The following is a 144,179-nucleotide window of genomic DNA, read 5'->3' on the forward strand; positions in this document are numbered from 1 at the left end:
ACCTAGCTGAATGTGATCAAAGTATATTGTCCAGTTGGATCGTGTTTACCATTAGTAAAACACGCATTGGATGCTCTGGTGAAATGCTTATGTTGGTGAGTGAACTGAAAATGGAATGATGATGATTATTAAGTAAACATTGAGTACTTGGATAAACCCACTCATATAAGGGGTTAGACATCAGATTTGGCAGGAGAACCTCTGTTCACGGCCACCCCTGTTAACGACTAATCACTTAACGACGGGCCTCCATACAGCCCAATGTGTAGTGTATAGTAGTAGTGTATATAGTAGTGTATAGTGTAGTGTATAGTAGTGTAGTGCTTCCATAGAGCCCAATGTGTTCGCTTACCGACCATTCCCCTGTTAATGACGGGCTGTTGTAGGTACAGTAAATATGAATTAATGCATTGATTAGCCACGTTTCTTCTTAATACCATGTGTTTATAATGTTGTTAGTATCTGTATGTATTAATATACATTGTTTAAATATTACAAAGTACGTTTTGTCGGCGAAAAGGGGTAACTTGCAATGCCATCAGAGCTAATTAAGCCTTGAACGAGTATTTATTTTACTCGTTTAACGACCGGTTTCGTTGAAGCAATTTCGGTCGCTAAGAGCGATCCTACTAATTGGTAATAAACCTACTTACTGTGCTGTACCGTTAATAAATCACAATTGCTGGGTGCCTCGTGCAATGGTGGTCCACCGACCCTGCTTGTACATCGCTGTATTCCGTTGCAGGCGAGCGCCGTTTAATTCGCACATCATTTTTTAGTTTTCGAATGCGAGCGCCTGACTTTAATTCGGTGCGATAGATGCGTCGCGTTCGCGGTGGTGCAGAGGAGCGCTCTTCCAACACACGCGTGTGCCATCATGAGACCGTGTGGGTACTCGGGCGACGTTTTTCCCAGCCTTTTTAGCTTCAAGTGGCTCTTGTTTTGCCGTCGCGGAGACATATGACGAGCGGCAGTTGTATTATATGCACACTGTATTTAATATTAATGATCTCAATATAAATGGAATGCATGCAAAATTAGGCCGGCAGTCGTAAACCATATAGTTGTCTCCTTTTATGATGCTAAACCGGCCTTCTATGCAATGACCTTTACCGAAAATAAATAATTGTCTTTTTATCGCCTCCTATTTGCATCACATACCCCTCCCCGTAATCATTTACAATGTGTTATTTTAACGAATGGAAATACAATGAGATGCAAAAGCTGCGCTACAACAACCGTATCCTCTTGAACATTTTTAATAGGACATTTTTGTCGTTATTGAGAGCGTGGGTGCTTTAAGGAAAACATTGCAGAATAACAGCAACACCCAAAAAAAGCAAGCCACACTATCCACACTGCTGCAAAGCCCATGTAGACATGTGTGGGTAAAATTGCTCGGAGATGCTTTTGTGGCAGTGTGTTCTGGTGGTCAAAATGCACACACAGCACACACTCTCTCTCTCCCTCTACTCCTCTACAGTTTTGGTGGCGTTGATAGCTTTGCGCCTGTTATTGCACGGATATCGGGGAATTAAACAGCGGTACCGCCTGCACGTAAAGCGGACGTCTAACAAATATGTCGGCAATATAAAAAAAAATTGCGTACAATTATCATCCCAAAATCCGACAATTTCAAAATCACCCGCAATTAAAATAATGTCATACTACATACACAACTGCAGTAACCTATATTTCGTACACACATTGCCATTCTCAGTGTGCTTTGACCGGATTAAATAAAATACGTTCAGTTCAGCGCAACGGAAATTTTAATGTTGAAGATATCTTAAAATGTCGCCTTATATTAAAGTAAAGAATACAAAGTATTTTTCTTTTTGCAACCGTATTCGGGGTTAAGTAAAGCAGGCAGCTTCATTGCACAGACGCTGCGCATTTCCGCTGGAAACTCAATTTAAATGAGCAGCTTTACAAGCACAGATGTCTGGGGCATCCCCAGAGGAGAGTTATGCTTGGATGAGATGGCAGCAAAGAGAGAAGGGATGGGGGACAAGAGGGGTAGACGGAGAGGGGGGGTCTGTATGCCAGCTTCATGAAAGACAGGAGAAATGGAGCTTCATGCAAAATATGCACTTGGTAGTTGAAGGCTGACTTCCTAGAGTAGGGTCGGCAGACTTCAGCTGGATTGGAGTGAAGCGAGTGTGCTGCGCGTGCTTGTCAAGGATGCAGCGGATGTTGAGGCTTCAGTGGCGGGGGCATGGGCTGGGAGAGGAGAGAGAAAGGAGAGCGATGAACAGAACCACAGGACAATATTTTGAGCGACAATCAGCCGAAAATCGATAGCCATATCGGACAAGGGAGAAGGCGTATAACGACTCGAGGGGCATTCGTTATGATTTCTGCTGAAACAAAAACAAGATACACCTTTGATGAATTCTTCGAAATCCTGCGTTTTGTGTGTAATCGAAAGTTAAATATATACACGAATAACCGTATTAAAATCATGAAGGCGAGAGTGGTGAATTTTTTGTATTATAAATAATGAATGATGTTTATGCAATGACAGAGAGGCTGGCTCGATGCTGTCTTTACCATTGGCACATTTCACTGGGGTGTTTTTTTTTTCTTCCCGTGCCACAGTTTGGGGGCAAATCAGCAGGAGGCAGGCTGCCTGACCTCATGCCCGTCGTGTGGGTACGCGGCTGAAAGCCTCATTATGCCCGTGGCAACTGTCTTAGCCTCCCCGCATCCACGGCATGCGTCCGCTTCGCCGCCGCCGCTACCCCAGCCCCGCCGCTTCTCCCCTATTGTCGCCCCATAATGTACCCTTTCATTTCATTAACTCTGGCCGGTGATGGATGACAAGTGTGCGGAGTGGCTCCTCCTGACTGCCCCGGCCGTGACAGCCCACAGCAGATGGTAGATTAATGCTCCACTCGCTCACGCAGGCTCCCTCTCCCAAACCCAAACCAAAGCACCCACCCCACCTCCCCAAGCGCTGCTTCTTTTCGTCCGTGGCATCTCCTCGCACTGCCCGTTCTCTAAGCGTCCCCTCTCTCTCTCTATCGTAAGCCCGCCCCAACCAATGGCACAAAAAAAACCCACACTCACCGGGGCTGCAGCTTTTTAATATGGAAATGAAGTGTTAATATGCTTCTATTGATGGAAAATGAGCTGCCGTCCAGAATGCGGGATGATGGGCATGCAGTGCGGAGTAAATTAGATCCCGTGGCAACATCCAGCGAAGGGGAGGACGACTTTTGACGGTCAACCCCCTTCAGAGACAGCGTCTGCGCTCTTGCTCAGAATGCTAACCTGCATATTCCTGACAAGTGGAAGATACTCGGTCGGATGAAACGTTGACGACTCTTCAATTCAGCTCAGCCTCTGGTAATATAAACCGTTTGGTAAATTGCACGCTTGTAGATTCAACTAAAGTATTGCATGTATTGTGTTTTTTTTTAGGGGGGCGGGGGGGGTGTAAGTTAGTGAGCAGTTTATATAAAGCAAATATAAATGACGCTGCTAACAAATGAGCAGATGAGCATGTAATGTTGCGGACGCACTGCATACCTCCCTGCCAAGAATGTCTTTTGGTTGTGGTTGGTTACATTTATAATGCACATTTAAATTTTTCAGTAATTTGCTTTTTCTTATGCAGTATGCAGGCCAAATTTTAGGATATAAATATATATCGCACGTCACTCACTGAACTGCTCACCCCAGGCACATGTCCAGTTTGCATGTCTGCATGTGAGCGTTCCTAGACGAGTAAATATCATTTTGTGCCCACATCTACAGCCTGGGCATAGGGTGACGAACAGCATATTTCATTTAGGTGTTTGGAATCCAGACCTTTAGCTGCAGAAGCAATAATTTCACTCTGTCCCTGTGCATTCTCTGAACATTCTGGCATTCTGGGAGTAGAATGTAACCAATTTAAAAACAGCAGTTTTAAAAAGCATTCCTTTTTATAGCCATTGATTTTGTGCAGAGCCCATGCTTTCAGAAGTCAAAGAGTCCCGCGCCTCAGAGGAGCGCGATGTAGCGGTCGGTTATGTCTGTTGGTGACCACGGGCCAATTCATGGAAATTCCACATTTTTGTGTTGGGGCTTGAATATTTGATTGGCTAAATTGACTCTTGACCAGAATGTGAGTTCGCAGCCCGCTGTGCCACCTGGCCAGATGCATTTACCCTCAATTTTGGTTAAACCAAATAATAATTGCATTTATACCTTAAATGTGGTATTGCTGGTGTAGTCTCAGCACATTTATTTGGACATAAACCCATTGAGCCACAAATCAACCTCTGCTACAAACATACGTCGATCAACGCAGATGATGCAGAACGAGGGCTTTATTTATTTAAAATATTTATATAAAATAAATAAACATTCTTTTATTAATGATACTGTGTGACATGTCATTACCTTCTCCCTGTGTATCCACTGGTCTCAGCTGCTCTGCCTATGTGTTTAGTTAAACTGTAACAAATTGAGTCATTTGAAAGAGCCTTCTCTGCCACGTGTCAAAAGGAAAGTCGCATCATTCCCAGTGTTCTGACCATGAAGACAAATTTACTGATCCACTCAGAAAAATAACCCACGGGGTGAGACAGCTCCAGATGCAGACCCTCAGGCTATCAGCCTTCCCCAAGGGATTTGTGGCTATAGCATTTCTTGACACCCTTGGCCTTCGGGAACATTGGAACCCATGGTTATAGCTATGGAAATATAATTCTGCGCACGGCGATGCATAAACCCGTACCTGTGCGAGCAGCTCCTTAAAATAACAGCGATACATTTACCAACAATTACGCGATCAAAATGCTGCTGGCAGCCACTCTGCCAGGTACACATTGGAATCGAAACACGTGCCAGGGAAAACAAAGTTTACAAAGCCCCGCGTGCGATAATGTAAGACAGTCGATGCCAGACCTGAAAATAATGGTTGCTCGCGTGAAAATCTGGGTCAGTTGCAGGCCAACTCAACATTTATAGCGGCTTTTCCAATGCACTCTTTTCCAAGAATTGAAAGCACGGAGCCAAACTTGTTAGTATCCATTACCGTTTAAAACTGTGATTGGATTCCTTATTTATTTTACTAATTATGCTCCCCCCACCCCACCCCCCAAGTGTTGTAATGTATTCACAATGCCTTCCCGGGGCCGTCACGTTAATCCCACCATCCACGCGACCACGAATGAGGAATAGACTGCACCCGACACAAAGAATGACGGATTCCCTGCCCAGGTGAAACGTCTCTAGCTGAGATTGTGACAACTGAGCGGTGGTGAATTAAATACATAGATATAGAAGATGTACACACGACGTACGTACATACATACCGGAATGACTATGTGCGTACAGAAAATCAAAGCGTGTCTTAGGGTCCTGGTCAAGATTCTCCTTGAGTTAAACAGAAGCGGGCAATGGCAGCCCAGATTTCACAGGTTCCTCCCAACACGTTTGTCCATTCTGGCGATCTTCCACAGCAGGCAGCATTGTTGGAAGTTCATAAGCGACCCACCGCGCGAACACACCTGGGATATGAAGGCGAACACAACTATTAATGGCGCGTCAACGGCATCACGTGACCAGTGAAGAAATAACCCTTGTGCTGCTCCATTTCGGTGGCAGAGGTCATGACTTGTCATGTGAGGCCACTGGATTATAGTGACTGGATAGCATTTACGCTTGCAATTTTTTCATCTGTTATGCCCAGAGGCTATATTGAATATTTTTATGTTGTACTGTATGTATAGGAAGAATGAACGTAGTCGTACAAATACAAGGCCGCAGTTACCTTGCTTTGCCACGTGCCATCAGTGTAAGAAGGCGAAGGAGACTGTGAAAGTCAAGGGCATTTTAATCCCGTTTCCCAGGTGCCACGCAACCAGCAAAAATGCTTCACAGAGACACGCGGACCCTTACAGGAATGCTTACGTCCTTGCAAAGTCATTTCTGAAAAACACTAAGCCATTTTAATATCCCATCGATCGATTGATCAGCTTACGCGCAGAATCATAATCTTTATTTAGATTGAAGGAGGAATACGATGAGCTATGAAGCTCTTTTTTCACAAATGTAGAGTCGGGGCAGGTCGGCAAATGACACCGACAAACGCACAAACTTGCACACGATCGAAATTAGTGTTTTTGTAAAGATTGTACATGCGTGTATATGTATGTGCTTTTACGTGCTAAATGCCTTTGGGATAGGAAGTCCAAAACGTCTACTGGTCATGTACTACATGACTTCGTATAGTCTGTGGAATACAGCATACGATGATACAGCAACTGTAGCAGTTTGTACAATAACCATACATGGCATTAGACTGTCCCATATTACATATACGTTCTGAGTGATTACAAAAATGAAAAGAAAAAAATTATTGTGATTTTTAGCCAATCGTGAATAAGTCTACAATGTTGACATGTATAAAATGTCTGCCGCCTCACCCTGTATTTGGCCTGGGAAAATTAGGTGATTTTTTTTATGCATATTTATGGGACTCAGTGGCTACATAAATCCCCAAACCCAGAGTCTCGTGATCATGCGTTGAAATTTGGAATCTGTCCTCCGGGTCTCCCGCATGTGTCCATGAGGATGAATTCAAATTTTAAAAAAGTGGTTCTTTTGTTTTGACGAAAGTACTCCACCAGGTCAGATATGTGACGTAACGGTCGGATATGCGACCTTATACTCTACAGGAATGTGTGGATACAGTATATTTATGCACTGATTGGTTTTCTTGCCCACCAATTAGTTCAATACAAGTTTTTTTTTCTATCTACGTGACTTTACCGAAAGAACCAAATAATATTTCATACGTTTGCTTCATGTTGTGCAACGTGTCTATCTGTGCACGTGTGTGCACTTGGTCAATATAAAACAAAATGGAGGTGAATCTTACGATTGAAATGCCCAGTGCACACTATCGTGATCGAGAATTAACGATACGCTGTGCGTTATCTTTTCATGAAGGTCTTATGAAACAAATATTGACCGCATCTGTTTGTGCAACGGGCGATAAGTCTCTTGCCTTCGGGTTACCAAAAAAAAAACCGTGACCTCATTTGTGTAATAATTTCCTCATCCTTCAGCTTCGGGCATTAAATCATAATCTCTGCAACATCTGTAACCCTTAGGCAGTAACCTCACTCGTGCTGGCTCCACAGTCAGACTGCGCCCTGCTGTCCACACACACACACCGTGTGGACAGCAGGGCGTCCTCCTTTTTAAAGAGAGGGGTTGGCCTTCTTCTCCGCTCTTACCCCTCCCCCCCATCATGAGATGGAAGAGGTGGAAACGCGGCCACACTTTACCACCCAGCAATCTGCTGTACTCTACTCATTGTATTGCTGGCTATGAAGTCAATGACTGGTAAAACACTTGCTCAAGGGTTGGACTGCCTTGAAATAATATACTTGTGCAGATACGTGTGTAAAACTACTGTACATAAGTAACATGTTCGGATTTATTAACGGCATATCAAATTTCCGTATAAATAGAACACTGGACAGAGTGTTTATCCAGACAATGTTACGTTTGCATGAGAGAGTGCATGTGAACGTCTGGGGCTGAGGGGCACTGGTCAGCGTTCTGCGCTACGGTCCTACCGCAGTAATTGAACACAAGCAAACCGAGTTCAATTGCCGTCATTGGACGGGTCATATCTGAACTGCCCCTGGGCTTTCCCTGAGCCATCTAATGGGGAGCCCTGGGGTGGCCCTGGGGAGAGAAAGGTAGCCACACCTTCCCTTCGTGCGTAATGCCTTGTAGTGTCGGGGTCGCGAGATGTTAACTACCTCGCCGGGTGTACAGGAGGTCGTGGGTTCGACCCTGACGCCTGCTGTATATTTGGAGTTTGCATGTTCTCTCCCCGTGGTCACTTGGATTTTTCTCTAGGTCCTCCGGTTTTCCCCTCCACATTTAGAATCAACACGCGTTCAGAGTATTTTGGCTGCTATATATTTCCACGCGATAAGCCACTTCGTTGAGCTATTATTTGTGGCCAGATCGCTTCTGAAAAAGAGAAATATATGTAGCCCAGTAGGCTTTACCTGGTAAAATTAAAAACATGCCTTAATATGTGCTCAGTTAAATATTAACTTAGAGCTTTCGTGACTTCAGCAATTCATATAGATCACTTATCTACGTGACTTTACCGAAAAACCCAAAGAATAGTTGCTCAGTTACAACAATTTTGCTTCAGCAAGTCGACTTAGGCTATATGTGAGATCTTTGTTGTGTTTTGTCTTTGTGTCTGGTGTGTGTTTCAGAACTGTTTTGTGAGATGATGATGATGGATAACGTACAATAAAAACCAATTCATTCATCTACCAATCAACAAATCCAACCTAGCATCTCATCCTTTAGGCAATACACGCAAACGCTGACAAGTGGCACTCACATTGCAGAGGTGATGCTGTACGCAGCACCCACAGTTAAACTAGCCCTGAATGTGTTTTTGTGTGCACATTTTATGGTCCAAACGAGTGTTTACACTTTACTTTAGGCTAATGGCCATTTTAGTGGCATTCCATGCCGAGCGTATATTTTGCTTTCGCGTTTGGGTCAACATTGCATCCATGCTCTGCGGGGGGGGGGGGCATTATTCCAAAACTTGTCTTTGCGTATTTACAGCATATCTCTCATAATGCATGCCACCTATCGTGTGAACGCACACGCATTTTTACCATCGTGGTGTGTGTACTCTATACAGTCTACAGCACAAAGTGAACGTTGAACTGAATTGTCTCCATGAAAGACAGGCACATGAGTGGAATAACGTTTGCATACGTCGACAAAAGATGAATATTGCGCAAAGTGAATAGGCGTAATGGAATATAAATAGTGATTCTTAAATGACTACAGCGATGTCGTTACATTACATGATCCCCGTGTGCGCCACGCTACCCTTAAAAGGAGGTGCTCGCGAACGGCTCGGCAGTTCAATCTGTACGGTCAGATGGAGGACATTCATGTTGTCTTCGTGGGGCAGGAGTCCCTGTAGCCAGCTGATGGGGGCAGTTGGGCATTGTACGTAGGCATAAAGGCAATGCATCCTGAAAGCACTTTGACTTTGTCACAATTCGAATTTTAATTTTTTTAGCGGGGGGGGGGGGTATCAGTGGGTTTTAGCAGGGAAACGGTGACCCCCCTGGGCCTCGACATGGCTACAGGCCCGATAAGGGGTATTACAATAACAGTGAGCAATACCGCATTATGTGTGCATTTGCCTTCGCGCGCACACACACACACGAGCGCGTTTAATCCATCACCAGCTGTTTCATCAACAATGTGCCAAATAGTAAGGCGCGGGATTTGGGCGATTTAATATTTAATGAAAGTAACTGAAACAATGCGAAATGTGTGTCGTGTCGCTAAACAGCATTTCACCCCTCCAAAAATAACGATGGTTTATTGTCAACGTTTTGTATCCTCTTACAGCAAATGCATGCATGGTCCATCCGGTTGCCTCCTGAACGCAAGAGCTTCGGATCTGTGCTTTCGAGGGTTCTTCCACAGGCAAATATTTCACAAGAGCTGAACTCAGCCTATTTTAACTATTACACCAAACATTTTTTTTTACAAGGTACGGCCCACTGACCCATATAGCTCTTTGCCAGAAGCCACAAATGATGGCTCAACGAAGTGGCTCATCACGTGCAAATTCAAAGCAGCCAAATACTCGAAACGCGTGATGTTGATTATGAACGTGGAATGGGAAAAAGCGGAGGGGCCGGAGAAAAATCCACGCGACCACGGAACACGCAGACTCGAAATATACAGCAGGCGGCAGGTTCTGGAATTTAACCCACAACCTTCTGTATACCGGGCGAGGGAGTTAACATCTCGCCTCGTGTTTAACCGTGCTAGCCGATCGTTAGAAAAACCCATCAGAACACGACACCAAATTGAATGTAAAGGACAAAAGTTGAACATTTTCCCCTCGTGGCATTACTGTATTGTAAATCAGCCGCCGATGTTTGCTCTGGGGATTACAATGCAGACGCAGAGATATGTAATGACCACATAATGAGGAAAGTTGTGGGGGATGGGGAAGCACGAGTGTGAGGTGGGTGCAGGATCGGGTAGGGGAACTGGGAGAGACAGAGGGAGGGCAGACGGAGGGGGAGAGAGAGAGAGGGGGTTACAGGCTGGAGGTTACAGGAGGGAGTCATGCATGGGGGGGGGGAGTATGTCTGGGTTTGTAAACCCAAATATGTGACGTCAGCCATGGCCCTTGGGTTACCTTGATAAAAGCAGAGAGATATGGTGCTATTTCTGTGCTGGCCAATAAGCTGTCTTTGGGTGTACGGTTTTTTTCCCACCCCTCTCTCTTCAGCGGCCCTCTCTCTTTCTGCCTTGCCTGCTCGCGCAATCGATTCCCCAAGGCTGTCTGCCCGTGGCGTTTGTGCGAAGCGGTGAGCCGTTGTGGATTGGAAGGGGAGGGAGGTATTGTGACATTACAAGGGTCAGCACGGCGCGAAGCCACGATGCTGGCGAGCCTGAGTTCGATTTACAGCCGTGGAGAGTTTCAGTAGCGCGCGTCGCCTGAGCCTGCCCTGAGCCTCTCCTAGATTGACTCAGCCTGAAATAAAGAAGTGTCCGAACATCATCACTGGGTTAGATAGGCAGCAGGCACGGTGCTGGTCACACGACGACCTTTGTGTCTGTGTGTGTGTCACGTGTCTTGAACTTCCTTCGCACCGTACGTGCGGATTAATTTGCTATGCTAGCCCTGCAGAGAAGCTCGCTTAGCGGAGCTCCCACCCGAACAGGGGGATCTTTGTCTGTGCAGCAGCGGGGAAGATGGAGGAGGGCTTCAGTGGCCGCGTCTGATTGACAGGCCACGGACAGGGAGCGTGGCAGATGGAGCCGGTGATGAGGCAGAGGAGCCACACACACACACAAAACAACTTGGAAATGCTTAAGAAGTGACAATGAGCTCAGACAGGGCATTTATAGTCGAATAACACAGACTCTTCAGTTCAAACACTGCGGAATGGAGCCTACAGTACGGCGCAAAAACTAAAAACATTAGGAAAAACATGCCAAAATGTTGGAATAATTAAAAGACCCAACACACATTTCAGCGATCGTGTTCCTTGGGAGTCTTTCAAGGGAAGGTTCAGGCGCACGTTTAAATTGCATTCTCACAGAAGTACTGCGGAATATAGCACAAAAGAGCGAATGTTTATTGCAGCCGTACTCAATTAGATTCACCGATGGGCCATGTAATAACAAAATGTATTCAGCCTGGGCTCCAAGAAATGTGTACATCATAAACGAGCGCACGCATAACACACACACACACACACGTACACACAAGGCAGTGTGTTTGCTCCATTCACGTGCACAGATGCAGACGAACGCACATTTATCAACACACACATACACGGCAAATGCGTGCACTCACACACACACGACTAAACCCACATACACACACTGCACACACACATATATAGGATACAATTTTGATTTATAACGCATCTAAATACAACGCCGCATCCTCTAGATGATGTCGAGTACAGGGAGTGGGGGCCACGTGCAGTGGAGGAGAAAGGAAGGGTTGGGAGAAGGAGGAGAGAAGGAGGAGGGCTGTAATGGAGTACAGATGCCACAGGAACACTGCATGGTGTGTGTGGGGGGGGTAGCAGTCAGTCATAGGCGGAGCAGAAGACGAAGGTCATGAGCTTTTCTTGAACAGTTGGCGGGGGGGAGGGCATGTCCAGACAGACTTAAGAGCAGCAGAAGGCAAGGAGTGACCACCCATTAAGCCGAGTAGGGCGTCTTCAGATGCAGCAGCGTTTAGATGCTGCTGGGATATGAATTGTATCGTATAGAGCGTGACTCGGGGTAGTAACGGAGCCAAATGCAGTTTAACCTATACACAGCAACAGCCAAATGGGTGTACACGTCATTCGCTTAGAGCAGGGGTTTTTTTAACCTTCACTGCAGCCTTGCATTGGTTCTCAATCATGAAACATGTATCATGCTAATAAATACACATGGGTTCGATGAAACAAAGTAGTTGTACTTACGCGCCCGTGCTTAATTTGTCTTTCGATCATTTACCGTTCTAAAACAAAAATTAACGGCCGTCTATCGCACGCCCAGGAATGGCGAGATGCACTCCAGCGGAAGAAGAGCCACTGCCTTTCCCACCTGATGACGGACGCTTGTGTTGCGCCCGAAACGTCGTGATTCATTTAATTTTATACCTAGGCGACTTTACCGAAAGAACCAAAGAGAAAGAGCCACTGGCTTAGAGAATCGACGTTGACCGTCGTGCCGCCACTAATACCGTAGCGAGGCATGGAATGAAGTGCTCTCCATTTCTGTTACGCCTTGTATGTATGTATGTGTGTTGAACTTCTTTCGCACCGTACGTAGCCAACTGTGCTAATCGGAGGTGCAGTGTTGAGTCTATGGGCAGTGTTAGCCTATGGGTAGTGCTAGTCTATGGGCAATATGTATGTTGAACTTCTTTCGCACCGTACGTAGCCAACCGTGCTAAATCAGAGGTGCGCGGGAAGGACAACACACTAAACGCACAAAAGAGCAGTCCTGAAGGAAATCGTTTTCAAGCTAGATTTAAAACAACGGCGATGGCAGAGCGTCACACGCATGTTATGGAACAAGTGCATGGGATGCTCAGTGACACGTGTAGCGTATGGAGCCCGTGCCAAAGAAGTCCTGGGTTGAAGCCGATGGCTCGCTGCAAAAAAAAATCCAAAGCTTTATTTTACACATCATTTGGTTAACTTTAGTTGCCTGGCGCAGTGTTTATAGCGCAATGATTGCAAAACCCAAGTTTATGAATTCAAATCCAGGTTGGGAGAAATTTCACACTCGATAAAATACCACGTTGTTGGGAAATGGATTGTTGTCTTAGAGATGTATCACACCTCCACCATAAGAAGGTGGAATTTTCACCACAGTCTCAGGGGCTGCAGGCGGAATAATACTGCGTCCCCACGCTCGCTAAATCAGTGAGACACCACTTTGAAATGTTGGTGGCTACTATCTGTGGGGGCTTATTCAGCAGATCAACACGGGGACCATGCGTTTGTCTGTGCAGATGAAAAGGATGCGGTCGACTGTTTGTGCGAAGAATGATCGGTGCATGATTTTGTAAGCAATTACGTGATGTCTTCTTCAGCTCGCTCTATAAGGAGGTGTGAACATTTGGCTTACTCGATGGAGTAACAGAGAATACTATGCCTGGGTACCTGTAGAGTAAAACAATAAGGAAAAACAGTTTCAAACATTCGAAACAAAACTTTTTTGATGTGACCCTATAATCCAATGAAAGTAATTGTTAGTTTGCAATACTGCACGAAATTAACAAGATCCGTTTCAACTATTTTTTATGTTGAGTAATTGTGAGGTGCTGTAGGAGCTGCAATACATTCTGCGGAATGTCTGTCCATGTGACGCAGATGTGCTCGGGTGAATGGGAAAATCTGTGGCTGCTTGGCATGAAATGAACACAGTGTGATTTAGAAATGATTTTAAAATGAGCAGTTGCATTGCCATGGTAAGGGCATGTGAAAAGAGTGGGTGTGTAAAGAACTGCTTGGGGTAGATTACAGATGCTGTGAGACAGAAATAGAATAAACACAAATGCATTGTGTTGCATCCCCTCCGACAGCACCGCCTTCACAATATCTTGTGGGAAAAACTCCCTCACTCTGGAGAAGTGCGAGTTGAGAGAACCAGGAAACTATTTCTCGTCCAAGACTTCGTTTCACGAGAGCAGCCTTCAGCCTGTGGTACGAACACAGGAACAGAGACGTCTTTCATTATCCCAGACATTAAATAAACATATTATTATATACTTTAAAATCCTTCCATATAATGCCAGTGAAGAGCAGTGGAAGCATGGAGCAAGGCCGCAATTTTAATATATTGGGGGGGGGGGACACTACCCCCCCCCCCAATATTCAAATATGCTCAAAATGTCCTCACCAATATATTGCTATAAAATAGATTTATGTTTATATGATTGTGGTTATGGTTGTACTTTATGAGTACCTCAATTCTGCCATTACAAACAATGAAACAAGAAAATGTAAAAAAGAAAAAACAGAGCAATGCAATACAATACACTATTAGACATTATTGTAAAAAAATAAAAAAGACGTCCATCATATGTGTTAGTGAATTTTTGTATATTTTAGACAGGAAATGAGTTTTCAAATTTAGAATTTTTTCTAGGGCGGGACCCCTAGACCCCCTGGAAGATTTGGTCCCCCCCAATGTTGACTCCATGGCTACAGCCTTGACGTGCAGTGTTTGAGCTCCAGCTACAATGTGTCTTTGAATATATCAACTTAACGATTACAAATATATACACTAAAGAGGAATAACGCCTGAACAGAATGTTAATTGCTAAAAAAATGTTGGAGTTCATGTCTATCGAACCTTCAGCATCTCCTTCATCAATCTATGGTTCACAGTCGAATGTGTTTCATTTACAAAGAGTATAAACTCCACCCCTAAAATAATTTGCCCATTCATCATCAGCTGCCCCATGACCAGAACTGTCGGATGATCTGAAGTAAAATTCTATTTGCTCACAGTAACCAGATAATAATTTAGTTTTTTAAAGAATTATTGAAAAGTATTTTCACCTCTTCCATCTGCATTTTAATTGACACAGCCCACTGGTCTCCACAACCTATGGTCAAGGAGACGGTAACAAAAAAACTACATTTCTAATAAAAAAAACGAAGCTTCTGATGAACAGCCAAAGGGGAATTGATGGGATTTGCGCTGTTGTGGTACAGGAGGAGGAATTGGCGCTGAGTGGACGACCGATGCCCGGGTTGCCAAAATCGTTTTTTTGTTGTTTCTGCGGAAGGGGCTCGTGAAAGACGTCAGTGGGCAGCTGGAGGCAGCCGTGGGCTTTGGTTAAGGAAGTGAAACGAATGTGACTGGGAACCCTGGACTGATAAAGGACTTGCTGACAGTTTGTTGGGGCGAAAACCGGAATGTCTTCTCCAAATTTATTTTCAGTTGGAGCGTTATTCATCCTTTTTCCATTTCACAAACACAAACGTTTCAAGAAAAACAAATATATATAAAGTTTGCAATTTCTCCCCTGTTTCCACTTGCGTTGATGTAGTGTTTAAAAAAATGGCCTGTTCGAACCATTATTGTACACAATTGAGTTGAAGATCAAATTAATTGTATGGTACCACCCTGGACACACATAACAAATTTAAAGTGATTCAATCCTGCAATCCCAATCATACCCGAGCCTTTCTTGCCAATTTATAAAGTCACTATGCATCTCAATACATATATATTTACCCCTGAAAAGTGACTTTTAAACCAGTGTGCTGGTCTATTTTGAAAATGTTTCAAGTCAGTAATCATGAAGCGTGCTTTCCAGAACATTAAACGTATTAAGGTGAGTTGCAAAATTACCTCGCTACTCTCTTTCATGGCATGGGTTGGATCGCAGGGATACATCTGCACTTTTCCCCTAAATAGTAATGAGTGCAGTGGTCAAATGTAATGAGCAACGATTTACACAGGTCCCAGACTTGATCTGCTATCTCTGTTTCTAAAGCTTTGAATTCAAATTTAGGAAATTAGTCTCAATGCACACAGAAACAACTGTTGCAATATTTTCTACACGGTCATGAAGACTTTTCATTATTTGCACAGCTAAAAAATGTACGTAGGCTTTCGTCACCGATATTATCCATGATAGAGGTTTTTGGGTTCGATCACGTAAATATAAATGCATCGTTAAACCCGCCACCACGAGACAATTGGCTGTGTCGGGTGGTGGCAGGTTTAACGACAGATTTATATTTACGAGATCTAACCCAAACAAAAACCTTATGGATAAGACCTTTGCTTTTAGGCCTAGCAATGGCCATGCCGGTCACTTGCATGGAATCATGCTGCTACATGCTCATTCTGCCTAATGATCTGTGGCCTTAAAATATTTTACAGTTCTGCAGGGAGGTTAAAATGAAACCTTGCCAGCACGTTCAGTGTTTTACAGCAATACACCTCGCAGAACATTTTTGGTTTGTTTGTTTATTTAAATAGTAATTACTTAAAGTCCATACTCTGTTCACTTGACCACCACGATGGATGCAGTGAGTGAGCATGGCCTTAAAATTGTTCAGTGTCTGATTGCAATTGGAGCAGGTTGGAGGGCTTCGATCGGGAACCTCCTGCGCCTAGACTGCGTCGTGGGCAGAGGAACGGGTCTATAGATGCTGTGGCTGTTTGTAGGTTTACGCTGGAGGCCTGCCTCAATTGTGTGATGGTGGTAAGTGCAAGCCCTTGATCACAGCAGCTACATCCTGGCCTGAAGCCCGCCTGTTCCGACAGGACTGCTGTTTCAAATATAAATATATAAATGTGTCGCTAAAACCCGCCACCACCCGACACAGCCAGCTCGTAAGGGTTGTCACGTAAACAGAATGTGGCCAATTCGTCACTAGTACAGCACACTGGTGTGTTGGAGAGCCAAGCCACAACATTTACAATCTGAGTACGACGTTTCGCCAGTAATTACAAGTAGCTTCATCAGGCGATAGCCAGATTTGTGGAGAAGTCCACCTGTTTCGTTCCTTATATAGAGGCATAGATGTGGTAACCACACTTCTGCGCTCTTGCGCAAAATGGGGGGGATTACTAGTTGGCTGTGTCGGGTGGTGGCAGGTTTTAACGACACATTTATATATTTACCCAAAAAAATACCATGTTATGGATGATATTGGTCGCGAAAGCCTACCACGTGTTCAACTGAAGGTGTTACCCTGGCTAGCAGGGTCCGGTGCTGCAGGGTGTGTTTTGTATTCGGACGGGACGACATTCATGTGGCGGTGGCCCTTTGGATCATCAGTCGGTTTTCCTTGTTCTAGGGTGGCGATAATTCGTACTCGTCTCCAGACTTATGGAGTAATTTTGCCCGTAGGGATGATGATAATGATACTTTATATTTAACGTTCAATTCAGTCGAATACTGCACCGCACGTAAGGCAAAGAGGGATGTGAATTTAAGAATGTACACTTACACTTTTTTTTTACCAGGTAAGGCCCACTGAGCTATACAGCTCTTTTTCAGAAGCGACCTGGCCACAAATGATAGCTCAACGAAGTGGCTTATCATGTGGAAATGTATAGCAGCCAAATACTGTAAATGCATCTTTCTAAATGTGGATTGAAAACCGGAGGACCCAGAGAAAAGTCTAAGTGACCACGGGGAGACAACGACCTCCAGCATACCAGGCGATGTAGTTAACATCTCGCAACCATGGCGCCCTACTTAGCACTGCTAACGGGCATACACATGGACAATGAACAAATGTTCCCCATTTAGCCTCAAACACTGTGGGGGTAACCGCTTTTGACAAGCTCCTATTAAGATGCCTTCGTCTCCCTAGCGCTGATGTTCACAAACGACACCGGGTTCTCATTTTAGGCCGATGAGATATTTTTCGAGGGCCAGGATAGGTTCTAATTTACGAATTTCCCAAATTTGGACCATGAAGCCGGCACACATTGGCCTCCTACCCGTTGCGAATGACGTAATGGGATCTTTAACGCCCACTGTGAAGCACACGGCACGTAGTCGGTGGGAGGAGGAGGAGGATCGTGACAGGAGCTGGATTCGAACCGTGAAGCTTCGCAGCAAGCGGCGAATAATGGCCCAACCCGATAACTTCACACTTCAAGCATATTTATGTATGATATGAAACAAGAATTTCAGAATTAGAATCTTTATTCAGAGGTATACAACGTGAGCACACTGGAGACTTGTGAACACAATATATAGAGGGCATTTATACATACTCACAGGAAGTCAGTTGTGTCGGAGTAATGCTATAAAATTGGCAGTAATCACTATAATTCAGAATAATAATAAAAAAATACTATTTGCATCTGTGGAGAATGAAAATTATCTGTGGGTGTCGGTCCCATGGTTGAGACATTGCGTTTTATTTAACAGCGCCTTTTTTCTCACTAATACCGCATTTTACCCTGGAGGAAATTAATCAAGGAGGACAAAAATAGTTGTTGATTGTCCTTGCAGCACATTTTAATCCTCAGTCTGAAATCCCTGAACACTATCTGGCGTGAACACACGTGATACGCCGCTTATGCCGACAAACAAGGAAAAAATATAAACCATGATGTCATTTCACACGACGAAAGATCTACAGATTTGGCTACGATACACGAGCAATTTTTTTTAGATATGAGCATGTACAATGGGTTCTTTTTCATATAGAACCAGAACAAATTGGACACAATGTTCTGTCAGCTACATAACTATTGGGAGATAAAAGTCTTCAGAATTGGAAAAAATATTTAAGTGTTGTGAATTTACAATGAAACACTATTTCGTATTATGATAAAGAATATCTCCAGGCGTAACATTGTATCAAATGTGAGACTTTGTCCGGGCACGTCATGATTTATTTTAGACAGGGTGGAGCGTTGGCATAATGATTAGCGGCATTGTCTTACGAGCCCTACAAGATGAGTTTAATTCCCAGCCACGGGTTAACAACACAGATCACGAGTGACATCTGAACAGCTCTTGTATCCCCTCCGCTACCATCACCACACTTAATTGACCAGAGTGGAGAAGTATGGGGAGTCAAAACCTTTATGACTGACACGGTGTGTGGAGGCCTACATCTAGCAGTGGACTGTCAAAGGGCTAGACAATATTGTCAGCTGAGCCATTAAAAAAAACAATACATTGGAGAGCATGGCCTACAGAAACATTTGCAATTGTCTGTTTTTCAATGAGATGAAAACTGTTCAAATAAACAATGATATTATAACAAATGATGCAATGCTAATGCTGAATATTTAACTGTGTGAATGCTTTCCAAAGCAACATTTGTACAATTACAATTTAATTTGTGTTCATGACTGTATGCTTCTTGGAACCCTGATGTTTTCAGTTTCAGTGTTTTCAGATAGGTGTTTTATGCAAACATTTAAGGTCTCAATGGGCCTTCACCCGCTTCTCAATTTAGAAATTAATTTGTGATTCCAAATTGGCTATGATGCCTTTTATTAATGGTTTTATAACTCACGATGGTTGTGTCCGTATTCATGATGCTGTTTTTCTCACGTTCAGCTTCAAAGGGACTGAACCCTGGGCATCACTCTTCTTCCCACCATTAACAACGCAGCCGTCATTCATCGTCGACTATTGTATTGCAACATCCGAATTTTAGTGAATTTTAAGAATCATCTTGTACTGAATAGTTGAGTATTATTCTTTTCATTGGCAAGTGAAGGAATGTGTTAGGAACGAGTGTAAGAGCAAATATAATAACGCAAATATGTTAATTAATAAAAACTACCATCTATCCAATGAGAAAATTAGATTTTATCCAACGATGGAATGATTTTGATGTGTTTTGTAGAAAATTACCATTGCAGCCCAGGTCGCGTTTCCATGGGAATCATCACACGATAGGCCGCAGCCCCCAGTGTCAATTAGTTGCGTGGGCAGCTGTCTCCCAGATCCCCTCTGTCTCAACATCCATGGATTATGATGATGCCCTCCTTGCATGGAGCTTGCCACCCGACATTGTACAATACAATCAAAAGTAAAATTTAGTCGTCTAGTCACTTACTTTGGAATCAATTGTGCCTTGAAAACCCGCAGAAAGATACACTCTACCTTAATTCTTAAAAGTTTTTTGCTCCGCATTATAAAGGTATAAACAGTGTATTTGTAGCTTCAGTTTATATCTTCATCACCTAAGGACGTAAGTAAAAAGTTGCAAAAACTTGCATGCAAACATTTTTAATGGGTGGAATTCTTTTATAAAATATATTTATATAAATCCTCGAATATTATCGAAAAGAAAAATACCCATTGACTACTCACGCCTAGGGGATTGCAAGCTCTACGTTAAAAACGCTGCGCATGATAATTCCTGAGCCACTCAGACCTCAAGATGTTTTTCGAAATCACTTGTTGATGACAAAGTGAGGAGACACGGCGACCAGTCACGATGCAGGATAATCTGAACCTCACGATGCTCTCAAACCCCCCTCCTGGTGCCAAAGCTGTCGTGTGCTCCGAAATGACAATTTTTAGGACAATGTTTGCACGCAAAAAACCTCTCCCTCTCTGAACACTTTCACTCGCACGAAAATTTGCTTGGGAAAACTGGGCCAAAGCGACCAGTGCGGTCTTACCGGGTAATTACCAAGTGAATAGGCAAGACCAACCAGACATTGCACCATTGATGAATAGTCATTATCAGAAGAAGACATTTCAATATTGTATTCTACAACTAAATATTGCAGACTTGAAGACAAATCGTCTACGGTTGGACAAAATACCGGAAGGTGGGCTCCACTGTAATTGTGACAGATTGTGATGGCTTTCGAAGGCCTTAATCCAGCAGTGGATTGTTCATGGGTGATGATGTTAACGACAACTCGCTCACTTTTATCTATGAAACTTTACTTGTGATGATGACGATAGGTGAAGGAAATTGAGAAACTCATTGAACTACGATGTCCAGTTTACATAGCAGACCTTGCAAATAATGCAACGTTTAATGTGCTTACAAGACAATTCATATGGTCACCTAGTGCAGTTATATAAATGGAATAGTGATATAATTTCTAAAAATCATCAAAACATGTTTATTCTTTGTAGCCATGTAAGGGAAGTAACTGGGCAGTGGAGTGATGTGACCTTTAGATGAATACGTGAAAGAATGAAGTACTCAGAGAATGCCAAGCAACCGTTGTATTCTACAGCTCAAGAGAGCATCATGCGTTGCTCAGATGCATTGTCGATGGTTGAATAATACCCTAGAAGGTGGACTATTGGACATTGTGGGATATTAAGTAACTTCGAGTTTGTTGGCACTGCAGGAGAAAAAAAACCCTAAGGCTGGCACCGCTGTGCTACTGGTTCAAGAGCGCTTAACTGCCCCACTCCATGGCAATAAAGTAGAAGACAAATGCTGTGCATCTGCTCTCAATGCAACTCATGCAAACGACGAAATGTGGAAACGGCACGAAGAATGAAATTCCACTCATGGCACGTTCACTTTATGTTACATTTGCGTGTCTTGCAACACAGCAATTGTGTTCGCGGGGCATACGAAAGGACTCTGTTGCAAAGGTGATGTTATAGAGACAACGTTACCATATTTGAAAGGTAAGTCACGACTCAGCATGCTGCTAAATTTGTCCAAAGTTCAGTGTTATTAATTTAAAAAACTGCCAGCTGACAATCCTTGCCGAAACCAAATATGCTGGTCGACTCTGATTATTTTTGTTTGAATCTAAAGAACCACGAAAAAACTAATTTCCATTTGATGGATTAACATTCAATTGCAGCCGGAACAAAATCCAAACTGAGAGCAGCAGGGTATGATGCAACATAAGTTTCCATTAGTTGGTTATGTAGGACAAGCTACCACTTTTGTAGAAACACATTTATCTATGTCAGAAGGGATGAATAATTTGTTGGATTGTATGATCCAGAGGGATGAGAAATATTCTTAAACGATATATATATATTTATTTTACCAGGTAAGGCCAACTGAGCTATATAGATCGTTTCAGAAGCGACCTGGTCACAAATGATCGCTCAACGAAATGGCTCATCATGCGGAAATTTTTAGCAGCCAAATACTCTAAGTGCATGATTTTAAATGTGGAGGGGAAAATTGGAGGACCGGACAAAAAAATTACGCAACCACGGATAGAGAGAAAAACACACACACTCCAAATATACCGCAGGCATCAGGGTCGGGATCGAATCCATGACCTCCTGCATATTAGGCGAGGTAGTTAACATCTCGCTACCATAGCACCCTTGTGGCCTTGCTGTTTCTCGTCCCAAAGGAGGTGGCATTTTAAATTAGGAAGTCCACTGTGATCACAAATTTGGAAATGCCTCCATATCGTCACCATCTCCCCAGCAGTCGGTGTTCAAGTGCTGTTTTCAATGGAGGCTTTATGCCAGAGACAAAGATAAAGGGTTCATAACGTGGAAAATAATGTTATTTGATATTGCATTGAGTTATATCGCAGCAACCTTTATTTATATTCTTTGGGTCTTTCGGTAAAGTCACGTAGATAGGTTCAAAGAAAACAACAAATATAACATAATACGGACATCTTGTTATTTTCTTTGAACCTATCTATGTGACTTTACCGAAGAACCCAAAAATATGAATTCCTGCAGTCACGAAAGCTTTAAGTCAAGAGTTAACGTTTATTTACTTTTTTCCCACATGGCAGCCGTGTAGGACATTTTGTGATAGCTATAGAAGACGCGGATATAATGTGACTTGTGTAAAAAAGTCAAGCGGCTATCGGGTTGGCTACCGACGCCATTTTGCGTGGCTGTGACAGTGTGAATCCCACTGGCAGGTAAAGCTCTCGAGCATTTACCAAAGTGCACCATCTGTCCCACGGTGCATGCTGCTTAACCCCGGACATCATTCGCAAGAATAGACAATTTGGGTGCTCTTGCTTTTATGAAAGAAAAAAATATATAATTTTCAAAGCTGGACCGAGGCCATATCACATAAGTGGGAAAACCACATTTTTCGCACGAGATTTGTATTCCGTGCAGTCATCGGTGACTCAACTAAGACCGTAAACTTACTACACTTGAGTACCTGGTGTAAATCTGAAAGAGAGAGCACAGCGTTTGAACCCGTGGTCTCAGGGCTGCTGACTCGCTTCTCTGACACGGGCCATTAGCTCCGTGAGTCACCCGGCCACCTCAGTGGCGTTTGGTTGGGCGCAGCATTCATTAAGTGGGCTCATGACGACCCCAAAGCAGCACTTGTTAAAATTGTGCATAAACATCACAGTCAAGTTTTTTTGACTGCATGCTGACCTCAGAGCTATATTACAAATGGAATTATGAAGTCGGCGATGACTCATGGTTAACTTGAACATTATCACAGAAACCACTTTACATCACTACACCTACAATTAGCACGAGTGGCTATGTATGGTGTGAAAGAAGTTCAACATACATACATCACAATTAATACATTTCTGATGGCATTTGAAAGGTCTTAATTCAGCAGTGGATAGAAAAGGGCTTTGATAGTAGTAGTAGTCACTAAGCCATCAATAGGCTATTCCGAATGTTCGTCCAGGTGTCGTGGTCCATCATCCCTAGCCAGGCCTCGTGGATAGGGACGGTCCGTGTCATCGAGTGCGACGATGATCCATGAGCAGCACCAGGCCAGACTGAGCGTGGGCATCCCCCCAGGTGGTGAGCCCACGTAGGATGGCTTTTGTTCCAGATCCGATTTCAAGGCTCGACCGCAGGGCATGGTGATCTGGAACGTCTGGTCGAAGACGAGCTACGCGCCCAAATAGGCCCAGGCGGTGGTGTCGGATGAGGTCCCCAATGTTGGGGATACCAGCGTGGTATGGCACGTTGATATTTGTGACACAGTCAGACCACCTGATCCCAACAATTGACAGTGCATATGAAAAGCCTGCAGATGCTTGATTTCGAATGGGAGCAGTGTCCAGGTCATTGAGCAACAGCACCGCAACTGGCAGGATGCGAGCATTGTAGACGCGTGGCTTTGATTCAAGGCCCAGTTTTTCCCTATCGCCATATGTTGTTGAGAGAGGCAAAGCAGCAAGAGGAGGCCATGCGGATCCTTCGCCGGATCTCCATGTCGCATCGACTGGAGGAGCACAGGTGTACCGCCGAGGTTGATGAATGTGTCGACCTCCTCCATGGTCTGCGGCCCACTGTGCTGGAGTTTGGTGGCGGCTCCTGGACCCACCAACTGGTTCTGTACCTTTGTCTTGGCCATCACCAGACGCAGCCCCGAAGGCCTCCGCCTCCACGTGGTCGATATGAGGCTGGAGGGGCGCGAGGTCAGTCGCTGACGGGTAGCGCGACATCATCGATGTAGTCCCAAGTCCGTGAATCGTACGCTGCCGGCCGCGCTGTCCATATTGGACTGCAACTCTACCATGAAACCAATCGATAGCCAGGCAAGAATAACGATGGTGTCAACACGCATCCCTGCTGGACATCAGACCGAGTGTGAAATGGTTCAGACAGCTCTTGACTGCCCCTCACCCTGGTGGATGTATTGCCGGAATAGGTGAGTTTGTAGCACATTCGCATTTGCTTTTCCCGGGACAGATAGAAGGGTGATCGGACGGCAGCTGCTACAGTCAGCTGGTGAACCTTTCCACCTTACAAAAATAGACAATTGCACCATCTCTCCAGTCATCCGGGGCTCACCCACAGGTTCCAGGCGAGGCTATGACGATACGTCTGAAAACGTGAAATGTATCGACCTATATCGAGGCACAATTTTAGCGTTTAAGTACCTTGTTCACATTTAGACAGCTGGCACTTCAAATAAAAGTCAACGGTCAAGATTATCTAATAATACTGTTCAGCGTCAATAAATTAAGTTACTATACCCCTTTATTGGAAAGTCAATCGTGGGAAAGTAGAATGTCCACTGCTGGCTCAGACAGTTGGAGAAATGAGTGCTGCCCTGATGTTCATTTTAGCAGGAAGCACTATACTATTCTTTTTTTAGCAAGTCTTGGGTGACAGATTTCCTAGTGTTCGTGGGAACGTCACTGTGGACTGCTCAGCAAGTGCCGACATAGGATCCAAAAATATCAAACTAATTAGTCTGTGGTAATACATAACTACACCCACTTCAGAAAAAAATATGAACGTGTTTTTTTCTTACTTAAATAATCCCGTTTTCCTGAGCAGGCTTTCTTTAAAAATAATTAAAAAAACGATCCCAGCCGGCAAGCGTGACCTGCTGTTGAGGCACGACTCGGGAGAGGTAGGTGGTGGGGGTGCGGGAGGTCTGTGAATGACGCACCGGACACCTTGAGACTGCACGGCACCAACTGACCCGTCCCAGAATAGGAACTGCACAGCAGCGCCGGTGCGGTCGCGACGCGGTGGCAAGTGGCACCGGGTGACTGGACTGACGTTCCCGGAAGGAGGAGCTCGGTGCCATCCCCGGTGGGCCAATAGTTGACAATTGAATTCTTCGACCGTTGTCTCAGGCAATCCGAGAATAAATGACGTCGTGGTGTGCGGTAGCAGGCATTACGACTCATGTTCATTAAGGCGCGAGAACGTAGGTTAACGCCAGGCATTGAAGGATAGGGCAAAATGGTGCACAGGAGATAACAGTAGGGCGATGGATTACTGAATCTATCTGTGAGGACGTTTGGGTGTTATCCCCTGTGTTTGCATTTTTAAGTACAGCACTCTGATTTCCTCCCACGTATTAAAAGCTCTTTAAACGACATTTGCCAAAAAATGATGTTCTCAGGCAGTATTCCCATCCAAGTACCAGAAGTAGCTCCTGAATAACCGTGTATTGAGTCTCAGTGAGACTATCCTGGCTCAGGGGCATTGTTTGTTCTCGTGGGCACCCTCTCCTAATGACCCAGAGTAAAATACACACAATTTTATACTTGGAAAGTCTACTGAGATGGGACAGTGACTGCACGAAAGACAGAAATGCGAGGATCGCAAACACAGAGTAAATGGCAGGATTCAATAACATCTGCAGTCATTGTCCCTGGAGAAGCAAGCAAATCAGCTACAAGACCAATCTGAACATGTTAAGAACATGGGTGTTCAGTACAACTTTGTATGCCTGCGAGACCTGGTCATTGAAAAAGACTGACAGAGATCAGATATTGCACTTGAACTGTATTACTATAGAAATATACTGCATCTAAGCTGGACCCAAAGAAGGACCAACGTAGAAGTAAGACAAAAGTTGCACATAAAGGAAGAGCTTATGAGAAGGAAACTGACACTATTTGGACACGTGCAGGATGGACAAAAACAGAAAAATGTAAAGCATGTTGTTCGGAAAAATGGAAGGAACCGGAAAGAGAGGAAGACCTCACAGAGAGTGGCTTGACGATGACGACGACATGAAGAGATTGGTGCCAGAAAGATGTGGCGCTACTTGAGCATCGTGGCACACGACGGAGAAAAGTGGAAAGAAATGTGCAGTTGACACCTACGGGCTATCTGCCCAGGGATCGTGATGATGATGAAAATGCATTATTTCAAAAGTGGCACCTGTCTGCCATGATATTAGTGTTAAATGCATGGCTAGCTTTTTTAATCTCTAATGCTCCAAATACCTTGCAAATTAGCTGATTGTATCTCAAGTACATTAAGCTTATCTTTACCATAAACTTTATATATTAATGAAATCAATCAAAGGGCATACTTAAGCTGTAAACAATACAAAAGGACCATTTATCGAACAGCAAAACGTAGTCCAAGTCATCACATTCACGATTAATACCGTATCCTCTGTATCATAATAATGTTAATTTCTTGATGTTTTGCCCCGATGCGAATCGTATAATTGAAATACGGTGCATTAGTAAGGGTCACTGAAGGCCCTTGAATACATAAATAACGATGCAAAGTCATAGTACAGCTGACAGGGGAAGCACTGATTGGTTCGAGGGAATCAGGAAGGGAAGAGAGCAGGGGAAATGGATAACGAGGAAGGGAACGGTTAAGGGTGCCATGGTGGTGAGATGTTAACGACCTTGCCTGGTCTACAGGAGGTCGTGGGTTCGATCCTGACCCTGACGCCTGCTGTATATTTGGAGTTTGCATGTCTCTCTCTCCGTCATCAAGTGGATTTTTCTCCGGGTCCTATGGGTGTTCCCTCCACATTTAGAATCATGTGATAAACTTCCACAAGATCAACCACTTCGATGAGCTATCGTCTGTGGCCAGGTCGCTCCTGAAAAAGGAGCTTGGTAAAAAAAATCGTTTAAGGGTGGAGAGTGAGCGAGAGACAGGATTGGTGAGGAGGAGGTAAAGGGGGGTGGAGGTTCGATAATCTTCGAGAAGGAACAGGAAAGGAATATACATAATGGAGCGTGACGTGAGCATGGGGTAGTTGGTAGGGAGGGCTCCCTACGAGTGTAGCGTATGCGTTGTTGGAACCATGAAGCTCCCTTCCCAATGACAACACTTGTGGACTCCCTTTCACATTCATGAAAGAGACGAGATATAATGCAACTTGGAAGAAAGAGCCTCTAACCGATGAACGAAGCTCGCGGCGAAATGGCATTTACACGAAGGGAGCACACACGTGGGCTAACCTGACCTGCATATCTCAACTCTGCAGGAGTCCGTACTTTCATCAGCACACCATCTCCTGCATCTGCCATTTCCCTGCCCCAGCTGACTCTCTCTATCTTCTGTGGCTTTCCAACATCCCTCACCTGCAGATTCCAGATGTTCCCCCTGCACTTATACATAAGATGGCATCATACCAATACTCCAACCCCTACACTGGCTCCCAATCCAATCCCAGATCAAGTTTACAATCATACTGTCTTCAAGATCCTCCCTTGACTAGGTCCTGCTTACCATCCCCCGTTCACTCTTACTCTTCTCGGTGTGCTCCTTACTCCAGCAGCCAAGGCTTCTGTCAAAGCCCCCGATCAACCTTCATTCACTGGGAGTTTGTACGTTTTTTTTCCACTTTTTGTCTTTAGTTTGTTGTCCTTCACCGGCACCTCCGATTATCACGGTTGGCTACGTACGGTGCAAAAGATGTTCAACATAGGATGCCTTCTGGCTTTGAACGCCCGTTACCCAGCCATACATGCTGTCGACTGCCTGCCCTTGCTCAAATCCAGGCTTAAGTTTTTCATTTTTTCCTCTGCCTATAACTGACTGTCTCTATAAAAATAGATATGTCCACTGTTTATATATATACGAGATATAAACACAAATAGTGTTGTAATGGAGGAATGTGGGCCTTTGCAGAGATATATATATACAGTGTGCTCCCTTTATAGATTCTCCACTGCAATAAAAGTAGATAAAACATTGTATTTCGAAGCCTCTGCAGTATTTTGCAAATATTAATACGACACTTATATTCCATATTCTTGGGTCTTTCGGTAAAGTCACGTAGATAGGTTCAAAGAAAATAACAAAATAACAAAAAATGATTGCTCAATTGGAAGGACGTTATTAACCAGTTTAAGTCATAACTGGCTGTGATGTTACCATCCTACCTTCCGATGTTAGTAGTTATATTCGACCCTCTGGCTTTACATGAACAGGTTACATGTCTCACACTAACACAGCCGCCGTCGCTCCGGTCCTGGATGTGGCAGTGGATCTGCGATCTTACATTGACATGCTCATCTCCCACAATGCAATGGCCACGTGGCAGCTTCGTCGTAGTGGAGGTAACTCTCCGATCTTACACTCACATGAACATTTCTCATTTGAACATCACTAGCCCTGCCCACTTCGTTTATGACCCTTGGGCTACAGACATTTCAAACCTTTAAAACAGCCTGCCTCAGCAGCTTTCCCGCTCTTTTTTCTCCTGATGACGATTGCTTGTATTGCGATCGAAACGTCATAGTTTTTTTTTATTTTCTTTGAACCTATCTACGTGACTGTACCAAAAGACCCAAGAATTTGAATTCCTGCAGTCACGAAAGCTTTAAGTCAACACTTGTATTCCATGTCTTAACTCTCCTCTGTAAGATGCGGATCCGCCATTGCTTTCACGACATTCGATCAACTGCTGAGAAGAAAGTTCTCGGGTCTTTAGAAACCAGCGGGGTATCTGTACATAGATGACCCTGTATTTTTTTGTTAGGAAACAGTTTGAATGTCGACGGCTGGCGAGTATTATTTTAATGGAACGAGATGAGGGTTTGTAACTGAACAGGACAACAGGCTGTCGTGTCAGTATTGGCCCGTATTCGGTAGTGTTAATGACGCTGCTGACAGTGAAGATCTAGCCGCCTCATTAATACGAAAACTAATTTATGCTCAAGCATGTTAGCGCTCCTTGCATCTCTATATATCACACCCGTCTGTTATCATTGGCGCAATCTCTCGCATTGCAAATGGTTTGTCATTAACTAGAATGGATGAAATTACACGAATCACATTGCATATTGTTTGGCAAATTCTCGACAACATTTTGTTAATAAACAAACGAACAAATATATTATTGGCCGTACATAACTGCATTTAGCAGATGTCCCCCTTGAAAAATAGATTTTTTTTATAATGGATTTATAATTTCGTTACACATGCAATGTTTTGGTTGAGCGTGCTCTAGGAGGGAGGGGGGGCCGTTTATTTGCCACACATTTCCGCAACGAATCAAACGCTGTAACCGAACGAACGAATGGATTCAAGGGGACTTTGAAGAGGCTAACGGAGGCGCTCCATTTGCTTCTCTCGGGCAGAATGCAAATGGAGTTTAAAGAGACGTGGCCGGAGGGGGGTGGGAAGGGCCCGACGAGTTCGTCGTGACTGCGCGCTGTTCAACAGGAAACAACGAGACGCTATTTTTAAAATCGTTGCGTGTTTGTTTTGTACGCGCGCCACGAGGGAATGTCTCTGCCAAGGCCGGGGGAGTGGGTGGGAGGGAGTGGGTGGGGGTGGGTGGGTGTGGGGCCGGGGAGGCAAACACGCGTGGCGTCTGCGCCAATTAGCGCCGCGTCGCAAATTCATACGAGGCGCGCGGAATGGCACCATCACGGCAAGGCAGGCAGAGAAGAAAGTCGATTTCAGAATGTTGTTATTTCATTATTTGCATGCTTAATTTTTTTTTATATAGCATTTATATAAAGTCATTGGTGTCCCTTGGAAAAGAGTGCCTGATAGACCTTGCTCACCACTCGTCTGATGCGCTGAGACCGGCTGCATATTTCACGGGGCTGTGGCAGAGCCAGTTCATCCTTCGGGGGGACCCAATCTCAACATCACTTGAAGCAGGAATACATCTACATTGGGCCCTGTTCATCTGTAAAAATCCGCCTTGGCAAATCTGCACTATACGAAGATAATTCACTTTCCCCATGTCAAAATCCAAGAAACCCAAGGCATCCGTCCATCTTATTGACTTTCAAATATCCCTAGAACAGGTTTTGGAATAGGTGATGAAGCCTTTGCCGTTTGTAGCACCAACGTTTAGAAACATCCTTGTTTCCTCCCTTGACATCGTAAATCGTCCTTCAAAACATATCCTGATGCAGAAAATGAGTGCTGGATACAGCCACATTTCCCAATGTGATTTGTAACTTTGATCCTTACCTGTGCATCGATACTTCAATTTTTAACGTGGCATTTTACGAAAGAACTGTGTGGTGGTTTCGTGTGGTCTGGGACTGTTTTTGTTTTTCTTTTGCTGCCTTGCCGAAGCTTGCATTTAGTGTAAAAAAAATCCGACTGGTGCTATTACATATGTAGTGGTGATACGCGCTGGGTGTGTACGTCATGTGCCAGCGCGTATGTACGTGTGTGTGTGGTGACGCGCGCTGACGGGGAGGAGCAGGCGTCAGTGCGCGGGTGGGGGTAGTGCTGCTGATTGGCTGTGTGCCGGTGACGCGCTGAGAGGGAGTGATCGGGTGGCAGCGCGGTGTGATTGGTCGAGGAGTGGAAACACGCGCTGGGCGGAAACGGATCGTAGAGATAGCGCGTGGTGATTGGGTAACTGAGGAGCGGTGCCGACGTTGAGGTCCGCATCCGCTCCGTCTCCCGGGAGGAAGAGATATATAAGATGATGCACAGAGGAGTAGAGGGCAGAAGTGGAACCATCTAAGAATGAAGACGAAGGTGCAGAGATAGAGCCCGGAGAGGAGAGTAATGGAGAGTAGAGGAGAGTAAGGTATAAGTGTGTAGCCAGAGAGAGAGAACGGTCTACACGAGCTGAGTAATGTATAGTGTGTAGCCAGAGAGAGAGAACGGTCTACACGAGCTGAGTAATGTATAGTGTGTAGCCAGAGAGAGAGAACGGTCTACACGAGCTGAGTAATGTATAGTGTGTAGCCAGAGAGAGAGAAAGGTCTACACGAGCCGAGTATGCATACGGTGTAGCCAGAGAGAGAGAAAGGTCTACACGAGCCGAGTATGCATACGGTGTAGCCAGAGAGAGATGTAAAGTCTACACGAGACGAGTAAAGAGTGTAGCAGAGGCGTAAGGTCTACACGCGACGAGTGAAGAGTGTAGCAGAGGCGCAGAGTCTACACGAGACGAGAGAAGAGTGTAGCCGAGGCGCGGAGTCTACACGAGGCACAGAGAGCCAGCAGCCCAGAATCTACGAGAGTCAAGAGAAGCGTAGGGCGGAGAGAAGAGGTCACGAGTTGTACCGTTGTATGGTGACCGCATTGTGAAGAAGAGAGGCCACGCGTTGTATCGTTACAAGTCAAGATTTAATAAAAGAAGTGTGTTCCCGTCAAGGAGTTTCCTGCCGTCATTTTCCAATACTTCATCTGGCGTCAGAAGTGAAACGGGCTTCCAAGCATGGAGACAAGGAAGACCCGTAGGACCCAAGGGATTGACCGCGAGGAAAACCTGGACGACTCGGGGCCGCTGGTGGCGGGGGGCGAGGAGGAAGACTTGCCCACGCTACAGGATCCGTCGACGGCGCCGGCCGAGCGACCGGGGACCGAGGCCGTGCTTCGTGAGGCGCACTCCCGACTGGCGGAGCTGCTGCTCGCCGCCGCGTCCATCTTGGCGGAGATCAGCTCGTCGGGAGGAGCGGGGACGGTGGGGGACATTTTACAAGGTCGCCCCGCAGATTCCCGCCTAAACGAATGGGGGATTCCCGCCATTGCGCCTGGGCCTACTTTTGGCGGGAATGGCGAGCGCCACGTGGTGGTGGGTTCCCAAGCGCGCGCATCGACGTCATCAGCGCGCGAGGGGGTCCGCCATTTTACGTCTGCCGCTGGAGCCGCCATCTTACACACCGACGGAGAGGCGGAGAGGAACCACGAGGCGGATGACTTCATTTTTCAGCAGCGTCTGCCCACGTTGTCAGCCTTCAAGGCGGAAGGCGGTGACTGGGGCAAATTTCAGCGAAGGTTTTTGGCGCATCAAGAGATGTCAGCGTGGTCCGATGCTACGGCGCTGCGGGCGTTGCCTGCCCTGCTGGACGACGATGCGCTCGCGGCCTTCAGGTCTGCACGGAAGTCGGACCGCTCCACGCTGAAGGATGCGCTGGGTTTGTTGGCCAGGGTCTACGGACCTCCCTCGGCGTGCCGCCATCATTTCTACGCAAGACGGAAAGCGGCCACGGAGACCGCGCTGGCCTATCGCACGGCGTTGCTGGCTCTTGCTGATGCTGCGTTCCCTCGGATGGACGAGGAGGGCCAAGACGCGATGGTTTTGGAGCAGCTGCTTAAGTTGGCGCAGGACCTGGGGGTCCCTATCAACACAGCTGACGAGATTGATATTTCTTCTTTGAGAGTCGCCACGAGTATTCAAGCGCACGAGGCCCTACAACGGAAACAAGGAGTTGGTTGCAACGCTGCTGTCGTCGCAGCTCCGGGTTCGGTGGTCACCGAACCCCAAGTCGTCAGCCCACGAGAGGAGGCGTTCGCCACGGGACGACCAGGGGACTGGAGGCCGGGGGCTCGGTCACCTCTGCGATCGGGCCGAAAGTCGGAGCAACCAAGATCTACTCCGACCCTCGTCACGTGCTATAACTGCGGCCTCCGGGGCCACGTGGCGTCCGGGTGCCGCGCTCCGCGTCAGCGCGCCATGGGTGCTCGGCTGGACGACGACCGAGATCCCAAGTCATCTCTACAATCCCCGGCAAGTCGCGGCACCTCACACGCTCAGCCTGTTTATTCGGCACACATGGGACGCCGCGTTGCGGCGGAGGAGGGCCGGTTAAGGTTCGGGGATTCGGTTCGGCGAGGGGGGTTCGGCCGGGACCAGGGAGACATTGAATGGGCGGAATTGGGGCATAGAATTGTGGCTGCTTCGGCGGGTTCGTCCGTTGTTACGGGATCTATTGATGGGGTCGAGATTAGGGTGTTAGTGGACACGGGGGCATCGGCAACTATTATATCGGACCTCATTTATGATATTCTCCCAGTCCAATGTCGTCCGCTGCTTCCAGTGGATGTGCCATTTTACGCCGCTAATGGGGGATCGTTGGGCATTATTGGTCAGATTAGGGCGTCCATTTGCATTGGAAATATCAAATTGTCGGGACCCGTTTTCGTTTCGTCTTCTTTGGCGGTTCCGTGTCTTTTGGGCACTGATTTTTTGGCTAAAATGCCCATTAAAATTCTTATCGATCAACGATGCATTGAACTGCCATCGGGTCGCCGGATTGCATTTTTGACGAGCCCTACTGACATTCGGACGGCGTGCGCTACGATACAAGCGGTGGCGACACAGACCGTGCATGTGCCCCCGGGTTCACAGATGTTGATTCCCCTCCGGTTGCGGAAACCATGGGTGAGGGAGGCTTCGGAACAAAGTATGCTTTTGGGTCCTTCTAACAAGGCTGTCGGGGGTCTTGATTTATCGGTGGCTCACACTTTGGTGCGGGCTGACAGGGATCCGTTTGTGATGGTTTTGAACGCGGGGTCGCGGCCAGCTGTCATTCCACAGGGCACCGTGCTGGCTCACGCGGCGCGGGTCCCTGTGGATGATGGGTTGGTTGCGCAGGTGGGCTCGAGCCCCGCGCGGAACGTTGAGCCAAGGGAAGACCTTGAGTGGGTCCATTCGCTATGCGCCGCCTCGGACGATTTGTCGGCGGCGCAGTTGGGTGCGCTGCGCGAGTTGCTCATAGAATTCTCTGATGTGTTCAGTAAACATGAGTATGACATTGGGTGCACGGATTTGTTGCACCACCACATTGAAACGGGCGATGCGGCGCCGGTCAAGCTAAATCCCTTCCGACTGAGTCCCGTGGAGAAGGAACATGTTCAGTCGGCTGTTAACGAAATGCTAGAAGCCGATATTATTTCGCCCTCCTCTAGCCCGTGGGGAGCGCCTATTGTGCTGGTTAAGAAGCAGGACGGGTCCCTGCGATTCTGCGTTGATTTCCGTCGCCTGAATAAGATCTCTGTGGCTGACGCGTATCCGCTCCCCAGGATGGATGAGTCCCTCGATGCATTGTCTGGTGCACGATATTTTTCGACTCTTGATTTGTTATCGGGGTTTTGGCAGTTGCCGCTCGACGAAGAGTCGAAACCTAAGACAGCATTTCGGACTCCAGGGGGGCTGTTCCAGTTTAACCGGTTACCCATGGGACTTCACTCCTCTCCAGCGACGTTTCAGCGACTTATGGAGTTGGTTTTGTCGGGCTTGCAGTGGGATACATGCTTGATTTATATGGACGATGTCATTGTTTTCAGTAAAACGTTTGAAGAACACCTCCAGCGATTGAGAGGGGTGTTCTTGCGAATGCGATCGGCTAAGCTGAAATTTAAACCGGCCAAATGTCACCTCCTTCGGAAGTCGGTTAGATACTTGGGTCACATTGTCGATTCTTCGGGGATCTCCACCGATCCCGCGATGACGGATTGTGTCGGTTCGTGGCCGACACCTACGTCCGTTTCCGACGTGCGTAGTTTCATCGGGTTTGCTTCTTATTATCGGCGGTTCGTTGAGCACTTCGCCACTATTGCAAAACCCTTGCACGCTCTAACGGCGAAGGGAGTGAAGTTCAAATGGGGACCGGAGGAGGAGGCCGCGTTTCGCTCCCTCCGGGACGCCTTGGTGGGTGCCCCACCCTTGTGTTATCCCGATTTTGCGAGTCCCTTTTTGCTGGACACGGATGCTAGCAACACGGGCATTGGGGGGGTGCTATCCCAAGTCGTTGGGGGTGTCGAAAGAGTTGTCGCCTACGGTAGTAGGGTGTTGTCTCCGGCGGAGCAGCGCTACTGCGTCACCCGTCGCGAGCTGCTTGCCATTGTCTTTTTTGTGCAGCAGTTTAGGCCATATCTCTATGGTCGTCACTTTACGGTCCGAACGGACCACGCGGCGCTACAGTATTCATTGAGGGTCGCCCAACCCTCGGGCCAGTTGTCGCGTTGGTTGGAAGTCCTCCAGGACTATCAGTTTACGACTACGTACCGTAAGGGGTTGCGACACACAAATGCCGATTGCTTGTCGCGGTTGTTGCCTTGTGATGAATGCGCGTGTTTGTCGGGATCGGCGCGCTGTAAACCGACGCTTGCGGGGGAGATGGGGGCACTGGCTGCGACAGCGGGCGCACCGATCGTGGATGATTCCACTGCCTCTCAGGGTCGGGACTCGCTGCTCTCGTTGTCGCTCAGCGAATGGGGCCGTCTCCAGATGGCGGACAGCTCGCTGCTAGCATTGCGCCGCAAGGTTGGGGGTCCCGAGGGGGACCAGGAGCGTACCGGCTCCTATGTACTTGAGCAGGGCATGTTATTGAGATGGGACAGTTTGTCCCGGCGGAACGCACTCGTGGTGCCTTCCGCTGTAAGGGGGAGGGTTGTCTTGGCGGCACACGAACGCCTCTTGCACTTGGGAGTTAACAAGACGCTTGCCCTGCTTCAGCGTGACTATTACTGGCCGGGAATGGGAAGTGATGTGGTAAATATTCTGAAGGGGTGCGTTGAGTGCGCCAGGCGTAAACCACCGCCCGTGGCAGCTAATCCACCGCTGCAATCTATTCAGGTCTCGCGTACTAACGAGCTCGTTGCACTCGATATTTTGGGGCCCTTCCCAGTCACGCCGAGAGGGAATAAATATTTGTTAGTGGGGGTCGAATACTTTACCCGATGGCCTATGGCGTGGCCTCTCGCTAACCAGTCGGCAGCGGCTGTGACGGACGCCTTCGTCCAGGGCTATGTCCTGGACAAGGGGGCTCCCGAACGCCTGCTGACCGACCAAGGTAAAAAATTTTCGAGTAAATTGTTGCAAGAGGTGTGCGATCTGTTGGGTACCAAGAAGGTGCGTACCTCCCCGTACCACCCGCAGACAGACGGGATGGTGGAGAGACTCCACAAAACTTTGACTTCCATGCTGTGCCAGCAGGTGTGCGAGGCACATGTAGATTGGGACCTGCAGGTCCCGGGAGTCCTTGCCGCGTATAGAATGGCCCCCCATGCAGCTACGGGGTTTTCCCCATTCTATTTGATGTACGGTCGGGAAGCTGACCCGCCAATGGAAACGCAACTTGGCCTGTCCGCTCCACGAACTAATTCTAAATTGGCAGAACATATTAAGTTTAATATTCACAAGCTGACAGAGGCGAGGGAGGCCGCATGGCTTAATTCGCGGGCTCGCCAAATTGCTAATGAACGGTTGCGGGCACGGAAGGTGTCCGGGCACGATTGGAAACCAGGTGACAGGGCCTGGCTGCATTGCCCTCAGGCACCCTTGGCTACGTCGCCTAAATTGTTGAGACCGTGGAGGGGACCCGTGGAGGTCGTGCGCGTTGCACGACCCCAGTGCGTTCAGATAAAGTGGGGAAAGCGCCGTTGGTACGTTCACCCCTCCCGACTGAAACCGTTCTCGCCTCCATATGGCCTCCCCTTGTGTCGTCATGGCCGAGCGTGTGACGTGACCGGCGACCCACAGGGGGAAATGTCTCTGCCTGATCCACGCGTATTTTCGCCTGATCTGCTCCCAGGTGTCTCGGATCTGACAGCTGCCGACCACCGGCGGCCGGATCTCCGCGGCGGGGCCGGCCCTTTCAGGCCCGTTCCGCGCCGTCTGGAGCAGCCGGAACCGTCGGACGGTCGTCAGTGTCCCGCCCCATACGACGGACCAGCCAGACGGACTCGCGCCAAGTCGTGCTACTTTGCGCGACCCGCCTCGTGAGGAGTCGGGGCTGTTGGTGCGCCTCGTCACTGCGTGTAGTCGCAGGGGCGCGGGGCGCGTTCGTTTTCTGGAATTTGCTTGTATTGTGTTGTTGTTGACTTTTCGTGTTCGTTGTCAATTTGTACATAGTTGTTCTTGTTGTTGTTGTTCTTGTTGTTATGTTACGGGCACACTGGGGGGTTACGGGGTTTTTTTTGGTTGGTTGTCATCTTATCGTAGCGGTTGGTTGTTGTTAGCAGCCGGGCCGGCTGCGAGCTATGTGGGAGGGGGTGATGTAGTGGTGATACGCGCTGGGTGTGTACGTCATGTGCCAGCGCGTATGTACGTGTGTGTGTGGTGACGCGCGCTGACGGGGAGGAGCAGGCGTCAGTGCGCGGGTGGGGGTAGTGCTGCTGATTGGCTGTGTGCCGGTGACGCGCTGAGAGGGAGTGATCGGGTGGCAGCGCGGTGTGATTGGTCGAGGAGTGGAAACACGCGCTGGGCGGAAACGGATCGTAGAGATAGCGCGTGGTGATTGGGTAACTGAGGAGCGGTGCCGACGTTGAGGTCCGCATCCGCTCCGTCTCCCGGGAGGAAGAGATATATAAGATGATGCACAGAGGAGTAGAGGGCAGAAGTGGAACCATCTAAGAATGAAGACGAAGGTGCAGAGATAGAGCCCGGAGAGGAGAGTAATGGAGAGTAGAGGAGAGTAAGGTATAAGTGTGTAGCCAGAGAGAGAGAACGGTTTACACGAGCTGAGTAATGTATAGTGTGTAGCCAGAGAGAGAGAACGGTCTACACGAGCTGAGTAATGTATAGTGTGTAGCCAGAGAGAGAGAACGGTCTACACGAGCTGAGTAATGTATAGTGTGTAGCCAGAGAGAGAGAAAGGTCTACACGAGCCGAGTATGCATACGGTGTAGCCAGAGAGAGAGAAAGGTCTACACGAGCCGAGTATGCATACGGTGTAGCCAGAGAGAGATGTAAAGTCTACACGAGACGAGTAAAGAGTGTAGCAGAGGCGTAAGGTCTACACGCGACGAGTGAAGAGTGTAGCAGAGGCGCAGAGTCTACACGAGACGAGAGAAGAGTGTAGCCGAGGCGCGGAGTCTACACGAGGCACAGAGAGCCAGCAGCCCAGAATCTACGAGAGTCAAGAGAAGCGTAGGGCGGAGAGAAGAGGTCACGAGTTGTACCGTTGTATGGTGACCGCATTGTGAAGAAGAGAGGCCACGCGTTGTATCGTTACAAGTCAAGATTTAATAAAAGAAGTGTGTTCCCGTCAAGGAGTTTCCTGCCGTCATTTTCCAATACTTCACATATTATATTTAGTGGCTTGCTAACCTTTTTCTTTAATTTGCACTCCTAGCGTTTTTTCTCATTGACCGCTTCATAACTCATCGGATTCCTCCTCCAGTCTAAATAAAGATACTGATCCTGATGTTGACACCCATTATCGTATTATGCTTTGCTATTAGTGCCCGATGGATGAAGGGCATTTAACACTGGTGAGCAGAATTTAAAACTCGCAACATTTGAATTGTCAGTTGAGGACTCTGCTACATGGCCACCTGGCTGAACAATACATAAACAAACAAAACAAATAACCTATTCCTTCGTGTGGCTGCTGATGTCGATGCAGAGCATCAACTACAATTTCACATTCAGGTGGTAAAGCCAGACAAGCGCGTCAGACTGATTCACGTGGACTTTTTGGAATTTCACCCCGACAACTTCATGGAATTCTCACACTATCCACAGTTGCTGCAAAAGTAATTCTGCATAATTTATGCCACCGTTTTTGGTTCTATTCGCAAATATTGAACTGGTGGAGCCCCATTGCTCAAACGAAGCGTTACAACCACGGGAGTTTCCGACAGGAATTGGGGATGTATGTGTGCTGATGTCACCGCACTCGCCAAACCATCGGGACGGAACCGACGAACCAGACTCCATCTGTCTCTCTTTCACAAAGACAAATAACCACCGTATAGCCTTAACAGACTGTTGGGGCAAGTGCTGTTAGCGAGCAGCACCTATGAAAGCCGGCACAGCAAACGAGGGGGTGGGTGGCCAGCACCACGCGAGGCCGCCTTTGTCTTCCGAGTGGCGATGTTTATACACCGCACCAGCTACTCATTTGAGGCTGAGTCGACCTACGGGAAGCCTAGGACCGGTTCAAATAATAGTCACTGGTCTTGGCCGTGAGTGGGAGTCGAACTCGGGTCGCCGGGTTCGTATCGCAGCGTGCTAACCGCGACACTACCGATGTGGTAACACACGGACACACACATACATGTTTGATGTACGTGTGAGAGTTGCTCCACTCTTCTTTGAATGTTGTTACATGTTTCCAATTTCTGTAAGAAATGAGACAATCGTCCTGCAAAAGGTGGCACGTTGATGGCTAAAAATGGCGACGTGAATTCAGGCCAAACTGTCTTCCTGCTCAAACGACCATTTCAAACAGCTGACCCACAGTCAGCTGTGGAAATTCTACATTCCTATGACAGGGGCTAACGGAGGTCGTCTATTGTTGATGCTCCACATCGTGGTACTTATTTTTGTCGACTCCAGGGTGATGATGGAACGAGTGGATTCCAGACGAGGACACCCTGGTCACTTATAAATAAGACTATCCTGGCCTCTTGAGTTCTTACCTGGTTACACAAATTATCTTGAGTGGAACGTGCAACCTTACGATTGTAAGGTGGTCCTTCCAAGCGAAATTATTTGTATACAATAGACATTCAAAACATATCCTGGACTAAATATATAAAGCACACAAACACTCACAAAGTACATTTTTAACTTGTCAACCCTACAAATAATAATTGCTCTGCACTCAGGAAAGCCTTACTTGAGTCTCATGCTGTTCACAGGGGAGTTATTCTTTGAGATATTTTAAACGTTCCTGTTTTGGGGTATTTTGAGTGTGGGAGGAAACCAGACTGCCCATATATAACCCGTGCCAATGACGGATAACGCTGTAACTCAACACAGAAAGGTTAGCAACTTACTCACCGTACTGCATCCTACAGGCCCCTCCTTTCCCTGCAGGTGGATGCGTCTTGGAGGCTCCATCTCTGGTGAACTTCCGACCTTGCTTCCAAGCTCCTAGACGAGATGAGCATCTCCCCCAGTTGTGGTGCTGACCTATTGGGGCCCTAAGAAGACAAAAACAAATGTGTGGCCCTCATCCTTCAATGTGTATAAACTCCCAGTGAGATGACAGAAGAGATATACAGTATATGTGTACCGATATGATACAAATCTCGACAAATTATATATATATAGATGTAGTGAATAACAGAATAGAGATGCAGACATGATGTATGATATGACATTAATTTGTTTTTGTATGTTGATTAGCTTGTGTAAGTTTACTTGGATTAGAATTTTAGCTGATGTTTGATGCACCCACATTTATTCACGAATCAGGCGGCCCTTGAGGAACTTGGAGCCCTGCGCTTTTGCCCTACAGCACCAACCCCTGATCACCAAACCTTTGGCTGAGATTCGATGGTTGTGGGCAACGCATTGAGTGCCGTGTTTCCATGACAAACTCGGAAGAGAGGTGGCTCAGTTCACCGACTGGCTCACCGCGGGCTCCCACGGCGGCCTTATCAGGCCAACGTGACATCCAAGCGGGCTCGGGTAGGTTGACACAGCGTGGGCTGGGCAGCTTTGTTTTCCATTCTGAGCCACGTGCTTTTTTTGTTACCCCAAACTGCACTTGGAACCAATGCTCCATGTCATGAGATCAACATGGAAACGGGGTATGCAGTCGACGTAAAATCTTCCTTTGCTAAATGTTTGGGGGTTGCTGTTTTTGTAATTAATAAACAAATATTGCAAATAATTACGAGAATAACGGACGCGAGCTTAGTGGAGCCTAACCAAACCCATGTCTACATTTATACTGGTTCTCTTTGGCAGCGGAGGGAGTGGTGGGTATGGAGGGGAAGGGGGAGGGAATGGAAGGGGTGGCGGGTATGGAGGTTGGAGGGAATGGAGGGGAGGGGGAATGGAGGGGAGGGGGAATGGAGGGGAGGGGGGAGGGAATGGAGGGGAGGGGGGAGGGAATGGAGGGGAGGGGGTGGCGGGTATGGAGGGGAGGGGGGAGGGAATGGAGGGGAGGGGGGAGGGAATGGAGGGGAGGAGGGAGGGAATGCAGGGGAGGAGGGAGGGGATGAAGGGGGGGGAGGGAATGGAGGGGAGGGGAGGGGGGAGGGAATGGAAGGGAGGGGGGAGGGAATGGAGGGGAGGGGGGTGGCGGGAATGGAGGGGAGGGGGGAGGGATGGAGGGGAGGGGGAGGGAATGGAGGGGGGGAGGAAATGGACGGGAGGGGGGAGGGAATGGAGGGGAGGGGGGAGGGAATGGAAGGGAGGGGGGTGGCGGGTATGGAGGGGAGGGGGAGGGAATGGAGGGGAGGGGGGAGGGAATGGAGAGGAGGGGGAATGGCGGGTAAGGAGGGGAGGGGGGGTGAAGCCCAAGGAGTTGCATGGGACGCAGACCCATGCTACGGTGCTGATCCCAGAACGGCACCAGGGTCGTTCCTGGGCCACTGAGCCCGCTCGCCAGTGGCCGTGGAAACCTCGCACAAGGCCTGCAGACTTCGCCGCTCTGTATCCCACAAGGCCCTTGTAGCCCTGCAGGCCACAGCTCTGACACTGCACGCCACATGACTCCGACGCCTGCAGGATGCCTCGCAATGAATAGTTGCGGCTGCAAATGATGAATAATATATTATTGGCTGGGGTGAGGTGGGGGGGTTGGAGTTCCTGCCTTGCTCCCCGTATATGCTCCACCAACTCTGCTGACAATGCAAGATTAATTGATGTGTACTTCAATCTGGAACTCCAATATAGTCCTCGTGTTAGCTCAGCATGACTTCCGTATGTATCTTTGGACGTATCTGCAAATTGAGCCCTCAGTCCTTTGTACGGCTTTGATATAAAAAAAAATGCATTGCAAGTTGTCCATCCTCTGTTGATCATCTGTCTGTAACTGTGACACTTCACTTGACACATTTTGATTGTTTGCATCGTTTTCATTTTCATTTTGAAATTGCTTCATTACACTATCCGCATGGTCTCCACGTAATGTGAATGTGTCTATTGGCTTGGGACGAAGACGAAGAGACTGGATTGTGAAATTTCATGGGCAGGATATAGTTTAGGTAAACATGCACACACATAAAGTAGATGAAAAGACACTGCACGTGCATGCACAAAGACCAATATCCCCCGTTTAACCTAAACAGACTTCTTGGGGCAAGTGCTGTTAGCGAGCACCTATTAAGGCCGGCAATGTGCCACACCATGCCCGGCCACCGTTGTCTCCCCAGTTGCGATGTTTACACGTTGCACCAGGTACTTGTTTGAGGTTGAGTCAACCTATGGGAGGCCTAGGACCAGTTCAGATATAATCGTCACTGGTGTTGGCCGTGAGCGAGAATCGTACTCGGGTCGCTGGATGCATAGCGCAGTGCGCTCACCACTATGTTACCGATCCCCCCCCCCCCCCACAAAATCCCACACACCATATAGCCATTATTACTGTCCTTTTGTGCGTGTTACAATCGTCCCGTACGGTATATAGGGTAGCAATGCACTCCAACAATTACCTATCACGGTTTCATTACTCGTGCTATACAGTCGTGTGATAATCCTCGTGTGGATGAATGTCTCCCCGTGTTATTAAGAGTGGTGACTTTTTTAGCACCGTGTTTCATTTACGCGGGTCGGCGTGGGTGGGTGAAACGGGAGAGCTTGACCAATTTAAATATCACTCAATGCCGTGGTCCCCAACAAATGTAGCTCAGGTGCACGGTGCAAGCACTCCTGTGCCACCCGCTCCACCCCGTGAAAGTAGCATGTATTAAGAAGTGTTTTAAAATTGGATTACAGAGTGACCGGAGATTATGGTGAAACGTTAGATAGGAGTCTCTGAGTTAGACTTTACTTTGTTTTGATCAGTGATGGAGACGACCTTTTTATTTTTTTTTACGCGTCCAGAACAAACTCTGTAATGGTTTAGGAAACGAGGGCTGTTGATTTAAGGGGATGTTTTTGGGGATATTTAGAGACTTTCAGCCTTCAGGCGGTCCCGCAGTCAAAACGAGACTGCTCACGTCGGCCTCGGTAAAGCGTGTGCGCTGTAAATGAGTTACCCGTTATTGTTCGACTTGCATCCCACTGGGATTTTTTGCACACAGCGTCGATATGCGGCGTTTTTTTCTGGAAGACTTTGCTGTTTTCTCCTGGATTTTTCTGTTGCGTGTAGTCACTTTAAGATGTTCTTTGTTCACGTTTTTGTTTGTTGCGGTTGCATCCGAGTCAAGAGCCGCATGGCTCACAGGGCTATTCCTAATAAATGAAACTGAACAAAAACTGCAAAACCCGTGACATCGTTCACCCATGCTGGGAGCGGAGGAGGGCGGACGGTGAAGTTACACGCCCCCCCGTTTCAGCTTCAGCAAGGCAAAAAATGAAAGGTGTTGCACCTTATCGGGGCTAAACAACGTCCAAGAGTTGTAGATCTCATGCCACCTGACGACTCCGAGGTCTTTGAGAACACCAGGGACTGAGTGGACTCCAATGCAGTTGCTGCAATGCACGACAATTTCCTGTTGTATATGTACGGAAAAAAACATAAACCAATGATTCTCAGCGTTTATGGAGGCATCCGATTGAATTAAAGACGTACAATTTTGACTGAAAAAAACTAAAGACAATCGTGCTTTTGTGAGCCAATGTAGGGAACCTTATTAAGAAATACAGATAATGGAAAGGATTTTAAAGTCATCGAATAATCATTCCGCGCCACGCTGTAACACCGGCGCAGGTGGCTATTTGGCCCGCGAGACGCAACGCACTCCCGAAAACTATCGCAAATAATTCTCAGGACAGCCTGTCACCTCGGCCCTCGTGTGCTGTTATCAGAATCAAAATCTGAATCTTGAAAACGCACGACGCATGATGTATGTATACTGTATATCTTTCTCCATGCAAAAATGGTTCGAACTCTTCTTTGGTAGCAAAAAAAGTGTTCACTTATTAATGGGCTTTTAACCGGTTACATTAATTAAATAAAATTAAGCTGAGATAAGATTACACATATTTCAGCAAAGACACTTAAAATGTCCCATTCGTTCAGCATAAGAACTGGATATCAGGCTATGAGAAGCATCACACCGACGCATGATTGTGGGAAAGCTTCACCACGAACCCACGGACAATTTATATTTATCGGTGTAACAGAATGACAGAGGCTTGCTCTGTGGCTCTAGATACTTCAAGTGCATTATTTAGGGCCCCATTTATATTCCAGATCTTTTCAGCCCGCCACCCACACTGACCCGCCACACACCTCCTGCTCCATACTATGTAGGCCAGACTCCAGTCTCAGGCCTTGTGAACTTAGTACTAAAGCGTGCCATGCCATTGACCCCTCAACCCCCCTCCCCCCTCCCCCGTTTCTCTCCCACTTTTTCTTGGCAAATCAACTCCATCTCTTTTCACCTCCCGTCATCCGCTCCTGAACATTATCTTGTGATGCCCATTGCATTCAGGGGTTGAACAAATAAAAAAAATAGATACAAATGTAAGAACGCTGCCTGCCTTAGTATAGTACTTACAAAAATACCACGTGATTTCATTAGTGAAGCTTGTAGGGAAATTGCGAAAACTATGGACATTTTGTTGAATTTTGATCTAAAAATAAATAAGCGGTCACTTTGTTGCAACCATTAATATTAGATTGGACGGTGAAACTATACGTTAGTAGTGTGCACAACTCACGTTTAAACAAACAAAATAATCTGTGCTGACCAAATGTTATTCTTTTTTCCTTTCACAGGAAGCAGGACAGCGTTTACATTTCCAGGATGCCATTTGTTCAGCATCCGCTGATAATGCCCTTCTTATTGTGCAGAAGCCTTACGCGCGGGCCTCACGTGTTAACGCTAAGCGAAATGGACCGCAGAGCATCGGACGCCTGCACGCTACGCTGACCATGTAACAACGGTGAGGCTGGCCGTCAGGAGACAGGTTTGTGTGGCTGGCCACCAGTCAGGGGCTGGTGCCAGAATGCGTCAACTTCAGCGTCAGACGCTGTGTAGGATAAGACGCCTGTCTGCTTTCATGCACTTCCAGAGCCCGCACGCACACAGACGGTGCCCCCCACGCCAAACACTCGTAGGTCAAAGTCACTCGTGGGTTTTCGCCGATGGCCAGGATCACCGGAGGTTTACTTTTTCTCACATTTATTACGTGTCTGTGTTTATACGCGTCTCTCCGCATCTGCATTTATTACGCGCGTCTGTTTACGTGCGTCTGAGAATCCACGTCCGCGTGGCTACTGGTAACCAGTGAGATGTCAAGATCGACCTTTTGTGGAGGAGGCTCGTGAAGGATGCCACCGAAAAATAAACAGTGCCTGCCCCGAGGCTAACAACAGGATCCGGAGGAGTGACACTCTGCAATGAGTGAGAGTTCCAGGAAGCGCACAGAGAGAGAGAGAGAAAGTAAAGGGGAATCGTGTAAATCTCAAGTTGATGACTTGGAATAGATATCTGTCAATCCAGCCTGTAAACGCATCATTCCCAAAGTGCGTTGCACAACTTCTTATTCTCATTGTGGCATCATGCAGGCACCTTGGCTTGTGCAGGCACCTCAGTAATACCGCTGTATCTTAATTCTTGTTTTCTAACGTACACAATGTCTGTACCACACACACACACGCATGCCCAAATGTGATGCTGTATACTGCACACTGGCCCATATCCATGGTGGCTTGAATGCAGATAGAAAGGGAACTTGCTCAAAATAATAAATTACATAATCAAAGGTGCACAATAGTTTACAAGCCAACATCAGCATGTTGTAGTCCCTCCGTTGTCACAGACTGCTGCTGGTCCATCCAGCGGTTTGATCTTATACCTCCACTGTGAGATTCATATTCCAGTTCGAAGCCTAGGCACATAATAATTTGCTGTTCATGAGCCGACCCCTTCAGATCCCCCGTTCTACCCGGATCACGCAGGCGTACTTGTCACGACGTCACCTCCATCCAGGTTCAATCTGTTGTGTGGACTGAGGTGCAGTGACACACGCCGGTGTCTGTGGGGGAAGAGATCCCCTCGTGTGATTCAAACGATGGACTCAACTTTGTCGAAAGTCAGCCGCCAATCTATGAAATGGTCATAAACGTTCACCAATAAGGCATCGAACCTGAAGGGTACAATCATCGATACACTTGGTTATACTTTGTTACGTCCCCATTCAAGGCATTATGTACTCCTCTCAAGGCTCTAAGAGCAAATGTGTGAGCCTTCGTAGCATCGTGGTGTGGAGAGAATTCTCTGGGCCTGGCGACCACAGCAGCACGGGGACCCTCGTGGTACTTGCCACGGTATCGTCATGCCGCGAAACTCTGCCAGGACTCTCTTACCGGCAATGCTCTCGTCAAGGAGCTTCAACCATTACGCAAACTCCGGTCATCCTCGCAGCGGCTTTTATCTGGCCATCGAACAAAGACGGTCACCGCATCGCGCGCTTTCAGACCCGCTTCTGCGGCCGTCTGGAACGCTCTTCCTTCCGATATTAGGAAGCCACTGGAGCTATACACTTTTAAATCATTGTCTAGCAGGGGCGGTTTCTTCATTAGGGCGATTGGGCGACGCACCACCAATGTCATTCAACCACAGAGTCACGCTAGCCGTCACTGTGCCTCTGGATATAGTCCAATCAGCGTCATGCTACGTTCTGTGGAGTACCGCCTCTTTTTGGGCGATTTCCCTCCAGCTGAGAATCGCCCCGAGTGGTCCCATAGACTTACATTCAAAGATGTTTTTTTTCGAACGGGGGCGCTGCAATGCATTCTCTATGGCTTCCGGGAGGGCTCGCCCTAACGTGTTTACGTCATCATACGTGCTTACGTCATCATACGTAAGCACGTTTCATCCAACAATATAATTTGTCGCCACCTAGTGGAATCTTTAATAAAAGAAACTTGAGTGGGTTGTTTTAATAGTGAGTATAGAAACAAACAAGATGTATTGTAAGAGTCACTTTATTTTTTATTAATAATAAAGAAGTGAAGTTGCCTTTACATGCTTAAGCTGTTAATTTATCCATTGCATGGGTGGACCTTATCCTTATCAATCATCCAGACATTTGCCCTCCCTGAGAGATTTTGCAGGAGCCGCCACTGTTGTCTAGAATGACAACGCATTTCTTTAGAACTGTCTTATGTGTTTAGTTTGTTGTCCTTCCCCTGCGATTATTAGCATGGTTGGCTATGTACAGTGTGAAATAAGTCCAACATACATGTTTCGTGTGGCAGAGTCGGTTGTTGTTGGTTATGGTGGGTGATTGTGGTTGGGTGGTTGTGGTGGGTTGGATTGTTATTTTGTAACGGTGGGTGGCTGGGGATGGTTGGCCTGTGGTTGGCAGCGCTAGGTGCTGATGGCGATGGTGTTTTTTTATTATTACACGCTTTTTATTAACTCACTCTGTCTGTTGTCGTTGTTGTTGTTGTCGTTGTTGTATCCTCAAATTTCGTAACTCAATTTTAACCCACTTCCCAATGTGGTATCGACTGCAAACTTGGTATACTTACGTCATACAGATGACAATACTAAATTCTATCAGAAAAAAATATATTTTTAAACATTATTTTTAATGTTATGTTTCGGCTTGGGTCTAATTGTCCACGCTCAACTGACGTTGGCTGTAAACGACCACGGTCCCTTACGTTATGGTAAGCTTCGGGGGCCACTTCCTGGAGACGCGGAGTCCTGCCCATTACTAGTACATTTCATGAAAGCGTATTTAAAAAAAAAGTATGTTTTAAATATTACTTAATGTCTCGTGCTTTTTAGACTTCCCAGGGCGCTTCTGAGGGTTGCTGGGACTCTCAGGTGGCTTTTTGTTGCCCGGCAGTGCATGCGCTGGTCACCGTTTGTGCCCTCCCTTGCGCGAGTCGTATCCCTCTGCCACGGACTTTTTTAGTTTTTTTTATTATCTTTTTTACTCTCTTTTTTCCTCCCCTCTGTGGCTTGCCCTACATTTTATTTTGTGTATTTGTAAGTCACTTTGAGATTGTTGTTGCATTTAAACAATTAATGAATACAAATCGTGTTCTTATTTACTCCTAGGTGCAATAAAACTGTAAATCGCAATAGTTATTTATTTGTCCATGAATTGCAAACGAAGTCTCCAGATGCTTGTTCAATTGGGTCTTGCATCAGCATTATTGGCCAATACCATTTTTAACGAGTATTTTGAAGACCGTTTAAAATACCTAATGTTCCTTTTAGACCTGGCTCATACACATGAACACTATTTCATGTAACCAATGTGCAGCGCTGTGTACATAATACAGCCTATTTCACTGTTCTCAATGTTATATGTTAAATCCCAAACACTAGCTCAACAGTGTCCTGAAATACTAACATATTTAGATGCTATATAAATTCAAATGTTATTGCAATGCAATATATTTTCACAATTGGTGGGTGATTGGTTCATTGGATCCCGAAACGTGGGGCTTATATTTATCGAGTCAAGGCAAATCGGAGAATTCGCAGAAAGTGAGCGCATTGCAATTCTGAGCAGTTCGAAAACTGAAATTGCATAAAGGGAAGCAATTTTAAACGGTGGTGCATTCTAATATTAGCACCAGCACTTGCGTACATGGCCATCGTTAGCCGGCGAGCACGATATCGCACGGGATATGCTCAGCTGTAAACCCTCCAGCAAAATAGCAATAACACTGGAAGGCACCAGCGAAGGTATTTCACAGAGGTACGAATTCCTTCTTGGTCTGTTGAGTCACACCTCATAATTCAACCTAACAATAATCTGACACTTTGTCTCAACGATATGACAGCGCCACGATTAGATTAAGTCCGTCTATATTTACCTAAATTAAATATTAAATTACCTTAAATCAACACATTCTCTAAACACAAGGGAGCTCTGATGGATAATGATTATTCATATAAAAATTGCTTATGCATTTTCCCATAGTTTTTGGTCTTTAATCTGCCTGGAATCCCACCGGATGGCTGGAATCGCAAAAATAAGGTTGTGAATGTCACTTGGAGACCCACTCTTCCCATCCTGTCTCTGGGCTCAGTAAAACAACTACCACTTTGTGTCAATTCTGTGGTGGCTTTCCGGCGTGCAAGATTGACCTGCAGCGCGAAAATGTGGAGTTTACACCGCTGGTTAAGGGCTCTCAATGAAGATGAGAAATGCTACGAAAGCCACTTTTTGACCTGTGAATCTACCTGGGGTATTTAACCTCACGGGGCGCCTTGGTGGCGAGATGTTAAATACCTCACCTGGTATACGGGAGGCTGTGAGTTCAATCCCGACGCTGATGCCTGTACATTTGGAATTTGCATGTTCTCCCCGTGGTCGCGTGGATTTTTCTCCGGGTCCTCCGCTTTTTCCCTCCACATTTAGAATCAACGTGCAATTGGAGTATTTGACCGCAAATGATGAGCTATTTCGTTGAGCTATCATTTGTGGCCAGGTCGCTTCTGAAAATAGAGATACTGTGGGCCTTGATTGGTAAGATAAAAAGAAAACCATGAGATTTGTTTAAATTCCAAAGTGCCAAATGGCCTATTTTACATTGCTTTTTGCACAATTCAGTACATTGCCCTTTATCCTCCAGTCTTCTCAGACCCCTCTTGCAAATGAAACATGCTGTCTCAATGGGCTCTCAGTCACGAACAAATACTTTTGTTTATTCACTTGCACTGTGTAGTGCTTTCGCAGTGCCAGAGAACTGTGATCTCAGCGGACGAGTGTCACGCGTGATATCAGCACTGGAGCATGTGTGTAGCCTCCACCAGATGAAAACCCAATCGCTCAATTACTAACTAGTCACCTGACCTTAACCCAACGTTAGATACGAAATGGCTGATAATGATAATTGATGATGCCGTAATCAGTATATGCAGTGTGTATAAGTGATCTCATCTATTCAATATTAGGCCTAATTTGAAATGGCTAATTCAACATATAAATAACTAGCATGCCTCTCCGCATAATGAACAGCGGCATTTTGGGGACGCAGCTATGGTGCTGTATAAGCAAAGAGTCTCGATTAGCTTTGACAAACTCGGCATTGGACATTTTTGCTGGAATGCTCTCGCCAAATGTCAGTCGTGAGACCCCCTCCCCATCACCGGACAAACATTGGCAAAACCCAAAAATCAATCATGAGTCACAACATTGGCAAGACCTACATGCTACGTATACTTGATCAAGCCGGTTAGAGTGGATTGGTGAGGCATCCAACCAGGAGCGCATTCGGGCGAAGGACAACAATCAGATTGTTGGGTTTCGTTTGTTGTCCTTCCACCACACCTCCGATTAGAACGGTTGGCTACGTACGGTGCGACAAAAGTTCAACATACACACAGTAACAGTTCAGATATCGCTCCACATCTATGTTAGCCGATGGCCGTGAATCAAATTCAGGTTGGCTGCGTTCGTAGTGCCTTGTGTTGAAGCACCTAATGCATCCCGACTGACATGAAGGGAAGCTATTTCCAAACTACTTCTGATTGATGGGGATACCTGTTGGGTGCAATGGCCATCGTGAATGGGGAACATCTGCATTGAAACTGATGTTGCCTTAAGTGTGCTAATTTCATGATTTAGGTTGAACTATTTAAGCAGATAAGAGATGATTGCAATTACTAATGCTCATTCGGATGAGGCATGTGAAACCATTTTAGCATCGAGATTTTCACGATGTAGTGACAGGAATTCAACACGTGGTCATCGTCGATAACGGGGAGGGGGAGGTGGGGAGGAGAGACGCTATTGGCCGATCATATTAATATTAATTATTCAAACCTAGCGATAATAACTCACAGCTCTACGTGACGACGCGGATTTGAGATGTATTTGCTGCCACTTCTGGCCACTCCTCTTATCTGCAATAAATTCAGATGATAGGAGAAATGCATCCATGGATAATAGGATAATAGGCAGTCCAATGTATGTACTGACTCCGTGGATAATTGGAGTAACTGGTAAAAGGACCACATATAAGGTGAGTTTCACTCTGTGACACAGTGACACAATGCCCCACTTTGGAAAATCACGTCAAGGGGTGTTTAACATCCACCCTGAAGAGAATAGGCCTTGTTAATTCCCCACATAATAAACAGTAAGACATTATCACGCTCTGTATATATAGTATGCTGTGTGCGTGCAAAATGTATCCAGAGAATATGCATGTTTCTCACGTTGTTTCTTTAGCACAGTTGGCTACGTACGGTGCAAAATAAGATAAACATACATAATACATACATATATCCACACAATATATGCACTGTATATATATGCCGGATGGTATATGGACGATGATCACCTGAGCCATTACTGCTTCAGAGATGGGGGTGGCTGTCAGCAGCAGCAGCATTACCAGGCCACACTCTCCCACGGGGGTTTGTTTGGCCGTTCGGCCCTCCACGGCTGCAGGACAAATCAGGCAGCCCGTCCATCAGCAGCGGACGGACTGGGGGAGGGAGGTGGAGGGGTGGGGGGTCCGAGCTGGGAGAGGGAGGTGGAGGAGTGGGGGGGGGGGCAGAGCTGGGGGAGGGAGGTGGAGGGGTGGGGGGGGCAGAGCTGGGAGAGGGAGGTGGAGGATTGGGGGTCCGAGCTGGGGGAGGGAGGTGGAGGAGTGGGGGAGGGGGGCAGAGCTGGGGGAGAGAGGTGGAGGAGTGGGGGGGGCAGAGCTGGGAGAGGGAGGTGGAGGATTGGGGGGCCGAGCTGGGGGAGGGAGGTGGAGGAGTGGGGGGACAGAGCTGGGAGATGGAGGTGGAGGCGTGGGGGAGCAGGGCTGGGAGAGGAGGCGTGGGGGAACAGGGCTGGGTGTCGCCACGGCTGCGCTCATTTGTCAGAGGATGGGGCGGCATGGGGATTAAGGACACAGGGGTGGTTCCCGATGTGAACAATCGGAAGGGTGCTCGTGTGCACAACTAATTGAACATGCCTTGGGGGTAGTGGTGGGGTCAGATTCGTACAGAGAAGGGTAGTGGTCATTCTACAGCTGCACTATTGCTCTACGAGTAGTAATAATAATTATGAATGTGTTACTCATTAGTGTGGCACAGTGGTTATGCATTTTGAGAACCCGGGGACCGGGATCTGATGCCTGGGCGTGATTGGCACAAGTGGCGAGTGTCATGCCCCCCCCCCCCCCCCTTTCACTCACCTGCATTGCACTGGTCATCGTGGTGAAGTATGATCAAACAACTCTCACTGCCGACACGATCAGGCGAGGCTTTCATTCAGCTGTGGCTTTACAAATGGGTTGAATCAAGTTTTATCGGTTCATTCCCAAGCCAATTGCGCGGTTTTTTTAACCGTTACTGGCAGTTCATAAAGATATTGACATTTCGGCAGACTGGGCAACAATAAATATTAAGCCTTGGGGCTTAACGGAAAGATGGTCTCAAACAGAGAGAAAACAATTGGTCTGGTTGAGTTGAAGCCGTTGGTACAGCACCTATTGTTAGTCGATGGCAGTGGCTGTTAGCGGGTTTAATGGAAATGATATCCATCTCATTGATGTGTATTGAGTCTGAAAATACGAATGCCTTTAAAATCCATTATACTCTGAGACTCATTAAACTTCGGTCACTGATTTGAACGCAACTTTAGCTGCCAGCAGCCACTGCCGTCTATAGCATCAACCCAACAAACCTATCATTTCCAAGTATTTTTAAACTGCTTAACTACACAACTCAATATTTCCTGAAGACCAGACAGCCAAATTGCCAAGATGTTTGTCTCTCTTCTGAAGGACAGTAAAAAAAAATCCCCTGTTATTATTTTTAATTAACCTCTTACCCATTGCATAAATTCACTGAAGCAGCTACTTTGTAACTTCTAGGAATAATTGCTTTGTTTTCTAAGGAAAGCCTCACTGAGTCTAATGACTTTTTCACATGATTGCTTTGGGTTGTATCGAGAATTCATCTTCAAAAAAGAAATTGTGGGTGAAAAATCGAATGTCTAGACAACATCTCCCCACATAGAGATGAAACAAATGCTTACAGATTGACCTAAAACCTACTTTTTGTACTGTCCCGAAAATACCTTGTTGTTAGAAGATGATTTTGGTGTGCTGCGGTGATGTTGACTGCCTTTCCTGGTATACATCGGGTCGTGGGTTCGATCCTGACCCTGACGCGTTTTGAGCAGATTTACTCTCCAACACACCGGTGGGCTGAAGTAATAACTATTTGTCGTTTTGTTTACGTGACAAATCCCCTGTCGGGTGGTGGAGGGGTTCGACACATTTATACTTATGCGATCTAACCCAAAAAGCTTTATTATGAATAATATTGGTCGCGAAAGCCTGCTTCGTGTTAAACTGACTCTCTCTATTGCAAGGGAGAGCTGCATGTTATTATATTATCACGACATACTAATTCATTTTGGCATCGAGTGGCACAGTAAGGTCGCACTCATTACACACACAAAGTGCTCGCCGCAAGTGAACCACCAATACCTTGCTGATCTCGTCAAGGAGCATAAACTATCTCCCAAACTTCGATCATCCTCGCAGCAGCTTTTGGCTATAGCCATCCAACAAAGACGGTCACTGCATCGCACGCTTTCGTATGCGCTTCTGCGGCCGTCTGGAACGCTCGTTCTTCCGATATTAGGAAGCCACTTGAGCTTTGTAAATCATCTCGATTGACAACTCATTTCTTTCGAACCGTTTTTTGTGTTTAGTTTGTTGTCCTTCCACTGCACCTCCGATTTGCACGGTTGGCTGCATAGGGTGCGAAAGAAGTTCAACATACATACTATCCGGAAACCTGCATTCAATTCCTGGCCATGGTTAACATCAGTGGCGTGTGATATCTAACCGGTGCGGTCCCCCACAACTTTCCCACTTCACCAATCCACACGAAGTACAGTCAAACGACCCCCATATCTGACAGCATGGAAAAGGATTCATCCAGCAGTGGAATGACAAAAGACTGTAAATTATCATTATAATTACACAGTCAGTTAAGAGTGGACAGAGGCAACGTCCCGTTTCAGACCACGTTTCAAACCTAGCAAGTCTGAACTGTGGAATTAACCTGCCAGTCCCTGCACAGTTGTGGCACTGTGCAAGCATATTTACTGGACCCATTTGTTTCGATGAAGTTTACTAGTTTTTGTTTTATATTTCCCGTGGCTGAATTGCCAAAAGTATGCTTTTTTTAACGAGCTGTCCACGTGACTGAAAATAAAGTAGCCTAGGTCTGTCGACGTACATTGCTGTGTAATGTTCGACGTAAAGGATAACATTGTGTATGTTGCAAAAGAGCAATGGACAAGAAAAAAACATGACGTGGCTTACACGTACGTCGCCGAACCATTTGTGCACAAAACATGTTGATGCAACTACGACACTTTTTTTTCGACTTGTTGTGTTCAAACGACAAGTTTACCGCCGGGCGGAGTGTGAGCAACTTTGCGAATATATCCTTAAAAGACCGTGGTTTTAAGGAAGCTGACGGAGCAGCGAATGGATTGACAAGGAGCGTTGTGAATGCGCGTTCGCGTCGGTACTAGCGATAGTCACAAAGATGTCCATCAGGCGGGGTCTTCCGTGCACAAACACGTCCATTCAATCGCGACGGCACTGCATCGTTTTCATCTCAGGTGCAAACATTTTAACCAGGTTCATTTTAAAAGGCGATACTGAGGTGGTGATGATTGTGTCATCTTTGTGCGTCCAGATAAAGACCTACCCATCACTCAACAAACGGTGCCGCCCTTTCAGCTTTCTACCCAAGGTATAATCACGAGCATTATCAAGGCAGATTGGAAAACGGCAATTCTGTGATGCTGTTGTGCTCATTGCCAAAACTGTGACAGAGGCCAGGAACACGGGACTGTGAGCACATGCGACTGTCAAGACAGATCCCCACAGAGCGCATATTTGCGTATTTATTTCTTCACTTACGTTAAAATATAAAAATGAGCGAGGTGAGCAATAGTTGTATGGCCTTTAATTAAGAATTAACGACACTACTCGTGCATAAGTGCTCATATTCGATAGGATTCAAAATGCAGTGTTTACACTGCAGTCAAACGTCGCGTACACACACAATCCAAGCGACCGCCAGGGAGCACCTTTGCAGAAATTATTAAAGGAATATGACCCCATTTTTATATATATAAAGGGTGCATTTTGTCTTGTTTACCATTGCATTTGCCTGCACAATAGGCATAATAAGATCGTAACTGACAGAGCAAAGCTAACAATGTCTGAATTTAATTTTTAAAAATTACGAAACGTAACATTACATCATTTTAAAAATGCAGTACAAGGGAAAATTCATACAACAGGAGATTTCTTAAAATCGGCATTTCTCAAGCAACAAGGGGCACTCTGTTGCAGTGCAATGTGAAGGAAGAGAGTGAATGTGTGAACAGCTCACGCGAGGTACGTCTCTATTAATCTATTCCAGACCATACATTCATACCCAAACACATGCGCGTGTACTGATACTTACATACATACATATTATACCGCGACAGCTTGCGTCTGCATTGGGGTGGGGTCAATCATGGTCATTAATTGCCTACAGATTTATGCAGGCGTGGGTGTCTGATTCGGAACCCGGGCTTCCATTAGCATGTAAATGTGCCTTGACCTGGCTGCCCATGCGGTCTGCCAAAGGGGTCACGCTCACAATCAGAATGTGGCCGCCTCTGCTGCCCGTTTCCTCTCGCCCACTCGATCGCAAGATAAACTACATGATTGATCGCCCTTTCGAGCCCTGACAGTCGCAGTGGAAGCGGATTTTTATCATGGCTAATAATTACACCGTTGGCTTTCAACCTGGGGGGGGTGGCGGATGTAAAGGTGTGCAAATACAAACACAGACAAAGAATCCCCCCATAGCCTCAGCAGGCTTTGGGGGCAAGTGCTGTTAGCGAGCACCTATGAAGGCCGAGGGGGCGGGTTGCCCAGCGTCATGCCTGGTCGCTTTTGTCTCCCGAGTAGCGATGTTTTACACGCTGCATCGGTTACTCATTTGAGGCTGAGTCGACCTAGGGGAAGCCCAGGACCGGTTCAGATAATCGTCAACGGTGTTGGCCGTGAGCGGGAATGGTAAGTTGGGTTGCCAGGTTCGTAGCGCAGCGTAGCGCTAACCGCTGTCCTGCCGCTCCCCACAAACAAACGCACACAATGAGTGACATACACAGACATACAGAGATTTAAAAGCATTTACAATAGACATACACGTATAATGACAAAGACAACGATACACACACACACACTCTATAATCATTCATACAAACACACGTAAAAAAAAACACGCATACATGAACACTGATAATTATAATTCATGCCCAGACATAGAATGCATGCTGTGAAAAGCAAAGCGTTACAAGGTAACTGATATGCCGACATATTCAAGAGTGTATTTTGAGAAAAATTCACATGCCCACCAAAAACGAAGATCCACCCTATACCCTTAACAGACTCTTAGGGCAAGGGCTGTAAACAAGGCAGTTGGTGGCTAGCACCACGCCCGGCCGCCTTTGTATCCCTAGTGGCGATGTTTACACTCCAGACCAGGTGCTCATTTGAGGCTGAATCGACCTAAGGGAGGCACATGACGGGTTCAGATAATCGTCACTGATGTTGGCTGTGACCGGCAATCGAACCGTTACACTACCGCTCCTCATGTACAGAATGAGCACGGTTGGCTACGTACGGTGCGAAAGAAGTTCAACATACGTACGTTTGTACTTATGTAAAAATAATCGGAGGTGTGGGAGGACAACAAATTAATACATGCCTGTACAAACGCACTCACAAACAAATACTCGTTTTCCTTCCAGCTCTGTGTGGACACGTGTGTGAAGAAATGACTTATGCCTGGGCTCCACTGCCTCTCCAGCGCTGATGTCAGACTTTTATTTTAGGCCAAGTTCAGACTAAAAATTCTGAAAGCAATTTCCATGTTGTGCATGGTATGGAATTGGAATCAATGTCACTAATCACTGCGGTGCATATATGTGCACACGTGCACAGTTATGAGAATGATGGATGGTCGCGACGGAGATTGTATTGTATCCTGATGCATCGCCCCCCTTGAAAAAAGGCCGGTAAAATTCTCGAGCTATTGTGCGTTACTTCAAATGACTAAAACTGGCACTGCGGATTGCTCAGCGTAGGTTTGATCCCGCATAGAAATCAAGACGCTTGACACCACCGCTTGGTAGGAATCTCGGGCAGACACCCACATTGTGTGAATTATCAAGCTGTCACAGATGCCAGATGTTGGGTTCACTTAATTTCCACACAGTTGAGGTGTGCATTTGTAGACTATGAAACACCATTTGACTCCGTAGGAATTGACGCAATCATCTAAGCTCTCAAAAACCGAGGACTAAAATTAAAATTATGATAAATAATACCAAAATCTATTTGCAAAAACGGGACTGCCATACTGAGACTAGATCATGAAAGTACCAAATGACATATTAAAAGGCGAATCAGACAATATATGCACATTGAACTTCTTTTGCACCGTACGTAGCCAACCGTGCTAATCGGAGGTGTGGGGTAAGGACGACACACGAAACACAAAAAGCAGTTAAAAATAAAGACTCTATTGTGCCAAAGGTATTCACGGCATAATTATAATACGTACTTTTTTTAACGGGATCGGACAAATGAAGGCAGAAATATGAATGGGTCTAAACACTGACTATCTTCATATGAGCTGACAACACAATGTCTTCATGAACACCAATGGGAAGGAATTGCGGTGAATGTTGAGAAGAGCTTCGTGAAGAAGACGGCAGAGTTGGAGCTGCTAATAAATACGAGAAAAACACGCGTCGGTTACAACGATTTCGCGAAACGATCAGAGTAGTACGGGAGAAGGACACAACTGGAAAAAACACAGCGAAATTTACACGTACCTGTGGCAGCTATTGGAGGCGGACCGGAAACTAAAAACATGGAATGAAGACGGTGGACGTGAGTGGACTGAAGAACTTTCTATGTATCTGAGATTCGTAACGAAAAGTAATTAACCAATGTGTCCCAGTAAGAATGTTCACTACCTGCGTATGAAACACGGTTCAGCAATGGGGTAATTAACAACAAAAATGTGGAATACAAACTGAAATGGTGTGCAAAGAAGCATAGAAGAGATAAATGCTTGACATTACATTGAGAGACAGAGAGGGGAGCACATGCATTAGAGAACATCAGACCTATTAAGAAAAGTAAGTGCACTTGGGTAGGACATGTCGGGATGGATGTTTGGCGATGGTCAGGAATACTGTAGTGGTGGAGTGGCAGCCAATGACTGCTACACAACTGAGATGATGCACACCGGAGCAAGAACATGAGTTTGTGTGCAGGTGCTGGATGGATGGTTGCATCGCAAGATTGTGAGAAGTGATGATGGCTCGAGGTGGATTTCATCCAGAAGTGGATTGATCTCGGCTGATGATAATCAGCCAAGCAAGTGGTTTTCGATGCCTCAACAACATCATGGATATCTAAAAAAAAAATGCCCTACATTCTGAAATCACGTGGCCATTCAAAGTGCTCTCAACCTCAATCATATGGGATGACTGAACATATCAAATACAATGCACACGTACAATGTCACCCCTAGGTGCCGGCGAGTACAGGATGTTCTTCTACTTCACGGTAATACAATCAGCTTGCAGCCCATAACACTCGCTCTCATCTTAACAGTGGCTTCCTAGTAACAACAAAAAAATCGAAGCAATCATCGATGTTCGCAGTTCTAAACGCACACATTGCTTGTATTTATTTACATTTTTTTTAATGCCATGATAGTAATTAAAACTAAAAACTAAAAATTATCATGAACATGAAAAAAACGCACTGCTACTGAGATCCATTGCTTTTTTAAGACGAAAATATTGGAATATGTATCTGGCCTGACAGCCACACAAAGACAACCTTTCTCCTTGAGGATTAACCCATAACACCTGGGTCTGTCTCGTGATCTCCTGCTAGCGAGTCTTCGACACCTCGCCTGGCCTCAAAGTGCACCCAGCCTGGCACACGTGCTGTGGTGCCGCCTCCGTCAATTAGTGGTGAACGGTGGTTGTTGTTGATGATACTTCATTAACAATTGAACCTAAACACAGTGCATATAAAGGGTATGTAGTGATTGCTGGTCAGAAAGGCACATTGAAGAGACCTGGGGAATAGTTCTGCCGTGTCTCCATTAGAGTTGTTCCCCAGCGTGCCGTGGAGGTATGCTGTGTATCAAGAGTTTCAGAAAGGGCATCACTCCACGTCATGCCTTCATGCCAAGGGCACAGGTGGGCCGTACAGCACTTAAATTAGTCTCGAAATCCAAGTAATCTTTACAGCGTGAGCAGGAAGTCCCAACACTTCTTGATATCCTGGAGTTCAGTGAACTGGTATCATACAGCGATATAGAGACTTCCTTATACGGTAAGGGGACTTCCAAATTTATACTTATGACATTTTATTTTGTATGTTGAACTTATTTCACACCGTACGTAGCCAACCATGCTAATCAAAGGTGTTGTGGGAATGACAACAAAGTACAGTAAACAAAAGAGCATTTTTCAATTCAGAAAGTATTTTTTTTTTATATCTAAGGAAAGTTAAGCGGGCTTGAGCAGGACGCAGCATGGCTCGAGAGGATGGCGATCGCTGGATGAGACTGCAGGAGGTAACACGCCCGACGACTCCCACGGAGACGGAATTGTCGAGATCATCTCACGTGCAGGAGCGAGACGGATTGTGCCATCGAGTGACCACGCCTTCATGCAGCAGTGGCCAGAGCATTGCTGTTGATGATGACCGACCAGGCGTTATCACGAGCGAATGTTCTGACTTTATCTTTTCGTGCTCCACAAACCGAGGAACTAACCCACGCAATGTGCACATTCCTTGGCTAGGATCTACGTGACGTGGTCAAGGCAATTAAAACAAAATAGCGTAAATTTAAAACAACAAAAAACACTTTTTTTTAGGAGGGGCAAAAGCGTAAACATTCTAGAACTCGTATGACGTGCACACCATTCAAACGAACGATCACGATAACCTGTTGGGTGTTGCTGATGTTTGTGTTTGGCTGTGTTTTCAGAACTACGGTGGAAGATAGATTGGTGCGAGGGGAGGGCAAGGCAGTGGCCGGGAATAGGAGCAGTGGAGTGTGAAGCGAGGCAAATTGGGAGGACAGCGATGGGCTGGGGGAGAAAATGCTGCAATGTCCAGTTGGTTATCGCCTTCCAATCTTTACCAGCGGCCAGAGGAGTCAGGCAACCTCAAGAGAATACCTTATCAGTTACTTCCCGCATTTTTTTTTACTTACCCTGTGCCAATCACCAATAATTGAATGTCCATCCCTTATTAAAACAGAATTACCTTATGGGCTTATCAGCCATGTGGCGTGTTTATCCACGGTCCACCTAAACCCAGATAGAGGAATGCAGCCAGCAGGCAATGAATGGAGTGAGATTTGGGCTGTGGGCGCGTGCACACAGACACAATTGTGCTCAGAGTATTACCGGTAGCTGGAGAAATCCGCGGAAGGCATTTAGTTGGGGGGGGGGGAAACACTAAGTGTACGTTTTTTAAACAAGAATCGCGTCTGTACAAATAACGGTGTGATCAAAGTTATCTTTAATGATATGTTTAAATTAAAAAAACTGTTGTCTGAAGTTTGCTTTTGTTCACTTCAAAACTGCATTTCATTCGTGAAACGTCATTTCTGAATCCACGGATTTCTACGCTGTTAATATTAATGCGCTTGGTTATCGAATGCAATGAAAAGAGTACACCTTATCATCATACAACCAAGTAACATGTCTGTTTATCTTAATAAGGTATAGTTTTACAACTGCGATTGACAAAAATGCTTAAATTAGATATACTGTTTAAGATTGACCAAATAATTATCTTTGGTAATGTTCTGGATCGAGAACACGCTAGGACTGGCTAAAATAAGGCTGCAGTCTCTATCCATAAGGCTCGGGGTCTGTGTGCTCCAATTTTTCTCCAGATTCATGAAGTTAGAATTGTCAATAACTGCGTTCTCTGGATGCTGTCTCTCTCTCTCTCTCAATTCCTGAAGAGTGAAACCTCAACTCCGCTGAGTCCGGCAGCCAGAATGTTTGAAAGGTTTGCCATTACTGGCCCACTTATGAACATCAATAATTAATAAGATAAATGTGCTCGTCAACGCACTGCTGCATGAAAGCCTCCCCATATTCTTTGGGTCTTTCGGTGAAACCAGGACGTTTCGATCACAACACAAGCGACCGTCATCAGGTGGACGATCGCTTTTGTTGTGGTCGAGACGTCGTGGTTTTTGTTTATTTTATTTTTTATTAATTTGAACCTATCTACGTGACTTTACCGAAAGACCCAAATGATATGAATTCCTGCAGTCACGAAAGCTATAAGTCAAGATTCAAGGCCTCCCCATGTTGTGTCAAGGGAGCGTGTTGGCCATACTATGTCACGCTGGTCAGTGGAAGTTGCTGAAGCAGGAGACCCAAGACCGATTCAGATATCACTCTGACTCAAGTTGAGCTCACAGCTAGGAATCAGACTCAGGTAACCAGAATATTTGCTCAATACGCTAACCACCATCCCAACGCTCACTTATTTATGCCAAAGGCCTTACTCATTACATGTGAGATAAAAATGTTGATTGTCTGTTTAAATTTAAACGAAACATGTAGCTTAAATATCAGTCCAGTTCCGTTGTCTCTTGCATTATTTATTTCCAGTGACACTCACAAATAATTGCGATTTGCTTCGTAGTGTCCGTTTCAGGTTAATGCCATACACCACAATTGAGACGCGAAACTTCGTTCGGCGAGTTTGCAGACTCGCCTCGTGACATACGACAACAACAACAACGGCGGCAAGGACCATTACGGAAAGCGAGCGTCAGACCTCCGATGCGCAGTAATTTCCGATGAGTAAGCGCTTTGCTCACCAGCCAGACTCCGTCACGCTCCCATGGCAAAGCGTGTCCGACTTAGCTGCTGGCTTGGCGTCACTGCGACGGAGTATTTGCAATCGGGCGTAATCTCGAGGGCTCGTAACGCGTGGATACATTTGCAGCGAGTAACGCGTTTTATGCTGCGTTCCCGTTGCAACAAAAAAAAACATTATTGTAGAATACAATGCAGTAAAATAATAATGGCGGTACGGTCTTCCCTCTGCTTGAATCCTCTGCCGAAGGATTTGAAAAAAAAAACTTGATTGTAGAATACAATGCAGTAAAATAATAACGGTGGTACGGTCTTCCCTCTGCTTGAATCCTCTGCCGAAGGATTTGAAAAAAAAAACTTGATTATAGAATACAATTCAGTAAAATAATAATGGTGGTACGGTCTTCCCTCTGCTTGAATCCTCTGCCGAAGGATTTGAAAAAAAAACTTGATTGTAGAATACAATGCAGTAAAATAATAATGGTGGTACGGTCTTCCCTCTGCTTGAATCCTCTGCCGAAAGTACTGGCCGCTGTCTCAAGCTGCCTCCGCCTTACCTGGTCCAACACTCCCTCTGTACCTCTCAACATCGCACCGCACAACGAGGGCTCTTGAGTCATGAAAGATAGTTGAAGGTGTATTCCAGGTGGTTTCCCGTTGCCCTAATCAACGGTGCCATGAGGTGAAACCAAAACCGGATGATGCTGCAGTTTAATTTTGATGACGAATGAAACAATGTCTGGACCTCATATTTTTGGTTCTTTCGGTAAAGTAACATAGAACGGAAATAATAAAATAATAAAAGAATACAATTACAATAAAATGCTTTATTTTCATTATTTTATTATTTCCCTTCGACGTGACTTTACCAAAAGAGCCAAGAATATGAATCCCTGCAGTCAGGAAAGCTTTGAATCGAAATGTAACGTCTGGGCCTATGAAATGGTTCTAGATTTGAAGATTTCGTTACTACAAGGATTCATACTTTGTTTTTTTTCGGTAAAGTCACGTAGGTTAAAAGAAAACAAATTAAATCACGACGTTTCGGAGGCAACACACGCTTCTGTGAAGACGAAAGCTTGTGTTGCCTCCGAAACGTCGTGATTTTTTTTTTACCTACGTGACTTTACCGAAAAAACCAAAGAGAACTAGGAAATGGTGTCCACTGTGGGGTGTGCTTCTGCTTCCCTGAAGGCGCGGAAAGCAATTCTCTCCGACGAGTTTCCAGGCCATACTGCATGCTCCCTCCGTGTGTAAATGTACGTACGTTTAACTTATTTTGCACCGCTACGTAGCCAAAGCGTGCCGAGAGCGTGACCCTCGTGTGCATAGCACGCGGAGGGGCATTGCCGGCGCTGTGACCGACAGTCGGACACGTGGTACGCGGCGTGGCGTATGCAATCGGTATGATACGGCAGCAATTCCCTCGTTATTCGTGGGGGATACGTTGCGGAGGTGCTCGTGAAAAGCAAATTTCACGGATAATGATGTTGGCCTCCGAAAGCCTATCTTTGAATGCAGTACCTTAAATACGTTTGTAAATAAACGATTAAATACGTAACCATTTTCATGATAACGCAAAAAATAACAATTGGTTATAATTAACATAAAGTAAATACACATACAAGAATGAAATAATAGTTTATGAATGAATTTACCTTAAATAATTATGATGTTGATGCGCATTCTCTCTCGTCACTTAATCTCTCGTCACTTTATCTCTCATCGCTTTATCTTTCATCACTTTATCTCTCACCACTTTATCTCTCATCGCTTTATCTCTCGTCACTTTATCTCTCATCACTTTATCTCTCGTCACTTTATCTCTCATCGCTTTATCTCTCATCACTTTATCTCTCACCACTTTATCTCTCATCGCTTTATCTCTCGTCACTTTATCTCTCATCACTTTATCTCTCGTCACTTTATCTCTCGTCACTGTATCTCTCATCACTTGATCTTTCAGCACTTTATCTCTCATCACTTTATCTCTCACCACTTTATCTCTCGTCATTTATCTCTCACTATTTTATCTTTCATCACTTTATCTCTCATCACTTTATCTCTTGTCACTTTATCTCTCATCACTTTATCTTTCGTCACTTTATCTCTCATCAATTTTTCTCATCACTTTATCTCTCACCACTTTATCTCTCATCACTTTATCTTTCTCATCGCTTTATCTCTCATCACGTTATCTGTCATCACTCTATCTCTCGTCACTTTATTTCTCACCACTTTATCTCTCACCACTTTATCTCTCATCACTTTATTTCTCACCACTTTACCTCTCATTACTTTCTTTCTCTCTCTCTCTCCCGATGCAGCCGTGTAGAGTTACGGATGCGATTCGCGGAGAGCACAGTTCGTGCATAACGGGGGAACACCGTACTAACTACATCTTGGTATAAGAAGCTATATGACAGTGGGCGTGTCAGTAATATGGGCCGTGCGATCCACAAGTGTTAGCTATGAGGTTGATGTTCAGCTGGAGGTGTTTCTTAATTTTCGATGTTCATAATTCGGGTATTGCCTAAACGCTCCTGAGATGAAATAATACTATATATTGGGAGGTGGTTGGGTGGCTCAAGGAACTACCACTGAGCCATCACCGTTGAGATCCTGGATTTGAATCTGGGCAGCCACCTATGATTAAACAATATTCTCACGTGTGGCAAGTTTTTTTGGTCTCAGCTCGGTGAGCAATGGCGGCACACACAAACATCTATCTTCTTGAATTTAGCATGTCACTTTAAGTGGCAGTTTAAAAAAAAAACAATTTGATTTGCTTGACATGCCGCAAACCTTATCTGCAGAGCACAGACATGCTGTTCCCCTCGTGTGGATAAGGAGGCCTCTTTTGAAGTGATCTTGGAAGTAGTTCTGCGGTGTCATCTTCTGGGGCCACCGTCTGACACACCGCTCGCTGCGAGAGTTATGAATAGCATTGTTGTTTATCTCATGATGCCGAAGGCGCATTTGCGATGAAATTGGATGAAAACATAAAAACAAAACGTTCACGAAAACAGTGACGAGAATAATGAGAATTAACAGTCTGTAGCGGGGAAACACAATTCCTGCCACAAAAGCGCTCGCATGCTCTGAGTTCTTTGGCGACTGCAGAACACTCCACAGCAGCAAACGCTTTTGGAATCGTGTTACCCTCACACATGGCAGGGTAGCTTTTGCATTGATCTGCAGAACACAGAGACGGCCAGATGGCAGCACAATGGCCCACTGCAGGCCCTAAAGGCGAAGGTCGTTGCTTAGATTACAACCCAGCTAAAGGCCATAAGGCCCCACGGAAAGTCTAATCAAATAGGTTTGCAGTAAGCCTAATGAATCCTTTTTTTTTTCATTTTATTTAAAGTTTGTGAATTAACTGCACACACCGGTTTAAAAGGTCTGTTGACGGTAATGAAGTAAAATCGTTGTGTGTTTTGCATGAGGACGCACCACAGCCGTGCACGGATACAAACGCGGAGTGTATTCTTGAAGGCGGAGAATAAGAGCTGGATCATTAGAATGAGGTCGCAGCGGACCAAGGTCATCGGATCGAGGTCACTGCGCGCACAGAATATATTAACGGGAATGGTTGTTGACAAAGAAAATGTCGGGAATACAGCGAGGCCTTAGAGGAAATGTGTATTTATGATCCGGAGGGAATGTCATTGGAACGGTGGCAAGGCAAGACGTGCAACGGTGTGATTGATTAAAGGAAAGGTTTACTTTGATTTTAATCCCCGACGGGGAATATCTTGGGGGGTTTTCGGTGACAGAAATCATGAATTATTAAGAGTAACGGATGAGACGACAATTAGCATCCTCTGCTGGGGCTGGGCACCTGCATCAAGCGTGTGCCTTCTATTCACTGTGTGTACTGAGCTTGGCTTGTGATTAGCAGCGTGCTTCAAAAGCACCTCCTCTTCTCACAAAGACACAGACCCCCCCACATAGCCTTTACCAGACTGTTAGGGGCAAGTGCTGTTAGTGAGCACCGATAAAGGCCGGCACGGTACAGGATGGGGGTGGGGTGGCCAGTATCACACTCGACCGCCTTTGTCTCCCCGGTAGCGACTTTTTTTTTACACATTGCACCGGGTACTCATTTGAGACTTAGTCGACCTAGAGGAGGCCCAGCACCGGTTCGGATAATCGTCACTGGTGTTGGCCGTGATCGGAAATCCAACTCGCTACGCTACCCTACAGCTCCTCCTCTCATGCACACACGGACACAGACACGGACACATAGAGACGCAGAGATAAATATGCACACTTAAAGACACGTACACATATACTGCATATACATAGATATAACAAAAAAACCTCAAAGATCCCGAGTACAGCATTCAACAGACTGTTGGGGCAATGCTGTTAGCAAGCGCCGATGAAGGCCGGCACGGCACACGAGGGGGGGGGGCAACACCTTGCCCGACCGTCTTTGTTTCTCCATTGCTGATGTTTACTCAGCGCAACAGGTACTCAACTATTTAATGCTGAGTCGACCTAGAGGAGGCCCAGGTAAGGTTAAGCTATTCGCCAATGTTATTGGCCGTGAGCAAGAATAGAACTGGGTTTGCTGAGTTCGTGGCGCAATGCGCTAAGCCACGACACCGCCACTCTCCACACGAAGATACACGCACGCGTACAAATACACACGACACTGACACACAATCGTGCAAAGATTCGAAGTGTAGCCTCCACTGCCTGTTTGGTTAATTGCTGTTGGCGAGCATCTCCGATGGCTGGCATGGCACATGGGGGTGTGTGGCCGGCATCACGCCCGGCTGGCTTTCTCCCCATTCTTGACATGCACACGGAACACCTGCTACTCATTTCAATGCTGAGTTGATCTACCATTCTAATATCAATAGCTGACGATATTAGCTGTGGCTCACATCAGTAGCACGCGTAACATACACGCGTGCAAGACAAAGACAAAGTTCCCCCGTATAGCCTGAACAGGCTGTAGGAGCAAGTGCTGTTAGCGAACACCTATGTAGGCCGGCACGGCGCACGAGGGGGTAGGTGGCCAAGACCATGCCGGGCCGCCTTTGTCTCCCCAGTGGTGATGTATATCCACCATACCAGACTCTCATTTGAGGCTGAGTCGACCTCGGTGAGACCCAGGACCGGTTCAGATAATCGTCACTGCTGTTGCCCTTGAGCAGGAATCGAACTCGTGTCGCTCCTAGCGCAGTGTAGCGCTAACCGCGACGCAACCGCTCCCCACCACTACCACTCCCTACATGCATGCACACACAGAGACTGACACGTGCAGAAATACACGCAAGAAGACACAAGGGGCCTTGATCCATGTAGCTATTTTGGCCATCATTCCCTCAAAAAGTGGTAGAATGACGAATGTTTCATAGAAGATTGGGTAACAGTTCACATGTGTAGTCTTTCACAAGCCGTCTCAGTTGAAAGACTCTGCGCATGACAGAGATAAGCAGAAATGCCACCGCATGGAGATACCGGTCAGGGAAACGGTCATGCCCAGTGGCCCAAAAAGCAAGCTGCCTAGAAGAATGAGACGGAATTCGTCTCACACACAGTTGCGCGCCCGCGAATAGAAATGTGTGCGTCTTCGTCTGCCTTTGATTGTCTCTCTCTGTCTCTCGGTACATATAGCCACTGCTCTGCGAAGCATCTTGAGATTTCGTTGCACTTGGATTCTACGTACATACACATTATGCGGCGAGACGCGTCGTTGCGAAAGTCACTGTTGGGATAATGTAGGTACCCCATGTATTTATCGATGGGACATTTTTTTTTACCAGTGTCCGAATGGTCAATAGGAAGAATTGGCTTTAGACTTTCTGGTAATAATTTGGTGTCTGAACATCTCCACACCTGTGTTATTGTCAGAGAGGGTAAAGCATTTCCTTCTCATTTCACCCCATATATTTACTCGTTTTAAATGTGCTTTTTAAAATATGCAAACACCTCAATATATTGACAATATTATGACTAGTACAATACATCTAACCAAATGGTCATGCGTGAGGAGTGCCTCGCACACAATTAAAAGTGTTTGATAAAGTTCAAATGCCAGTCAGAGGTAAATCTTTCCAGTTGGTCTTTTTTGTGTACATACTGTGTCCCCCCCCATCATCATAGGAATATGGAATGTGCACTGATGGGGCAGAGCAACTGCCCCCTCGGGGCGCCACGGTGGCTAGGAGATGTTAACTACCTCACCTGGTACACAGGTAGTCGTGGGCTCAATCCCGACCCTGACACCTGCTGTATATTTGGAGTTTTCGTGTGTGTCTCTCTCTGTTAAATTTTCCCCGGGTCCTCCGGTTTTTCCCTCCACATTTAGAAACATACGTTGCGAGTATTTGGCTGCAATTAATTTCCACATGATACGCCACTTTGTTGAGCTGGCATTTGTGGCCAGGTCGCTTCTGAAAAATAACTATGTAGATTAGTGGGCCTTACCTGATAAAATAAAAAAAAAACTTTCTTTAGTTTTAACTGTAGAGATGTGCTCCTGTACGGCCAGTTTTATATTTTACATTACTTTATATTTGATTAACATGTTTAGACTGGGATTCGAAACAAACGTAACATGAGGATGTCATGACATTACAAATTCCCAGAACACTTTGGCAAACGCACGGTGGGTGCGCGTGCATGTTTTTCCCATTCAGTAGAAAATTACCGTTTTCCTATATGTATCCAAATACATATCTCCAGCTACACTCCATGTAGATACTGTAAGTTGTTCATTTTTTGTTTCACAATGTAGCCAGTGTAACGGTACAAACGCAACGAACACTTTAATCTACGCACTGAACGTCAGCTGAAATTAACTTCATGATTGTGATTTTGTAGGGGTTTTTTTGTTGTTGTTGTTCTATCACCATCATCATCTTTATTGTTGTTGTTGTTGTATAAGTGGTGGAGCCTAATTGCGTGCGCGCGACGATCGGCTACGGGATGGACTGTCACTCTGACTGGCGCGCGCTCGGACTGTGGACATTAATCTCTGTGTAAAGCTCTTCGGGTGGCTCCCAATTTATGCAGATGTGCTCCGGTGCGATTTGCAGGTCTCGCTCGCTGTATTATCACTTACTTTACGGAGCCCATTGTGTTTCTCCCATTAGCCTGTAATTGCATGTAAATGGCTGATGTGAAAAGCTCTTTCAGACCCACCTGCTTGGTCCAAATCATACCCTTGCCTTTTAAATCGCGGTGCACTCTGGGACCAACCTTTTACAACATTTTTTTTCCCCCATCAAACGCTGAAAAGGTCCTTGTCTTGGTAATGTTTTCATTCAGGACAAGTGGCAAGACGCTTTGCAATTAGCAGCAGCCGAGACTTATTAGGATTTAGTGCGCTCTAAAACATTGGAAATAAAGAAGGAAGAAAAAGGTAGACCAAAAAAAAAGCCTCCATGAAAAACAAGAAAAGATCTAAAATTGCTCTTCTTAAAAAAAAACTAAGAGGTTCACATTATAAAGAGGTTCATAGAGGAATGGTTAAAAAGCAGCCTTTTGTGAGTAAGTTGTAAATGCTGTCTATGGAGGTTTAACAGCCATTATGTTCCAATGCCTTTTTTTATGAAAGAGCTGTGTCCCCGATTGTATTGCCATTGTTCACCTCGCCATCTTCTCCATCGCTTGCCCATTCATTGAAGCTTTTATTCAAACTCTTATAGAGATCCAGGTGAGAGTTTATTGAGACCCAACATGTTTTTTTTCACAAGACTCCACAAACCCATTTAAATTATAATATGAGAGGCCAGTTAATTACAACTCACCCTGATTAAATTTTTCCAATATGTACACTTACAACCTGTTAATATTACCTTGTATAATTAGCAAATGCTTAGCACATTATGCAATTGCAAGTAAATTACTTTATCACTGGGAATGCACTTTTGAATCTACCCACATAAGTTATCAAAAAACAGGCTCGATCAATGGTGCAATGCTGGCTGAACCTTCTAAATAACGCGTTTTAATTGCTCAGAATTATTTTCAATGTTGTTTGCTTACAAATGTATACGTATAAATACAGATGCACACAATATTATCGTATTTAGGGTTGGCGCTTCAGCACTTGTGCCACAGTCGGGCGGCGGTGACTCTATGCACGTGGCCTCTAATCCAGCAATGCGGAGCCGAAGGTTGGTGGATCACACAAAAGTTGTGAAACTCCCTTCCCGTGGGCGTCAGAGGAGGTGCGATACCCTGGCTCGCTAGCAGAAGGCAGTGCAGCAAGTGGACTAATCGCCATCTGTTTCCATCCGTATGGGCATGCCGTGTTTCCCGCTCGCGCAAGGTGTGGGGGATTTCTTTGGGTGCGCCGGTTTCCTCCGACTTTTATAATAATTATTATTCATCATTAATTGGATGAGAACGTCTTAATAAATAAAATAAAATAAAAAATAAAACTCTGCAAAAAAAGAGAGAGTCCTATGACTCAGTGTGACTTTCCTGGATATATCAGGAAATTGTCATTTGTATAAAGTGTGGTTGACTACAGCTGGACTGCAGTGATGCTGGGGATCGCACCAAGATGGAGCTGTCACGTGACCAAGCTACACGCCCGTACGGTAAGAGGCTGCCTATCGGGGCAGAATAGCAAGTTGGTTTCAGTCGTATCTGTGTGGGTTCTGATATTTTATCGTCATCTTATTATTATTACTATCATTGTTTGCCCAGGAATACCTCACTGAGCCTCGTGAGTATTTTTCAAGAGGGTCCTGCGCAAATTTTTGCGGCACGGGGCGATTCTCACCGTCTATATTCCAATTGAGTAATTTGCGGTGTCATTTTTTTCAAATGTGGTAATTTGGAACGTGACGCCGGCACACGATTGCCTCCTCTTCGCGGCCACTTTGAGGCAGACGGCACGGATATTTGTTTATATATATAATGGTTCATGCACCCACAGAATTAATAGAGGGAATGGGAGGGCTTCGGGGGGGGGGGGTTTCTCTATTAGACTGATTAAGGAACAACACCTTTCGCAAGACGTGATCAAAACATACTCGGTGAGGTCTTTTCTCGGTAAAGGTTTCATTATATATACTTAAAACAACATTCTAATACACATATTATACTTTAAAGTTTACACGGTTTGTATGTAGGGCAAATTTTAATCAAAATATTTAATTTCATTAAATCACTTCTCGTAGTTAAAAATCATAGCCGTTTAAATCAACACGGGCAATTCTTTATTTTCATTCGAAACATATGTTGTGTGTTACAATTCGTAGTGTCTGATTATGACCCAAGACGCGGAAATCTACCGAAATTGATATGCAAATGTGCCGAAACACGTTTATTCTCGTTCAGTGCCGAGATATCGTGATGTTTAATGGGAAGCAGGAACAGCAAATGGAGCTTCCATTGACCATAGATGGTCAGCTTGCTCCTCAAAGCAGGGCAGATGGCAGAGCATGTGTGCTTCTATATGGCGGTCATGTGTGTATGCGCTTGCCTCTGCGTCTGCGCCTGCATGCTGCATGCGTTTGTGCATGCTTGATAAGCTCACAATAAGTTGACGTATTCATGAGTTTACTTTTGGCAAAGGGAGTCGGGCGTGCGGGGGGTGGGGGGACGTGTCCCTTATTTAGGCTCAGCAGAGCTGGTCTCATGCCTCATTTCCATGAGCAGTCTTTTTTTTTCTAACTTTGGCTGGAACAGGGCTGGTCTGGATTAGTAACTGAACTGGCCCACTTCCATGAATTTGTAAACAAGTCCAGGCTACCGAAAATGCTTAATTTCCAGACTTGTACCCGAACCAGTCTGGGGTTGTAGATATTGACAGAGTTTCTCCTTGCTTGCTTCCTTTCCACAAACACTTTGCAAATGTGCTCTGCTCCGCTCTACGTTCGGGTTGTCAGCACCCGCAGTCCTCATGCAAATGAAGCTCCAAAGACTCAGTTCTTATGCTTCGTCGTCCCCACTCCATCCTTTCTCCACCCTGCTGTCCGGTTGCCAACTGTCCTTCCGATATAATATCAAATGAAAAATAATTGTTGTTTTTCGATTTAAAGCTTTCGTGACTGCAGGGATTCATCTTCTTGGTTCTTTCGGTAAAGTCACGTAGAAGGGAAATAATAAAATAATAAATAATACAACATAATAAAATAATTCTCACGACGTTTCGGCCACAATGCAAGCTGCCGTCCTCAGGTGAAGAACAGGGCTGTCGGAAAGACAGCATCTTTCCGACAGACCTTACATTGTGGCCGAAACGTCGTGAGAATTATTTTATTATGTTCTATTTTTATTATTTCATTATTTCCCTTCTACTTGACTTTACCGAAAGAACCAAGAAGAGGAAAATTGCTCTTTTTCTTTCACACATCAGCCACAGGGTCTCTCTGGCAGTGCTACCAGGATCCTCCTTTTCCTGGGACATCTTTAAGTCTTCCCCAGGACATTGGCAGTTTGTGGAATAAACATCACTCAGGGAGTGAATGTTACACATCGTCCTTCCCTCTTCTGGCACAGGCAGATCTGCTTCTTCACGTGAAAATTCAGTTTTGTTGTGCTTCAAGAGCTGGCCACACTGCCCATGCAACCCAACTGCTAACCACTGCGGCCCTGTCGACCAAGCCCAGGAAGGCACACGCCTTACCTGGGTGGTGAAGTGACATGAACAATAAATGTATGTACATAGAAGGCCAGATCTCCCCCGTTGTAGCTTTACAACTACCAATGCCAGGCGGCTGAACCAAGAGGCGAGTTGATGTGACCGTGACGGGGATTTTTTGCCTGCCCGCTTTGGTTTCGGGAAATGCGTGAGACTTGAACAGATGACGCCCCCAGTGGCAGCAGCTGGTAAGCCTCGCAAGCAAATCGTACAAACCCAACACGGGGTGGGGGGGGGGATATAGGCTAGCAAGCTGTGGGCAAGTGGAAAGAAAACATCGATATATCCAACACTCGGATGTTTATAATGAGAGCATCGATGAGCACTATAAAAATATCGGAATTCAACCATTGATGACTTTTCAATGTTTATGATGGGTTTTTTGCATCAACTATATACAAGAAAGATGAATGTTAATATATTGGATCAATGTTGTTTATCAACTACATTTAATAATCATAAAAAATAGCAACGACAATTAAAAAAACTAATCATCAAATGGCAGAAGGCTGTCGTTACAGAGTCAACGCTCAGCACAAACTCAAGTTACATCACACACTATGTCGAAACTGAACGATGTATAATAAATAAACTATATATCAGTACTTTCTGTGTGTATATATATACAAAAACACAAGGCACTTTGTGGTAGGAGCAACGGTCAGCCAACAGCAAACTAACGTCTACTTCCACCATATTAACTTTAAATTTACCGACAGTTCAGGACGGTTGGAGAGGGATCCGTCTTTGTTGTTTCCATCAAAGAGATTTGAAAAACAAAACATCAGCCCCTTTATTTGGCAGCGTGAAAAAACACCACGTCAAAAAATCTGAACATCGAAAAGGAAATCAACGTCGTCCCGATGTTACTGGAGGGATCACCGTCGATGTCATCAAAGACATCGATGAATCGCGACCAAAAATGATCGATGTCACCGATGTATCGATAGGTTTACGTTGTCCATCGCTCGAGGCGAGCGTGGGCGGCGAAAAGCGAATCATCGGATCGGTGGTGCACGAGGATGAGGTTGTGTTTGCGTGCGAGCGAGCGAGCGGGGATCTCTGAGAACGGCGTGTCTGAGCGGGGCTGGTTGCACATCCTGGACTTCGGTGAAAAAAATTGCTTCTTGGCTCATCGGATTTCCCCAGGAGAACTAAAGATTCGGATGCTTCTAAAAGTTGAGCGAGTTTTCGTGCGAGCATTAGATGTCTCTAAGACTGTACACGTGTGTGTATCGCGCACCCAGCGTGAGATGTGATTGCAGTGAGAATGCCTCACGAACAACGTGATCCCGTGATGGTACAGCTGCTGATGAGGTCGACTCAGGTCTAGAAGGCGGGGGGGGGGGGGTAAAATAGAGTCGAAATGAGGCCCCGAGTGAACTGATTTGTGTGGTTGCACGGTTAGCGAAAGTGTCCTGCCGTGTGGGTCTCTCCGTCCCAGGCCAGCCACAGCACGGCTCGTGCTGGTGGTGGAAACGATCCATCTGTCTCCCACATTAAGCCCCCCATTTTGTGCGCAACTGTGCTGTTCGCGTGCTCACGGCGGTGTCAAAACAACACGGCGTGGAAACACGATCATCCAGTTTAACACGTAGGCTTTAGGCTTTCGCGATCAATATACAGAAAAGAGGGGGGGTTAGATCGCGAAAATGTAAATGTGTCGTAAGACCCGCCACCACCCGGCCCAGCCAATTAGTAAGGTTTGTCACGTAAACAAAACATGGCAAAACCCTCATCCAGCAGTGAGTGGGTGGACAATAAAAAAACACGTTAAAAAACTCTACTTAAAAAAAGTCTACATATAGATGTGTTTTGGCCTGTCTCTGACCTTTATAGATTTTAACAGAGAAATTACTCTCTGACCAGGTTCAGTCACTGGCCCTCATGGGGTTGGCAACGGAAGTCGTCTAAAATGGCTGCAGGGCACATGGAGATAAAGTTACAGATAAAGGTGCCGCCCTGCAATTTCTTGCTCATGCCACTGTCAGCCTGCCATGTTGGCCAGATGTGTTTCTGAAGACGTGGCAGTACCCACACTTTAACCCACCACATGTTGGATTGTCTAACTGTGGCGGACCCATTTAAACCGCTGGGTGAACAGAGGGGGCATTTAATAAACGTGCTCGCGACAGAAGATCAAACCGGTGATCTCTGGATTGAAGGTAAGTGTATTAAGCATTTCACATGAGTAGCAACCGATGGAGACAGAAACAACTAGTAGATATTATATTTAATGGTAACGTGGGCTTTACTAAGTGCTGTGGCATGAACTGTGCTCAATGTATTTTTATGTCCCCTTACGAATGCTCAACGACCTGCTCCAACGCGCCGGTCAAAGAAAAGTGCGGCACTCCTCCACAGGTGTAAATCACATTCTGCTCAAGTGCATCTGAATTTATGTTGTGGCGGGGTGGGAGCGGTGGAGGTGGAAAAAAATATATATAACCTGTTCACAAATCTTTCATTTTAAAGGTGTTTCTGCCATGTGAGGGACATATAAACTAAACTATTTTGTATTTGACCAGGTAAGGCCCACTTAGCTATATAGCTATTTTTCGGAAACAACCTGGCCACAAATGATAGCTCAATAAAGTGTCACTTATCACGTGTCAACTTATAGCAGCCAAATACTCGAAACGCACGTTTCTAAATGTGGAGGGGAAAAACCCGGAAGACCCGGAGAAAAATAATCCACGCGACCACGGTGAGAACATGCACACTCCGAATATATAGGCGTCATGGTGGAGATGGAACCCACGACCTCCTGTATACAAGGCGAGGGAGATAACATCTCGCCACCGTGGCACCCCACGGTGGTGAGGACACTGGATGGCTGTCCCCAGAACAAAATTATAGGGGGTGATGGGTCAGTGCAAGGGAAATGGCAAGGGAAGAGGGGCGATTCCTTCCTTCATGACATGCCCCCAACTCCTCAAAACAGCCTGGTGTGTTGTGATTCCGATTAGTGGGGCAGCTGTGAGGGGCAGGCCTCGTTTTGGGGTCGAAGGACACTTTTGAAATCTGTCAGGGCTAGATTAGCATCTCTCTCTCTCGCTCTCCCTCTCTGTCTGTCTTTCTCTCCGTCTCTCTCACCCCCCACCCCCTTCCACTCTTCACTCTACCCTGTGTCCTCCCTCTCTCTCTACAGCTCTCTCGCTGTTTGTAACTTAATTTCTTGGTTCCTATCCCTTAGTTTATCTCCATTTGCCTGTGGACTCTCTATGTGTCTCGTTAAGCTGACTTCCCGGCAAATGGTTACGTGCCAAAGTTAGCACTTTTGCTCTCTGTAGTACAAAATGGCCATATGTCAATTTTAAAAAAACACATATATGAGCGTTAAATGTATTCATTCATTCAGTCAATGGGAGAGAATACAAATGTATGCGCATAATTGTGGTATCCGCGGGGTGACTTCGCAAAAGAGCATGGACACAGGGCCACATTACTCTCACCACCTGGTCCCACACAGATTATCGTGCTCAGAGCGGTGGTTCCACACGTAATTATTTAACCACTAAACACCATCTTTTTCAAGCTAGTTAATCAGTCACCAGTACACGGGGGGGGGGGGAGTCCTATCATACAGGCCTTAGCTTTTCTAAAAACAAAAAATCCCTTGCCACACTCCAGGCCAAATGAATCACGATTTTTTTGTCCACGAGATAATGCGCCTCTATAAGCCTCGTCAACGCGTCCACTTAACCGGTGAACATTCTGAGTGCCAAGCAGCTGACTGTTGTATTCGTCCATTGCTTCACCAGTGTCCATTCAGGGAATAACAATACGTTAACAATGTAAACCTGGAACAATAATCATGAAAATATTGTTTTTTTTCATAGCCTGAAATAGAATAACAATGTTGAATGTGTTGCTTTAAAAAAAAATCTCTTTTTTTCCTGTAAATAATATACTCTTTTCAATACACCACCCCTTCAATCCTGACCCGGGTCTTACTTGAATAGAGCACACACACACACACGCGCGCGCGCGCGCTGTATCCATTGAAGCTCACCTGGTTATAAATGTGCGCCTATTATTGGCGGTGCCTCTTAACCTGGCTGCATAATATAGCGCCTCTTTACCAACCAACAGCTGCTGTGGGGTTTTAATAGGCGTGGCGCGATGAACATGTGCATGCGCACGCTTGGGTGCGCGCGCGCGCGTGCACGCGTGTGAGTGTGCGCGCGCGCGCGTGAGCGCGTGCGTGTGTGTGTGCTCGCATGTGCATGCAAGCCCAGGCCAATGCCGGATTTAACAGCCGGTTTATTGCCGCGCGCCCGCGGAGATTAGCTCACTGTTTGCTGGAGAGCAGATGGTTTGATTGAGAATGTGATGAGGAAAGTGATTGATCTGGGCTTGAGCCTCCTGGGTTCCATCCAGAGCAGGCAAGGGGCCCGAGTCCAAGTGCAGGAGCAGAATTCGAATGCTTGTGATGGGGAGAAAATAAAATAGAAACTCTTGAAGTTTACTATTCCCCGTTTCCCTGTAACTTGACTCAAATGTCGATGGGCCTTCCCTCTCCACTTATTGGCAGAATATATCGCTGTGAACAGCAGGGGTGCAGTCATCGTGGCTGTTGGGGGGTGTTCGGGCACCTCCAATATTTGTAGATATCACTAAGAGACACCCACTACATTGTAAAACAAAAATTACAGTATCTGAGTCTGCAATCCTGCACATCCTTTTAAAAAGAGCTTTATAGCTCATCGGATTTCTCCAGTGACAATAAATATTCTGATTCGTCTTTCCCTTCACGTAATGACATGAATGCTGATTATGCTGATGACTGAACCTATGAATACACAACCCAACACAAAGCGTCGTCTGAGTACCGTTTCAACCTTGGAAATACACAACAGCCCTGTGCTGTGACTGTAGACGTGGCAGAGTGGTCGATGTGCATTGGCTGGTGTTGTCCTCTCTTTCGCCAAAGCCACCAGTTTGACTATTCTCCCTTATTATTGTTTTCTGTCGAACAATTTTTAATCTTGAAAAAAAAATATTACTGCACTGCTAAGTATAGACAGTACTGTGCATACTAATGGTTTTATAATTTTACACTGTGAGTATTAGTACAAGATTACAGTACCCACCGTTGGCACTCTGATTACACAAATACATCACTTACAAAACATTACAAGTGTAGGTGACATTATCAACAGTACCCTTCAGATATGTATTTATTTTTCAAATCTAAACTGTAGTGATTATATTTGACCGAACCAGATGTTTTCTCAAGCTGACGCTTATATTCTGTAGGTACTCAACGCTGCCAGAGCAGGGGGTGTCACAATGACGATTGTTGCTTGACGTGTCACCTCAAAAGCATTCAGATCTCACAATTTAAATGGCGCATTGAGTCAACATTCATATTTACATTTCGAATGTTCATCCGATATACGTATCCGCTTACCCGAAATGCCGTTACAAGTGCGATCGCGGCGTGATGGTTAGCACACTGGACATGCAATCCAGAGGTCACCAATTTCAATCTCCAGGCGCGGCACGAGAAACAAGGGACACGCTTCATAAACACGCCCCGTCCTCTGTCTGCCCGGCGGTACCACAGTTCGTCGATCGGCAGGTCATGTGTTGGTGGGGTAAAGTGTGGCTACTCTCCACTGCCTCCAGGATGTCTGGCCAGCGTGTAAGAGAGGCTCAAAGTACCCTCGATGCCTTGGGGGGGGTGCTTGCCAGAGCTCCCTCTCACGCCAGCGCTGGTGTCAGAGGGACATTGAGGGGGGCTGCGTGGTTGTTTTTGTTGTCTCCCGTCTCCTGGACACGTGGGAAAAAAGAGCTTAATAGCTCATCGGATTCCTTCAATATCAAATACATATTCTAATTCTCATGGATGAGCGCTCGGCTATCGTTGGCGTGAATTCTGCTGTTACTTTTTATGTGTTTCATGGCTTCTCACACGGGAGACGAGGAGTCCGATCCCAGACTCACAAATGTGGTTACGTAATCTTGCAAGTGCAGTCATCGTTGTGGGGGGCGCGCGGGCGGGCTGGCGTGGGGGGGGCAGCGTTTAAAGCGACCGCCTCGCGACGCCGCTATTGCCTCCTGCAGAGGTCTCACGCACGGCCACTCCTCAAGAGCGCGGCACATCATCCGATGAACACGGTCGGCTACGCACGGTACGAACTAAGTTCAACGGACTGGCGTGCAGCGTGAGCTCTCTTCAAATCGGGTCTGTCCAGTGCGACGAGTGCCCAGGTGTGGATGTCTATCCCGCATGCCTTGAGGTTCTTGCTTTCGACGTGCCTCGATGTCTAAGGGAATGCGTCGACCCTTGCAACAGGTTCCTGTGCTCAGCCGTAAACAAAGTGTGGACAAAAGTGCGGCAACTGCAATGGCAATAGCCCTTAATTGCAGCCATTGTTATTTTGTCGAAATCTTAGAAACATATTTCCACATTTTTGTATACTTTGATTTACTAGTAATTGGTATTTGCAACCACGTGACACGTACATGTTGTTCAATTTAGGTGTGCCCAACCCAATATTTTATTTGCCATTTCAAAGGAAGCCTGGCTCTTGTATTATTTGTTTATTGGCTCAGCATAATATATTTGTGTGCACCAGTTGAGCCACGTAAAATATGATTAATTGGATGCAAGCAAGTGGGATTCAGCCAACTGCCTACGACTAACATGCAGTAATTGCTTGTAATAAACATCCAGCCAATCATCAGCTTAGTGCTGCTCTCTGAAACATTGGCAATTTTTGCGCAGTTGATGTTGCTTAATTACAACAGCAGAGAGATCAGCACGTTGGTTTCCGTGTCGATGGTGGTCCTCTGTGCCCCTGACACAGCCCAGCCAGACCGCCCACGATACTGGCAAGGCGCTGCCGCACGTCCGTTGACTTGTGTTGAAACCGCGGATAGCCACTCGTGATTGAACCTGGCTGTCAAGGTGAGCGAGTTGATGGTTGCAGCCCAGTAGCCAATGACTACACACAACCACCCCCTCCCCCCGCCTCACCCTCACCCAAACTCCCCATGACATTACATTACATTCGTTTTCTATGGTTCTTTCGGTAAAGTCATATAGATAGGAAATAAAATAAAAATAATAAAAAAATAGAAAACATACTTTAAAAAACTCACGACGTTTCGATCGCAACACAAGCGGTCGTCATCAGGCGCCTGATTATGATTGTCCATATGTTATTAGAAGATGCATTTGTGAGTGCATTTGTGTTTGACCCAGGTTTAATTACTCTTTGTTTATTTCGGTAAAGTCACGTAGGTGGAAAAATAAATAATAAATCACGACGTTTCGATCGCAACACAAGCAATCGTCATCAGGTAGAAAGATTCAGCAGTATAACTGCTGAATAAGAAAGGGCTGTTGCAACAGAGGTTTTATATATATAGGTTTGAGGTGGGTGTCACCCAAGGGTAAGTAGGCGGGGTCAGAGATGGAAAGCAGTCCCATCGCCGTACACATGCACAACAGCTGCGTTAACCCCGTTGTTCAGCAGTTCTACTGATTCATCTTTCTACCTGATGACGATTGCTTGTGTTGTGATCGAAACGTCGTGATTTATTATTATTTTTTCTACCTACGTGACTTTACCGAAAGAACCAAAGAGTATGGATTCCTTGCCGTCACAAAAACTTAAAATCAAGATTATTTCAAGTTTCATTCTTTGTGATGCACACAACACGGCCTGCAAATGAAATATTATTCCGGTTTGGGTCTAAAATAAATGTCTCGTGTGGGGATGGGTCAACATCGTAGCAATGGAGAAACAAAGGTGGCGAAATATTCTGCCTGGGCACACCACCTCCTTGTGTTCAATGGTAGCCATAATAGGCGCTTGCAAACACCCCCCCACCAAAAAAAAATCTACAGCGTATGTCGTGTACCATATAGACTTGTGCTTGTTTATGTATTCTGTACATTTCGATTTAAAGCTTTCGTGACTGCAGGGATTCATCTTCTTGGTTCTTTCGGTAAAGTCACGTAGAATGGAAATAATAAAATAATAAAAATAAAACATAATAAAATAATTCTCACGACGTTTCGGCCACAACGCAAGCAGCCATCCTCAGGTGGAGAGTCTGTCTTCTCGACAGACCTGTTCTACACCTGAGGACGGCTGCTTGCGTTGTGGCCGAAACGTCGTGAGAATGATTTTATTATGTTTTCTTTTTATTATTTTATTATTTCCATTCTATTCTATACATGTAAAAAATTATATATCTCATAATTCATGCAATTTCAAACACGCTCGTGTTTATGTCTGCATATTCCTTACCACACCCTGATGATCTTCCTGTGTATTGCCCTGTCACGACTGCACTGTATATATCACCTTAGGCATACCTCTGTGTTTGACTCTTCATGAAACCAAATTGTTTTGTGTGCAGTAAGCTGCCGGGGTGGTGCGAGTATTATTAGATGCACTTTGAGCAGATCCGCAGGGATATCAATACGGAAGCCCTCAATTCTGTCTGGCACCACCTTTGTAATCGTAATATTCCTGAAATGTTTACCCCCCCCCACGCCTCTTGCACAGGCAATATGCAGTATTGCATCTCGATGGATTTTCACCTAATTCTAAGGATATGATTTATTGATTGTATGAACCCCTGCGCAGTGCATCAGCGGTTCTAAGTGCCACCACCTTTCATAGGGGAGGGGGAGTGGGAATGGATAAGTCGCCTCTCTGCTACCAAACGCTGCCCCTAATTCTTGGCAATTTCCCAGATTTGAGTCACTTATGTCTGAGCGGGCACTGCGAAGCTTCTGTTTTCAAACACTCGGTGTGAAATATGCGTGGGATCTATGAACTGCACAGGTGGAGACATGTTTTCTCCTCTCGCGTCTTTGCCAAATAAGACGTGCTCACGTTGCCGAGGCAATTGACATGAAATGGATTTCCAATTAGAGATGAATCCGTGTTTTTTTTTGCTCATGGGCCAGATTTCTGTATTCCGCAAAGCCTACGAATGTTGAGTGTCTCTTTTAATTAGAGTATCAAAAAACACTAATACGAATGTGGAATAGTACTTGTGAATATGGCTATTGAATAGATGATTATGAATAGCTAATGAATATAATGGTCCCCAAATAATGGATTATATCAGTACTCAACATTGCCAACTCAGAGTCAGTTAGACACCTGCTGCTTAATTGTATTCCTGCAGCACAGCAGCGTTGCTTAGCATAGCGGTTTGAATCGAGGTCCTGAACCGAGACTGGACGAGGCTGTAATGCAGAGAATGTTCCGATCACACCTCGGTTACCAAATGACAAAACATGGAACCGCATGCAAATTTGGGCTCGTAGTTTAACTTTGTGCAATGAGGCTCCGAGGACTCATGTCATAGGCAGGGAGAAGCTCTGACTAGCTTGCACAGCTAGTGAGAGTGGAAACGCATGCAAATAAGGCACCACGGTTGCAGAATGCAGTCCATTTATTGTTTAAGATATGCCCGAGGAGGACATCAAGATGTCATTACTGTACACACAAGATTATAGCAGCTACACCAAACTGTTTAATATTGCATGGTAGTTGTGCAAGTTTTTTCTTTACAATAGAACTTGGTAGGACTGTGCATACCAAGGGCCTCGGGACTCAGCGGGGCTTTCCTAGAAATACTATAATAAATAAAAAAATAAGTGTTACAAAATTGTCGGTTATTGGTTCACATATCCTGAACGACTGTCCAATCATTTCATTCAACGGCGATCTAAAACAAATCTACGTGGCACCTCCTAAAGCAGTCGAATGGATATCAAATCTCGACATCAATTTAAAATCTGTTGCAATCCCCAAAATGCCAAATGAAAAAATGCATTCTAAATATTGATATTGTTTCAATTGCAATGTATTTCCTGTTGTTGAACATCATAACATGATATCTCTCTAATTTGTTACTTTGTCTAGAATTATATTGTTTTCTCAATTTTAGCAAACTTTTATTTTAGATTATAATGTCCCCCCACCCCTGCAATGAATGTTCCCTCACTGTATTTGTGCCTCAGATCTCCCTTGCAAGAGAGACTTGTGCCTCGCTGGGTATCACGTGACTGAACAAAGTTGAGTCATTTTTAGTGATTTATGTCCGTGTTTTGCAACGGTGAAATGCGTTTCTGCCATTTGTGAATGGTTCCGAGATAACGGCGGTCATCCTTTGTGTGCCAAGGTGTCGTTTGCACGATTGTCCCGTAATAAATTCCGTGCTTTTAAGGAAACAAAAATCAACTTGTGAATTGCCTTTGCAAATAGTCGATATTTTAATTAAACACAAATAAGGGAAAACATGATTCATTGCCCCACTGTGTTCATAAAGCATTCCGTGAAAACACAAGTTCCGTGTGTTGCGGTGCACGACTTTTTAATGCCAAGCAAACTTCGTTCCCGTGATAAGTGTTTGGTCCATGTGTGGCTGGCGGTGGTGCGAAAAGTTGATCGCGTGGCCTCTGGTTTCGCGGGTGTGTCACGGGGAATGTTAAGAGGCTAAGAAAGGGAAAGTGGGTTTGTGGAGAGTTAAGAGCGAGATGCCGAACGTTCGCAATGGTGAGTGAAAGAGAGAAAACACACAGCGGAATAAGTAGAGAGGGGTGGTGGTGGTGGGGGGTAGCAATGGCGTGGCATCGTGAGAGATAAAGAAAGAGAAAGGAGTGGATGGAGGAAGAGAAGACCAAATTCCGCGCCTCCGATTAGCATGGTTGGCAACGTACGGTGCAAAAGAAGTTGAACATACATACAAATTGAGTTGGAACAACATGACGAATGGATGAAGAAGGCAGACGTAAGGATACTAAAATACAGAGACGCATAAAGACAGAAAGTGGTTGGAACATAGACATACCTTTGCTCATGTTTTGTTTTCTCTTGTACAAATGAACGGGCAAAAGCTGACGGCTATTTATATGCACATCCGTAAATAAACGGCGAAAGCGCAGCATTGATAGATAACAGAACCATGCCAATATAAGAGAGGAAGAAGAGTGGGACGAGAGATTGTAGGGGGGGGGAGCTGCTATGAAAGGCGAGAGAGAGAGTGGGAGAGAGGGCGAAGAGAAGCCGTGATGAGGGTTTTGAAGACGTTGTGGGGGCAGGGAGAGCGTGAATGAGCAAACGCAGGAGTGACAGAAAAGCCAGAAAGGGCTACAGGACAGGCACACACACACAGAAAAAGTTAAAGAAGTGGCAGTATCCTATCCAGGCCAGTTAGCAGAATGCATTGTAACACAGCGCAAATACGTTTTTTGGGGGAAAAAGCTGCGCAGAGTTTTTGGCCGTGGGCGATAAGACAGGCTGGCAGATATGGCTAGCTGTGTTCTGCCTGCCGTGGCAAGTCAGATAGACTTAGGCTGTAGCCATGGAGACCGCGCCTGGGGGGTGGCTGATAATGCGTTTTGTACAGCGAGACGGAGTAATCTGTGCTCCCAAGTGCCAGCCACCCCCCGGGCCCCCTACCCACCACCCCCCTCCGTGTCGGGCTAAGAGCCGGCTCCCCGAAGCAGTGGCTTCTGTCTGAAGCCACACACGTATTTTTATTTTCATTCACGTTGCCCGGGCCAGAAAAAAATAAAAGACACGTTAAAATTGTAATTTCTCGTCGCCAGCTCAGCGCGCAGATTGCATTCGGTAATGTGGTTTTTCACATTTGCACATGTGAAGGGATCGATGCGCTTTGAGAATGAGTTGATGGAAAACGAAGTCTCACGAAGGCAAATGCATCTTTTGCGTCCCATGTTCACGTATGTATGTTGAACTTCTTTCGCACCGTACGTGCCGACCGTGCTAATCGGAGGTGCGCAGGAAGAACATTTGAAGGGCCGACGACGCAAGCACATAATGACCTACTCTTTAACGTCCGCTGTGAAGCAGACAGCGCGTTTATTAAAACCGCAGTATTAATGAGGGTGGCCGCCAGATTCGAATCGACGAAACCTCTGCCACAAGTGAAAGATGCTGACACCTGCACAGGCAGGATGCGTGAATGGTCAGGCTGACAGCTTTGATTTAAAAATGCATGCTTATACATAGTCTTTGGTTCTTTCGGTAAAGTCACAGAGGTATAAAATAAAGTACGACTGCTTATACAGTCGTACTTTGTTCACACACACAGTCTTTTTTTCTGCCTTCATAATGCTGCACGTAATTATTGGCGAAATGTTAATTACCTCGCCTGGTATACAAGAGGTGGTGGGTTCGATCCCGACCCTGAGGGTTTTTCTCCGGGTCCTCCGGTTTTTCCCTCCAAATTTAGAATCGTGCGTTGAAAGTATTTGGCCGCTATACATTTCCATGATGAGCCACTTCGTTGAGATATAATTTGTGGCCAGGTTGCTTCTGAAAAAGAGCTGCATAGCTCAGTGGGTCGTATCTGGTCAAATAAAAAAAACAGTTTAGTTTAAATCTAATTGCAATGTGTATGCTGCACACAGTATAAATGTGCCACGGCAAAAACACTGGACTCATATGGGGGAAGGGGCCGTCCATAAATGACGTCACGCACCTAGGGGGGGGGGGGGGTCAGACATTTGTGACGATGTGTGACGAGGGGGGGGGGGTTGAGAAATGTGAAGTCACGCAAAAATGTGCAATTTTAAATAAATATAGACAACACGTTCTACTTAAATAAATATACTTTTTTTAATAAATGTGTTCTTCTACAACATCAGAGTGCAGCGCCACATTAAATACGCACTACAATGACAATAGTTTAAAGCGATTTGAAGCATGTTTTATTTCCAAAATGGAATATGGTTTGGGGGGGGGGGCAGAGCTTTGTGACGTCATATTTGAGGGGGGGTCTGACTTTTTGTGACGCCATGTGACGAGGGGGGGGGGGTTCAAAAATCGTCCAAAATCGCGTGACGTCATTTATGGACAGCCCCGAAGTTCCAAGTTCAGATCTCGGTTGGGAGTCAATGCTACCCGTCATGCCTTTGGGGTTGCCAAACTGAGTGTCACTTTGTGGTGCTGGAATTGCCATTTCCACCGCTGGCTTAAAGCTGCCAATACAGATCCAATGCTGCTCCAATTCTCACTTGAGCATGGCCCTTTATGGACATGCATAGCCATTTAAATGTTTATATTACATGATTGTACATGTTTAAAAGTCCAGTTTGACTTAAAAAAAGAATATTGTGGCAAATCCTCATTAAAAAGTGATTGCAAATACAACATAATTGTGTATAATTAACAGTAGAATCTGGTTGTACATGTGTGGATAAAAAGATGTGTTTATATCAAACACACACACATTGCAAATAAACATCGCCAGTATCAAAGTAATATGCTAAATTATTTACAAGATGAAAATTGCAGTAATGTATAATTTGGGCTGTCATTGTACTCTGAACTAAACTTCTGAAGCATCACGAGGAAAGCCAGGCTATACCCCACCCCATTGCCCACAGCTTACTGTGACACACACGGGGCATTTGACATGAAAAAGCAATACCACAGCGACAAATAAAGCAGACCCATCCGACATCTTGGCCATCGAACATTTAGAATATTTTGACTATTTAGATTATTTTTACCATTTAAATTATTTTGATAATTCAGATTATTTTGCTGCTATAAATGTCCAAATGATAAGACACTTTGTTGACCTATCATTTGTGGCCAGGTCGCTTTTGAAAACTAAGTGTATAGCTCAGCAGGCTTTGTCTGGCAGGCTGAGGATGGTTTAGCTTAATGTTTTTACATGTTTGGGTGATGAAGCTAGTTGTAATTACTGGCGAAACGTCGTACTCAGATTGTAAATGTTGTGGCTTGGCTCTCCAACACACCGGTGTAGTGCTGTACTAGTGACGAATTGGCCACTTTCTGTTTACGTGACAACTCTTACTAGTTGGCTGTGTCGGGTGGTGGCGGGTTTTAGCGACACATTTATATAACTACGCGATTTAACCCAAAAAGCCTCTATTATGGATGATATTGGTCGCGAAAGCCTCCTACGTGTTAAACTGGGTGATTTGTTTACCTTCTTTGTACTTTGCACTCCTAGGGTGTTTGTGTATTGTTTGTTGTCTACGTTCTTACCCGCCACGACTGGACATCTGTGAAAGCGAGCCTCATAGCTCATCGGATTCCTGCAGTATAATTCAATATTATTCTGATGTGATTCTGTGCTCAGTGTGGGCCGCCTTATGTTTATTTCGGGCAGTGAGAGTCCCTGTCTCCGTCACATGTAGCACACACCACGAAGCCTGAGCCACGAAAGTAAAGCCACTAACCGTAGGCCCCTTGGAGAAAAGTGCAAATCTTTCTATCTTCATTGTTCATAAAACACTTTTTTTTTACTAGGATAAGATAAAACAAACTATTATTGTATTTAATAGAGCTTTGACACTGAATTAAACTTACAAAAAGAAACAAACGATTATGCAAAAAAGGAATGTTTTTGATCAGTGCAAATTCCCTTCTATGACTTACGGATCCGAAATATGGACACTTTCCAAAGAAGATAAAACAATCTGAAAAGACTTTAAAGTAGCACGGAGAGATGCGTATTGGGCATTACACTGAGAGACAGAAATAGGAGCATGGATCAGAGAAGAAATGTAAATTATGGACATCATGTTGACTCTTAAGGAAGACGCAATATTGGGCATGACACATCGATAGACAGGGAGATGTCCAAACCGTGAGACCGAATGTGCAATGGTTCATCAAAGGAGGAAACGTACCTGGGAGCATGATAACCATGAAGATGGAGTGATGAGGTCAGCTGGTGTGCATGACGGGATCGTGATCATGAGGGATGGCTACATCCAGCAGTTGACAGATCATGCTTGTTGATGATGATGATGCTCACAATGAAATGAGGCCGAATAGTTGTTATTACTTAAGTGTATTGTGTGAGCAAACACACCGTGAAACGGCAGCATTTTGCGAAGCCCTATATTTACCCCCGAAAATATATGTTTGCTCACACTTAGACTGTGAGCACAATCAGGAGCAGACAATCTCTGGACAGTTGACTCTTAAAAGTGAAAATTATTTTATCTTGAGCCTGCAAGGGTACATTGTTAGACACGCAAAATGAGGCTGTGCCAAACGTTTGCGTGAAAAAAAAAAACAAATGCCACTCAAGACTTTGCAAATTTCAACTCCCTTGACCTTTATGAGGCTGCACGTGACTTTTAACTCGTATTTACTTTGCAACAAAGGTTGACCAGACGTATTTTAAACATCTTATAACCCACCCCCGCTGTAAACATGTACGCGTTAAATACCCCCACATCTGCTGCAGCTACTCCGCTTTTTACTGTCCAGGTGAGGGCTATTTGCACCGGGCAGTGCCATTCTTTGCAGAGGGGTGATTCAAAAACAACAACACGCAGCTCAAGGCCACCCTCACTCCACACCCCTTTGGTTCCCTCTCCTCACGGTCCCTTCATCCAAACCCTCGACAACATCGGCCTTGCATTTTCAGCTGATTTCACTGATGAGTAATAAAAGCATGTTTGCTTATTTTCAATTACAATAATTGTAGGCAATTGGGGTAATTTAGGCTCAAAATTGTCTTTGGACTTAATTTATACCCTATGTTCTTAATGTGCAATTACTGATAATGAAGGTAAAGATTTAAATATAATTTGTCAAGTTTTACACAAAGAGATTACATTGTATTGCCAAAATTGTACTATTATCTCGGTATGTGTGCTATTGTAGTGCTGTCACTTAAAATTAATTTAACGAAAATTATTTCCAGGATGTCAAATCTCGATATTGCCTCGGGGTTATCATTTGTGTTTAGAAAAGTGGGTTTAAAGGTGCATTGTCTACGCTTTCACAAGTTACGAGGAAGCCAATACTTGCCCAGAACCTAATGCTACTGCACAACTCTACAATGAGTTACACATTTCTGAGTTGGTATGTAAATATTACTCTTTATATATAAAAAATGGTTCTCGAGTGAAGTGAGTTGATATTCTCAGCGCGGTCACCAATGATTGCACGAAAATAACATCGCATTCTATTCTCTGCATATGGCAAACTGCCAATGTCGAGGTCTGATAGCCACGAGAGTGCTTCAGGAGAGAGTTGGTGTAGTTTTACTATCCCTCCTTCGTTGAAGGATTGCAGACGGCAGTGGTCTACTAGATGCTCCATAGTTCGGGTTGCATGGCTATAGTGGCGCTGTGGCTTGTCTCTAATTTTCCATTTTTGAAGAAGATATGAGCATCTGCCTGCTGGTGATCTGTAGAACATTGCATGAAATGTGTTTCTGTATTGTTTTTATTTAAAGCTTTCGTGACTGCAGGGATGCATATTCCACAGCAAGAACATTTAAAAAAAAAATTAAATTTTCTTGCTGTGGATTTCACACCTGATGATGATTGCTTGTGTTGCAGTCGAAACGTCGTGAGAATTGTATTGTTTTATATTTTTATTATTTTATAATTTCCATTCTACGTGGCTTTACCGAAAGAACTAAGAATGTGTTTCTGTAGTTGATTTGGCAACATTTCAGCTTCGAGAATCAAAAACATCGTGTTTGACTGTCGTGTGGAGAACGATCTTTTTGTTGTGGCAGGACACCCAGGAAGTTGATGCCCCCTGTGATGTGGGCTTTAGGTCACTTGGAGGGATCTTGGATGTAGCTCTATGTGACACCACCTTCCGTGGGCCATCCACTGACACGGAGGGTTGCACTTATCTGTGAGAAATCAGAATAAATTAAATGTCTCGTGGCGATTGGGGGAAAAAAGTCACAGCAGTTTGGTGACTTTTGACGGCAAATCCACGAGGCAATAATTTTCACGCAACATAAAAAAAAACTCTCCGCTGTTTGGCGTGATGCCAACATCAGTTGTATTATAATTGTCGGTGGAAAAACAAGTCTGCCAATAATCACTCTGACTGGATTAGGTTACTCCTTAGTTCTTTCATAATCAAGGGTCGTAAAATCAGACGGTTGATTGACAGCACTGACATTTAGACTAGAAAAAACAATTCTCATATTTGCATGTTTTGCTCAAAACACGAAGCATAAACTTCGCACATGGATGTAATTACAGCAGGGGAAAAAACGCCTCTTACTCCATGTATATACAGCATATTCATAGAAAAGCAACGCAAACAGGCTGAAACTCTTGCGAGACAGATAATGACGGAGGCACATGCCGCGTGTAATCAAAACCACTAAGCATAGAATGATGGCACAATAAATAATAAACAGCTGGAAAAATAAAATAAAAACTTCGAATAACTTTCGAGGCATACTGTCCGGTGAGAGTTTTTATTATTATTATTACCGCTGTATTTGACTTGGCAAGTGCCAGCTGTTCAACATATCGAAGCAATAAATGCATTGTTCTCATCAGCTATGATCCCCGTTTCCTGGCTCAGAGTTAGTTTAAGGTGCACGCAGTCGGTCCCACTTCTCATTTCCTAATGCGTAGGCAGCAGATGTTTCCAAAAAAAACAGCCCACATAAAACGACAAACACGTGAAGAAGATAACGAGCAGCAACGCCGTTTTCCGTGCATTCATCCATCGTTTGTCTTCGTGCTTACGCTTGGTAGACAATTTTTGGTGTGTGTTGCTGTGTCCAACGTGCCTGGGTAGCATTCGTTTTATTTTTCGTTCAATGCGGTAGCGACTGAGTTTGACAAAGCGGCACTCGCGTTGCGTGTCTGGGACAGAGAATGAAACGTCGCGCAGTGGGATTCAGAACCGTTCTGAGAAGTACCGGTGTGGCGTTTCACGTGCTTGGTGTTGTGAGAACTGTCAGCGTGGAGTAGCGGCGTATGCTGGCACATTTCCACCGCTGCATGTGTGTAAATATCATCGTCGTCGTCATCTACATCGTCGGCAATGCATGACACACATCTAATTGCACAACGTCTGGTACACGTTTAAAGGCACACTACGCTGTGTATATTCTTTAATTCCTGATTAACTACATCATGAAATTTAATCCACTTGGAGTAATTATAAGAAAATAAATCAAAGAGGCGCACTGCAAAATATGAATGTATAAATTAAATATTAATGTATTAGAACAGAAAACAACTACGCTGATTATATTAATGTATGTTATGTATTGCCTAGTATTGCGTTGAATTCGTCACCTGGTCAGAAAGGGTCCTTGTCAATAAACATCTGGCAGTTCACCAGCATAGATTCAAGCAAACCGGACTGCTCTTGAGTCACTGGATATGAAACAAATGTACAGAGTTTGCTTGTGTTGAATCAATGCTGCTGGAATGACATGCTTGCAGAAGGCCGCGTGGCTCAAGCGATGTGTAGAACGTGCCTTTATTTTTGTGTGACGGGACAGACATGGAAAGGGGAGTATTGTCCTGCTTGTTTATTTATTTTGAATGAATTATAGACATGCCACGATGCAATCATTCATTGCTAAACATTGATCCTGATGCTCATGATAGACGCATGGGCTGGTGTGTATTAGCATGCATTATTTATACAATATGGAAATCATATTCCTATGCTAACACGAAGAATTAAGCAAACACAATTAAACAAACTTGAGAGAGAACAAAATTAAGAAAACCAAATACAAGTGAGATGTGTTTAAAAAAATGCGACAAAAAAACATCAATACTTGAGTCTAATTGCAACCTAGAATCTTGACAAATAATTACTGAGGGTGTGACTCATCACGTGCCTAGATAAAAACAATAACATTCGATACCATTCTAATTGGACACCGTTTTCGGCTCGCCATCGAACAAAGATGGTCACTGCATCGCGGGTGCTTTCAGATGTGCCTTTGCGGCCGTCTGGAACGCTCTTCCTTCCCATATTAGAAAACCACTAGAGCTATGCACTTTTAAATCATCGAGATTGAAAACTAATTTCTTTAGAACTGCTTTGTGTGTTTATTTTGTTGTCCTTCCCCCCGCACCTCCGATTAGCACGGTTGGATACGTACGGTGTGAGAGATGTTCAACGCACGTATATATAATGTAAGAGCCCTTTGTTCACACAGCTGGATGAAGGCCTCTGCATGCTGCGTCAGCCAGGCGCGTTGTTTGACCATACTTCACCAAGCTGGTCAGTGTGGCTTGTTGGAGGTGAGGAAGGGGGAGGACCAGTTCAGCCATCGCCAGGAATCAAACTCGGCCCACCAGGTTCAAAGTACAGGGAGAGAACCGCTGCACCACCCCTCACTCTCACGTGCCTATCACCGTGCACACATTAACAGTGTGGTCTTCCTATGTGTGTATCTTCGCTTGGACGTTGGAGTGGTAGCATATCGATAGTTTTCAGCCTTGTCTCCTCCAACGCTGCGTGTTTTCACAATGCTAATTGGATACAACGTGATGAATGTATTAGGGAGCACATTCTATATAACGCGGATGCGAATTGAATATAACGCGATCGAGTGAACAGAACTACGTCACGCGAGTAGTAGTAAGCGTTCGTACGGCTGCCCCGGCGTAGCATCGCACAAGGCCGTGGGATGCTGCTGGATGCTTCTAGATGCTACCGACACTCTTCAGTATTTGTTCAGGCTGCGTACGCATCTCACGGTGTTACCGTGGACTGTGCTTTACCCTACATTATATACTATTTAATACAACGCGATTTTTCCATAACCCGGTGTTCTTCAGGAACGCAACTACCGCCGCGTTCTAGGAAAACAAACAGACCGCGTTTGACGGAGGAGATAGATAAATCGGCGCTGCAGTTACGGTACATTGGATCCTGATCTTCGTCTTAATTTTTCAGGTTTTTTTTTGTAACTGCACAGCACAGTAAGGGGGAAGTGGGGCTGGCATCGTAAAGCGCCTTCACCGTGCCGTTCTCCCGGCCATCCTCAGGACCTCCCTCCCCCCCCGCGCACATTCTGTCAACGGGGCAGGAAAGGCAGTCGAGGGCTGCGCCTTAACATTTGACGTGTTGTTCGTTCGTTTCTCAGTCCGCTAGTCCTGGTGAGGGTCGTGGCGTCAGCAGCGTGTTGAGCAGGGCGGTGCAGACACTGCCTGGATGGCAGGGAGAGAGGGATGGTCTCAGTGTTGGTGGGTGCCAATTTTTTTTTCTTTTTTACACTTTTGTTTGGCTTGACAGAGAGCAGAGGGCAAAGGCTGGAGGTCGGTAGGATTGGAAAGGGTCGGGAGAGGTCGCGAGTGCTCGTCGTGGGACGGTTCCAGCTGGTGGGCATGGAGCCTTAACTGTTGTCAACGGCGCGCACGTATCTACAATCCTCGCTGTGGCTCTCAGGTTGGGCTGGATTTGTCTCCATGGTCATTAGAAGAGGGCGTTTCTCAACACAAAGTCTCTCGGGCACGAATGGCAGCAATGGGCAATGATGGGCATGGCGCGACTGATGAGTCCCAGCAAGGATCGAACTGGCATATGGTTGCTTATTTGTCATTCTGCTCTTTTCAAATAAAAATATGCAGCATCATCAGCTCCTTGGCGAGGCTACGTGTAGAATGGGTACATGAGTGTCATCTCACCATGCAAAGCATGCAGGGATTCATGCAATGTTCTGTAATTAAGACACCTTTTTTGCATTAATATTATCACTTACATTAATGCACGCTGGTGTACACCCAACAAAAGACAAATATCCCCATATAGTCTTAACAGACTGTCGGGGTGAGTGCTGTTAGCGAGCACCTATGAAGGCCGGCACAGTGGCACACGAGGGCGTTGGGTGGCCAACACACACGTGCATACGCACATGCCTACAAACGCGGTACGTCACATTACTGAATGACATTAATTCGGCATGATGGCCGGTGGTCAAGACTGATGATAGAGTGGAAGCCAAAGGAGAGGGAATGTGTCAAAAAGGACCTCCACTGTGGGTGTTGAGTGATGAGATCAGCCCATCTGCAGGAGCTATGTGGAGCATTGTATCGTGAGACCTTGAGCGATGACGATGACTTTGGGAAACCTTCATCCAGTAGTGGATTGATCATGACGATGTGTGCGTGTTGAACTCATTTCGCAATGTACGCAGCCAACCATGCTAATCGGAGGTGCTAATCGGAGGTGCGGGAGAAGGACAAAAATCAGTTCGATGATGAATCAGAGTTAGTCATTAACAAATGTAGTTGACATCGTGCTCTTCGGGTACAATTTCAGATGATGCACGTAAAATAGTGAGCATTATATAACACGCGGATGTAGAGGCGCAGCCCTGCAATTGCTGGCTCGCGCCCACTGCTGCTGGCGCAAGGACCCCGCACTAGGGGGAGCTCTAGTTTTCCACTCTGGCCAAACATTTTGGAAGATGTGCGAGTAATGTACCAATACTTTATTCCCCTTAACACGAGAGCTGCTGATCGACTGGTCGGGTTTACAGAGGCGGGGGGCAGAGGGTGGATTTAAGAAACGTGCCCCTTGCTTCAACTGACGTGTGAGCAACGTCTGGATTGCAAATCCAGTGTTCAAACCGTTACACCACGGCAGGGCCTGGGTGGCTAGGAGATGCTAACAATCTCGCCTGGTATACAGGAGGTCGTGGGTTCGATCCCGACCCTCACGCCTGCTGTCTATTTTGAAGTTTGTACGTTCTCCCCGTGGTCGCATCCATTTTCTCCTCGACATTCATAAACAAGCGTTTAGAGTATTTGGGTGCGAAACATTTCCATGTGATAAGCCACTTTGTTGAGCTGTCATTTGTGGCAGCCGGGTCGCTTCTGAAAAAAGAGCCATATAGCGCAGTAGGCCTTGCCTGGTAAAAAAATGTAAGAAATAGTAAAAAAAAACTGTTTTAATATGCATTCTATTGCATAGAACATGTATCTGGTGCTTCCCCAGCAATAACAATCTGCAAGGGCCAGTTGGCGAGAAACACTGCATACATTCTTGTTTGGTAAAATACCAAAAAAGAGTTTTATTACACTGTGTAACAAAAACAAATGTTGTCCCTGGGTAGTAAGTGTTATTTTCTAATTGCGTATGCCTCAAAAGTACAGAAAATGGCTATTATTCCGCACAAACTTTGTTTTTGTTATTAGGACAGTGATATTTTGAAATGTACCTATTTTCAATGAGAATTCCAAATAGAGTCAATGCTGAGTAAACTTGGAGTAACTTGTAGAGCATTCTAGAACTTTCCAGTAATATAAATAGTAGTATAAATACAGGGGCCTTAAGCCCACCAGTTCAGTTTAGTTCCAGCTGCCTAAGTGTATACATATCTGCATTTTTCTTAGATGACATTAAGAGGCTGCAAGCATCCGACAGACGCATTTTGCAATGTCTGTGGCCAATTTATCAAACTAAAGGGAAAAAGTACTCTGGAACCATCTGCTAAAATGTGTGAGGCCTACAAGGCATATTTCGGCATGCCTGTTGGGGATCAAGGCAAACCCTGGGCAACTCATTTCACCTGCGAGCAATGCAAATAAAACTGGAAGGTAAGATGGATAATTGTTGCTCAAAATTGTATGTTATAAATTTGTAAAAAAAAATGTAAAAAAAAACATATTTTAAAATGTTTTATAATTTTCAGTGTTATTGAAAAAGATATATCATATATGAAAAATGTTGCGAGAATCTCTTACACATTAGTCATGGGTGAAATAAATGCATTTTGTAGGATGGTGCAGAGGGAAAAAGAGAGCCATGCAGTTCACTATTCCAATAATTTGGCGGGAACCCACTGACCACTCAAGCAACTGCTACTTCTGCATGGTGGACCCTTCCAAACGTCGGACTGGCAAGAATGCTCCTGCTATCACGTATCCGGACCTTCCTTCATCCATCGCCCCGGTGCCAGACTGCCATGAGCTCCCCGTACCCACTCCTCCGGAGAGAGAGCAGCCATCTTTCGAAGAGAGCAGCAAGTCAGAGAGCGAGGAAGACGTTGTAGATCCAGATGACAATTTCAAAGATGGAGCCGAGGAGAGAAACCCATACTATCCAAACCAAAAAGACCTCAACGACTTGATCAGAGATCTTGGTCTCATCATGTCCAATGCCGAGCGAGCTTTCATGTCGAGGCTCAAGCAGTGGAGCTTGTTGGATGAAAGTGTGCAAGTCGCAGATCAGAGGAAGCGTCACCAACCTTTTTGCAGCGTCTTCACCCGTCAAGATGGCCTTTGCTTCTGCCACAATGTGACCAGTCTGTTCGAGGCAATCGGAATCGCCTGTAATCAGAATGAGTGGCGCCTCTTCATTGACAGCTCATCCAGGAGCCTCAAAGCCGTGCTGCTCCATAATGGTAACAAGTACCCGTCTCTTCCCCTGGCTCACTCGCTGCACCTCAAAGAGGATTACAACAACATCAAGACCTTGCTGGACACCTTGAAGTATGATGAATATGGCTGGGAGGTCATTGGAGACTTCAAAATGGTAGCATTCAAGGCAGTTTTACCAAGTTTCCCTGCTATATTTTCCTTTCAAACAGCCGAGACACCAAGGCGCACTACCACAAGCGGGACTGGCCACAGTGGACCGAGTTCTCTGTGGGGAGGAACAACGTCAAGTGAGAGCTACTGGTGGACCCCTGGAAGGTGCTGATGCCACTACTGCACATCGAATTGGGCCTTATGAAACAATTAGTCAGAGCTGTAGATAAGGAGTCTTCAAGTACCTTCAAGACTACGTCCCTAATGTGTCTGAGGCAAAGGTCAAAACCGGTGTCTTCGTCGGACCACAGATAAAAAAGATCCTGGAGTGCAATGAATTCCCCAAGAAGCTCACTAGTAAGGAGAAAGCGGCTTGGAATAGCTTTGCCGCAGTGGTTCGTGGCTTCCTGGGCAATCACAAGGTCGAAAACTATGTGGAGCTGTTTGAGACTCTGGTGAAGAACTACGGCACAATGGGCTGTAGCATGTCCCTCAAAGTCCATATCCTTGGTGCTCATCTTGGTAAATTCTAGGAGAACATGGAAGCGTACTCGGAGGAGCAGGGCGAGCGATTACACCAGGATATACTGGACTTTGAACGCCGCTACCAAGGACAGTAAAACGAGAAAATGATGGGAGACTACATTTGGGGGCTGATTCGTGAAAGTGATTTACAGTATAATCGTAAATCTCGAGAAAACTACTCACTTCTAAATCTTTTGTCGTCATTCTTCCTTTACTTTAGTATAAATACATGTTAATTCCGATTCATGTTGTAGTTTTCTGACTTTATGTGAACGAAAAGACACAAATTCGCCCGTCTTTTCATAGGTCAATTTCAAAATATCACTGTCCTGGTTACAAAAGCAAAGTTTGTGGGGAATAATAGCAATTTTATATACTTTTTAGTCATAAGCAATCAAAAAATAACACTCACTATTACCCAGGGACAAAAATTGTGTTACATAGTGTGATTATCATTACTGGTCTATGTTTAAGTATATTGTTGCATACATACATACACACATCAATAACAGCTGTTGTTCGCTAATAATGAGTGCAATGTTGATGGCACTTGTGCCAGGCTAGGTCTACTGTGAGGCAATGTAGCGTGGCTAAGATTTTCTGGCAAGAGGTCACAGGACAGACAGCGTTGTTTATTGGGTTCACAGAAAGATGCACTCACGTGGCATTTTTAGACCGTTAGAGTAAGAGCCGTTAGTGAGCACCTATTAAAGGCCTGTATGACACATGAGGGGAGGTGTGACCAAATCTATACCTGCCCGCCTTTGTCTCCCCCAGTGATAATGTTTACACAAAGCACCAGACTCATTTAATGCCGAGTCAACCTAGGTGAGGGAGGGCAGGCGGGACCCAGACCGGTACTGATATGACTTGTCACTGCTGTTCACCATGGCTGGCACTCAAACTCAGGTCACTGGGTCCATAGCGCAGTGCGATAACCACTGAGCCACCAATCCCAACTAACGGATCTCAAACAAACGCACGAGTTAAAAGATCTGCCTATTTTACATTAAATTTTAACATGAGAATGTAAGTTTGTTTTCCCTATCCTTGATCGCCTCGCCCAACCAATCTTGGCATTGAGTCAGAGAGTGCTCCACATATGGCACGTACAAATGCCATGTGTACATCAACAATATTTAATCTGCTCCGCTCAGTTCACACAGATTCTCTTATCATAACTGGTCTACGCCGCCCCCCGCCCCCCTCCGCTACGAATGTATTTATTCTCAAAAAGAGCAGTGCCTTTCCAGCCCTGCAAAGCTTCACATCATCACCTTCTCAATATCTCCATTCTTCGCCAATAGCTCGACTCCTCCACAGCTGAAACCCTCAGTCAACCCTTGATTACAAACTGCCTTGATCATTGCAATTCTCTTCTCTATCATCAACTCCCAAACCCCATAATTTAAAAAATAAAAACTTAGAAAAGGCTACAAACCCACAAATGTGACCAGCTTGCACCTATGATGCAGTCCTTTGCATCAACTACAAAGTCTTGCTTATCGTCTCAAAATCCCTCGTGTCTCCGCTCAAGTCTGCCTCCTTTGCCTCATTCTCTCCCCCCTGCTGCCTCCCAACTGAAAACAGTGCCTCCTTTGTCAACCTCTCCTCGCGATGAAATATTGCGCTCCCGTGTACTATTGCAGGGATGATGTGCAGTCTACAGTTAACAACAAAACAACTATTACTATTTTCATTTCGCTCGTTTTTCAGAGGCGATCGAGCCACACTTCTAATTAGCACAGTTGGCTAGGTACGGTGCAAGGTTCAACATATATACACGTAAATGATAGCTCAACGAAGTGGCTTATCATTTGTACATTTGTAGCAGCCAAATATTCTATGTTGATTCTAAATGTGGAGGGGAAAAACAGGAGGATGCAGTGAAAAATCCGCACGACCACCATGGTAGAACATGCAAACTCCAACTGTACAAGTGTCGGGGTCGGGATCGGGATCGAACCCACAACCTCTTGAATATCAGGCGAGGCAGATAACATATCACCACTTCGGTACCCAGATTTAATATACTGTACAGTAAAACCTTGGATTGCGAGTAACTTGGTCTGCTAGTGTTTTGCAAGACGAGCACATTTTTTTAATAAATATTAATTTGATAAACGAGCGAGGTCTTGCAATACGAGTAGTACGTGTACGCTTTGTCTGCCGAGCGTCACGTGATCACAACTGATATACGAGTGCTTTGATATACGAGTGCTTTGGATTACAAACATGTTTCCGGAACGAATTTTGCTCGCAACCCAAGGTTTTACTGTATTATAATTGCCTATTATTTAACATCCGATGTGGTATTTTGATTAAAGCACCCCTGTCTCAACCTCCAAATTCAAACTGGCATTGCCATTTGGTAAAAAGCAAAACAAACCAAAAATTGAGAGGCACAATTAGATTTTTAAAAGGTTGGCTTTCGTTTGTTTCCTAATTTAAGCGGGGACTTGATTATATTTGTTAAATATCAACATTATTGCAGAGAGACAGTCTCGCATCCAGGGTCTTAACATCAGTCACGCGCTCGTTCACTCGTGGCTATATAGATTGCTGTGGTTATAACATAACGGTTCCTCAATTTAGTCCTAAAGACCACATGCGCAAGTTCTGTAAACTATTACCCATTAGTACTGACGCAGTAGATAAATAGTAGAAGTTTCCCGCACCATGCCCTCACACATTTGTCTCTCCAATGCTGGCATTCACACACATCACAAGGCAATGATTTAAGGTTGAGTTGACCTAGAGGAGACCCAGACTCGTTTTGAACCCAGATATGCCAGGATTGTAGTGCAGCATAGGAGATACCCCTGAAATCCTCTATATGCACACACAAGATGTGGTTATAGAGTAATTCACCCCACACATGCACGTGGTACATCTGTTTTTTTAAAGATAATGTATATACTGGGAAACACGTCGGTACGATACATGGTTGTTATTTGTGCTGGATAGCATTATTTTTCCCTGCTTCAGATTTGTCCCAGTGTAACCAATTATGATTTACAGCAATGTGCATCGGATAATGCTGCATCAGGGGTATGCAATTATTCAAAGGGAGTATTCAACAATGTTATGTAAAAATGTAATTCCATTGGACCAGTCCAAAATCGTTGAAATCACATTAACATAGATCTCCTTACCGCACGCCTTCGTGCATCTTGCCGAGAACCCGCATAATTCCAAGCTGTCTCCATTGCGGGTTTTCCCCATCACAATTGCCAATGGATTGAATTAAAAACTCCCATTCCTGCGATGGCTGCAATTTGAATTGGCTGTCGGCATAGCGACAAATGCAAGCGAGAGTGCGAAATTATTTTCAATTACCGCGCACCCTGGCTGCAGCTGTCGACGCCATCAATTAATGTGCGCTCGCAAACATTTGCGCTCGTGCTCATTTGACATGGGGAACTCGGAGGAGTGGAGGAGAGATGTGGCCTGCCCATTCACAGTGGCTGTAGAAAGATAGGGCTCTACCAATCAATCATTTCTTTTATATTGAGCCAGTTGAATGGCTATCAAGATGAAATACAATTTCCGTAACGGAGACCTCGGTGCAATAAAAGGGGCGCTGATTATTATTATTTTTTTGGTTCATGAATAATGTCTAGGTTTGGGATGTGGGCCTTAACACAACACGTAGAGTCTTTAATGCTTGCTTTAAAATAAACGGAATGCTGCTTTGATAATCTAACAAAGCAATACGGGGTGATGGCAGATTTCGAACCATCAAAGTCATTGCACAAATGCGTACAGCGGCAAATATGCTTAAAACACAGCGGTTGCATATCAAACATCTACCGAGGTGTCGTTATATATATACAATATATAGTCGAGCTTTAAAATTGTGCACACTATGTAATTTGTTCGTGAAAAAACATTGGTAAAAAAATAACAACCGATAGACGTAGGCGGCATGTCAACACACGTTTGTGAAATTCTGATACAGTATCAAGCGAGGAACCGCACGCATGGAAATCCACGTTCGATATGAACGGGGATGTTTTTTTGAAAATGAAATGAGAAAAAATCTGGACCCTGGAACGAGCACCAGAAAATGTCCTGTCCTCGCTAACGTATCTCGTAGGTGAGTGCTGTACGCAGCAACATAAAACCATATTTACGTTTATTGAGCAGTTGTTTGAACGAGGCGAAGTGAGGGGCCGTCCATAAATGATGTCACGCACCTATGGGGGGTGGGGGGTTCAGACATTTGTGACGATGTGTGACGAGGGGGGGGGGGGGTTGAGAAATGTGACGTCACACAAAAATGCGCAATTTTAAATAAATATAGACAACACGTTCTACTTAATAAAATATACTTTTTAATAAATGTTTTCTCCTACAACATCAGAGTGCAGCGCCACATTAAATACGCACTACAATGACAATAGTTTAAAGCGATTTGAAGCATGTTAAAACAATGGGGGGGAGGCAGAGCTTTGTGACGTCATATTTGAGGGGGGGGGGGGTTTGCCTTTTCGTGACGCCGTGTGACGAAGGGGGCGGGGGTCAAAAATCGTCCAAAATCGCGTGACGTCATTTATGGACGGCCCCTAAGGATGGTTTTCAATGTCTCTGAGCCTCATCAGCAGAGTGTGGTAAGTAAATCAGTTAAAGCGTTAGTAGGTGTTGCTTGATCATACTTGACCATGCTGCTAAGTGTGGGTTGGTGAAATGGGGGGGGGTGGGTGGGGGGGGCATCACCTCTGTTAGATATCACTCGCCCCCGATCTGAGCCGTGGCTACGAATCGAAATAAGGTTAACGCGTGCTCACGCCGCAGGTCACTGACCACTACGCCACCCCTCCAGCCACAGTGTGTAATTGTAAACAATTCCACTGGGGTGGCCTGGTGCTCGACTACAACGGCCATCCAGAAACACCTTGGGGCAGAGGTCGCAAACGGGTTTTGATTCCTTACCCGTACCCAGCCGCACCAGGGTCGCAAATGGGTACCCGTACCCTACCTGTACCCTACCCGAAATGAGTGATAAACGGTTACTCACCTGTGATTCACGGCCTACCCGTACCCGTACCCGGCCGCACCAGGGTCGCAAACGGGTACCCGTACTCGGCCGGGTACGGGTAGCCGGGTATCGGGTAGGGTACGGGTATCGGGTACCCGGTTGCGACCTCTGCCTTGGGGTCCCAACTCACGGCCCGCAGCCTACAGCTGCATTGTACTCAGTTGCACCATTGCCTCGGACCTTCAAATCCAATAAATGCAAACCAACGAACACAATGGTAAAATATTAGACACGTTCACAGATGGATGTACATCTTATGCCTGTTAAAATATATATATTCAGGTGCCTTTTTTTTGGTTCTTTCGGTAAAGTCACGTAGAAGGGAAATAATAAAATAATAAAAATAAAACATAATAACATTAAATTCTCACGACGTTTCGGCCACAACGCAAGCAGCCGTCCTCAGGTGAGGAACAGGGCTGTCAGAAAGACAGCGTCAGCGTCCTGTTCTCCACCTGAGGACGGCTGCTTGCGTTGTGGCCGAAACGTCGTGAGAATTTTATTGTTTTATTTTTATTATTTTATTATTTCCCTTCTACGTGACTTTACTGAAAGAACCAAGAAGATGAATCCCTGCGGTCACGAAAGCTTTCAATCGAAATCCAGATGCATTTTTGCAATTAAACGCAGCAATCGAGAAACAAGTGGACTCTGGTGGAACTCAAACGGGTCATTTGACGAGTAAGCGTTGATGCTTCTGCACTTTACTGAGTAAAACTCCTCTTTTTTGCGCTGATAGAGTCGGTGAGCGGGTGTTTTTGGTTGATTAGATTACCCGTCATTATCCACCCAATTAACTTTGTTTCGTCTGCGTGAAGAAGCCCAGACAACAGTGGCATAACGGGAGATGCGTTGCGCCACTTGCAATGCATTCCTCTTCTCTGTTTCATGGGAGTTATAACGATGGCGTGCTTCTGGGAGCCCACGTCCGGTTTACACCAGCGGATAAGCACGGATAAGAGGAGGCAATTGCTGCAACAACTCGGTTAATCCTCTTATCCGCACTTTAAATTTGGACGATGATAATAATACGGATGAATGTACGGAGAGGATGAAGATCGGCAGAATAATCGCAGTATGATAAGCAGCACTGACTGCACAGTGTTTTCTTAGACACAGGAAGACAGGCTACCAGGGCAGATGAGAGTAGTTTCACTGTGCAGTCATTTCTGCTATAACGCTGCATGTTGTTATAACGCAAATTGGATATAACGCGGTGAAAGTATTAGGGAACCATTTTTTTTTTACAACGCGGATGCGAATTTGGATATAACGCGATCGAGTGAACGGATCTACGCAGCGTGATTAGGACTAAGCGGCCGTAGCGGCTGCCTCGGCAGAGCATCACACAAGGCAGTGGGATGCTGCTGGATGCTTCTAGATGCTACCCACGCGCCTCAGCCTTTGTTCAGCCTGTGTACGCATCTCACAGTGTTATCGTGGACTGTCCTTTACCCTATTTTGTATTATTTATTATCCCGTGAGTTTTTCCACAGTGCAGCATTCTTCAGGAACGCAACTACTACCGCGTTATAGGAGAACGGACTGTGCTTATTTTATGTTGGGTATGACTAAAGGAGGCCAAGGGCAGATTCCCACACTCATGGCCAGGATTTTATCCAGGTCATTAGAGCCACAGCGCAATGTACTGCATGTGCACGTGTCGAACTCCATGCGCGAAACGCTGCACCACTTTTACCCAGCGCGACACACAAAAGGCAAAGATCAACCGAAAGAGTATTTGTAGACTGTGTTAGACAAGTGCTGTTCGCGAGCGCCTGTTAAGAAAAGCACAGTGCATGAGGGGGGTGGGGTGGCCACCATTACGCCTGGCCACCATTGCCTGTCCAATCCTGATGTTCACACACCGCATTCGGTGTTTATTTTAATGCCGAGACAACATAGTGGAGGCCCTGGGCCGGATCAGATATCACTCACCACTGATCTTCACAACCGCCGGGAATCAAACTTAGATTTCTATGTTGTGTCGTAGTTGCGGTGCAGCGCGCTATCCACTGTGCCGCCGCTCCTCGCCGTGGTACACGTGCTTGCACACACACTCTTCATGCTGCAGACAGATGTCATATCATTGCTTCGGCCAAACCCCATCACACTGTCACACTGACAGCACGTGGAATCTAACAACCCACTCCTTATTTATCTTTGAGACGAATTTGAAATTGGCACCTCGGATTCTTATTTGACACGTTCGGTGAGAAGCCACCGGACAAGCGGTGAAAATTTCTCAATTCGTTTTCGAATGTAATTTTGAAAGAAAAAACATCTAAAGCAGTTCAAGTCTGACCGATTTAACCAGAATTTTCAAAAGTAATTACGGCGGGACGTCAGTTGAAAGAAACCATATAATGTTGTCAATGAAAGCATTTGGGCTCGATACGTAATCCATTTATGTGACCATATGTTAAAATGAAGGCACTGCGGGGCACAAGCATGACCTTAATATTGTCTTGTTTGCAACAAACATGCTTATTCTGACGTGACTGCAGGACCCCAACCCAGACAGAGAGGCCACAGAGCCCCTAAATGTCAAAGTATTGAAATTTTCAAAGGAAATGTCAAGGCAGGTCGGTTGCGCAGAAATTAGATAAATAAATGACCTGCTGAAAGGCTGCTGCTGTTTCTGCCTCTCCCAACCTTCGCACACCTCCCCGCTGTCTATACGTACAGTGGTATCCTGCTAATGGTTTGCATCGAAAGGACAAACGTGGTGATCTTGGCCCCTTCCATACGAATGTAGAAAACGAACACCACAGAATTAGTCAAGTCAGCGTTTTCATATTTGTTTTGCTAAATCAGAATCAGGATCGTTATTCATCCTGGAGAAATCCGATGAGCTCTGAGGCTTTTTTCACAGATGTCCGGTAAGGGGGCGGGGCAAAAAGTTGACAACAACACGACAATTTAAGACGCGGCACATTATTTCTGGCACAAATCTACCACCCAAAGGGCCATCACGTTAATATCTTTATACGTGACTTTACCTAAAGAACCAAAAAATAATTCCTGCAGTCACGAAAGCTCCAAATTAAGTGAGAGAGATGTTTTTTAAACTATTCATAGCTGTTTGAAATACTAACAAAAAATAAAAGCAAGTTGCTGTTGTAAGTTGTTGATGAGGGATGTAACAGGAGGTAAACACTATCCCATGTATATGTATCTGGAAACCACGTTGACATTTTTCAATGGTTTGAAACTGAGGTTTAAAGTGTTGCTATATTATCTCTGCTCCGGGGTCATGGTAGCGCCCGTAAAGATAAACCAAAATAAATAAGATGTGCTTTACTATCAGGGACTTACCCTGTAGAAAGCCAAACAAATCTATCAAAAACATCATCACCATCGCAGACACCACCACAGAGACTACCATGGTAGTGTCTTGCAAATTTTAGGCAGAGTGAGCCGCGTGTCTCAAAAATACGCAAATTATTTGGAAATATTCGGATTATGCACAAATGTTACGATTTATGATATTTTCGATGGCAGATCTTTGGATTATAACCGTAGTTTGTATACATTTTCCTTTAAATCTTGTGCGTTATTGTCATTTTAAGTAGATTTGTATCAGACTCACTATCGCACATTGTTTTTGTTCAAACCATCAGCCCATCATCTCTCGGGGGAGGATAAAATTGGTAGATAGCTTGATGAGGCTGTACCAAATGGTGAGCTCGTTAGCAGGGCTTGTCCCATGGAGAGACCGGTTCTGACCATACAAATGTGTAATTTTCACAATTTGATGAAGACCAAAAACAAGCTAAACACGCAGCCCAATTACTTTGCCAATAATGTAGGAATATTGTCTATTTATGCGCTTTAAAACTGTAGTTGAATATAGATATATCACATAAACAAATATAAATGTAGCACTTATTTTGTATTTAAATCATGCACTTATTCAGTAAGCTCAGTCTGTGTGATGTAACGGTATTGAAATAGTCCATTACATAATTTTGCAGCATGAAAACATCCTTTTACAGGCTTGTGAGTCATAGCAAATGATGTCATCCGTATACCGAGCGGCATTATGAATGGTGACCCAGCAATGTCACCCGAGCAAGGCCCACGGTGCATTATGGGAAAAGATCCAAATCTTATCCACAGGCTCCACAGCTGAACCAAGTTCAGTACACCCATCGTTTGAAAACCCGAGTCAAATACCTTACACCCACGCGTTAATACACATACTTTCAAGATTATCAAAGATGTTATTTTGACTCGTGATAACTACAGAGTTACAAAGTTATACATTACATTATTTCTTTATAAGTATGAAGATGTCCTCTATCTTAATTCTTTTTTTTTGTCCAAAACAAGAACAAATAGATTTCCATAAAGCTCTGTTTTTGTGGAACACTGGCGTCTGTTGATTCACATCGTGCTCATGTACTCTGATAATGGTTAACATGAAACTGTAGCCTATAAAGATTAAATTGCATTGGGTGGGTCTCGTACACGAGAAACAGTGTGGGCAAGCTAGAAGAAACAATCGTTGTTTCTCTTGTGAAATTGTTGGCATTCTCTGGGGACTGGTTCATGTGAACTGTAACCACACAGTCGAATATATAAATCCATGATCCTGGATTTATGTACGTTGAAAATCTTTCGCACCGTACGTAGCCAACCGTGCTAATCGGCATTTGCCTCCCTCATGTACCATGAAAAGCAATGTAAGCTGTTAAACTGGACATAATATCACCTGCCTTTATCACATACCCATCGAAGGACTCTCTTCATAACAACAGACACTGAACTGGGCTATCGCCTGTGCAGATGGGTGAGTGGTTTGCGCAATGTTCTATATATATAACATGACTTTATCATTCGAATAAGTGCATTCATTACATCACATTGCTGGTAGCGGGGCTAAGATCATGGAATCCACCACATACGGCAACTTAAGATGGGGGCCTCGATATTATAATTTTTTTGTGTTGACTCAGCACTCTGAGTCACCCAGCAACGTCTACCAAATCTACAATTCTACATGTGCTGACAAGCTCCATACGCCACGTCTACACTTATACATCTATATTAATAATGTCTCTATCCATCGGTTAATTCAAGTGTCTAACCTTTCACCTGTGTTATTGCCCAGTCAATGATTGAATCAAGTTAATACAAAGATAGTTTTACCTGTATGAATACAATTCAGTTCTAATGTGCCTTTAGAGATTATTTAATGTATTTGCGAGTAGAGAATCCTTTGCACTGCAATGGAAAATAAGACACGGCTGTCGTGTTCATACTGTTCTCAAATTCTGTACACGGAGCATTAAATTGAATCTGTTTTTTATGTCATAGAATGCACAGATAAGATGTGTTGTGATATAAAACAAAATAATATTATCCAGGATTTAAAGAATACTGTGGCCAATGAATTACATTAATAGGAGAACACATTTAAAAGTTAGAGCAATTTTAAATGAACCGTGGTCAATCTTCTCTATTCGTTACTCCCACCTCTTCCGTGTCACTATCCATTTGAATTCAATTCAATGAAATGTTTATTTGTTACACAGGAAAATCCCGTGTTAGCAGTTACCCAGCTATAGTTACAGTGGCAATGGCCAACAGCTACCAACCACAGAGTTCGCATTGGTGTGGAGAGGCGCCCAGCCAGCTGCCAATCAGGAAACTCGAGACATAGATACATTTTTTTATAGTATGATAAGAAATAGTTTATTGGATAGCGTCAGTGGCCGTGGGGACGTCCACTGTGTATGTTCGAAAGGAAAACCATTGAGATGAGGAGGAGGAGCCAACTTCAGTCATTCGAGAAGAGGGGCAGCACCGGCGCTGACATTGACATGAAAATGAAACGGTACAAGCACACAAAAACAGGGAGGAAGGCCTCTGCAAAAAAAATGATTGACTGGCATTCATCATCGTTATCACCATCATCGTCATCACCATCGATCATGATCAATCCACTGGAGAATGAGGGCTTTCCCAAGCCTTTGCCATCTCTCACATTCTTTGTCGTGCACACAATCCGTCTGGCTCCTACATCCAAGCCGAATGTATCGCTCCACCGCTGCAGTGGAAGTCCCATAAGGCTCTAACTCCATCCTTAGTTTACACCACCGGCCGTCACCCCCTTCTCGTGCCGTGTTCTGCCCAGGCCTCTGTGCTTTTCATAACAACATAAATAAAGCCTCTTTCCCCACCTATAGACGTCTCTCCACGATAAATAAATAAAAGTGTTGACACAACTCATTGGCTACACGGCCTATTGGGAGCAACGTCTTATCAGCAGCATTGGTTTCAATAAGAATCAATATGATGTCTCCAACTTGCCTCTGTTCTCTAATCCGTGTGTTCCGTTTCCTGCCTCTCCGAGTGTAATTACAAGCGTGCACTTCTGCACGATTCCTTATACGCTGTTCAGCTGACGTCCATTTTGTTTTTCGATGTCCATGCTTTATGATCCTTACTCTACGGTACTGGCTGACAAGCAGGGAAGCAAGTGGCACTTTGGGGACTGAACTATAATAGTTACAAGACGACTATTTATAGCTTACAAACTGCACATATACCAAAACTTTATTTACCTCTTGACAAGAATACATACTTTTTTTTAGTTTTAAGGTCTTAACTAATCAGCACATCGAGACCTGATCCTTGGTGGTTGTCCTATGCCCGACTCTCTTTCCATAGGAATGTGGAATTTACTCAATTGGCCCAAGTGTGCAAACAGGACATTGCACAGACCCATGCTCATGAGAGTGAAACACATGCTGAATTCAGTTATAATTAATGTCATGCAAAGTATACGTTCGAAAGGATGGAGCGGTGGGACAGCGGTTCACGCACCGCACTATGAGCCCGGCTAGTATCAGTGGCGAGTGACATCTGAACTATTCCAGGATGCACTCCTAACTAATCTGCACTGACCAGTGCGGTGAAGTATGGTTGAGCAACCCAAATGACCGACGGGGGCATTGGGGAGCCTTCGGCCCAGCGGTTGACTGATGAGATGGCTGCAATTTATTTTTTGTGACTGCGTATGAAACGGAGGTAACGTGAGAGTGACTCGGGCCGCGTTGTCAGTAGCGTAACAATAGTTGACCAGCACGCTTGAGTATTTGACAGCAATCACTCACAAAACGAAGTAGCTGTTAAACCTGCTCTGCTGGCTCCTCGCCATGCAGTCACCTGACCACCCCCATCAACCCTCTCGACCTGTGCCCGTTATAAAGTCTCAGAGAACAATGATACATCTCAGCACTCTTTAGCCAACTGAAACCGTCTAAACTATATTAATTTTGACAGGTAACGCCCACTGAGGTATCTTTTTTTCGGAAGCGACCTGGCCACACGTGATTGCTCAACGAAGTTGCCTATCATCTGGAAATGTATACTTTAAACGCATGTTTAATCCACGTGACCACGGAGAGAAAATGCGAACTCCATATATACAGGTGTCAGGGTCAGAGTAGGGATTGAATCCACAACCTCCTGTATACCAGGCGAGGTAGTTAACATCTCGCGACCGTGGCACCCCACGGTACAGATACTGTATGTCACGGGGACTTCGGTGACCAATTAATGAACCAATTTAATATTTGCTGGTATTTTTATATTTGCTGATATCCATTATTTTGGCTGCGTCGTGTGAAAGCGCATCGCAAGAAATGGCGTTTAATACATTCTGGGCTGCGTTCCGTATCAGCGCGTTGTTAATGAAACTGTTTAAAATGCAAAGTTCTTGCCACACCCCCAAAATTTCTTGAATTCAGTTTGGAGATGTCCCCCCTGCAAGCTGCATTGGAGATGCCTTTTTTTAGAGCTGGAAAGAACAACAGGACACAAATTATTGATGGTGCATCCTGTGACTCTACAAAGCGACTTTGTTGGAAACAACTTGAAAAGGAATGACATTAATTATAACTATATTATATGATATTATATGATTGCAGCATTGTACGCAATGCATCATTGTTAAATTACGCCTACAATTCTTACATTGCTTTCGTGATTTCAAGATAAAAGTAAAATTTGTATGGCATTTCAACTGAAACACTGTCTTTACTTCCCAACACTATACTTGCTAACTCATTATAGAACTCATGATCTTCTGAGGCTGGAGTTATCTTAAATGCACACATTTTCAGATTATGATTATTATGCTATTCTTCTCCGTTTATGCTTTTTGTTTGAAAACTATTCGATGAAAAGCTCGACTTGATGATCTGTTTATTTTTTTTAGAATGAACCTCCTCAAATCTGTGTGCTCCTTGGGGATGTCCCCACTGTCAACAAAGGCTCCTCAATTCCACCACAAAAACACATTTATGGCATGGTGCTCACCTCTGTTCACGGTCCTAAGCTAAAGTGGTGGACATTCCCCATTCCCAGGGCAGAGTCCAGGTCAAGGCCGTAGCCATGGAGTCAACATTGGAGGGGACCAAATCTTCCAGGGGGTCTGGGGTCCCCCCCCCCCAAAAAAAAAAAATCTAAATTTGAAAACTCATTTCCTGTCTAAAATATTAAAAAATTCACTAACACATAGGATTGACTTTTTATTCATTTTTAACAATAATGTCTCATAATGTATTGTATTTATTACATTGCTCTGTTTTTTTCTTTTTTACCTTTTCTTGTTTCATTGTATGTAATGACAGAGATTATGGATTTATAAAGTACAACCATAACCACAATCGTATAAACAGAAATCTATTTTATAGCAATATATTCGGGGGGACATTTTGAGCATATTTGTATATTGGGGGGGATGTGTCCCCCCAATATATATTATAATTACAGCCTTGGTATAGGTACTGAAGCGGAAAGCTACCACGAACTTCGCGTTATAGTGGTGCTCATTTGATCAATGCTGGAGGGATAAATGAGCTCAAATTACTCCTACGGCTGGGATAGTAACAATTGGTCATGAGCAAAAGAAACATATAAAAAGGGTGTTACATAGCAGTAAGAGCAAACTGGTTTCCAAAGTATGTCAACAATATAAGGATCCGAAGGTACAGCTTTTTTACCAGCAATGGTTTGTAAAAATCCAGACAGGTGTTGCTGTGGCAAAGCTCTCAATACTCGGAAGGCCAAGAGTAGAAATCCCAATCGGAGGTCTACCCACCCTATCATCCCCCTGGGGGGAGACAAATTAGATTCATAGTCGTTGTCCTGCAAATTTATCATCACCCGCTCAGGGTCGCCTACAGATAACGCACGTCACACCGATCCCCATTTGAGTACAGTGATGCTTTCTCGCTTCACGTTTTAGTAATATGTAAAATAGTTCCAACTGCAGCAAGGCCACTTGCGATGGTTTGGAATGTGAGTACCCACCCACCACTTCTACCTGCGCGGCCCCAGTGCTTCAGGAACATGCCGAGTGTCCTTCAAGAGCGGTCAGGCAGCCCTGCGCACACAGTGGCGTGGATCGTGCGCAAGGGATGACCTTTGGGGTTTTGTAATTTACACCAGTTCCACTGAACAGTTGGGGAGGCTCGCAAGCACCTGCAAAGGATTTGTCCTCATGACCCCAGTTCCTTCTTCTGTGGTTGCCTCGTGGACATTATCCGCATTTTGGCAAAGGCGTGATTTATTAGCTCCTACGATTCAATACACTACATCAAATTAATGCTAGCGACAGCAGCTTCTGCTGTATAATATTTTCTCCGTCATAAATTCCGATCTGCAATTCACGACGGTGCATAACGCACGGAGGCCAATCACATGCGCCTGGCAAGGGCACTCCGATGTGTGCATAACGTAACGTGCCAGTGCTAAATACAAATTTGTATACTCATGCTAATAATGCAAGGGCGGTGTGAGGAGGTAATGCTTCCTTAATGTGGAATAGCTTGCGCGATATAAAGAATGCAGGACGCAATGAAGATGAGTGCCTTCGTATAGGGCATTGGAAATATAGGAGACTTTATTTATTTTACCCGGTTCTTTTCCTGGAAAAAAGAAACTCAACCCACAGCTATTACATGTAATGAGAATACAGCACTGCCTCGCGATATTAGACTGACACCTCAATATATATTGGCGACTGAAAAGCAAAGCAATCACACCGAGCCAGTGTGTACTGTCTCGACGGTTTGATTACCACAGATGCCCAGTGATTTCTAATGGGAATTACCAAAGTGTGTTGTCTGATTTGAAGTGGACATTAAAGAACCTGTATCAATGTTTGCGTGAGTAGGACATTGTGTGCCAGTATCATGGGCCAAAATCCCACATTTCAAACAAAAACGCCATCCTCCCATGTAATCCAGACCCTTTGTGCATATAAATGCATTTTTGTTCTCAATTGATTTGTAAATTTTAAACATTGATTTGTCAATTTGCACCAGTGTAAAAAAATAAAACTCTTTAAAGTAAGCAACAGTATTTATTATCTGTATATAGCACAAATGTGTGCATAACACACGCCGTATTGTATTTTTAATAGCATGCATGTGTACTTCAGAATTGAATTGGAAAATAATTTGAGCGTGTTATGTGTTTGATATTTGCAGCGTGTCTTGGCTTAAGTCAAGAGTATTAGATTAAATAACACCTACGAAGAAATGAATGTCCCACAAGCTATTGATCAGCAAGCTGAGGTATTTACTGACCTTAAATAAATCCACATTTAAATATGTCACTATATTGGCAGAAACTGTGCAATGAACAGATGGTCTTAAAAAACACAGCATAAAACTATGACTTCAGGGCTTCATTCATTTTAATGGACACACGTGCAACACCGAAGATATTTTTTGATTCGTTTCACAAGATTGTGGAACTAAAACTTCCTCCACATAATAAAAAAATTACGGGCAGTGAAACGGAGGTATCAGTTGACCTAGAATCGCAATTTACGTGGCTTCATCCGTGTCAATCGTCTTCATACACTTTGCAAAATGCGATGGCGGTTGCTTAGTTTTACTCCAGAGGTCGACTTTTGAGCGTGACCTGGCACTCGGGAACAAATGTAGAGTTGTGTGGGACCGAATACCAACGTGGGCACATGCCGAGTAGCCAATGGGGCCCATTTCGAGTAGCCAAGGGGGCCCTGTTGAGTAGCCAATGGGGCCCATGTCGCATAGCCAAGGGGGCCCTGTTGAGTAGCCAATGGGGCCCATGTCGCATAGCCAACGGGGCCCATATCGAGCAGCCAAGGGGACCCATATCGAGTAGCTAAGGGGGCCCTGTTGAGTAGCCACTGGGGCCCTGTTGAGTAACCAAGGGGGCCTATGTCACGTAGCCAAGGGGCCAATATTGAGTAGCCAAGGGGGCCCTGTTGAGTCGCCAAGGGGGTCATCAATAATGTTGTGGAGGTCCAGCTCCACGTGGCTTGGTGCCCCACCAAAACCCCTGTCCACGAAGTGTAACTGGGTCAAAACTGTTTCTCTCACTCCCTCATGTGTTTCCATGCCAATTAGCTTCCTTCGTGAGTATTAGAATGAATGTTATATCAACTGATGCACAAATTCTGTTTTCTTTTTACAGAATTGACAGTTCAATTCCTTCAGCTGTTGATCAATGCTGTAAGACATAATCAACTGAGCACGTTGTTTCAGCAAGTCACGTTGAGAACCCTGTGGCATTATTCTGCAAGAGGCCGATGGTGTGTGCCCAGTTCATATGCCAGTTACTCTGAGAGAAAGAAAGAGGAACACTTGTATCAGAGAACAACGCAAGCTATAGACACCATTTTGTCACTTTTTGATATCAATAATAATGCTACTAAAGACTAACTGGCCCTGCCACAAGACTGTGGAAATTCCTCTAGTGATACATAGCCTAACAATTGTTTGAGAATGGAGACACTGACTTAGTCAGCTTTCGTGCCACCATGGTAAGTTCCCAAAGATTCGACACATTTTCCATCCTCTTCACTAAAACACACAGACTGCACTTAGCAGTCAAGTGGCTGCTAAAGTTCCGTGTGACATCATTTGCAGGAGCATGCTGGTATAGTATCACGTTCCAAATCCCTAATCTGGGAAGAAGACAAATATACCGTGGGGATGTCCCGTGGCCCTCACGTTAACGTCATGAGCAGTCGAGACGATGCAAGCAGGAGGACTGTTTGGGTTCTGATCCATAAAAGAGGTTTTTGTGTAGTTAAACCCGCCACCACCTGACACGGCCAACTAGTAAGGTTTGTCACGTAAACAGAACATCCCAATTAGCTACTAGTTCAGCACACCGGTGTCTTGGAGAGTAAACCCACAACATTTACAATTCGAGTACGACGTATCGCCGGTAAATTACAACCAGTCTCATCAGGCGATAGTCATACTTGTGCTGAGAAATCCTCCTCCTGTTTCGGTCTCAAAGGGAAGGATAATTGGCCACGAAAGCCTACGTCTTAAACTGGTTTCGGATGTTGGCTATCTGTGTTTTTAAAGTGAGCCTGCTGGATTCACTACTGTAACAGTAAGTTAGCGGGACGTGAGTTGCTGCTTGGAGACTGAAAGTGACCTCCCCCCTCTGCTACCTCCCCCACCTCGTGAGCTCAAACCAGGAAGGAATAACTGAGCACTTTTCCTCCACCCGACCTGTAATCCTTTAAGTGTCTGAGGCTCAGAGCTCTTTGTTCCGTGAAACATCAAAGCGAGAGAACCCACTATGCATTTAAACCGCTGCGCATGGCCGCAAAGCCGCAGCGCAAGGAATGGGGCCCAAATAAAATTGCCACTGTAATCATTCTCGTGGTTGTTTTAAAATGTCAGTCCAGTATCTGTCGCCGTGCATTACAATTTCTGAGCACGGCAATAATACCTAATGGGCATTGGGACAAGTAATGCATTTTAATGGAATTAAATTTTGTTCGTGTGGCTGTGCGTCACTTGTACAGCAATAAACAGCAGTGTGTGGCCATTTGTATGGATACAATTCATTTTCCCTGAGAGAAAATGCAAACTAGCTGTGTTCAGCCTTTCATCAAAGCTCATGGTGGCTCGGCTAACGATTTTTAACTAGAGTACATATGACAACCTTGAAACGTGTACAAACACAAAAAAACCAATATTTAGCATGGGCTTTAAAGTAAATAAAAAATACAGAATTAAGGAGCCGAGTTGAAAAAAATTTGCGAAATGTTATAGTGATGGTGTCCAGTGGGATACAAATAAGTATCAATCACATTCTTCCTTCTAGATTTGAAGCTTTCGTGACTGCAAGGATTCATATTCTTAGGTTTTTTCGGTAAAGTCACGTGGGTAAAAAAAATAAAAATTAATAAAAGTATTTTACTCTTATTAAAAAAATTAATAAAAGTATTTTACTTTTATGAATTTAATTTTTTTTACCTACGTGACTTTACCGAAAAAACCTAAGAACACATTCTCCCTTCCACAGTTGTGTGAAGTGATATCCCAATCAAGCTATCAATGTCATGCCAAGCCAAACATTATCCACCTGGACAAACAAAAACGGTTACATGTTCATGCGCTGTCAGATGTGCTTCTGCGGCCGTCTGGAATGCTCTTCTTTCTGATATTAGGAAGCCACTGGAGCTATTTACATTTGAATATACATTTGAAATTCATTTCTTTAGAATTGCTCTTTGTGTTTTTATTTTGTTGTCCTTCCCCCGCACCTTCGATTAGCAAGGTTGGCTATTTACGGTTTATCACAGGCCTACTTCTGAAGTTGTTTCATAGGCCTCTACTGAACATTGTTTCGATGGAACACGTGTACGCTCTGTAGGATGATTGTCACAAGGCAATACATTCTAAAGTTGTATACCTCAGAGCTATAATATTATCAATGAAGTGAAAACAAAAAAAAATGTTCGTGAATATATTTGTCATAAGACTGGGACGATCGGCTCGATACATTTTAGAACTTAAATTAATCACGAGCCACTGCCTGGATTCGAAACGCTGAATTTCGGTGGTGCGAACTCAGCAACGTTAACCTCTGAGCCGCTCGGCCACCGAAAGTGTCCATGGAACCTCAAGGGCAACGTTCATAACAATCCAAGCAGAATATAAAATGTAAATAACCTGGCGCTCCAATAGCACTTTTTAATATTTAAAAGTTTAATTTATGTGGAAATGAATGCAGATTAGACTAAGCATAATATATTTGCAACTCACGTACATCTATACATACACATGTTAAAATATATATCTAAGAGTGATAAATAATATAGCGTGTAACTGCTGTTTCACAGAAGGGGGTGTGGGTTATGCAGTAGTTCAAACGGGAATGAAATGTAATTGAACTGAAAATGTGTTTTTTTGCCATTTCACCACAATTTTAGCTTCATATGCAGAGCAAAGTATATTGCATTCCAGGATCGCCAAACAATGGCACATCCACTGTGGAACAACCTTGAAGTGATAACACACACCTTCACCTGACATTAAGGGGGATATCCTACCCATCCATGAGACATCGCGCTCTCAAACTATACAGCTGGGAGATTGTTTCTCTTTGTGCTTCTCACGGGGCTGGACTATATTAAGTTGCGAACGCAGCATTTCAACTTGAGGGCTTGTATTTTTTTACTGCAGTGAACCTGTTGAAATCACGTGACCAACTGTTGCCATTAACACTGCCTTTTAAGAGAAAATGGGCTTCAGTTTCAGACAATGGCTCGATTCCAGAGCAGAGGGAGACCAGAAGCTCTAGCCTAACTTAAAGTTGAACAATTCGTTTTTAGAGTGAGACAATGTAGTGGGGAAAATGCATTTTCAACATGGTGCCCTGAAACACTGGTGACATTTTAAGACAGCTCACACGGGCATTACTTTCCTCCAGCAGATATCACGTGGCAGACAACAACAAAAACATTTCCAAAGTCAAGTTGGTGTGTAAATATTTCACACTAAACAAATCCTTCACGTCCATCTGCGCTCTGAAGGGCATTGCCCAAAACATTAGCTTACTACCATATACACACGGTCGTTTATTATTTTATGTTTTGATAAATATTAAGTGGTTCCCCACGCAAATTAGGCACATCAATGATGATGACGATTGCAGTGCGGTGTTTTGCTGCTGCTTGCACACCACTGCTAATGCAGTCCCTTAAGTTATTTGAACCGGTGAACCTAACTGTGTTTTTATTTCATATTTGGGTGAGAGCCCAACATTACAGCCCGGGATCCCAGCAGGGCTGTCTCGGTTACTCTGAATACATACCACAACGGCTCCCAAGTTACCACAGGTACTGTACTTCCACTTGAAATTAATCGGGACAAAATTGTTGAGATTCGTGTTGTCAACAATATTGCACCACTGCAACAATTCCTCTTAGCTGTGAGAGGCACAAGTGTTACCACTGGCACCACCCCGCAGTTAGTACATTGCACGTAATGAGTTTTACGTGACCCCTGCAGCCACTAGAGGCACTTTCACTGCAGTGCTAACAAAAAATTGGAATCTTTAGTCGAATCACGATCTCGACATGGAAAATCGCCCCAGGGGCGATTATACATAAACAAACAAACAAAGATCCCCCCGTATAGCAAGTGCTGTTTGCGAGCACCTATGCAGGCCGGTACAATACATTAGTGGGTGGGTGACCAACACCACGCCCGAACGCCTTTGTTTCCCTATTGGTGATGTTTTTTTATAAACGAGCACACACGCACACACACAAAGTTAACATACGACCACATTACTCAGCGTAACAGAAAGAGGAAATAAATATATTAATAGTGAAAACGCATGTAATTTCAGCTCAATTTAATTCCCTTGTACATTTGCACACAAAAAAAAAAGTTTGCATGTACAATCTGTCCCGGCAGCGTGTTTTGTCTGGAACACGGCGTGATGGTTCTGTCAATTTGACTCGTTAAAATTTGCTTCCGATTTGCTTCCAAAACCTCCAGGCATTTCTACCGAATCTGAGGGACATTGTCGACTGAGAGTTTCAAAGCCCCTACTCATTTGGTTCTTTCGGTAAAGTCACGTAGGTATCCAAAGCCCAGTTCTGCACTGTTATTTTTTCCCTGCCCTTTCCATCACCCTTTCACGACACCGCAGCAGGTTTGAGCAGCAGTATTTCAGACGCGGTGTCAACGGAAAACGCCGGAATTCTAGCAATTTCTTCTTCACCCTATTGCTTGCATTTAATTGCACGTTTAACACGTTACTGCATATTGCAGGATTGAGCTGGTTTTTTGCTTTGCTTGGAGAAAAAAATCGAATGGGCCGTTCATAGTCTTCCACAACGTGACCTTTCCATCTTGATCAATTCACGATGGACTGTGCCAATATGAATAATATATTTAATTACAATACATTGATTCTTTGCCAGTTCAGAGCCCATTGTGCCCAGTCTAAGTCTGAAAGGGAAAGCTATGAAAAAATAACAGAACCAGATTCAGCGGACGCAAAATATATTCATCAGGACTCAGTGCCAACTTGAAAAAAAACAATAGACACCATCACTATAACATAAAATAGTTAAGTGTTAATTTTGAAAACACTTTGCCAAAACTAGAACAACATAACTGCGGTATGTTCACTGCCCAAATGCGGTAATGTAAGTATGAGTTATTTGCATGTATGCAAAAAATGAACACATTGGTGTGTAACAGTGAAGCGATCATTTTTTTTTTATAAAATAACATTTGGTTTGGTAAATGTGAATGAGATAAAAAAAATCTTAAAACTTGGTAAGATTATTGTTGTATTTATTGATATATTTCTGTCAATTACGTACACTATTTTAAACCCACTAAATTCTGTGTAACATTTGTATTTGCAGGTCATAAAAATCCAGATTGAAAACCAATTTCTTTCGAACTGCTTTTTTGAGTTTAGTTTCTTGACCTTCCTCCGCACCTCCGATTAGCATGGTTGGCTTCGTACTTTGCGAAAGAAGTCCAACACACATACGTACATACATTGGTGGTACAACATCGAGAAGGATAGGGGTGGAAGTTAGTTTACCCGAGGAAGCAGTGGCATCCCATTACACCGCTGCTTTGTGTGCAACAGATTCTTTGACAAAATCCCGTATTGACTTTTGGTATCTGGCAATCATTTTTGCGAGCCACCTCAGAAGAAATGGATTTTGTTAGGAAGCCGAAACAATTTCATCACTGTAATGGTCATGATTTTGTAAAATGCCTTTTAAAACAAAAATAGACCAATGAGATTTCCCGTGTAACGATAATGGGATGAATCCAAAATGATCGCGTACAGCGAAACAATCATTTCGAATGTGGCATCGAACGTAATATGGAGTGCTAAATTGAATCTAATGAATTGAGCGCTGATGAGACGCTGGAATTATGGGTGAGACGATCGTGTGGAAGATAACTGTGGAAATGAGAATGCTGCGGTCGGGGGTGTCCGGATAACGAGTGTTGTCGGTGTGAGCGGAGATCGGTGCCGCAAACACTCTTCATACCAAATCTACTGTCTGTCACAGCACAGGAGAAATGCACGTGAGTGGCCCCTCTCAGAATGTCCCGTCACATTCTTTAACCATTCAACTACCGAATCCCCTCTTTGGTTCTTTCGGTAAAGTGGAAATGAAATCAAAGACTAATAGAATACGACGGTCCGGTTGCAACACAAGCAAACCATAATCAGGTAAGAATGAATGATAAAACACAAGGCACGGAAACAACACAGGCGTGCAGAGAGACACACAAAAACACACCGAGCGTGACACACACCAAGGAAACACAGACACAGAAACAACAAAGGCAGACAACATAGAGAGATAGACACACACAAAGATAAAACACAAACACGGCAACAACACAGGCAGACACACGTGCAGAGAGAGACACACACACACAAAGACACACACCAAGACTTTACCGAAAGAACCAAAGAGTAATTCCTGCAGTCACGAAAGCTTCGAATCTACCGAATCCCCGTCTGAAAACGTGAGTGAAGTTGACCTGTGATGGCTGAACAGGGGCAAAGGCGAAAAACACGAGTCGCTACCAGCGTAAGCAACAGCGCTGATTCAGACGAAGCAGCCCGTGATGCTAAAGATCTTATTGTTAAGCAGGGCTTGGAACCACAAAGGTTGTCTGATGTACTGTGGGGGAGAACGTATGCACCCCACGATCTTTAGGAGTTTGGTGGCTTTGAGGTGGCTTGGTGTCTCGGGGGAGTAATGCTCTTGTCAGAATACTGGAGCCAGTGCCTTTCATATCCTGGAGATGCTGGGTCGAGTGAAAGCAGTCCCCCCCACCCATAGTTTGAGCCAGATAGCTAATGTTTGTGAGTTTTTTTGTTTTAGCCCAGCCACTAATTCATTACCTAAACACCGTCGTGGACATTTGCATATTTTGTGTGAGTCATTTGTTGCATCTCAAAGTCTGAGAGATCAAATGTAAATTTCCACATTGAATAATTGAAATGCTGCAAAGCGCACTTTTATTGCATAAAAGAAGGGTGTTGCATACATGTTTGATGAGAGAGGCCTCTTGAAGTTTCTCCAGAAGTACATTAGTTGTGTGGTGTCATCTTCTGGGGCCAATCCCTAACTAGATGTAAGACTCTGCTGACTTGAAATAGTTCTGGGAGGAAGTTCTTTTGGCCCATACTTTTTGGATTGCAACGTTGGGGCTACATTGGTGATAGGCTTAAAGATGTGTTTCTTGTCTTATTTTGGAGGAGCTGCTTTTGAAATTGTTTAATTTGGTCTGATGCAATCAACCCGTGTGACCGTTTGGTCTGTTTTTAACACACCAAGTCCACTATTTAACATGGTCGCAGTTCAGCCACTTTAATTACCTTCATATTTCGGTGAAGACGTAGTTAACTATTATGATCCAGGCACAAATCTTTTTAATGAGAATTAATTTCAATGTAGATTCTTGGCCTATTACAGCTGTACAAAGTAACGAACTTTTTTACATGATTGTACCAGGGTCTTAATATTTTATTTGACATCAGACATTATCACATCATGTTAAAAAATTAACCTTCGGCTCTGAAAGTCATTTATATTTCTCAAAAATCATACACATCACACGGTTACGCCTGACAGTCAATCGAGCATACTATGTCTGCCGGTTAATTACCGGATTGTGATGTGTAAATTATTCACCCACACATCCTCTGTTCCCCATCTCTCACAATCACGGCCACACTCCCTTGGATCTGCACGTTGTGGTGTGTGTCTCCACTCTCCAGCCCACGGCCTCCTCAACACCACTCTCCTCGGTGGCCTGAGATGCATGGGTGTTGTACTGAGTGATCCCTAGTATGCTGCACGTACCGTGTGTGTATGTGCGTGGTATTTCAAATCCCTCTCGGTTATGTTTTAAACACATTTACGGTTCGGTGGTTTAAAAAGAAGGCAGCCACAGAAGGCGGCATACGAAGGCTTCTTTCATTACTTTTTTACAGTTTTTTTTTTATACACTTTGCTATCAGTAGAACACATCGTAAGGTCAACGTATTATATTTGTAAAGCTTGTGTGTGGGAAATGGCATCACTAAGCCATCACACATTTTGTCAAAGCTTGAAAGGCAATTATTCGATTTTTTTTCAGAATGTACTTTTAAAAGACCTGAAGTAGTTGTATTTTGTCTTTAAGTGGTGGCAAAAGCCAACGTTGTGTTTAAGATTTTATCATGAGGTAGCCGCATAAGTAGGCTGGCTAATGTCTGTGTGAGAGCATTGAGCCAGCATCCCTGTCAATCTTCGGCTTAAACCCAGGCGGTTAGGGAGTTATGTACAGCAAGTTCTTACCCTGATTTCAGCTTGGCCTCATATAAGTAAATCAATTAATATAAATAAAATGTGTTACAGTGTTTGAAAGAAATCAACTTCCTTTCCGTATATCCACGTGAATTTTTTAAAATCTATAATTGATCATCGGCTAATACCATCTGTGTCTCGCCAGCAAGTACTACCGTTGGTTAAGCAGACGCTATTGGTAAGTGATTTAAAGCTTTCGTGACTGCAGGAATCCATACCAAAGAGTATTGGTAAGTGCCCTTCCTCTGCGTCATTGGCACTGGACACAAAATAATCCTCCAACACTGTGTCAAACCTCGCCACATGCTCTTGTAGAGCATGCTAAGTATTTGTTTCCCAAACTGGTTTAGAATGTTGCTGTTTAAGCAAACATTCCTGCTTAGCATCAGTCTTAAAGGCCCATAGGCTGATAGGCTACAAATATATATGTTTACGTGGAGGTGTATGATGGAATTTGATTTATTAAGAACATTGCTCAACTACAACATTCGGTGAAATTTCAAAGAGTGTAAGTTGTATTTTTTGGCTTGACTCAGCCTATGATAATGCTGAGAAATACACATTTCTAAATATATAACCTGTATGTCAGATGACTAACATGCAGTGAACAATTATGTATATAGTGTGAATGAGCAATGTCAAGTGTTGGGTGACAGAGGCTGCAAGAAGCACCGTTGCGTTGTGCTTCTGATGTCTCTCTTCAAAGACCATTCCCTGATATGATTTGACGTTCTATTGATAGTTGGAAGTTCTGGAGTCTCATATTTTTTGTCTCTTCATGTCTTGACTCAAATAGTATAGGTTGGGTATAACCAGAGAATTGCAACCTGGACATATTTCCACACCCAGCAAAACCGCATTCAGTATAACTCTCAATACATCATATTCTTTGGGTCTTTCGGTAAAGTCACGTAGATAGGTTCAAAGAAAATAACAAAATAACCAAAAACTACGACGTTTCAATCGCAACACAAGCGGTCGTCATCAGGAAAAAAAAGTTTAGTTTGTTGTGTTGCGATCGAAACGTCGTAGTTTTTTGTTATTTAATCCTTTATATTAAGTTCACTTGCTTGCGCGCTTACGACCGTGCAAATCTTTCGGTCGTTTTTTAACCCACTTCCCGTGATCCAATCGAGCTGACATTTTGCACACAGACTCGTTGTGCGTGACAATTTATTTTCGTGAAATTTTTTTTCCAAAATGTTCCACTTTTTAGGAAAAAAAAAATTCATATTTAATTTAAAATACCAATGTGATAAAAATTAAACTCTTACTCAAGAAAAACAGAAATGAATAATAAAATAAAACCGATGCCACGCATATAAAGGATTTATAGTGAAAAACTTTTGTTTTTACGGGTTAATTTTTTTTAAGTCTCAATAAGGTGTTTGCTATGAGCCCTCGGCCTACTCAGGTCCACCAGCGACCCGGAAAACATGCGCCTGCTAAAGTAATCCCTGTGTAGAATTGATGATGTAACAACAGCAACAAATTTAGTTACACAAAATGATACCACATTCATTTTCATACTATTACGATCACAATATCGGTGTTCCATAACTTTTTAAACAACGTTTGAGTACTTTCATCCCGGTTTCCATAGTTGATTGCCAACACACTCCAACTCATGGAAATAGGGCTCCATTCTGGAGAACACAGAATATTTCATTTTCGTCTTATTATAACAATTGTCATTTTTGAGCACCAAGTTATCCATCCGTCACCGTTTCCTTCAGTGACATAACTTTTCAAGCCACCTTTTGTGCAAACAAAAATGATTCTGTCCAACCAACATCAATTGTAAAACCACAAAGCACAAATTCTCACTAAAAACATGGTAAAATAAAAAATTAGCAGTGAATTAGATTTTAGTTTTAATCAAATATCAATTCCAAACTGCCCTTCTCCCAACACAAATATAGGCTAATATCAATACGGATAAACGCAACTGGGGATGGAACGGTGAAGCACTCACACTCCCCATAGACTCAACACTGCACCTCTAATTAGCATGGTTGGCTATATACGGTGTGAAAGACGTTCAACATACATATGCCGATAAACCAACACTAACCATAGACTAACACTGCCCATAGACTCGATACTGCACCTCTGTGCATGTATGTATTGTGACTATTATTTCAATATGTGACCTGAATAGCTAAAATGTTGGTTGTGTCATGAAGAAAGTGTTAAAATGATTTTCACGAAGACCGGGAGCAGGCTTAATTTATTAAAGTATCGCACATTTGAGGATATTAGCAACTACATTAATCAAAATTACATTTTAAAGTACAAAATATTGGGCAGAGCTAAGTAAGTGGTTTTGACAATGTTCATATTTTGGATCCCCTCCACTGAATACATTTGTTTTAATATAAAGTGCAGTGTTTATTTCCCCGAGGCATCAAACATCATGAAAGTAAACAGAGTTCAACATGTTCTTTGGGAGAAAGTGTGTGTGTGCTAAACTAGTGGGAGACATTTTCTCTTCGTATTTAATTACCAGGAACCACAGTGCCCTTTCATGCACGCGAACCAAGCATGCATTCCAATGCAGCTGGTGATGTTGAAGATGATCTCAATTGGTCACGGTCGTTCACAATGTAATTTATTTTAGTGGGCTCATTCATCCCGCACGCCATCAGTGGCGGCTTCTTAGCAGACTCCCTCTTTACTTGAAGCACTCCGGTGTTGAGGAAGTTTGTCCGTGTTACATTTCTCTAATCGCATACAGTAAACAGGACCCTGCGCGGTGGGCTGGTAGGAATAATACTAATACCGGTACAGGGATATCGACCGGGTATAGAGGAGTTAAAAAGAAAATGATTTGTGCATGGGGGGTGAGCGATGACGTCCACACCCCCCTCCCCACTGACTCGCGCGCCCACAGAGCAAGGATTGCAACAGGCGATGTCATTGGCTGCGCCGGATGCGACTGCCATCTTGTTTAGTTCATTTAGTTCACGGATCGCAGGGGGAGCGGGCGGCCATCTTGTCGGACAGACGGACAGTCGGACGGACGGACGGACACATTAATCTATTGGTGGTCTGGTCCACTTCGTTCCAACCAGTATAAACTCATTCCCCTCAACTCCCAGCTCTCTCCACCCTCCATGGCTTCAGGGGGACCGATAATTACCGATAATTATCGGTCCCCCTAAATCAAATTTTCGGCAATATGATTCTTCCTTTTATCGTAGCCTTTGTGCGCATGAGAGTAACCCTGAAGTGGTCTCCTAGAAGCAGTAAATTCATCATACTATCCTAACACCCGTGTAGATACATGGGGTGACCTGGAAGTGATGTAACATTCATAATATTATCCATGGTCTTAACCATAGAATTATTCGTAAAAACAAGTAAACTATGGATGAACACGGATAACAAAATACACATCAATCACACAAAGACAATTAGTTGCAGTTACAAGTTGACGTGGTGCAGTTGGGAGTATGACTACTCATGACAAAAAGTTGATTTAACGAGTGCAACATTTCAACTCAAGCAGACCGTTGACACCAACAGCCTGACACGTCTGCGTCGTTGCTAGAGGCTTAAGTCGTCACATGATCCATCGAGGTGAGGTCTACGACTATGTTTGCAGCTCGTGCGACAATTTCACTGAAGGACCCACTGCATTCTTGACACACGCCTGCAGGTACGCATTCCGAATTCGCATGAATAGAAGCCAATCGGTGGCATGCACTGTAAGATAACAAAGACGAATATCGCGTCAAGGAGTATAAACCATCACGCGAACTGCAGTCATTCTCAAAGCGGATTTTGGCTAACCATCGAACAAATGACGGTCACCGCTTCGCGCACTTTCAGATGCGTCTCTGCGGCCGTCTGGAACGCTCTTCCTTCCGATATTAGGAAGCCACTGGGAGCTATGCCACTTGTACTGGTAGGAACCTCCTGATTACACCAGCCCACAGGGGATTATTGTGTCCGTCCACCCCTCCCATTTTTGCATCCAAAAATGGGAGGGGTGGGGTTGGGTGGAGAGGGGAGGGTGGGGAGGGGCTGGGTGGGGAGGGTGGGGAGGGTGGGGAGGGGCTGGGTGGGGAGAGTGGGGCTGGGTTGGGCTGGGTGAGGAGGGGCTGGTCACCCCGTGGTGCCCATATAAAACTCAACGCTTAACCTACTCACGCCGGCTTGTGCCCGCCTTCACAGTCGGCCATATTTGCGGAATACACCACGCCGCCGTTGACCCTGGCCATTGACCGAGCAACCCAACGTTTCTACCAGCTCCCTCCGCAGGAATGTGTTAAATCATCTCGATTGGAAACTCATTTCGTGAGAACTGATTTTTGTGTTTAGTTTGTTGTCCTTCCCCGCACCTCCGATTAGCGCTGCTGGCTACCTATGGTGCAAAAGAGGTTCAACATACGTACATACAAGATAACACAGTGTGATATGGCCATGCCTTTTGTTAACACATTAAATTTACTATCCTTGTCCACCATAACGAGAACATCACAAGGGAATTTAAAGCAGGTAATACGCATAAGCTGGGTGGTAAATCAGATTTGTTAAACAAAGACACGAAAAAGATACACGTAGATATTATCTACTGGAAAGTGAACAAGCTGTTTTAGAGTCACATGATCACGCTTGTCATTTCAAGGTGAGAGCTCGGTGCCATGTATCATTAGACATTCTGATTAACTATTACCTTAAAGAGTAAACAATAAAAATGTGTTTTTATGCTTGGTGTTGAACAAAATTTTTATATCCCTATCTGTCCTGACGTTTGGGCCACCCTGTATATTTGTAAAAAAAATTAAATAACCCCATGACTCTAGCATCAAGAGAGAAGCGTTTGCACACATCAGCACAGCGCTTCGCGGATGCCTTTCGCAAGCGCGGGCATAACGGGAGGTGGTAGGAGAGCTGCGGTGAAGTAATTGATGCCTGACAACCAGCCCGTATGACAACAAGGCCTTAGCAGCAATACTCCACCAGATCCTCTAACCATGTGGCCCCTGCCAATTGCAGCTAGGACTTGGCGACCAGTCACAGTCTGTTGAACCCTGATAAGAAACAAAATGAATGGTACATAACGTTTTATTTTTGCCCACACACTGTGAGTGCACGTGCGAGTTTGTGTGAATGCACGGGTGTGCGTGTGTATTTATTTAAGAGTGTATATGTGAGACTCTGTGTGTATGCCCCAACAGTTTGTTAAGGCGATAGGGGTATCTTTGGCTTTATTTGCGAATGGCACTAGCCCCAACAGTTTGTTTTAAATGCTGCAGGGGCATGTTTTTTTTTTATAAACAATTATTGGTGTTCATCGTTGCACGCATGTACACGAGTACCCTGATTCTTGTGTCGTACCGATGAGTTACATGGCTGTGTTTGTTTATTACAACGGCAAAGTTGCATGGCACTTATAACAAACATTTCCAACAGAGTGTGAATGGAACGAAAGCAACTGCACAGCATAATGAGTTGATTTTGCATGGGGAATGGCTTCCTGCATGAACAAACAAATGAGTGCGAAAAAAAGAAAAACTTGGTTTTCAAGGTCAAGTGTAACTGCAGTATCAAATGTCACTTTTTCTTCTTACAATCCTCATTCATTACATTGTGATTCTATTTGCATTACATTGTGATTCTATTTGCATTATATTATTTTCTCATCCTGTCCAATTCTTGATTTCTGTTTTTGGCAAATGTTCTTTCCATTATCTTTGTCTTTATTTTCTCTAACTTTAGAAATATATTCCGACATTTATGCGCAATATTTCCACGGAGCCAGTTTACACAGTGGTAAGGGTTTGAATCTTGCAGCTGCCTGATAATTTCGTGGAGGTATTACAGAAGTGCACCTCTTTGCCTCATATGTACATTTGCCGTTTCAGAAGTTCCCCTGGACAAATATATAATGAGCATCGATGGAATCTCACCTGCTTACAAAAGTATGTTTAATTTAATTTAGGAGTACGGAGTACATATCTCAATCTTCAATTAAAATCAATCTTTCACAATATCAATATTTACACAGCCTGGTGTAAATGCCTCTATTCACTCACGATGATCCTGAGAGAGTCATGCAAATTCCACCCTGCTCAAGCGATACATGTGTAAGGGGTCTTCTAGCCATCCTCACGCACTGGCACCACGCAGACATGAAATCTCCACACTCAGCATAGCGCGCACCAATCACGCGCACGGGGATACACTCGACGGGGGTCAAGGGTTAAAGGGCACTGACGTCACACTGACCCGGCGTGCGAGCCAAGGAGGATGTAGAATTGAGAACGAGGGCGGGGATGGAGGGTTTAAAATTGGCTGTGAGGCGCATGTTCGGGGTTGGTTTTAGGAACGAGTGTGGCTGTGTGTTGAAGAATAAACCAGTGCGTAAACCAGTCTCCGTGTACTCTCCAACACACCGAAGCAGAAACTAATTGACAAGTTTTTGTTCACGTGACTAACCTTACTGATTGGCTGTGTCGGGCGGAGGTGGGTTTACGACATTTTTACGTTGCTGCTATTCCAGGAACCAGTCTTCCATTTGCGAATAATCGCACCAACTGTTGTCACCTTCTCACCAAGCTGCTTGGCGATGGTCTTGTAGCCCATTCCAGCCTTGTGTAGGTCTACAATCTTGTCCCTGACATCCTTGGAGAGCTCTTTGGTCTTGGCCATGGTGGAGAGTTTGGAATCTGATTGATTGATTGCTTCTGTGAACAGGTTTCATTTATACAGGTAACAAGCTGAGATTAGGAGCACTCCCTTTAAGAGTGTGCTCCTAATCTCAGCTCGTTACCTGTATTAAAGACACCTGGGAGCCAGAAATCTTTCTGATTGAGAGGGGGTCAAATACGTATTTCCCTCATTAAAATGCAAATCAATTTATAACATTTTTGACATACGTTTTTCTGGATTTTTGTTGTTTATTCTATCTCTCACTGTGCAAATAAACCTACCATTAAAATTATAGACTGATCATTTCTTTGTCAGTGGGTAAACGGTCAAAATCAGCAGGGGATCAAATACTTTTTTCCCTCACTGTATCTATATTATATACATACTCAGGTTCAATAAGGAGTGCTGTGGATTGCATACACATGTAGGTCTATAAACTTAGATTGTATGAGAATGTGATAACAGTGAAGATGTTTCACGGCGACATTACATGTACTTTTGTCTATCGAAATTGCGTGGCTTTTGCCCACATCACTATAATTTTTTATTCTATTTACAATTAATTATGAAATCTATTATGCCTTCTCTGAGTGCATTTCCACTGGCTTGTTTACTAAGGCAATTCGTGTGCCAATAACATCTGCCAGATAGTATCTGAACACCCGAGGACGGTCAAGTGATTCAAATGTTAATATATTTTTAGTATAATTAGATGAGCTTTTGAGGTCAATTAGAGACGGACATATGTGCCAGGCTCATTTTAGGTCATTTAGTTAAATCGTTTTTTTTCCCTCCATATTTCCCAAATGCTTTCAGGCTTAAATAGGCTCTACCAAAACCCATTTAGCAGAATTAGTCAAAAGTAGCAACTACCTTTTTTGTATTCAACTATGCAGTAATTCTTTTCAATAATTATCCTCAGCAGATGAACTTAATTCAATCGTTTATTAAATGTTAATGCACATAAGCATTAAATAAAATTACATTGAATCCAGTTTCTATAACGATTAGCTTTTTATATTTGCAAGGATCGTGGATGCTTTCCATACACATTCATTGTGATGAACAATTGCAAATGTGCAAGTGCACTGCATCCCACAGCATTATGGTTGAGGGAGGTTCCCTTTATTCAAGGCGCCAAATTCGTGTTAAGAAATAGGCCCTCTCGTGAGGTTGTTAATGCACACGATGGCCGCAAGGACAAGATGGCGTCGCAAATTCAAATTAAACATGCCAGCAGGCTGGGAAATTTCCAATTTGTTACGGCCTTTGAATCACCTTTGGGGATTTTTGCCACAAAATTGTAAATAAACGGCATTGCAAATCAACATCTAAAGGGCTTCGTCGGAAAAAAAAAGTAAATGGGATGAAATCCCAGAAGGCGCCATACGTTTAACACACTGACCTAAAACTCCGCACAGCTGTGATGTTCCAACCAAACCAACCTGCAGAATTGGTAAATATTTCATGATGATTTTGAAGGGACCGTGCAAGCTCATCTTGAACTCTACAAGCGGTGTTGTTATTACTGTAATCTAATGTTGATTGAAACGGTGTCGAGGATGTTGTTTAAAGCAGCTGTAATAATTACGACGAATATTTATCCGTGTAAATTTCAAGGAATTATGCAGGGAAAATTGCATGAGCTCAAGTTGTCAACTCGCATCATTTCCAAAAACTGCCGAGTGTAAAAGGTGATTTAGCAACAGAGAAGTTTAAATTTCGATTTAAAGCTTTCGTGACTGCAGGGATTCATCTTCTTGGTTCTTTCGGTAAAGTCACGTAGAAGGGAAGTAATAAAATAATAAAAAGAAAACATAATAAAACAATTTTATTATTTTATTACTTCCCTTCTACGTGACTTTACCGAAAGAACCAAGAAGAGAAGTTTAAATTGTACTGAAAAGATTAGGTCACGTGTTTATGAAAGGTTGCAATGCACATTGGGGTACTTCACGTCACAGCAATGGCAATCAGTGTTGTAAAAAATTAACACTTCAAAGTTCACTTAAGTGGCTGGATTGTCGAGTGGTCAGGGCACCACCACCACTTAGTGTGTGCACAGTTGACTGTTCATTTAAGACACCCAACAATGTATGCGCGGAGTTACCACTCTTTGCTGTCTACACAAAATTGTACATGAAATATGTTGTGGATTCAATGCATAAGTAGGATTTTGTATCGTGGTCATGACCCAAATCTGACAAAAACGCATCTGCCACTCGATGATTTAAAGGTAAGTTTTAAAAATGTTTGACGATGACACGAGCACAAAAATACCCTATTCTTGCACGTGTTCCCAGAGGGTGCTAAGCATTCCCTGGAGAGAAGAACTGAAACCATGAAATCACTGCAAACTGGCTCATTGGAGAACGTGCCAACTGCCAGTCTGTGCGAGTACTGATGAAGAATAGGGTTGGGGGTTAATCTTAGGACAACGGTTATGATTAAGGTTATGGTTATTGCCCATGACTTATGACTTAATTTACATATGGCTTAGTTTACAAGCACATATGGCACACGGGTTTGATTTATATGAACACGTCGCTTGTTAAATATATGCCCTGTCGTGGAAGGAGAGAATTGGCCCCAGTTTAGCGGATGTACGCCGAGGTGCAACACGAGCATGTAAACAAGCACGTAGTATGCAATTGCGATTAGCAGGGCACATTTCTTCCGGGAAGGACTAGTGCGACGTATTCGTAACGCCACCCATCACTGAGAGTCTATGAGCTTGCGCGAGCAATGAAAACTCTTATTCGGTCTATTTCCATCCCTGCTCGCGGAGCGACGTTGAGAGATATTTTGGGGGACATTCCCCAGACGTTCAACGGAAAGGAATTAAATTGAAGAGTATAAAAACATTCTTATCGCAGATCTGAGTCCACATTGTTAATACGTTCAAAAAGTAATCTGCGAGTATTTAGCACCCAGCCTGAATTTCAAATGCTTCATATTCTCAGGTTTTTTCGGTAAAGTCACGTAGGTAAAACATTAAAAGTAATGAAAGTAAAATAAAACAAAACAAAAATAAAATTCACGACGTTTCGGAGGCAACACAAGTCTCCGTCATCAGGTGGGACCGTCACAGCCAGATTAGCTGCATCAAGTGAAGCAATGATTCAAGATGTAATCCCTTATAAGCAAGTTGAAGGGGGGGAGGAAGGGAGGAGAGGGGGGGGGAACTTTGTTGCCTCCGAAACGTCGTGAATTTTATTTTTATTTTTGTTTTGTTTTATTTTACTTTCATTACTTTTAATGTTTTACCTACGTGACTTTACCGAAAAAACCTGAGAATATGAATCATTGCAGTCACGAAAGCTTCAAATCTAGAATTTTCAAATGCTTATCTCTAAACATTACTATTTGGTTGCATTATTATTCAGGCAGGGCACACATACATGTGCATTTACATATATACAGCCATTATATAATTTAAATAGTTCCCTATTTGCTGAGCTGCATTAGAATATATTTACCAGATGCTTGCTTTCATATCAAAAGTTCAATTTACTTTATATAAATTGGACTTTACAATTTACATTCATTCAGCAATGGTCCCTTGAAATCACTCAGGAAAATAATTAAAATCTCTCAGTATGCGCTCAGGCACGAGGCCAGATCACACTCTGCAGGTTGGGGATCTTGGCTGAGTGGAAGGTAGACATGGACTGTATTATGTCAATGTTTCTGCTGAATTCAATCTGTATTCTGTATCGGTTGTTGTTGAGCAGCGTTATTAATATAGTGTTGGTGATCTGTGCCTAACGCCTGAAACTCTGTACGCGGTGTGTAACGCTGGGTAGGCGACGTATATGTTCATGCATTTTAAAAAAACATTTCGAGTTTTTCACGAAAGGCTTCTTCAAATCATAACTAATTATTAGTTTGTTACAAGAATAATAAATCTTCTCGAAAAGTTTACCAGCGCAGCTTTTGTTAAAACCCAAGTGCGCCCCTGTTTTTGATATTTTATCTGTTAGTTTTGCACCATCATTACCAAATATTAATAAGCAATGTATTCAGTTAATTTGTGTGTGACAAAAGTTTATTTTTATTTTTTGGACATCGAATATACATTGAAACACAAAAGTAGAATCCTGTTTTAATTTGAACTCAGTGCAGTTTAACTTTGATGACTTTGCTCGCACTTACGGTAAAAAATAGTGAACACCGACCTCTCCCTTTCCGATCAATAATAAATAGTCACTTTTTTCAAATTCACATCAATTCAGAATCCAGTGAGTTATCGTAACTAAATACAAATTTATTTTGGTAAAAACGACCTTCTGCTCACATTTTTTGCGAAAATTTGTGAGAATTAGTGAACACCGACCTGTCCTTCCAGTTTATAAATAGTTAATTCTTTTTTGTATTCACACCAATACAGAATTTTTTATTGTTAAATAAATTCTATACAATCTTAAAATTTTAGTCTTTTTCAATAAATTTAATGTGTATGAACCCGTCATGTGATGTGCAATTACAGTAGTACACAAATTATGTCCATGGTAAAACTATAAGCAGTACCATGGTGCAGCACAATACAAATCCACGTATGCTATTGCAACAACATAAAAAAGACGTTCCTGTGTATAAGCATTCAGGATATATATTTTTGGCTTGGACAATAATATTGTGATGTTTAAATTGGTACGGGCCAAATATAATTTTGGGCATTTGCATCGAGTGATCTCTGCTTCGACTTAGACGCACGGGACAAAAGTCTGTGCGTGTGTATCCGCAAGCGTGCATTCTTGCTGGACGCAGAAATTCTTCTGGTTTTCGAATCACATTTTGAATCCTGGGAGCAGGTTTAGTCAAGGAAGCATCGTTATGAGATCCAGGCTGAATTTGCGATTCCATAACAGATTCATCGCCGCCCCCAATTCCTCGCTTCCTTTGACAGTGCCATTAATGTCACTAACTATAGCTGCCGTCAAATGGGGCTTGGCACAAATATGTAGGCACGTGTTGTTAAGCTCCCGGATTTTGCTTCGCTTCTGCGTAAATATGCAGGTGTAGCCGAATGTCCGGTGAGCGAATCCCTATTTTTGTAGCCCGGCCTATAAATATCTGCAGGGTAGACGAGGCCACCACAGCCAACGCTGTTGATGCCACCACACCCGCAACAGGACTTCCTTCTGCTCGGTGACTCAGCTGTCACACAGTCAACATGGCTCGAATCTCCAAGATCTGCCCTGGGTTTGGCTTTAGGCCTTCTCGTTGGTCACTGAAAGTCAGTGTCCACTCATATACCCGTCGTCCCAATAACCCACTTTTCTCCGTGCTACACGCATGTACCACTCATCGCAACCTACCCTGTATCCAAATTGCATCTGCAAAGCTTCATTCCATTATCAACTACCAAGTGGAAAAACTCAATTCTGTCATAACATTCTTTGCATGCTTTTTATGCATTTTCGTTTAAAGGCCGTAAACTTTAAATCTTGACTTAGCGCTTTCGTGACTGCAGGAATTCATATTCTTTGGGTCTTTCGGTAAAGTCACGTAGATAGGTTTAAATAAAATAACGAAAAACTACGACGTTTCGATCACAACACAAGCGGTCGTCGTTGTGATCGAAACGTCGTAGTTTTTTTTGTTACTTTCTTTCAACCTATCTACGTGACTTTCCCATGAACTTTGTTACGTACGTGTTTTGTTGAAGACCATCACCGTGACCTCTAAGAAAGCGCAGACATTAATCATCCCTTCAGACACTTGCTCTCAATATTTTTCACAGCTTTCCACGCCATTAGGTCTTATTTTCCTTCAGACGTTTCTTTTAGTGTCTTGCACTGCTACCCAGACATTTTCAGCTCTCTCATTCTCTTCACTCCTGAGTCTCCGACGACTGCCGATCTTCTCTCGCTACACCACTCTCCTTTCCCTGTGGGGACCTTCTAATGGCGCAGAAAAATGCTTTACCACTCGGCACCATTTCTCAGCCTCCGGCCACTTTCACATTAAATAGAATGCTAAGTTAGAATAGTAAAATGTCTCAGTGCTCTTCAAATGTAATACCAAAAGTGTAGGTCAAAACTAGACGTAAAAAAAAATCCCTCTGAATGTTTTAAAGTATACATTTGACATTTTGATCGTAATTTGAAATTATTAAAATGTATTACATAGAAACAACATCTTTGTGGGATCATTGCATAGTAGAGACAATATTTATTCAAAATGCTATCATCATTAGCCATGATCAATCCACTGCTGGGTGAAGGCTTCCCCAAGCTGATATCATCTCTCATGATCCTGCAATGTAATAATCCACGTTGCACCTGCACATAAACTGACTCTAACACTCCTTCCACGGTGGATGGCCTCCCGGAAGGATTCCATCCATTGGTTGCCACTCCTTCACTGTTCTTGACCATCAGACTTTCATCCATTCAAGGTGATATGTCCTGCACAGGCCCACTCACCTTATTTAACAGTTTAATTATGTCTTTAACGTGTGTATGTTATCTAACATTGGAATGTAATTCCAAGCATGTGCCTCCCCATGCTCCTTTGGACACGCTTTGTTGTCTTTGTTAATTGTTTCGTTCATGACCGAGTTTTGTTTCATCCACACATCATGGCAGGGACAGTGTCACTGTGAATAACTTTGGAAAATATTCCTGCTGATACCAATCATGCCCCACTTTATTTGTCTGTCTCTTAAGTGAACGAGCTTTTGTTATTCAGATAAAATCCGCACGTTGTGCGTAGCAATGCCTTTTACGTATACACCTACCGTGCTGTCATCACGGATGGCGAAATAAGATCTCCAATTGACTGGGGGTTGAATTTAAGGCTGCACTACCATCGGGGGAAGACATGTGGCCATACTTCACCCCGCTGGTCAGTGTGGGTTGGTGAAAATGCTCGCCAAATGTCTGTGGTGTAAAAATCACAAAACACAACTACGAATCAATGTCGCTGAAATATATATGTATATTTGTAACCCTCTCAAAAGTGCAGTCAGGTCTGTAAAATAATGTGCTGAGGATAACTGACAACTCCGATAGTCGTCGCCGAAATACAAGACGTGAAATTCTGGATTCCGTTCAGATTTATAGGCAGGCTACGACTGGGACGTGGGGAGTTAATGTGGCATGGCTAAGTGAGGAAGAAATTGCCATGGGATTAGAGCATACATTAGGACAACGCCATTGATGCTCACAAAAAACCGTGACTTTATACAAGTCGATGTTGGTAAATTGAAACGTGATGTTACCGGTGTGTGTGTGTTTTTTAAGCCCTGGAGGTGTCATTAACAGCGCATTTATTTTGTTCCAAATTATGTGCGTATATTTGTGGACATTTTGTGGTCACGTTGAAAAGTTGGAAGAATTGTGCGTGACATAGAATTGTCTGTTTGGTTGTGGATATGAATGATTGTATTGTGAATACCTTCAATTTTATTTTATATGACTAGTTTTTTTTCCTTGAAAACAAGTTGTCTTAATGGGCTTTTACTCTGTAATAAAGACAGCTTGTGATGATAGTGGTGTCAAAATACATTGGTGCTTTAATAGGCTATCGCATGGATCGAAATAAAGGTTAGCATTTTAGTGGTGTCAAAACCAATAAGAATCAATTGATTATACAGTACATAATGTGCAGGAAAGGCAGGACAGCACATAACGACAGTGAGATAAATACAGGAACAGGTCTACAACAAGTTTCCCCTCATGCAATTCGATGCACTATCACAATTCGGGCTCACGAATCAAAGCAATATTTTGTTATAGCACCCCCATTGGCTGAATGGGTCACGTGGGTTAATTACCAGTGCGCATGGAGAGGATACAAATTAAAAATCATTTATTTTGACAAGCATGACTTCGGGCATGTCTCATGAGTGTGAGAACTGATTGTGATTCATGAATCATGCATCGTTACACAAACGAAACCGAGTAAAAAATAAAAGAATCACGAATCAGTCCGGTTATATTTCATGAAAAGAATCAGCACGGTTATAGTTCATAAAAAAAAAGCAGGCGAAAAACACTACACGGGTTCAGCAAGAGAATGAGAAACGTCGAGGGATTAAAACAAACAAAATGAAATATGCACAGCAACACGTCACACACTTTGTGAGCAGCAGAAGAAAGGAGCGACCTCCCACCGTGCAATTAGTGGGAGGTTTGTCGAGAGGACAGTGTGTGTGGGAGTTCAACTTTGGCAACTTACACGGAGAGAAGAGTGCGTTCAGATTTGAGAAGTGATTGAAACATTGCAGATGAATGTTTTATTTTGCTTAGGGGCCGTCCATAAATGACGTCACGCGATTTTGTACGATTTTTGACCCCCCCCCCTCGTCACACGGCGTCACAAAAAGTCAGACCCCTTCTCAAATATGACGTCACAAAAAGTCAGACCCCCCTCCTCAAATATGACGTCACAAAGCTCTGCCCCCCCCCCCCAAAAAAAAACATGCTTCAAATCGCTTTAAACTATTGTCATTGTAGTGCGTATTTAATGTGCCGCTGCACTCTGATGTTGTAGGAGAAAACTTTATTAAAAAGTATATTTAATTAATTAGAACGTGCTGTCGACACTATACTCTTTGGTTCTTTCGGTAAAGTCACGTAGGTGAAAATAAAAAATAAAACAAAAGATAAGAATAAAAATAAAGAATAAAATATAAATAACTAAATTAAATCACGACGTGTTGTCGACATTTATTTAAAGTTGCGCATTTTGATGTGACGTCACATTTCTCACCCCCCCCCCCCTCGTCACACATCGTCACAAATGTCTGACCACCCCCCCCCTAGGTGCGTGACGTCATTTATGGACGGCCCCTTAGTTAACTGGGCCTCTAACAGTGTCTTGTAGAATCATCACAAAATATCATGAATGTCTGTTGATCTTGGCCTGGAGGGAAACGTTTACACGTGTGTGTGTGTGTGCTTTCTACTTTGTTAGTGGGGAGCGGCAGTGTAGCAGTTAGCGCGCTGCACTATGAAACCAGCCACCCAGGTTCGATTCCAGCTCACGACCAACACCAGTGACTATTATCTTGAACAGGTCCTGGGCCTCCCCCAGGTCGACTCAGCCTCAAATGAGTACCTGGTGCGGTGTGTAAACATCGCCACTGGGGAGACAAAGGCGGTCGGGCGTGGTGCTGGCCACCCAAACCCCCTCGTGTGCCGTGCCGGCCTTCATAGGTGCTCGCTAACAGCACTTGCCCCAGCAGTCTGTTAAAGGCTATACGGGGGATCTTTGTCTACTTTGCTGCGATAACAATCTAATAGGTTCATTTGGCCCATTTTCCTCCCGCTAAATTGCATCACGCGTCGATGTACCTTTCATACAGAATTTTATATCGCCGGTAATTTAACAATGTACCAAAATAGCTAAAAAGGAGCGTCTGGGACATGTATTTGAGTGTCGTGAATCGTCACACGACAACATCTCACAGCTGTGAAGGGTTACGAGCAAAACTAATGGTGCAAACAGTACAATTGGGCGCACACAACTTATTTTTAAATAAATGTACACATCGTAGTTTATGTTGACCTACTCGTTTGCAGATAATGTGTTTCTTAGTTTGTGTTGCTCTTGCAAATGCTGGGACATTCTTTTTTTAAAGGAATGTTATAAGACTTACTGTTTCGTTTGTATGGTGGATAGTGTACAATTACAGCATAGAATTATTTAAATTAGCATATGCACAGTTGTGTTTGTGTAATAACAGCTATCGTGGGTTCACGTGGGGGATTGGCTTGCCGGTCCTGCTTGTAGCCAATAAGGGTTGAGATAGGGAGTGTGGGGCCGGCGTGATCACGGCATGTCAGCAGGAGTGATTGGCCCAGCCAATTGGGACCCCAGCCAATGGGGACCCGGGTAAGAGGCGTGGTCCCGGGATTGACAGGGAACCATCGAGAACGGTCGAGATTGTCCATGGAGGATTGGCTGGGAGGACCACGTGACGAAGGGATTAAGAGGGAGAGAGAGGAAGGATCGAGGAGGAGTCTGGGAACTGAACGGGGGCGAGAGCCACGCGCGTACGGGGCTCCGGGTGCCACGTGCGCGGTGGGAGCTGGTGGGAGTCCGCTGACGCTACGTTGTCTGCCAGCAACGGAGCGTGTGGGAGCAAGTGTACCGTCAAGTGAAAATAAAGAGGACTGATTCCGAATCCGTCTCCGGAGAATTATTACATTGGTGTCAGAAGTACTTCTGCGACTGTTTGGACGATCGTCAAGATGTCCAAGCACCCCAGAAAAAAGAACCTGCCTGTGCCTCCATCGGAGGAGGAAGTCGAGACGGATGAAGATGAGCTGTTGGGAGCTACAGCCCCTATGCCGCCTGTTGAAGATGTACCTCTCGACGTCTCTCAGCGTCGACCGACGGCAGATGCAACCGCTGCAGGAACAAAAGACGAGTGGCGGCTGATGGCGGAGCAGATCGAATCATTACGCGCCATTCTGCTTAGTCTGGTGACCGCCGTGGCATCCTCACCAGCCGCGGGCCGCCAGATTGCCGATCAACTGGACGCCGTGGGAAGGAGTCCGGTGAAGGAACCTGCGTCCGCCATTCCTTCTGCTACGCGGGAGGACGCCGTCGTTTTGGGTGGGGCGGCTGCGCCAGAGCCGTCGGCCGCCATTTTGGGCGCGCCTACCGCCACGCGGCCGCCGGCCGCCATTTTGTCTGATACGGGTGGAGAGCGGGAACGCCAGTCGGAGACGCCCGCGGCGCGCGCTTGCCACCGCGGACATCGCCTTCCACAAATCAAAGAATTCATCGCCGGAGGTGATTGGAGTGCTTTCACATGGCGCTTTGAATCAGCTTTTAGATCCGTCAATTGGACGGAGGAGGAAGCACTGTGAGCGCTACCTACACTGCTCGACGATGTTTCTCTGGGGGTCTTCCGTTCCATTCCGGCGGCCAAGAAGAAGACACTGCGGGACGCGTTCGTGGAGATGGCGGAATTCTATGACCCACCGACGTCAGCCACCAGAAAATTTATGTTACGTCGCCGAGCATCGGAGGAATCGCCGTTGGCCTATCGGGGGGCATTGATGGCGCTGGCCATGGCTGCCTACCCCGACGCGACGGCCGACCATTTGGATCCTCTCATCCTCTCCCGTATGCTGGAGTTGGCTCAGGAACTCAAGATTTCGCTGCCAGTGTGCGGCCACGAACCACTTACATCGCGATGGGTGGCGCGTTGCCTGGACGCAAAATTTAATATCAGGCGTTGGGACCAGATGGCGGCGTGGACGGGGAAGCCGGAGATCGACGGGCCACCTTTGGGGTGGTCTCCACGACTAGTGGTCCACTGCTCCGACGACTCGGGCGACGACGACATGCTGGCTGCTGCTGTTCAGCACGAGAGTCCGGGACGGCGGCTGCGCGACCAGCGTGGCAACTACCTGGGCCGTCCGCGTGCAAGGGCCGGGTCGTCCGACCGCCGGCCGACGTCGGCGGCTTGCTTCAAGTGCGGCAGACGGGGCCATTTCGCCCGTGACTGCCGCTGTCGGCCTCTGCTGTCGCCTCCTCCGACGAGGGGACCTCCATCTCCTCCACCTGCCGCGGAGCTGCAACAACCTCGGGCGAGTCGGCACACATCGGACACCCGGCAGGTCCTGTCACATCACCCATCCATTCGCACTCATTCTCACACTCCTCGGGAAAAATTTACTTCCCCCGCTACAGTTACGCGCTCTGCTACGCAGTGGAAAAAATTGGCTCGCAGGGTGGTAGCTGCGGCTTCGGGCTCGTCGACGGTACGAGGTACCATCGACGGCGTTGATGTGCGCATCTTAGTGGACACGGGCGCGTCGGCCACCATCATTTCTGATGTTATTTTCCATCTGTTGTCCATCCCTGCGTCGCAGATACGTAGGGTTAATGATGCGTGTGTCGCCGCGAATGGGGGAAGCATGGGTATCTGTGGCCAGGTGGATGTGAGCATCGCTATCGGTAATATTACCGCCGCAGGACCTGTGTTAATCTCTCGCTCGCTAGCTGTTCCATGCTTACTCGGTACTGATGTCCTGCGTCGGATGCCGCTGAAAATACGAGTCGACCAGGACTGTTTAGAAATGCCGGGGGGTCGTCGTATGGCGTTCCTGCCTTCCTTGTTGGCCAGCGCGCCTACAGGTAACGCAGTCACTGCCGTTGTTGCTGCTACGGTAGAAGTACCGCCGGGAGCACAGATGTTGATACCGTTGCGTTACCGTAAACCCCTTCGAATGGGGAAGGGTGCAGAAGGCGTGCTGCTATCCCCATCTAATTCGGCATCTAAATCATTTTCTTTAGCGGCGGCGCAAACGATCGTACGACCGGGTCAAGCACCTTTTATACAGGTGTTAAATGGGGGACCTGACTGCGTTATTGTTCCAGAGGGGTCGGTGTTGGCTCACGCCACTACCGACTTCGCCTCTTGCGACGCAGCGCCGCGCGCACGAATGCCTGCTGGTAGGCCCCCACACGATCGCTCTCAAGAACGTTGGATCGCAGATTTGTGCGGAGAAAATTCTTCCTTGTCGAACGAACAAAGGAACGCCCTGCGTTCATTGTTGATACAGTACACTGATGTTTTCAGTAAAAATGATTTGGACCTCGGCCGCACGTCGCTTTTGTCGCACCATATTGACACCAGTGCGACGCCTCCCATCTCTATGCACCCTCATCGCATGAGCCCGGCGGAAAGGGATCACGTGCGCGGAGCGGTAAATGAATTGTTGGCGGCGGACATCATTTCGCCGTCCAACAGCCCCTGGGCCGCGCCCGTCGTTCTGGTAAAGAAGAAAGATGGCGGTACAAGATTTTGTGTTGATTTCCGCCAGTTAAACAAAATTTCGGTGGCGGATGCATACCCCTTACCGAGGATGGATGATTCGTTGGACGCTTTATCGGGTGCTAAGTTTTTTTCTACCCTTGACTTGTCCTCGGGGTTCTGGCAGCTTCCCCTCGACGATGAGTCGAAGGCAAAAACGGCATTCCGCACGCCGCAAGGTCTCTTTGAATTTAATCGGTTGCCTATGGGCTTGAATGCGGCACCGGCGACGTTTCAGCGGCTCATGGAATTGGTGCTGACTGGACTGCAGTGGGAAACGTGCCTCATATATCTTGATGATATAATTGTTTTCAGCCGCACGTTCGAAGAACACCTCCAACGTCTAGAGGCGGTTTTTCAAAGAATGCGTACGGCTGACCTTAAATTTAAACCTAAAAAATGCCACCTTCTGCAACACTCTGTCCGCTACTTGGGTCATATCGTCAGTTCGGACGGCGTATCCACTGACCCGCTGAAAACGAAATGCGTACGAGAGTGGCCCACACCCACTTCGGTGGGAGATGTTCGGCGGTTTATTGGCTTCGCTTCATATTATCGCCGCTTCGTTAAAAATTTTGCGACGTTGGCAAAGCCATTACATGTTCTGACTGGCAAAAATCAAAGGTTTCAATGGGGAGCGGAAGAGGAAAAATCTTTTATGGCACTTCGGGACCACCTCGCCACGGCGCCAACGCTGGATTACCCAGATTTCTCACAGCCGTTCATCCTCGATACGGACGCTAGTGATATCGGCATTGGGGCCGTTTTGTCGCAACGTAAGGACGGGGTAGAGCGAGTAGTGGCGTACGGCAGCCGGGTTTTGTCCCCTGCGGAAACACGCTATTGCGTGACACGACGGGAACTTTTGGCAATTGTTCACTTTGTCCGTTTGTACCGGCCGTACCTGTATGGACGGAAATTCCTAGTTCGCTCGGATCATGCGGCTTTACAATACTCCTTGAAATTAGATCAACCGTCAGGCCAATTGGCCAGGTGGCTGGAATCGTTACAAGAATTTTCCTTTGATATTACATACAGAAAGGGGGCCCGTCATGCGAACGCTGACGCGCTCTCAAGGCTGCCGCTCCTTCCTCCGTGCGCTTGCCTGACGGGCACGCACCGCTGTGCGGCACCGGCCGCTTCGCCTTGTCCGGTTATGGGGGCGATAGCGGATGACGAGGCAGGGGCGGAAGCGAAGGAGGACGACCAGCAAGGGTCGGTGGACACGGATGATATCTTGCGGTTACCGCACGCGGTTTGGCTACGTGAGCAGGAGGCTGATGCCTCGCTGTCTCCACTACGGAAATTGATAGGGAAACAAAAATCTCGATTGGCGGGTTGGAAATGGCAGATGATCCGAGGCAGGTCGGGATTGTTAATGTGTACTGACGGGTTGTCTGATCGGCCACGCTTGGTCGTGCCTACTTCACTTCGCTACGACCTGCTTCGTGCTTTGCACGCTGATAAATTGATGCACCTCGGCGTCCAAAAGACTTTGGCCGCACTGCAGAAGGATTTCTTTTGGGCCGGTATGACAACAGACGTCAATGATTTTATTCGCTCATGCCAGGACTGTGCAAAGAGGAAGCCGCCTCGTAACCCCTATGTACCACCGTTACGTTCCATTGAGGTGTCCCGCATTAACGAATTGGTCGCGCTCGATATTCTGGGCCCGTTTCCCCCGTCGGCGAGGGGCAATAAATACCTTCTCGTCGGGGTGGAATATTTTTCTCGATGGCCGATGGCCTGGCCCCTACCCGACCAGACGGCAGCATCCATTACCGACGCTTTCTTGAACGGGTATGTCATGGACAAGGGGGCACCTGAAAGGTTGCTCACAGATCAGGGGCGGAATTTCTCTTCCAAATTGCTTAAGGAAGTTTGTGACGCGTTGGGTACGAAGAAAATTCGCACTTCTCCTTACCACCCACAAATAGATGGTATGGTGGAACGATTTAACCGCACCCTCTCGGCTATGCTTTGTCAGACGGTCAGTGAAAAGCAAACCGATTGGGACCTGCACATACCAGGCGTCTTAGCGGCTTACCGCATGGTTCCGCACACATCCACGGGATACTCACCATTCTTTTTGATGTATGGCCGTGAAAATGTTCCACCCATCGACGTGCAATTGGGTGAGCCAGGCAAACGGCCGTCCCGTTCCTTGCCTGACCACGTGCGTGACTCGCTTAAACGAGTGACGGAGGCGCGAGAGGCTGCCCGGTGTGCGACAGCCCGTGCTCAGGCGAGGAACGAACGTTATGCGCGTCGATCGCATACGCACATGTCTTGGTCAGTGGGGGACCGAGCGTGAATCCACTGCCCCCAGGTACCGGCAGGCACATCCCCCAAACTGCACAGGCCGTGGCGGGGGCCTGTAACACTAATAGATGTTCGGAACTTGCAGAGTATCCGTGTTCAGTATGAAAATCGGCGGTGGTATGTCCACTCCTCACGGCTCAAACCCTATGTTGACGCGCGTGTCGGCCCTTCATCCCCATTAGTTGACCTGCCGGGTTCCGTCGAGCCGACCACGCCGCTTGTCACACCCATTGATCCCAAGGGGGACTGTGTTGTGCCTCCTACAGATGAACAGGTTCTGAGGGCTGAGGTGGCCCCAGCCGCCCCCCCTCCAAGGAAACCTGACCTGGACGTGACCAAGCATCCACAACCTACTTCTTCTTCAAGCCTACCACCTCCTGTCCATCCGGAAGCAAAGGGATCAGGCGCTGGGAGCGGAGGGGGTCCCGCGTCGCGTACGCGGTCGAAATCTCTCCCGTTTCGTTAACGTTTTGTCGTTTGTTTTATTCCCTGTTGTTACTGCGCTGCAGGGGCGCCCTAATGTATGTCGTTGTTTTTGTTGTATGGGTGACTTTTTATATGTTGTAGGCGCAGGGACGCCGGTTCACCCTTATATCGTTAAATGCACCTCGGTGCCCTAATAATATGTTTCGGAATTGGTTTATCACCCTTTCCCAGCCGAGACGGCTATTTTTTTCACCGGGGGGGGGGGGGGTGATGTAATAACAGCTATCGTGGGTTCACGTGGGGGATTGGCTTGCCGGTCCTGCTTGTAGCCAATAAGGGTTGAGATAGGGAGTGTGGGGCCGGCGTGATCACGGCATGTCAGCAGGAGTGATTGGCCCAGCCAATTGGGACCCCAGCCAATGGGGACCCGGGTAAGAGGCGTGGTCCCGGGATTGACAGGGAACCATCGAGAACGGTCGAGATTGTCCATGGAGGATTGGCTGGGAGGACCACGTGACGAAGGGATTAAGAGGGAGAGAGAGGAAGGATCGAGGAGGAGTCTGGGAACTGAACGGGGGCGAGAGCCACGCGCGTACGGGGCTCCGGGTGCCACGTGCGCGGTGGGAGCTGGTGGGAGTCCGCTGACGCTACGTTGTCTGCCAGCAACGGAGCGTGTGGGAGCAAGTGTACCGTCAAGTGAAAATAAAGAGGACTGATTCCGAATCCGTCTCCGGAGAATTATTACATTTGTATACAAAATACTGAGATATATTAATTGACTATAATGAATTATTCTCTACATTAATCAAATCAATGCAGTACTTAGAAAAATAAGGGTTAATTTTATATCTCTCAAAAAAAGAAAGTATTTCTAATCCTTTTGCTGATAAACATTTTATCTTTCCATTGGTAAGTGAGACATACATCATCATCATTATCAATACAACATTCTGCATTTTTTATAATGTTGTGTTTGCTTGCAAACCATAGGTACACATTGTGGGGCAGCGAAGATGAAATATATTGAGTCCATTATTCATTATGTATATATATGTATGTTGAACTTCTTTCACACTGTACGTAGCCAACCGGGCTAATCGGAGGTGAGGGGTAAGGACAACAAACTAAACACAAAAATAATTTCTAAAGAAATGAGTTTAAAATTCAGATGATGTAAAAGTTCATAGCTCCCAGTGGCTTTATAATATCGGAAGGAAGAGCGTTCCAGACG

The 144,179-nt window shown here is 45.0% G+C and overlaps 1 long non-coding RNA gene across 2 annotated transcripts; it reads right to left on the minus strand.

Moving 5' to 3' along the window:
• Positions 1-1,736: 1,736 nt before the first annotated feature.
• On the minus strand, positions 1,737-78,026 carry LOC144938256 (uncharacterized). 2 transcript variants are annotated; one of them, XR_013637832.1, is made up of 3 exons: positions 77,917-78,026; positions 39,612-39,754; positions 1,737-2,223 (listed from the first exon to the last, which is right to left on the minus strand). It is a non-coding gene; the product is annotated as an uncharacterized LOC144938256 (long non-coding RNA). The 2 variants fall into 2 exon arrangements; XR_013637831.1 differs by lacking the exon at positions 1,737-2,223 and adding an exon at positions 13,178-13,743.
• Positions 78,027-144,179: the final 66,153 nt, after the last annotated feature.

The sequence above is a fragment of the Lampetra fluviatilis genome, chromosome 2 (genome assembly GCF_964198595.1).
Source record: "Lampetra fluviatilis chromosome 2, kcLamFluv1.1, whole genome shotgun sequence".
Lineage (NCBI taxonomy): Eukaryota > Metazoa > Chordata > Hyperoartia > Petromyzontiformes > Petromyzontidae > Lampetra > Lampetra fluviatilis.